Source organism: Pongo pygmaeus, chromosome 9 (genome assembly GCF_028885625.2).
Source record: "Pongo pygmaeus isolate AG05252 chromosome 9, NHGRI_mPonPyg2-v2.0_pri, whole genome shotgun sequence".
Lineage (NCBI taxonomy): Eukaryota > Metazoa > Chordata > Mammalia > Primates > Hominidae > Pongo > Pongo pygmaeus.
Window position 1 is genome coordinate 64,210,372 of NC_072382.2, and position 144,179 is coordinate 64,354,550.

At 35.8% G+C, this 144,179-nt stretch overlaps 1 protein-coding gene across 8 annotated transcripts; it reads right to left on the minus strand.

The window, feature by feature from the left end:
- Positions 1 to 788: 788 nt before the first annotated feature.
- On the minus strand, positions 789 to 117,363 carry USP47 (ubiquitin specific peptidase 47). 8 transcript variants are annotated; one of them, XM_063671147.1, is made up of 29 exons: positions 116,100 to 117,363; positions 84,400 to 84,459; positions 77,967 to 78,170; positions 73,761 to 73,874; positions 65,706 to 65,844; positions 60,108 to 60,204; positions 54,932 to 55,077; positions 54,444 to 54,523; positions 52,247 to 52,396; positions 37,478 to 37,573; positions 37,235 to 37,387; positions 34,835 to 35,002; positions 28,187 to 28,318; positions 27,632 to 27,708; positions 26,996 to 27,051; positions 24,619 to 24,731; positions 23,790 to 23,894; positions 21,247 to 21,454; positions 19,344 to 19,456; positions 17,175 to 17,294; positions 14,595 to 15,372; positions 9,586 to 9,761; positions 9,147 to 9,227; positions 7,699 to 7,814; positions 7,221 to 7,339; positions 4,867 to 4,997; positions 2,799 to 2,846; positions 2,578 to 2,708; positions 789 to 1,738 (listed from the first exon to the last, which is right to left on the minus strand). In XM_063671147.1, exons 1-29 carry the CDS (start codon positions 116,136 to 116,138, stop codon positions 1,564 to 1,566), a joined length of 4,125 nt encoding a protein of 1,374 aa, XP_063527217.1. In that variant the 5' UTR covers positions 116,139 to 117,363; the 3' UTR covers positions 789 to 1,563. The 8 variants fall into 8 exon arrangements, with proteins under 8 accessions (XP_063527217.1, XP_054293445.1, XP_054293449.1 ...); XM_054437470.2 differs by having other exon boundaries at positions 19,344 to 19,459; XM_054437474.2 differs by lacking the exon at positions 84,400 to 84,459 and adding an exon at positions 107,281 to 107,517 and having other exon boundaries at positions 19,344 to 19,459; positions 116,100 to 116,406.
- Between the last annotated feature and the right edge of the window lie 26,816 nt (positions 117,364 to 144,179).

The following is a 144,179-nucleotide window of genomic DNA, read 5'->3' on the forward strand; positions in this document are numbered from 1 at the left end:
AAAAAGGGTAAAAATCGGATCTGAAATACTGACGGGGTTCCCCAAAGTTAGATATTAACACATCTTTTCATTTCTCTTATGAGAACTTTACTGTAAATATGCCTTTATCATAGAAATGAGATATCCAATACACATTACAAAATGTTATATTTAAAGATGACAAATCTATTCTTAACCCAGATTCTTCATCCACAGAAGTTTAATGACTAAAATAACACAACAGAATGAACAAATGTTTTATTGGCATGTTCATTGTTGTAAACAGCATCTGGCATGAAAAAGTTTTACCAAAACCTTTTTTATTGATTTTTATAAATTAGATGGTATTTCAAAATTTATGTAGAATTGTGTTCATTGAGTACTTTTATTTAGCAAAGCAAAAACTTGCTGATACTAATAAACTCTGCAATGAAATCATGTTGACTGCATCAGTCTGTACCATGACCTAACCTCACTAGCAAGTTTATTCAGAACAATGTTAAGACGTTTCCCAAAAGTTAAACTACATGTAACTACAAATTGACTCTAAAAATTAAAACGGGACTTACAAGCATTCTAGAAGATTCAAACTTGAAGTAAAATCTTCAAAACTAGATGTACAAAGAGAAAAAAATTGAAGCCGCTGAACAGAGAAACCTCATTAACAAGGGCAACGACAATCCTATGGGACCTAGCACTGAGGAACCTCACTGAGGATTACATTTACATAGATTGCTATACTTCTCAATGTACACAAATGTACAGAATGAATGATATGTGAAAAGAATAACCATGGCAGATAGTTGAACTGCAATTATGATAACTCAACAGGATCAATTTTATTTACATGCTGAATAAATGAATGAAACATATTCTCTACATCCATAACTTAAGTACAATCAGTTATAATTACAACACTGCAGCAATCTGAGCTGCCACCTGCTGGGATCAGTCTAAGGGAAACGTTTTGATGTTCCAGAATAATGTTCTTAATACTCTGCAAAAAATGAAAACAAAATAAAAACACAACTTCACAATTCCTTACTGGGTTACGGCTGGTTCTAAGAATTTCTTTTCTTCAGCTCCTGTTTTTGCTGCTTTCCAAGAGTCAACACATGTTGGATTTACTTCTGAATTGTCAATGAGGTAATGTGTGTATCAGTGAAATAAACAGAAAATTCATTCATTCATGGCCTTTGCACAGCTTTTATTATTAAGCTATGAGCATCCTGTTTGAGGCTAGTTTTACTAGTGGCTATGTGCACATTTGTCCGCAATAAAAGAAGTTTACTCATTCCCCTGTCCCCTTTTCTAATAGAAGGTTTGCTTTTTTTGTTTTTTTTTTTATTTTTTTGCACATCCCTTTTCACTTTACAGTACATTTGACTATAGTGCACAACATGATTCCGAGTCAAAACAGTGGCCCATTGGGCACTGAGCTTCTGATTGGTGTAGGGCAGTCCAATCAGTGCTGGTGTCACTGGGTTACCCCAACCATGTCCGGCCAAAATGGCACTACCCAGTGGTAGTGAACCATCTAATTAAAACCAAAACTCCCCCAGGGAAAATGCTACACTATCAGAGTCAGTCTTGAGTCAGATCTTTATTTGGTGCTCCATCCAGATATATTTTTAGTGCTTTCTCTTTACGAGGTGAGTATGTTACACGATGTCCAGTCTTCTGGAGTCGACTGCTTTCTTTTTTCATCAGTTCATTTCTTTGTTCATCTGTCAATTCCATTAATTCTTCTGTTTTATCCCTACATATAAAATATTAATCACATATTAGTCCAGCAGACCCCTCCACCTCTATTAATGTATGCTTGAATGCTATAATGCTCCTCAGCAAGATAATGAAATCTGTTACTGGTGAAGTAATATTATTTTATATACTGAGATGTCCCAGATTTCTAAGGTGTTTATCACAGGAACACATTGCTTACTTCTAAAAGTGGCAGAGAATAACTTCCATGTTATTAGCAGTAGTAACAGCTATCATTATTGAACATCTATTATAGGCACTGTGCCAGTTATTTTACATGCAATAGCTCTAATTCTCATAAAATCCTGCAAGGTAGACATCATTGTTGCAATTTTATAGATGAGGAGCTAGGTAAATCAGAAAGCTAGTTTTGAACCCAGATCTGTGAGGCTCCAATGACTATTCTTTTTCCTCTACATCTGTGCTGTCCAATACAACAGCCATTAGCTACATGTGGCTATTGAGCTTGTGAAATATGCCTGGTTCATATTGAGATGTGCTGGAAATATAACAGACATACAATATTTCTAAGACTCAGCACAATAAAAAAATGCAAAATACAAATGATTTTTTATACTGATGACATGTTGTAATGATCATATTTTGGATATATTGGATTTAAAATATTTTTTAAATTAATTTCACCTGTTTCTTTTTATTGTTTTTAATGTGGCTACTAGAAAACTTCAAATTATAATCATGTTTGGCTGTCACTGTATTTCTACTGGTTAGTGCCACTCCATATCATAAAAACAGTAAAGATATTTATGGAAAATAAGATATTTATGCACACCAAAAATGTATTACTAACAGCAACAAAAACATTGTGAATGTTACCTATAAAATATGACCGCACCATCATCACAGATATAAAGAGGCCAGACATTCAGGGTAGAAACTTTGGGATTCCAGTCTAAATCGTGATGAATATCAAGGACAGAAATATCACAGGGAAATGTTCCTCTACCCTAAAAAGAAAAAGAATGAATGAATAAATCATGCCACTAGCAGTGTTTATCATGCACAATACACAGATGCAAACATTCTCAGGGCTTTACCTTAGCAAATTCAATATCATCCAAAGGAATCCCACTGATTTCACTAAGCTGTAAAATAAAACATTTTATTTGAGTTCATTTAAAAAACAAACTTGCTTAGAAAAGTTATTTTCCTTTTACCCCACAAACAGAAATAGCTCGGTTTAAAAAATGTTTGATATAAAAAAATTAGAAGAAAAAGTAGAAAGCGGCCACCCTGCAAATACCATGTCCCAGAAATACCAAGTTAGTATATTCCTTCCAGACCTTTTCCTATGCATACACAAACTACACCCACATGTTTCTAAAACATAAAAAATTAGATTAATATCTCTATATAACAATTCTGTTCCTAGAGGAATAGGATACAAAGTGACCACATTCTCTTCAATAACTGAACAATATACATTTTATCTCCTGTTGATGGACACTGAGACTGTTTTCAGTTTTTCCAAGTTACAAAGCTCTACTGTATACTTCCATGAATATCCTCCCACATGGTGAAACCCCATCTCAACTAAAAATACAAAGAATTAGCTGGGCGTGGTGGCATGTGCTTGTAGTCCCAGCTACTCGGGAGGCTGAACCAGGAGAATCACTTGAACCCGGGAGGCAGAGGCTGCAGTGAGCCAAGATCACGCCATTGCATTCCAGCCAGGGCAACAAGAGTGAAACTCCATCTCAAAAATACATACATAAATAAATACATAAATAAATTCTTTTTTCTTGAGACAGAGTCTCACTCCATCACCCAGACTGGAGTACAGTGGTGCAATCTTGGCTCACTGCAACCTCCACCTCCTGGGTTCAAGCAGTTCTCCAGCTTCAGTCTCCTGAGTAGCTAAAATTACAGGCATGCACCACCACACTTGGCTAATTTTTGTATTTTTAATAGACACAGGGTTTCACCATGTTGGCCAGGCTGGTCTCGAACTCCTGAACTCAAGTGATCTGCCCGCCTCGACCTCCCAAAGTGCTGGGATTACAGGAGTGAGCCATGGCACCCAACCTGCAAATACTTCTATAGATCGAATTCCCAGATGTTTAATTGCAAATCCGAAATACTGACAAACGATGCCAACTGAACTTGAAAAAAATCATATCAATTTATACACTTATCAAAGGTATATATTGTCTGTATCCCCTAAACCTTGAGAACTCTAGGTATTTTTTGATTTTCTAAATCTTCACCAATTTAAGAGTGAAAAATAACATTATTCTTTAATTTGTATTTCTTTTTCTATAAATTGCCTATTCATGCTGTCTTTCTTAAAATTAGATTTGTTCCATCTTTTTCTTATTAAGGTAGTAGCTCCTTATAAATTATTGACAGCATGTTTAACAACTGCTTCAAATAATTTCCTCCTAGTTTATTGTCTTTTAGCTTTGTTTATGAGTTGCTTTTTAAATACCTTTTTCTTTGGCTGTGCAGGTTTTTTTTTGTTTTTTTTTTGGCTTCTGGTATTATGCTTACAAATATCTTTCTCCAGGAATATGAAAATATCTTTAGTATTTAATATTTTACATATTTTCACCTAGTACATTTACTTTTTTTATATATAAACTTAATACATTTAGAATTTATTTTTGTGTTTAGTATGAAGTATGGAAATAAATCTTTTTCAAAATGCTCATTGTGCTAGTACCACGGATTGACTAACTCACCCTTTCCCCAGAGATCCTTAGATATCCCATCTTAAAATGCAAAACAGACCTTCATCTGGATTCTCTACACAATTCGACTTCATTTCATTTTTTTAGACATATAGCAATTCACTCTAGTAACTTATAACTAATTCTAACTACTTAGGACAAAATTGGTCCAAGTAACAGAAAGTGAGGATCCACTTCTGAATGGCCAGGAGCCAAAGTAATTTTTCAAAGAATCAGGAGCCTGAACAACCAGAGTGTGCCACAAGGTGTGACAGAAACCAAAAAGAAAAGTTGCTGCACCAGCGTTTGGTACTACTTCCTAGGTTTTCTCTTACGCAACACAGGAAGAATGTATTGTTTATATATTATATATTTTATAAATATTATGATATACATATACAACACAAGATACATGTTCTGTTTAAAATGAACTTACCTTCTCTCGCAATTCGTCAACACTACTGCTTTCCAATACAACCTCCTGGAAGGGATCCAACTTCATCTCTGACGGCTTCCACCGTCTTGACAAAACTGCAAGCTGTGACATGGACTTCATCTTCTCTACCCCTAAGAATATGCAAGATTAGGTCATCATTCTATTTCCTCTGAAGGTTCATAATTTGACTTTTCCCTTAGTGCCTTACTAAACAAAAAGATTTACTTCAAGTGTTACTCTTAAAAAGTGGGCACAAGAAAAAACCCAATTATCCCAAAGAGTTTTTGAGAATGAAATATTTACTCTCTTCTCTCCAGTCTCAGAAGATAATTCCTCTCTTCTTCAAACCAGTACTCCTAATTCCACTCCCTCCTGACTCCTGTTGAACACCGCATTACCAATTACTCTCTTCTCTGGATCTCCAATCTCTGTTTCTCTATTGGCTACTACCCCTATCTAAAATCATAATCAAATCAACTTCACTTTATCCTCTTTTTTCACTAAAGCTATTATTAATCCTTCTCTTTCCATTTACTCCCCAATTTAGTGATTCTTCAAAATTGTCACTTTTACATTATGTCACTTTTAAAGCATCAACTCAATTGTCACTTTTCTCTGGTGTACACAAGAAGAACTTCTACTGATTCAGTCCCTTAGTACCTATTATTTTAGAATGACAGGTTTGCAGTTCTGTTTCTTCCACAGACTGTGTGCACCAATAAGTGGTTCTTACTCATTTTTGTAGCACAAGGGATTAGCAGTGTCTGGAAAATTACAGGTCAATAAATATCTCTTGGATTTAATCACATGACATTTCTTACTCAACTACCTTGATGTGAAAATATACTGAAATAATACTGATGCAGGCACCCACCATCTAGTACCATTTTCAGATGAATCCATCTCTGCTAATACATACTTAATCCTTACAAGGGTGACTTCTTTGTCATTTATGATCTCTTCCTGACTTACCCAGGCACAGTGACTATTCCCTAAGACCCCAGATACTCAAAGAAATCACAATCTGGAGCACTTGCCTACACACCATAGTAGATGGTATCCTAGTTGTTCCTTACCTCCCAACTTAACTTGTCAATTAATCAGAATTTCAACCATTTAAATTTATGGTTAAATTAGACCTGAAGCAGCCTGAAATACATGAGGTGTTAGTATTATTGAGCTCTCTAAAAACTAGTATAATCTTGTAACAAAATATCCAGAATTGATATTTACTTTCTACAGAAGGAAAATTAAAATTTTCCTAAGCAACAGCAAAAAAAGAATATAGAACTAGTTTTTTACCTTGATGTGATCTAAAAGCCAACTTTCCTCCTATAAGCCTCCCTCCAAACACTAGTACTTTAAATGTGCCAGTGTTGGTAACGAAAACTGGGAGGTGTGACAAATAGGTCTGCTACTTGGACCTCCTCAAGGTCACTGTTATGGGTTGAATTGTGCCCCCCACAAAAAGACATGTTGAAATCCTAATCCCTAGTACCTCAGAATGTGACCTTATTTGGAAATAGGGTCTTTATTTACAGTGATACTCAAAGTAAAATAAGGTCTTCAGGGTGGACCCTAATCCAATAGGACTAGTGGTTTACGAAAAAGGGGAAAACAATACAGACAGACAAGCCCACAGAAAGAACACCACATGAAGATGAAGGCAGAGACTGGGGTGATGCATCTACAGGCCAAGGTTGCCAATGATGGCCAAAAACCACAGAAGCTAGGAGAGAGTATGGAACAGATTCTCCCCCACAGCACTCAGAAGGAACCAACCCTGTTGACAGCCTGATCTCAGATTGTGAGACAATACACTTCTATTCTTTAAGCCACCTGGCTTAGGACACAAAGAGTCATTGTTCTTGAGTCTCTGATAAATTATCAGTACCATGTCTTCAATACAAAATAAGCCATAATAGTAAAAAAGAAACTAAAGAACAAACGTGGCTAAGAAAGTATTAGCAGAGTTTTCTTAAAATGTATTAAAAACCTAACTTTGTAATTTCCTTGTAAGGGGGAATTAATATTCTCAACATTCAAAAAAAGAATACTTAAAAGGCAAATGGGAACCAGAGAAAGATAGCAGAAGGCTGAAAGACACTGATTATTCTTTCAAAAACAACTTAAGCAGTTACACTAGGACACAGGTGAAGAAAATAAAACTCCCAGGGATAAGATGTAGGTAGGAATCACATCAATCCACAATAAGGATATCGTTATGCTTAATATAACACAGAACACTATAATGTGTATTAGATTCCTCGTAACTCATTATTTGATTAAAAACTATAGGCTTCTATTAGTTCTAGAGTATTTCTGATACTTCCCCCCAAAAATATTGAAAATACCATCAAGAACTTCAAGGAAAACCTCCCAGTTGCTGGAAATATTAATATCTTCTTCATAAATATGATAATCCAAAAACACAGTGCCAGGATTCTTCCATGTTTTTTTCCTTAGACGAAACCTACAAATGTGATAAGACATTTAAAACGACTATAATTTGAAACTCTCAATTTAAAGATTGACACTAATCTGACACCAAAGAAAAATGAACTATGTTCAAATGCAAAAGTCAAATAATGAGTTGTTAAAATTTGGGGAAATAAAGAAATGTTCCCAGTAATTCAAATTTAGAATCCTGTATAGGAAATCCAAACAAAATTTTAATACTCTTGCTTAGTCCTATTAAACTAATCTGTCGTACTAAAATTCTGAATAGTACAGGAAATTTTAATTCTCCTAGTTACAGAAAATCATACCAGTCCATTTCAACTGACCACATAGTCTTTCTTCAAATCGCTGATGACATTAATTTTACTTTACCTGTCAATACTGAGCTCTAAACCACATTGCTCCCTGAGCTGAGGAATTAATTCCTCTTTTGATTGCCGTACAGTCATTCCTTTAGCAAACACAGCATCTAGCAGAAACTTGCATGGCTAGAAATATAAACATAAACAATCAGAGCTTGAATTACACCTTAAGTACATTAATATTAACACATTAAAATAAAAATTGCAAAACATTTTATTTGCAATTAAGGGCCTGAGTTTCGGAGTCTATCTTCCTTTTTTGAAACCTTAGCTCCACTATTTATGAGCTCAGCTATCTTGAGCAAGTTTACTTAAAATCTCTGTGTCTCAGTTCTGTAAATTGGGAACAGTATCTTCCTCACTGAGTCACTGTAAAGGTTAAATAGGATAACACATTTGTATTTTCCTTCTTTTAACAGTTATAATTTTGAAAGCAAAAAGAACCACTTTTATGGACTAAAATGAGGGAAATGTATACTAATTCTCCAAATACATTAACCAATTGTCTCAAGAGAGACAGTTTCCACAAACTCAGATTAAATATGTAAGTCAAAATGACTGTAATGGGTCACATTAAGAGAAATAACAGGTGCCAGATAAAATATCTTATATGAATAAAGGCATTTTATGATAAATTTATGGTTTTCACATTTGTCTAGTTCTTCAATAGGATGCTATAACATGTTATAACAGAATGTTATAACAATAGGATGTTATAACATTCTGAAAATACGATCTTTGCCTTATTCTTTTGGGTATTTGTGGTAAGGCTAGTATACCACAGGACTAAAATATTTTATTGATTACTCCTTAAAAAACACAGCCTGTTTAGATCATTCACCCACACCGTTTACAAGCAGTGACCTTGACCAAGATACTTAACTTCTCTGTGCCTCAGTTTCTTCATCTATAGAATGAGAATAAGAAATAGTGCTTGTATCTTAATTGATGATTAAATGAGTTAATATTTGCAAGCACCTAAAGCACACAGTAGACACTATATAAATGCTTGTTACATACTAAAATGACTTTCAACTGCTATTCACCTGTAGCATTGTATGACTGTTTCCAGAAAGCAAGCACACACACAAAAAAATTTCTTTTCCTTTTAAAAGCAGGAAAATTTTGTCCCATTTCAGCATTTGTGGCAACACTTTAGAGCACAGGGATGACAAACAGTGGCCTGAGGGCCAAGTTCACTGCTGCCTGCTTTTGTAAATAAAATGTTGAGACATAGCCATCTCATTGGTTTATTATTGTCTATGGCTCCTTGTGCTAGAATAGCAGAAGTGAGTAACTGCAACAGAGGCAGTACGGCCTGCTAAACTACAAGGCCCAGAAAAAATTTGCTGACCTTTGCTTCAGAGAAATAAAATGACTATGAATAAAATCTCTATATTCTATGTTTTTAGTAACTGTAAAAAGTAACCTTATATTGTTCTTAAATGTATTACTTACCTCTTGTTCATTGACCAAAAGCTGGTATACTTTAACTCTGTATTCTCCTTTTTTAAGTGCTCTCCCCAGTCTAATTGTAATCTATAAGTTAAAAACATTTTTTTAGACATGCTGTCTCAGCAGAATAAACAACACATTCTCATCCCATTTTTAAACTTTCCAAAATTCTCTAGATTATAGGCTCTCTGAGAACAGGCATATCTTTTACCTCTGAATCCCCAGCACCTAGAATAGTAACTGACACGCAGCTAACATTTCACAAATGTTTGTTAGATGAGTGAAGAAAAATAACAACAAAAAACCCCCCAAATTACCATTAATTATTAAAAAAAAAATCCTTCCAGTTTATCTACTTCACCTTACTTGAAAGTAGTAAAAGCTGTTCTCAAATCTATCATTTAAAACAGACTCTAACTACTCGAAGATTATTTTAATCAACCTTATTGTCATCAGAAAATGATGAAAGTGTCTCATTCAGCCGGACGCTCTCAAACTCTTGATTGCTGGCATACACTCGAAAGACCTTGAAGTGAGAGGACAAAACTCCAACAAAGGGCTCTAAATGTTGTTTGAAAGCTGCCAGAGTAATTCTTTTATCAACATGCACCATCAACCCTAAGCACAAAAAAAACCAAAACAGGAACAAAAATGTAAAAGAAACCTCTGAGTATAAATAAAACAGATCATATACTTTTTATTACACTGTATGCAGGAAAGAGTACCCCTTTTCAGTTAGACTTCAGCTAATATACCACACTGAATGGACAAAAAACATGGACACAGAGTTTCTGATAGGTTTTATCTGACAGCTTAAAATATTCTGAGCTATTTAAGTGCTTGTTTCTTTGTTTAGGTTGCCAAACTCAAAAACAAGCTTCTAGGAATTCTTTTAAAATATATACACTTCTAGCTCTACACAGCAATAGTGTAAGCTCTGGTGGTTTCAATCCCACCTCTTCTGCTTACTTACTATATGGGACACGGCGCCAGCCTCCGTACCTCCATTTCCTCACTAGAAAAACGGAGATGATAATAGTGCCCACCTGAGTGTTGCAATGTGACTTCAGTGAGGTAATTCATTTATCATGCTTTCGGCACAGTGCCAAATACAGCGTGATTGCCTCAAAAACTCTTAGTATTATTTAATTTTCAGATTTTCACTAGAAAAAAAAGTTACGACTGGCATACTAAGATGTCTGATTTATCATGTGGTTGGGCTGTAATTAACAGGAACTGTATTTAAATGGATCAGAAACTCTTACCTCTTCCCGGCTTAAATTTAAGCTCTCTTGGTATTGTAATAGGATTATCTTTGATGAGCTTCGTTTTTCCCTAATGTTTATTATTTTAATCTTTTGTCCCTAATTTTATCAGCCACTCATGAGGATACATCTGGAATGCTTCTATTGACTGTGGTCTTCATATTGTAGTAGAAAGCAGAAACCAGACTCTCAGTTAATAAGGCTGCCTCGCTGCCTCAGGCCACTGGACCTCCCTGGCTCTAAGGCTCCCTCCATGTTAGGTCTGGTTTTTCTGCTAAAGCTACATGGAAGGTAAAGGATAAGGCCTTAAAACACTCCTGGTAAACCAACATTCCCATGTCATATTAACACTTGGGTTGAATTTTTCTCAGATGACTTGTCAAATAAATTAATGTTCATTGTTTTCCTGGCTATAAAATATAGGCTCATTAATAGAAAATGTGACAAGTACAAATTAGAAGAAAATATGAAGAGGGTGATGAGCTTTATTTACTATCTACCTTTTGAGTTTTGAGGCAGTATTTCTCTTAATTTGTTTAAAATGTCACTTTTTAAGCTTTAAGGAGTACCCCTCTATGTCAATAATCCAGCTTATGGCAAACAAGCTTCTGTCTATGCTATCCGACAAGGTACTAAATTTCTTAACAGAAGGGTGTAATGCAAAAATTACTGGATTAGAAATGGAAAGCCTATGGCTAGATTTCAGTTTTGTCACTTTACTCCGATAAATGGCTGTAGGCAGGTCATCCAATCTCCCTCAGCCTGTTTTCCCACGTGATCATAACATGTAACATTGTTGTGACAAATGTAGTAAAAGTCTTTTCTAAAGCATTACTCAAATACAAGCTTTTATTGCCATTTTAGTTTCTTTCCTAACCTCTAGTAGTGCTGTGTCATAGGAAGACAAAAATGTTTGTTGGTTACTGATATACTTTAATACGGTGATTACGACCAACTGGTTCTGGAATTTGATGGCCTGGCCTGAATGAATTCCTGGCTCCTCTTCATATATTAGATTTGTGACTCTGACTTCTTAACTTTTCTGTACTTCAATTACCTTTACTATAAAATACAGGTAATAGTATTTAAACCTCAAAGTTATGTTCTGGGGTCAATACATGTAAAATGTTTAGCATAGCTTTGGCAAAGAGTGTTAATTTATTGGCTATAATTACTTTGTAGTTTTAGAGATTACTATTGTACCATTTTTCCTATCTACCTCTTCAGACTGAAGAGTCTATGTCTTCACAGAACAACCTTAAAATATATTTATGATTTTCCTTTTCGGTCCTTTCTCTTATGTATTTCTTCTTTTATTCTTTTTCCTTTTCTTTTCTTTTTTTTTTTTGAGACACGGTCTCGCTCTGTTGCCCAGGCTGGAGCGCAGTGGTACGATCACAGCTCACTGCAGCCTCTCTCCTCTGGGCTCAAGTGATCCTTCCACCTCAGCCTCCTAAGTAGCTAGAACTACAGGCACATGACCACGTTGGCTAATTAAAAAAATTTTTTTTGTAGAGACGGGGCCTTACTATGTTGCTCAGGCTGGTCTCTAACTCCTGGGTTCAAGCAGTCCCCTCACGGCCTCCCAAAGTGCAGGGACTACAGGTGTGAGGCACTGTAACTGACCCTTACGAATTTCTTAAGTGAAGTGGTAACCAAAATTGTACAGAGAAATTTCAGTGCAAATGCACTACCATCTTTATTTATCTTGGCTTTCCTGTTTATACCCAAGTGCCTATGAACTATAACTAGTCCTACCAGGACAGTGTTCTCAGAGAATGATCTGTAATTATTCTCTGAAACAACTCCTGGATTATAACTGCTATCCTAAGGACCATCATTTTAAGTACAGTTTGATTATTGCCTGAGTGAACTGCCTATACTGTGCATAGTGCATCATTCTTTAAATATCAAATTCATTGTCTACCTGTTCTTCCTTGCCATTTTATCACTCTGAAGAATGTGTATTATTACTCATCATCCACATGTTTTCCCAGGGACCTTCTTTCAGATGACTGAGGAGCTGCAATGAATCAGTCTTAGTACAGACTCAAGAAAAACCTGGTTGCTAGCTGCTATCTCTACTCCCCTATCTCCAAACCAGTTTTCTACACATGAGAAGACATTTTCCAAGGTCACATTTTCTTTTCAAACAAGACCTTTTCTATGGCTTCTAAAAGCCCAAATACATAAGTGTAGTGAATGGTTTCTCTTCTTCACCATGTTTACTATTTCAATGAACACTAGTAAATTAGCCTAGTATGAATTTCCAAATATGGCCAACATTCTCCATTTAAAAGATTTTATTAACTGTTCTAGGATGGAAATGAGACTTTTCAAACTATAATTCTAAGTATTCCCATCGAATCGAATTTTTCCTATGGTTGAGACTATCATCCAGTCAAATTTTTAGCACATCATTCTAAAACAAACCAATTAAAAGAAATTTCCAACCTTTTACTAAAGAGGAACTACTTTTAATTTTTCTAATGTCCTTGATGGGTTGAGTATGGTAAAAAAGCAGAGTAGTTACTACTATTTTTCCTTTACTAAGATGCAAGGAAAGAACAGTGGTAGCAGCTATGGGGTGGTGGCTAATGATATCTGAGTCTCATCCTGGCAGTGTGAGCGACTAGCTATGTGACCGCAGGCAAATTACTTAATCTGTTTGACCAGTTTCATCATCAGTGAAAACGGTCTAACAATATCAATTTCACACAGCTGTTAAAAGAACTAATGAAATAATGTAAGCTAATGAGCCTTATGAGGTAAATGCTCCATAGAAATTTAAAGCATTATTACAATACGATTTCCCTCTATTTTGTTCTGCCAATCCACGTTTTCATACTTGAGTTTCTGGAAGATATATATATGAATACTGTATGAGTCCAGTGTTATTTAACCCAACTAGTTAAAAACACAAATTTAAATACTTGTATTATTTCATAATTTCTACTACTTCGTTTTTGCAGATAGAATTTTGAGACTACAAGCATCATAGCACTTAACTTTCAGAGTGGGTGACTGTGCACCTCCTCCCCATGAGATGAAGCGTAAGGCTGCATCTCAGTTATCTTTACTTCTAACAGTTACATAGGGCCTGGCATCTAGTATGGATTTAGAAAATGTTACTTGGATGGGTGGATGACTGGATGGATAAAGAGTGGGGCTCCCATCCAAAGGTAAAAGGAACAATTAGATGCCTTCAATTCTAGTAATGGTCCCATTTACTAGCTATATATGCACTTTTGGACAAGTCATTCATCCTCTATGAGCTTCAGCTTTCTTACCTGTCATATAAGGATACTAATGTTTGCTTTGCAAAGTTTGGAGAAGCTTTAAGTGAGAACAAATAAGCATTTTGAAAACTAAAATATAAAAATATAAGGAGTAATATTAATATTTGCTTTGCTAGAACTAATGCAAAGTACTTAATTTTCCAGCTACTTCTCTTTTACACTTGAAGAAAGATTTTGTATCTTAAACCTGGTTGCCTTGCTAATTATTTGGCTGGCCTTAGTCTAAGGTTTTATAAAGGTTCTTTTATTTTAAGTCTCATACTATGCTGGAATGTTTTTGTTGTTACTGCTTATGCCAAATGCCCAAACTCTCAGATCTTTTCCCTCTTTCTGAGATTATGTATTGGAATTTCTAGTAACTCCTTGCTTTGGGGTTACTTCAAAGTAACAAAAAAAATTTTAAGAGCGTGTTTTCTTTCTCTGACTTTCCCAGTTAATTAAGGACTTTTTAAGGGGGTATAGCAAGGGAATTGTTGTTTGCATTGGAAATGGAGAGAGGGAAGAGCATGTAGAAATAAAACATTTTCCTGGGCATTGAATATCAAATTTTCTAAAGTGTCTCAGCTTTTAAAAAATATTATTTACTTTTTAATATATTCCCTAATTTTTTACTTAGTAATTATATCATAATTCCTTCCTAACATTGAATACTATTTTTTTTTACTTATCTCAGAATTCTGATATAATTACCATCTAATTTACTGCACAGGTCTAAGAACAGTGTTCATTATAACTGCATCGAAAATCAAAGTCAATAATCTTATAATCCAGAAAGTTACAAATGATCTTAGAACTAAGTACCTAACACTTAACTGAAAATTTAAATAAACTGAGAGAAAAACTGATGCTGTTTCAAGGACGGACCGTTTTTCTTTTGAAGTACATACATTTATGTCCTTCCCCAGAACCTTCATCTGCAGCATAGGGTTCAGCTTTGAAATACATGTACTGCATTTCTCCCCTACTCTTGCCACTCTCATCATATTCACTATCAGTTCCAGAATCTTCTTCTGCTGTATCCCATGTTTCTTTTTTCCCTTCATTTGCTTTCGTTCTTCTACTACTTGTGATACTGTGAGAGTCAAGTCCATTAGCCAAAGGGATCTGAGCATTGTCTGCATTGCACAAAGTATCACTGCTATGACTGGAGCTAAGAATATCACTGTCCACTGAACTTGTACTCCTGTCATTATTCACATCTGAGTCTGATCGTTCTTCAGACTGAAAATTTTCTGGATCAGAAGTCTGAATATGCTGTTCAAGTTCTCTATTATCCACTGATGCTGAAGAGTCCCTCTCATTGAGAGGTGATTCGATGTTTTCAAAGTCACTTGTCTCAGTACTTTTGCTGCTGTCCCCATTATCTCCATCCTGCTGTTGCTGCAGTGACAAGCTTTTGAGTTTTTCAGTGCTTTCTTCTAGAATAGCTTCCACAGACTTTAGGCTTCCTACAGGTCCTTTGACTCTTTCACAATCATCATCCACATTACCAGAATCGCCTCCAGCTTTCTGGTATGCTGTCCTTTTGGAATAAGATCCTGGGGATTGTTCAGGTAGCAAAACAAATAATCTGATTGTATTTGCATGCCGATCCAGGAGTTTCCATAAATGAGAGTCTGCAAAGGCCATCTGGTAATCCAAAGTCTCGGAGCTTTCAACAAACACCTACATAGTAAGTCAGAGTTTTATTATATATTAATTTTAGTGACATGCTCATTCATCATCATCATTATATTGCATCAATACAACACAATACACAGTTATGTTATAACGTGTGATGATATAGTTTCTGAAGGACACTGTATTGTTTTGGAGACTGAATAAAATAAATATTAGGCTCATATGTCTTTGTAACTAGCCATAAAACTACACTAAGATAGAGGGCATGGACATACACATACACACAAACATCTTGTTTATTGGGTTGTCCAATTTCAGAAAGTTGTTGTATTATATATACTTCTCTTTAGGAAATTAATACTCTGGCTTTTCTCTAGATTATAGAAATCTTTCACCTTTAGGAAATCCAAGTTTAGCCTAAATTACAGACACAGGAAAATGTGTAAAGACACCTTGTGAATATAACACCAAAATCCAGATCATGGAAAAATTTAATGGGCAAATGACTTGGCTTTGTAACAAATAAACTGCAAGGAAGCCACAAAAAAGACACAGGAAAATTTACAGAAAAAAATTTTCTAAGACAATCAGAGAAATTTGAACACTGACTAGATATTGACTGATATTAAGGTATTTCTTAGGTATATAATGTAATTGTCATTTTTTTAAAAGAGTTCTCTTCATTTAGATATATATGTTCATATTATCTATAGATGAAATGATATGATCCTGAGGAAGTTTATCAAATAATCTGGGGGAAGTAGGTGGTTAAATTATAGATGAAACAAGAGATGATCACTGTGGAAGCTGAGAGATGGGGATGTGTGGGGGTTCACTCTATTTTCCCTATTTTCTCTACTTTTGTTTATGTTTGAAATTTTCCATAATCCATCTTTTTTTAAAATGAAATTCGTATTTGGCATAAATTTGGCAATTATAAATAGCATGTTGGGTTTTGCATAAAAGGATAACACTATCATTATCCTATTCAGTAAATGTTACAAATTGAAACCAGTACGCTAACCATTTAAGGAAAAAGAAAAGTTAGATCCCTACTGCACTTCTTACCCTAAAGTAATGTATTGGAGGAGATTAGAAATTTTAATGTTTTACATATACACACACACATAAACATACATCCCCTCCCCCACCACACAAAAGTTTTAGAAGTGTAGGTGAATAAAAAATTACATATTAGTATTAATAAAATACTAAAAAAGTTAAATGAGATAAAAGACTAGACTGCACTAAGATGAATGAGACTAGAGTAATAAAAACACATATGAAAAATGATAAATGATGAAACATATAATAATAGCAAGACAAAAGAAGAGGATTAACATGAACTTTCTCATTTCCAACAGAGAAAAATGAGTAGGCAAAAGGAATAATGTTGGGTGAACTCAAGATTATAATTTTCTCTATACTAGGTATGCCTCTGACCCTCACCATGAAGCACTGCCTTATGGGACAAGCTCAAGAATAAACAAAATCCAGGGGACATAATCACTGTGGGAAGAAATGGTTATGAAGTCTTCACCAAAGGGGTAGGACTAATCTGGAGACTGAAAAAAAAAAAAAAATGCAGGGAGAGGAGGAAGAACACTCCAGGTGGGAGTACACACGAACAAATGCAAAGAAGAGGAGAACCAGTAGGACTGATTCACAGGACAAAAAGGAGCCTGACCTGACCTGACTACAAAGGAAAGTAATTACTGGGTTGAGAATTTTAAATTAAGTTCCAGACAGATGTTGAACAGCTGTGGAGGCCAGGCTTATAATATTGAACCTAATTTCATTTACTATTACCAGCATAGAAAATAGTAATGAAAAAGTAAATGACATACCTTGTTACTTCTAAAAAATCCTTCAGCTTTCAGGGTTTTACTGGAGACATTGAGAAGACGTAAATCATTATAGCAGCGTTCCAGCACTATTCTCATTGTTTCAGCAGGTAAATGGATGGCCTATAATGAAAGCAACTTAATAAAAAGTACTCTTTCAAAAATAATTCTGCTTGACTTAAAAATATGGGAAAGCAAGACACTGCTGAGTTCTTCTTAAAAGCAGCAGAGAGAAACATAATTTTAGTAGAGGTTTTAAATTTTTTGAATAATTGAAGGGAAAAATTAGTTATAGCCATAGATTATGCTGCAAATCAGGAGAACAAAGTACCACTTATAAATGTATGCTCTGAAACTATTTTAAAGGTAAGGATTTTTTTCCTAGAATCTCTATTCCTCTCAAACTTGCCAAGTAAATGAGTGATCTGATTCCAAAGAAACTGCGTAACTGACTATTTGACCGCTGATATCAAAATGTTGAGCTTCTTGGCTTTTGACAGGCCCTTCTGTAGTCTGTGAATAGTTGTTAATACTTTTATTAAAGCAATAAGCAATTTTCCTTTGTGTAAAATGAGAAGATTAGTAGGTAAAATTTTTAGTTTTTCTGAAAGTCCACATCTTTAATTTTTGGAGTCATTTTATAAATTGTACATGAAAGCAGAAGATAAAAATACTTTACATTTAAAAAAACACAATTTATTTTCAATGCAACTAAGGTCATCAATTATAAATACCTAATTCTTAAGCAGGCTGGTTAAAAATACTATATTTGTTTACATGATGTTTTGTGATTGCCTTTATTCTCTATAGACATATTTTTCTCAATAAGATTATTAACTTCTTGGGGAAGAAACTACTGTGTCTCTTTCTTTTGTATTATGTGTAGGTGCTTATTAAACTAAATTTTTTTACATTTGTCATTCATATTTTAAAAATGTAATATACAGTATATTATACCAACATAGTATGCATTTACAAGCAATTTAATCATAAAATATAATTTCACAAAATGATTTGTTTCCTGGTTATTACTTTAGCAAAACTGCTAGAAGTCATATATAGAAGTCAAAATACAGACTTTTTTTTAGAACATAATAACCACCAACTCTTACATAATACCTTACAATTTTTTTCCTCAGAGCATTTATTTTTTATTAATGTTCACTACAACTCTGTTAAACAGGTATTTACAACCCCAGATAATGAGATGAAAGACAAGACTACCATAAGATGAATGACTGAAAACTGGACTCGACTTGTAATTATGGAACAATTTCCACTACACCAGGGAATATTAACCTATGGTTCAAGAACCCTGCAAAATCTGCCTGTTTGTATGCTCAGGGTTCTGCAGAGTACAGGACCCTTGTAAGGATGATAATCATTTGTCTGGTGTGGACTAATCCTTTTGCCCCCCCAAATTTGAATGTTTTCATTGTTATATTTTTCCAGCTCAAAAAATCTGAATGAGCCTATGTTCTTTATCACTAGCTCACATAATGGCACCAGTATTTAATTCATCATTTCCCTGTGAAGTCTACACCCTCACCTTCCTCCTCTATTTCTATTAATGTATCCCTACTTTTCTGGTTACCCAAGTTTGAAACCCCTGGCTCAGGTCATCGGTGCATCTGCTTTACCCCAACATTTAATAATTACAAGTCCTACAGATTCTCTCTCTCTTGGAATCTATGCCTTCTCTCATTTCCAGTCATACACCTGCACTTGAATTATTTCAACAGCTTCCTCCTCTCCATTCCTGACTCCCCTCAAGGCATGTGGAACGCTAGTCTAGTGTCACCAGACACTAAATGCAGCCTTGCCGCACTTAAAAACGATGAAAACAAAAACTCGACTTATTGCCTACACCAAAAAGGAGCCCAAACTTTCGTGTTTACTGTTTAAAGCTCTTCATGAAATAAACTGTACTTACATTTCCAATCCTGTATTTTATGATAATCCAGCCAACACATATAAGTTGTTATATGTACTTGCCTCACACTTTCTTACCTCCACACTTTACTCAATCTGTTTCTTTTAACTACAGTTGTCTCCTACCTACAAATATTAGCTCCTGGAGGTAAAGCATGTATCTTATTCATAACTATCACATAGTGTCTTGTACATAGCAGGCACTCAAAAATTTATTTACAGACCCCTTTTAAAACTTACCTTTGAAATCAGTTGTTTGAACTCTGTAACTGTCTGATTTAAGTAAGCACGAACAGTTATAGGAGCAGCTACAGATTCTGCCTTTAGATCAACAACATGAACTTTCACCATCACTTCTGTCACATTTGAAGACATAAACACATAATTGGAGGTTATTTTTTAATGTATTTCACATGAGTAATGCATTCTTAATGTGTTTCTAACAGGTGACAAATCCAAACTTCCAAGTACAGATGGAAACAACAACACTGAATAAATATAAATCACCAGTTACTGCAAAACAAATATTAAAGGTGACACAGCATTCCTGCTTGCTTTTGAACAAACCCCTTATTAAGCCACTCAAGACCTTGTTCATCATCAAAGACTTCTTATCCTCAAAACAATATTCTCTGCACTTTAAAAAAAACAAAAAAAACCAATATTTTCTATATCCCAAGGAAAATTCCACACAAAAACTGTTCTGATTATGCCTTTGTTTTCTCACTTAAATCCTTTATATTGAAATTTAATCCCATTCTCTTCTGTTTTCAGAAGGTTATGTTTATAACTAAACTCTTAATCACTTGAAAAATAAATGATCTTCAAACATTGTATTTAATACACAGTTATTCTGTATCTGTTTTAACCTCATGTTTTATGTCAATCCTCAGTTTTTTCCCTATGTTGTTAATCTAAATTTGACAAAATATTCTGCTAAGATCTTGATTATTAATGAATAAAGACTACTTTATAAGTCTTACAATCCACACTTGCATTTAGAGTTCTCCTTCAAATAAGTGGTATTACTGCTGACTCATGTTATATCCTAATCATTCTTTTACCTGTCTAGCAAAAAAAAAAAAAAAAAAGCAAGGAAATGTCCTTAAGGGACTCTTTATAGATACGGTAGAGTCTTAGAAGTCGAAGTAGACATCATAAGGTTTCCAGAAATAAAATTTTCTCACTTAAGAGAGGTAGACTCCTTGAAAGAATACTACATCTAACCTACTCTGTAAACAGAGGCCTTCATTTAAAAAGGAGATATACGGGATCCACAGAGGAACATTATTGTAAAAGGGCAGAATAAAGTTTTGTAAGTTCAACTTCTGGGGAAAAAACACAGAGAACCTAATTCTGACTAACCACTGATGCAAAGGAGTTAGGGCCAAGACACAACAGTATGGATTTTGTAAAATTATATAAACATTTTGCTTTTCTTCTATTTGTTACAATTTACATATGGTAATTATAGAAAACTCTGGACACAAACAGACCATGTAACTGTCTATAGGGAAACTGTCTCTGGGAAAACTAGGGGCACGATATTTTGGTTTTCCTAAGCAGTCTCAAAGAAAAAAAAAATAACAAACTCAATGTGCTGAGTGAATGTGATAGATTTAATGAAGAAAGAAAAGATGAAGTCCCTGGGACCTGTAGAAATAGAGAGGATGATGAAAAATTGTAAATGCTGACAGTGATGGGATAATGAATCCACCCTTCCAAAGAAGACCTGAAAAACTGCCTCTACTCTGAGACTTTATGGGAATACACTTTTTCGGACCAAGGTCTTCTCTATAAAGAGAAAGAAAGAGAAAGAGAGATCTTCCTAAGAGAGCAATTGATAACTTTAGGGACTGACAGCATCCAGAATGATTCAGTACCACACACTGGAAAAGAAAAAACCCACTGAAGACTGTAAGCTAGAAGTTTTGTTGTTTTTAAATTTATGTATACAACTCTTTGCAAGTAATCTAGAACTTAATTCCAAGCTGTTGCTGAGTACTTCTCAACCTGTCAAAATTATTCTACATTTTAAGACCATATACAAAATTTAAATTATGTTCGTTTCTACAATAAAAAAAAAACTTTCTCATGAAAATTTTAAGTACAGAACAACTAAAAATAGTGTAAAATTGCTCACCTCCAGGTTTATAAGATTGGAAAACCTGATCAGGCTTTTTCGTCTCCAACAGCAGATCAAACATATATGTTGACTTGACGCCACCTAGTAGAAGCCCCATTGGTGTATCTTCTTCTCCTTCATATGACCGTTCTAGATAATCATGAAACTCATCATATTTAACAAGGCGACAGCAATCCAGGGGTATTACCTCTTCTAAATCCATCATCTAAAAGAAAGTAATCCCCCAGAAAGAAAAAATACATATACATATATAAATACACAGTGTTTTAGTCTGTTGGGGAATAACACTACAATAGGCCCTAACAAAATCCACACATTTATGATTTGCATCAAAGACATCAAAATTACAGGCACAACTTAAATGTTATTTTTAAATAATTATGTTTCATTATCCCTCAAATCATATAAAGCATGTACTAAATACATTTTTTATTTTTTAAAAAGTTAACATCATAAACTTTAGGTGTAGAAACAAAATCAATGTATTGTAACTATTGTTCGTAATCAACTAAGCTGGAAACACAGAGGAAAACAACCAAACAGCCAACTAGAATATGCATCTTTTGTTTTCTTAATCCAATCTGGAGTAGAATTGATAATTCATGTATCTAGTAACAATCTAAGTACAGGAGGACAGCATGTCTCATAAAGCCATCACAAAGGGTTGGCTTCTATGATATCCCCTTTCAATATTAGCCTCCAGAATACTTAAAGCTCATGGTATAGGAATTTCTATCATAAAATTTCCTTATAGCTTATGTCACTAATAGATGACATACCCTGGCTGCAACAACTCTCTTGATAGGAAATAAGCCTCCTAGAGAAACACAGTAGGATTGCTTAGAAGTATTCAATGTTCATTTAAGATTGTGATTATGATTTTCAAGAAGGACTTGTAAGCCTCAGCGTATCCCCATTGATCTCTACTCCTCCCCAACTCCCATCCCCAACAATGAAGCTCTATTTTTGGCATATAAGATTGTCTTATTTCTCTCTTCTGTTTGTTTCTTTTTATTCGTGAACTTTTACTTCCTATTTTCAAGACTAATGCTTGCAGTCCACCATTAAAGAATTTTTACCAAAATGAGGCAAATCCAGAGCCATCCGTCCATCTTAATGTTTGTTCATTCATTTAACCATTCAACATACCCAACCAATTTTGACTTTTCTATATACCAGGGAAGAGTACTAAAAATAAAATTGTGAGCAAAACCAGAATGGTTTTTGCACTTGTATGTGCTTATAGTCTAGTGAGGGACAGTAATATTAATTAAAATAGCCAAACAATTAAATGTAAAATTTCAATACTGATAAGTGCTATGCAGGACCAGATGTATAATATAAGTGATTCTCAAACTTGACTATGCCTAAGAATCACCTGAGATATGTGTTAAAATGCCTATTTCCAGGCTCCAGCAGAGAAATTCTGATTCATCTGCAGCAATTAGCATTTTTAATAAGAATGTGACTCTGGTGCAGATTGCGCTGGATCACACTTTGAGAAACAATGTCAGCTATCTTGTGTGTTATTTTTAGTTATTTTATTGGTTCCATGTATAATTATACACAAAATGATGTAGTACGCAATTTTTTCTCTAGGTAATGACTTTTAATTTCAGTCATTCTGTTACTGCTTATATGGAAAGGGGAAAACTTTAATTTGTTAAGTATCATAAATGACATTTAGAATGATCTGGTGAAACAGCGGTGACCCCATTTGCCTTTCAAACCTCATTAATAACTTTCCACTACTCTTAGAGAACAAAATGTAAACTTCTATTTCACAAAATCTCTAATTTCATTTTATGGTACTCTGTGCTCACTCAAAACAATCTAAACATATGGCTCCTTTCTTCAGTTTCTTAAACCTGCCAAGCATCTCCTCACCTCAGCACTTCTGCACATGCTGTTTACTCTACTTATAATATTCTTCCTTGAGCATGGGCCAGTGATGGAATGGGTAACGCATCTGACTATGGACCAGTATATTCTTCCTCAACTTTTTGCATCACTGTCTCCCTTTCTCATGGTTAAAGTTTCAAAATAAATTTTCTCAATTTACTACTAATGTATTTATAGCATCTAAATAATAAAATAATTGCAAATTGTGATATTTAAGTATGTTTTGTCTGTTCTTTCCAATAGATTGTAAACTCCATGAGGGCAGTGGCCATGCCTTGTTCACTCTGGTATCTCTAACACCTCATGTTGTCTTATTCACTCTAATATCTCTAATGTTTCATACAGTAAACACTCATGAAATGTATGTTAAATGAATAGAAAGAGCAAATAAACATTCTGTTCCTAATTTTAATTCTGGGATCTAGAAACTTTAAATGGCTTCCAAAGGGCGAAAATTTTCAAAATCAACTGACTATGCTCCAAAGGAGAGGTATAAATATACTCGGTAAGAGATAAATTAACCGGTTACCAAGGTTACTGCCAGTGTTTATATAACTATTATCCATTATAAAAACTTGGGAAATTATGTTAATACTGTTGTATTAGTAAGTAAATGCCAATGATGCCATTAAACATACCTTATAAGCCATTTCTACTGCTTCCTTTAATGTCTTATCCTTATGAACCTCCAATTTATTTTCCATCATTACTTGTTTTGTAGGATGCAAACAGAATAATTTTATCTAGAAAATGTAAAATATCATCATCAACTCTGCAGTTCCAGAGTCAAAGTTCAATTCTTCCGTAGATAGCATTTATTCCTAATTGTCAAAATACTGCAATTTTTTAAAAGAACATAACTGAGATCATTCTTTCTTCTATCTATTCTTTCTCACTTAGTAATTGACACCGATTATGTCTCACACCATACAAAAATTCAAAAACATTAATTTTAACAACTGTATGTTTCCTTATAAGCATGTATCATATTTATGTAATCATTCCCCTACCAATATACATTTGTGTTGTTTCCAATTTTTCCCTAATTTGGAAAATGCTATAATGAATATCCCTGTAATCAAGATTATTACAGTAATTATGATTATTTCATTAGGTAATTCCATAAGAGAAATTATATAAAAAAATATGATTTTGCTTAAGGCTCCTGATAAATACTACTCAATTTCTATCCAGTTTTTATGGATTTATTTTCTTTTAGTAGGATAAGAGAATGTGTCTACCTCAACTGTGGCTTCACCAGCACTGAGCACCGTCACTGCATGTTACTGGGTTTTTACACATCAAATCAAATCAAATTTTACCTTTATAGAATAGTTGGTTACATTGTTCAATGATCATGATAGCATAATTGTCTCAGAATCAACCCAATGAGTTAGTCATTAGAATTGCAGGTAAGCAAGCTTAAAAATAGCACTTTCAATTAAAAATAAAATGATAGAATTCAACCTTGCATGTATTGCGCTCAATTTCTCGTTGTCTCTTTTCTTGTTCTTCCAACTCTCTCTCTTTCTGCACCAAGTTTTTAATATGTTCTGGGTATTCATCCACTTCTAGAAATTCTATTAGTAATAAAAACAGGATAAGACAGTGTCACTGAAACTGGGCTGTCTTTATTCATCCTGCTTCACTATGCTGTCATGGTATATACTTCTACTACAGCACTCACGGAGCTATATCTCCATTACAACCTTCTCTCAACTTGGAATACAAGCTTCATCCAGAAAAGGGTTAAGAGATAGTTAACAGGGACACATGATTAGGTCTCATATCTTAAAGAGCCATGTGTTTATTCAAAATGGCTCTTGGCTCCAGAACAACTCCAGTATGTGGATTAATATTTTAGAATGAAAAAGCTCTCTGCGACTTGAAAATAATTTCTGACTTCAAATCATGCCATCCCCATCAAACTGTGTGATCTTGGGCAAGTTTACTTCTCCAAATGTAAGTCTCTTCAGCTTATTAATATCATTACCCCATAAAGTTACTACCTGAGATACAATAAAACTTAATAAATGCTGCTGCTGTTGCTGCTACTGAGTACTACCTATTTGTTTACTATTATCTTTCCTGTGTTCTCAAAGCAGTCTTTAGCTGCCTCCTAACCAAAGAATGCAGAGTCATAAAACTGACACCTTCATCTATTGGATTTCTCCCTCTCTATATGGTCAAGATTCATTTGAATACAAAAAGGGATGATTATTTGTGATATAGTTTGGACATTTGTCCTCGCCCAAATCTCATGTTGAATTGTAATCCCCAATACTGGAGGTGGGACCTGGTGGGAGATGTCTGGGTCATGAGGGTGGATCCCTCATGGCTTGGTGCTGTCTTTGCGATACTGAGTTCTCATGAGTTCTGGTCATTTAAAAGTGTGTGGCACCCCTCCCCCAACCCCAGAACTTGCTTGCTCCTGCTTTTGCCATGTGAAATGCCTGCTCGCATACTGCCTTCTGACATGACTGAAAGCTCCCCGAGGCTTCATCAGAAGCTGAGCAGATGCTAGCATCATGCTTCCTGCAAAGCCTGCAGAACTGTGAGACAATTAAACTTCTTTTCTTTATAAATTACTCAGTTTTGGGTATTTCTTTATAGCAATGCGAGGACAGCCTGATATAATTTGTGAGGCTACTTTTAAACAATTAGTTAAAAGAAAAAGTATATGCAAAAAACCATTACTATAGACTCACATATAATCATTTTTACGAAAGTTTTTCTTAATAATTACAACTTCATATGTAACTCAAAGCATTCAAAGGGACAATATGAAATTATGACACCATTTAATAAAGCCAATGATTATTTGGCATTAAAAAGGGAAAAAAAATTTATCAAAAATAGCATGTGTCCATAAAAGGTAAAAAGCTGTTGCTTCTAGGAAAGAACTCTAATTTAAAAAATATTCCATGTCATATCATACAGCGCCCTCTGGTGCTTTATAAGAAAACTAGAGTTGGGGGAGTAAAAGAAGGCTGAGTTATTGCACTATTGGAAGGTTGGGTCCACATGAGGGGCATGAATTACAATACTGGCTCTGCTTCCAGATAGCTATGACCTGGGTCAGCTTACTCTTTGGGGTGGTTTCTTTATAATACAGTACAAATGATTACTTCTGCTCTTAAATCTCTGTTCTGAAATGACTTATTATAATTTCCATTTATTTTTTCATTAATTCCATAGTAAATTATTGAACATTACTATATGACAGATCCTAGAATATACTTTATGTGAAAAGATGAGTAAGTCCTAAGCCTTGTACCAATTGAATTCACCATCTAATGAGGGTTTACAAAAATGTGAATAAAAACATAATGCTTGAAACAGATTTACTAATAGCAATGGTAGTGTCTAAACAAAGGAAATATACTGAAATCAAAGATTGTGATTACATTTTTTTAATTATGAAAAGACTATGAACAAACACATCACCTGTATATGTATCTATACACACCCCCCTATATATTTGTAATACAGCCTGAGTCAGAATTAGCAAGAAAAAACAAACACTGCAATATTTTAAAAGCAATAATTCCAAAAATGTTATCATCCCTACATCAGACTGCACATAACATAATCTTACTACTAATAAACATTCAATTTATTTAATGTAGTTTTATCTCTTCATATATTAAAAAATAATTCAACAACATTTTTTCAAGGTCCTTACCATTTGGTATTATTTTGTAACAGTCTTTGTAAATAATTCTTCCAGGCATAAACAACTTAATTATCCTATCATTTAAAAGTAGTTATCTGGGTTTGCAAACTTACAAAAGAAATTAGTTTATAACACAAATTAAAATCAAATAACTGTAGGTAAACATACTTGCATTTCTGGCTGGATCCTTCAGTCTATAGATCAGCATATATGCATTTGTGGAACTAGTAGAAACATAAAAAAGATTAATAGGGACAAAAAGTAGATTAAAAAGATTCCACTTCTAAGCATGAAATATTTACTTTAAATTGTGATTTTTTAAACAAACAATTAGAAAATCATGCCACTGTTCATAGACACACTGAGATTTAAAACATTACAGACAAGAGGAAAATCTGTTTCCTCTTATCACATTTAGAGAAGATTCCGTATCTCCTCTTGGTAATATAGTAAAGTCTTCAACAAAACTGTGTATTGGAATATCTACATGCAACAGTTAAATCAGGGGCCAGCAAGTTGTTTCCAGCAAGGACCAAATAGTAAAAATCATAGGCTTTGCAGGCCATATGGTCTGTGCTGCAACTACTCAACTATGTTATTATAGTGTAAAAGCATTAACACATAATATAGAAACAAATGGCTATGTCAGTGTTCAAACTTTATTTCCAAAATATGGAGGCAGGTTGGATTTGGCTCATGGGTTGTAGTTTCTCAATCCCTTGGTTAAATCTTTGATGATAAAAAACACTGAGAAGTTATAATTAATTCTAACTTTTAAACACTGAAAATTAGGAAATTGCTTACCTTGCGAAAGCACTGGAATAATATCCTCTGCTTCCTGAAGATCCACCATGTGTTTTCTTAATGTCCTCTTGTGTTATCTGAAAATGTGTTACATGATTTTTTTTGCAAATTCTATAACACTATCACATTAATGTCAATATGTAACTCAATCTTTAACCTCAGAGTTAAATGCTATCAAAGACCTTCATGATTGCTCACACAGCTACCAATTCACAAAATTTAATCATAATCAGTGGCTGCTTGCCAGCCAGTCAGTTCTAGCATTCCTAATCACACGTGAAGCACAAGTAGCACCTATGAAGGTTCAGGCCCAGAGGAAAATTGGTAGTCTATCTCTGGAGATATTCAGCAAGCCCCAAACAAAACAAAGCAAAACAAAGAAATAATAAACAAAGGCAAGAACTTTACTAAAAGCAAAAATTAAAGACAGATTTGATATGGGTCTTAAGATGTATCACTAGACAGATTCACTCATTCTTAATAAACCTTAGTGTTGTTTAGAAACATCCTTACTCCCACCTTTCAGAGTAATAATCTCAAAGGACATCTCCTTACCCTGCTGACATGTTGATCATTGAAGCTGTACCACTGCTCATCACTGAATGACTTTATACATGCATAATAATGACCACCAGCAGCGCTCCCAGAATGAACCATAACAGAGAAAAGTTCATAGATCAAGGAATTCTAAGGGGGAAAAATAAAACTAATTCAGAGGAGAAGAAAACCACAACCCTTATTTGTGTATTTCCTATTCTCTGTTAACACACAGAGAAGTAACATGGTTAGTTGTCCTATATATTACAGGTCAACTTTCCCCTAAGGTAAAACAAAAATGGCAAGTTATCAAACAACTGTATATACCACAAGTTACACAAGTTTCATCAGTGCACTCTTTCACGTTTTAATTATGCTATAACCTTTGAAACCACATATATCTGTAAATATAAACTTACATATGTAAAAATTAAATAACAGTCTAAAATTTCAGAAGCAGACGCTAATTACAGTGCTGTTCTAAAATGCACAGTCGATAAAAAAAAATCCGAAGTAACGTACTGTTTCTTATTTAAATTCTATTTCCTTTACAAAAGAGCTGAGGAATATAATTATTTGGAATATCTTCTAATGTATTTATGCATTATCTGTGACATCATGATCTACTGATTTGTTCTCTCATATTAAGAATGAATCCTGAATTATACTATATCTACAATAAATTAAAATTATTTCTTTAGTTTCCTGTTCTGCAAACAATTCTTTAAAGTTTGGAACTAAAGATTATTTTAGGCAAACTTAAGTATTTGTGGAAGAAAATCAAGAAAAGAGACAACTTGTTTAAAAAAAAGAGGTCATTTATAATGACTTATTTTTATATTTAAGACAATCTTTTCTTTCAGAAGCCCATGCACTTCACAACTCCTAAGACAGTTTGAGATACTGGAGACTCTGCAGAACAGTAACTCTATCACAAAAAAAAGAACAGGTAGGAAGACAGAAACAGAGAAGGAGGTTAAAAAGGCAATTTGACATCAGAAGATTCCCAGTTTATGACAGACAAGCTTTATTTTATTTACTTTTCTACAAGTACTAGGGTTTCTCTTCTTTATTCTTTGCCTAAAAAGCGTTGTAGAGCCTTCTATAACTTTCAAGAAATTCTAATTTATCTTAAAATAACTTTAAACTTGACCACAACATATTGTTAATTAGTGAAATTTCTAGAACAAATTTTGAAAATGTCTGAAAACTTGTGTATATGGTTCAAATTTTATTCCTAAAACTAAAATTAATTACAGTGGTGATAGGGAGGAAGTTTCAGAATTTATTTGCAATCCAAAATGTGTTTAAAGCATTGAACAACTTATGAAATGTGGTAACCCCATGTTATTAAATTAAAATGCTTTGAATGTAGTAAATACACTAGACAAAATTTTGATATCACTGAATGATATGAACAATATCTTATCATAAGCAGTCTCCCCATTTAGAAAAAAAATAAACACAGAAAAAGCCTGCCAACCAACAGCTATACATTTTTTAAGTTTCATCATAATGATCAAAGCCAACATAATTATCTTCCTGGAAAATTCTAATAGTAGCAACTTCTAGATGACAATAACGGTGATATATTCAGAAGACTGAATTGCCTTCCAAATTAGAACTGTATATATCTATTTTAAAGCAAAGATAATACGGTCATGACAGAGTAAGGGTTCTCAAATGCAATAATTTTAGTTTCAAATCACAAATACATTGCCAAAAAGTAGGAAGGAAAGTGCCTTCATCCAAATGTAGCATGATAATTTGTAAATAAAATTACATAAAAATGTGTCCTAACATTTTCTTCTCTTTTACTACTATTTAACAAAGCAATACATTACTCTTAATTAAAAGGGGATACATCTTCAAACATGGTACTAGCAAACAGAATTACAAATTTCTAGATCTGGGTAGAACAGAAAGCATCTAGTCCAAATTCCTCCAAAATGTAGCAACTGAAAGGCACACAGATTAAATGATTTGTCCAAAGTGATACAGTTTATTTATGGCAAAGTAAGAACTAAAATCTAGATCATTTGGCCCACTAATGCAAGGGTCAAAGAATGAATATTTTAGGCTTTCTGGGCCATACGGTTTCTGTCGCAACTACTCAACTCTGTCATTATAGTACTAAACCAGACATACATAATATGTAAACAACCAGAGTGAATGTGTTCTGATAAATCTTTATTTACAAAAACTGGTAACACTAAGCAACAGACCTGGAAGCTCAACACCAAACAGAATAAATACCCACCCTGCCCAATAAACCAAAAACCGAAACAACAACAAAAAACAAAAACTCCCATGTTTAGGCATATCATGTTCAAACTGAACAAAACCAAAGACAAAAAAATCTTCAGGGGAGGCAGAGGGGAAAAACACCTTACCTATAGAGGAATAAGGATAAGAATTATAGCACATTTTTCATTATAAACCAAGCAACCAAGAAGAGCGTAATGAAATATTTCGTGTTGAAAGAAAAAGTACCACCAACCTAGAATTCTATATCCAGAGAAATAATCCTTTAAAAGTGAAGGAGAGAAACTAGAAATCAATAGCAAAAGGAAAACTGGAAAATTCACAAATATGTGTAAGTTGTTTTAAACAACACACTCTTGAACAACCAATGGGTCAAAGAAGAAACCACAAAGGAAATTAGAAAATATCTTGAGACAAATGAAAACAAAAACATACCAAAACTTATGCAATGAAACAAAAGAGGAAAGTTTATAGATGTCAATGCCTATACTAAAAAAAAAAAAAAAGAAGACATCTCAAATCAATAACCTAACTTTATACCACAAGGAACCAGAAATAGAAGAACAAACTAAGTTGGGGAGGAGGGATGTAAAAAAAGAAGAAGAAGAAGAAAAAAACTAGACTCAGAGTTAGCAGAAGGAAGGAAATAAAGATTAGAGCAGAAATAAATAGAGAATAGGAAAAAAAAATGAAACTAAGAGCTGGCTTTCTGAAAAGATCAACAAAGTTTACAAACCCTTAGCTAGGCTAAGAAAGAGACAAGACTCAAATAACAAAAATCAGAAATGAAAGAGGAGACATTATACTGAAGCCACAAAAATAAAAAGGATCATAAGAGACTGAAAAATTATATGCCAACAAATTAGATACCCTAGAAGAAATGGATAAATTTCTACAAACATAACAGCTTATGAAGGCTGACTCAAGAAGACATAAAAAATCTGAACACATCTATAACTAGTAAGGAGATTGAATCAGTAATCAAAAACCTCCCAAAAAAGAAAACCCCAGGACCAGGTTGCTTTGCTAGATAATTTTATCAAACATTTAAAGAATTAACACGAATCCTTCTCAAACTTTCTGAAAAAGCAAAAAGAAGAAAAACTTCCAAACTCATTCTATATGGTCAGCATGACTTTGTTACCAAAATTAGACAAAGATACTAAAAACTATAGAACGATATCTCTTTGATGAATATTCATGCATAAATCCTTAACAAAATACAAGCAAACCAAATTCAGTAACACACTGAAGGACTATACATCATGACTAAGTGATCAATGTAATACACTACATTAACAGAATGAAAAACAAAACCACAGGATCGCTTCAATTGATTAAAAAAAAGCATCTGACAAAATTAAACATCCTTTCATGATAAAAACACTCAACAAACTAGGAATAGAAGGAAATTATCTCAACATAATGAAAGCCTTATATGAAAACCCCACAGCTACCATCATATTAAGTGGTGAAAAACTGAAAGCTTTCCCTCTAAGATCGGGAACAAAGCAAAAATGCCCATTCATACACTTCTGTTCAACATAGCACTGGAAGTCCTAGCCACAGCAATCAGGCAAGAAGAAATAAAAGATATCCAAATAGGAAAGAAAGAAGAAAAATTATTTCTGTTCACTGATGACAATCTTGTATGTAGAAAATAAAGATTCCGCATTAAAAAAAACCCTAACAAGTAAATTCAACAAAAAGTGCAGGATACAAAATCAACACACACACAAATCTGTTGCATTTCTAAATACTAACAATTTATTGTTACACTAACACTAACAATCCAAAAAGAAAATTAAGAAAACAATTCCATTTACAATAGTGTCAAAGAGAATAAAATTCTTAGGAATAAACTTAACCAAGGAGGCAGAAGACTCATACACTGAAAAACCATAAAACATTAAGGAGGCCGGGTGCGGTGGCTCACGCCTGTAATCCCAGCACTTTGGGAGGCCGAGACACATGGATCATGAGGTCAGGAGATCAAGACCATCACGGCTAACACAGCGAAACCCCATCTCTACTAAAAATCCAAAAAAATTAGCTGGGCATGGTGGCCGGTGCCTGTAGTTCCAGCTACTCAGGAGGCTGAGGCAGGAGAATGGCGTGAACTTGGGAGGTGGAACTTGCAGTGAGCCGAGATCACACCACTGCACTGCAGCCTGGGCGACAGAGCGAGACTCCGTCTCAAAAAAAAAAAAAACCAAAAACAAAAACAAAAAAACATCAAGGAAAGAAATTAAAGACACGAATAAATGGAAAGACATCCCGTGTTCATGAACTGGAAGACTTAATACTGTTAAAATGTCCACACTATACAAAGTGATCTATAGGTTCAATGCAATCCTTATCAATATTGAAAATAGGAAAACAACAGAAAAAGTGAACAAAACCAAAAGCTGGTCCTTTGGAAGAAAAAAACCCTAATACAACTGGTAAATCTCTAATTAGGCTAACCAAGATTAAAAAGACAACACAAATTGCCAATATCCGAAATGAAAGAAGGTTCATCCCTGCATTAAAAGGACATTAAAGGACAATTAAAAAGACAATAAAAGAATACTTTGTATAACTCTATGCCCCCAAGTTCGATTACACAGATAAAACAGACCAACTTCTTAAAAATCACAAACCACCAGAACTCACAAAGGAGAAACAGGTAACCTGAAAAGCCCTATATCTATTATAGAAATTAAATCAATTGATCACTTTCTAAAAAAGAAAGCACCAGGCCCAGATAATTTCCCTGGTGAATTCTACCAAATATCTAAGAAACAATACCAAGTCTCCACAATCTGTTCCAAAAATAAAGGGAGAGGGAACATTCCCTAACTTATTACATGAGCCCAACATCACCAAAAGCAGATAAAGACACTATGAGAAAGGAAAACTACAGATCAATGCATCTCATGAACACAGATGCAAAAATCCTCTGCAAAATATTAGCAAATCAAATCAACAATGTATAAAAAGAAATACACACCATGACAAAGCAGGATTCATTACAGGTATGCAAAGACAGCTTAACATTTGAAAATCAATCTATGTAATTCAGGCTGAAGAAGAAAAATTACATACATGATCATATCAACTGACAGAGAAAAAAAAATCTGGAAAAATCCAATACCTATTCATGATAAAAGTTTTCAGCAAAGTAGGAAAAGAACATAAAAAACTGAAAGTCAACATCACACTCAATGATAAGAAACTGAAAGCTTTCCTCTGAAGACTGGGAACAAGGTAAGGATGTTCTCCCTCACCACTCTATTCAACACCGCATTGGAAGTCCCACAGACTGCAGTGAGACAAGAAAAAGGCAGGCAGATGGGAAAGGAAGAATACTGTCTTTATTTGCAGATGAAATGACAGTGTATGTAAAAACACAGGCAAGGGCCCAGATTTGGCTCTTGAGTTATAGTTTGCCAACTCTTGCTAGAATGCCATGTTGCTATACTAAGTTACAATGTACTTATTACATTATTCATTACATAGGATCCCTGCTCAACTGTCTTCCCTGAATGAAACAGATAATTTTAAAAGGTAAAGGATGGTGGTGATAATTAGAAGAATGGCCTTGGTCTAAAAACAGATTTATGAAAGTAAAACTCTATTTTTAAATACTGCCTTAAAAATCCCTATATTTAATGACTCTGTAATACTTGAGTTAGTGATCAGTCTTCACATTACTGGTTTATTATTCACACCATGCTCAAGACATTTTATCTATAATCTTTCCCTCAATAAAACAGAATATATATGGGAAAAAAAATGGTCTAAAAAACCCTTAAAGTTATTGACACAGGGGCAAGATCCTATCCCAGAGATTATCCAATCCTGTGGTTTTCAAATGATAATCCATGGAACTATACCATTTTCCAAAGTGTCTTGAGGACTATCGAAGGACAAGGGAGAAAGACTGGGGGCTTTGGCATTTCCCTACTCAGAAAGATCAGATCTATTATTAATTGTCTCATAAAGTGTTCCATGGCCAGACTTTTAAAAATCAATGACTAATCCAACATTTTCCTTTTCTATATAAGAAAACTCAGACAAAATTTATAGACACTTGCTGCAACCTTAAAGGCAGAGGTGGTAATAGAATCTTGGTTTCTTGACTATTAGGCATCGTTTCTATATCATCCTGCTTGCTTAGACAGTTAAAGTATGGTCTCCCAAAAATTAATGTTCTTACCTGTAAGCAGTTTTTCCTGAAGTTTAATTATAGTCATGTATATATATATGCACAAAAAAAACTATATTTGAGAAGTCTTAACTTTCAAAAATTAAGTTTCTTTTAAAGAGAACTTTATCAGTCACAACAGCTATAGAATTATATAGGAAGTCAGAGATTATTCTCACTTTCAACTAAAAAATGCAAACTATAAAAGGTACCTTTTCAAGTCCAGATTTTGAGATCTTTTCAGTTCCACTATTGGTTTCAAGGCAGATTCCTTCATCAACACCATCATCATTGGAGAAATCGTTGCTCATCTGATCACTGTGACAACTACCTTCATTTTCTGCTCCACTGTCAGTGCAACTTTCAGTCTGAGGAGATTTCTTAATAAGACATAATTATCTTAGTTATAAACAAAATACAGAGAAAATATGTTCAACAAAACTTTGTACCTATATACTGCTAATATTTTCACACAATTTAACATATGAGTAAAAATATTTTACTTTAAGTACATTTATTTTCTCTTAAAAATGAGACCTTAAGTAAAATTAAACAAGCAACAGTGTATTTTAAAAGCATTTCTATCATGTCCTTAAAATTCTAATACAACCAATTAGTGATTCAGAATTCTATTAAACCTCATTTATGTTTACTGTTACAACATAATGGTTGAAATTATCATTTCTTTTAGCAAAATCCACAAAATCAGAGAAGCTGAGCACCAAAATGAGCTTCTGGTGTTCTCAAATCATGAAAGAACATAATTTCTTTTCTTGAACAAAAATTTCAACTTGGTTTATCAGTGCATTAGGTATTACAGATAATTAGAAAGAGAAACAAGACATTGTATTCATCCTTAAGAATTTTATAGGCTTCTTACAGGAAGTAGAACTATAATGGTTACAGCACATTATACTTTTCTACTTTATGGTTTTTGAATCACATTCACACAAATTTAATTTGAAGAATTCTCTTTGTTAGAAACCCCCAAACAATCCTTTCCCCTCTTTAACGTTTTATATACATCCCTAAAAATGTTTTTATTTAAATAATTTGAGAATTTTCTAAGATGCAGGTTTTTGAAATGTGTAAGGCATTGCATAGAAGTTCTTGAGTGAAACCAAGCAACACACAATAAGCACAAACTTTTTGCCAGGAACTCTGTTGCAGGTACTACATCTAATATACAGTCTTCATCTCTCAAGAAAGTTAGGTTCAAGGAAAAATGGAGGTGAAATCCAGCTATAGATTTAAGTCCAAAGAGATATAATTCCTGAAACTTCTTCAGCTGAGCCAAAACATTTCTTGTCCCAAGAACTAAACCTAGAACTCTCTAGAAAGTTTCTACTAAGCTTCATATATAGGTTTTCCTTCTTTGGAAAAAATTTTCCTTTATGAGAAATATATTAGGCATATTCAGAAGACCAATCTACTACTGATCTCTATTTGAGTAGAAATCTTACAAAGATTATGTCTCCTCTGAAAGTCTGGCACACTTTGGGTAGATTTCCTAGCTTAAGCGCAACTGTCTGAGACATTATTTTAAATTAAACTTTTCAAAATGTTATTGGTCATAGTTACCATTCAATGAACAGCTACTTCATCTAAGGCATCTGGAAATGAGGCTCAAAAGGTTTTATGAATTATCCAAGGTCAAGAGGCTACAAGTAGCAGGACAAGAATTTGAATCCACATCTAGCTATGCCTAAAACATGTGCTCTTCTATACCAAACTGCCTCATAGTACTTAATAGTACTAAATAAAACTTAGTGAATGTTTAAAATTATTTTTGAACTCCTGGAAAAAGGCATTTTTTATAACTATAGTAATCAGTTCCAGTAAAAAAACAAAACAAAACAAAAAAAAACGCTTCAGGGTAATTCTGAGAATAAAGATTTATCACTTTGAAATAATTAGCCTAAGTGATTATAAGTATTCCACATAATAAAATCAGAAGAGTTTCCAAAATAATAGAGTGGAATATTGTAAGTCTTTCATTGAATAAGGATAGAAGAACCAGAGAACTTTGGGAGGCCAAAGTGTGGGAAGAAATTGATAAGCATTACATCATGTGTCACTTCAAATCCCATGCTTAAATTATTTAAATAAAGTTTCAAATTGAAAAAATTAAAAAAGGAAAACAGACAAAATAGCAAATACAAAATAGCAGGTAAATACAAGAAATTAAGCCCATGCTATTCAGTTGGTTCATTCATTCCATCATAGGCATTGTCTGCATTTATTATAGATCAGAAACATGAGTATGGCTTACCTTCAGGCTGGTTTCAATAACGATGAAATTATAAAACATAAGATTATCACTCAACTTCAAGAAATAATTCCAAAGCTGAGTTCCTTATTGTCTTTTCAAAGAGTATCATAAGTTACTCTGATCAAACAAGAATATTTAAAATATAATTTATGCAGTCAGGAAAAGCTTATACAAAGGTAAGTCGTTTTATTGAATTCCGCATTAGAAAATAAGAAAGAAAAAGTTTCCATCAAGAAGATAGTCTAAATGACATCAGTGTTGTTACCTCAAACAGCTCTTTCAAAAACATGACTGACTAATGTGGATTAATGAAAAATACTTTAAAATAACAAATATTTACCTCATCTTCAACATCAATAAATGTACTCATATCTAGTTCCTCGGGAAATGTCATTCGATCATTCAGTTTAATCCTATGCATGGTTGTATAATCAAAATCGAATCTTTTCAGCTGTAAGGTCAGCAGATAAGGAAAATGCAAAAACCGAAGGCCCTAAAAAACAAACAACAAAAAGGGGGAGACTCTATTGAATATGAAATATTATCTCAGATTCCCAAGTATTAATCTCTACATGGCATTTACCTTCCGTGCATCACACTTCTTCTTACAACGTTCACAAAAATACTGATTTGGGCCATCCAGAATCTCTGGCTGAATAAATGCATGCAATGCTTCTTCCTAGTTAGAAAAAAATTTGTTTTATAATTACTTAAAATATTATATTAATGACAAAATCCTGAATAAAAAAGACTGCAATTACTAAAACAGTTGTAAGTAGAATGGTTAGAAATTTAGGAACTCAAATGTACCAAGGAAAATTATCAACAGTAAAATAATATTATCACTATAAAAATTAAGCAAAAAAAATTATTTCATTCTACACAAGATTTGCCTTTCTTAGTATTGCAGTATCACAGTCATTTCAACCTGATTTTCATTGACTTTACATTGCAGTGTTTGGCTAAATAATCTCTAAAAATATCCTCAGTCCCTAGATAAAAAGTAATTCCACACTTCTAAGAAAAGCAGCTGCATGCATCATTTCAATCTTCTTATAAAAGGAAGCATTTAAAACTGTACAGTAAATATCAACGTTCTCTAAAGAATTCACACTTTTCATACACTTAAAAATCATGTAAGCATCTTTAATTGCCATAGTTAGGATCAGTCAGTAATCTGCCACTGCACTAGTTATAAAGATTGAAAAACACTGTGCAACCTTCTGTGTGTGTGTGAGATACTGCTCCATTTGGAAATATAATGAGGATCCTGGATTGTTAATTTGGTAGAACCGTGTGGTTCTCTTTTCTCCATACGGCATTACAACAGAAGTAAGAAACTTCATATAAATACTGTTAAAGAATCAGTGGCATAAAGTTAATTTTTATTTTAATAATTGGTTTTTCACAATTAAAAAATTAGTTAATATGGCATATAAGATTGGACGCATAATCTCAAATTTCATCTGATGTTCTCTCTTTTCTTCACACATGGGCTAAGCAGAACTACTGATAATATTACACATAAACTAAAAGAAATGGAATCATTAAGACACAGTATCTTCAAATATTTTTCTTTTGATATAGGACAAGCTGTTCCTCAAAAGATAAAGGAGCTTAATGGTCGTAGTTGCAAAATAGCTGGCAAAGCTTAGAAAACTACTGTCCACATATTGTTTGATAGAGCTCACTTTGGAACAAGATAAAAATAAGAAAAGACATAGATATTCAAAGGTGTCTAAACCCATCTGATCCCCTATTTTGTTCTCAGAACACAAGGAAACAAATGGAGAAGAAACCAAACGGCTAGGTTTTTTTCCACATGACCATGCATTTTATTGGTGGTCAAATGACACATTTAGAAAAAAAATTTTTTTTTTTCCTCTCAGGCATATTTTAGGGGGAAAAAAGGCAAGTTCTATAAAAAATAACAGAAAAACAAGCTTTAAAGAAATTACATCTATAGCTTAACACAGACTGATACTAAATGTCAGGCTTTCCAAACAGCGGTAATTTGAACTGGTAAAAACTCAATATTCAAAAAAGGATGGGGAGAGAGGAAGAGTGAGATAATTATGTAACTCAAATTCTACTTTGGTATGTGTGTATTGGTCTCCAGCTTATAGTTAATACCTAGAGATCTTTAAAAAAAATTAAAACTTGGAGAAAAGCTTAAAGAACAGAGAACTCTCAAATACTTTACTCATATTCATCAACTTTTAAACATTTTTGCCAATTTTGCTTTCTCTCGCCCAACCCAACATTATTATGTATCTTTGTTTTAGCCATTTGAGAGTAGGTTCACACCTCATCATGCTTTGCCTCTTAACTTCAATATGACTTTTTAAGAATAAAGATATTCTTACACAAACAGTAATCAAACTCTGGAAAATTTAATATTGATAAAGTACTTTCATCATCCATATTCCAATTCTGTCAATTACCTTAATAATGTATTTCTCTCCATCTAGTACACAGTCTATCCCAAGGCCACAAATTTTGTTTGGTCTCTTGAGATTCCTTTAATCTCGAGGCATTCCAGAGTTTGCCTTTCTTTCGTAACACTGATATTTGTTGAAGAACAGAGGCCACTTATTTTATAAAATGTTCTGCAATTTGGGTTTGTCTGATGTTCTTCATTATTAGATTTATACATTCCTTGCTAGGCTACTATGACATTAGCAAAGACGTGCCCTTCTAAGGGTAGCATAGTCACAGGCCATGATGTACCTAACTTTCTCTTTGGTGATATTAGCTTTAATTATCTGGTCAAGGTATTGTCCAGTCTCTCTACCATATAGTTATTATTTTTACTCTCGCAGCTAATAAGCAATCCGTAAGGAGATACTTGGAGACCATGCAAAAATCCTGAGCCTTACCAAATCTTCCACCCTTGATTTTAACAACCACTTACAGATTCCTGCCTAAATCAAATTTTAATGTTTGCTTTCTGAACCAACTTGAAAATCTTTTTAATAGGCAATTTAAGCCCACTCATATTTGATATGACTGATATGCTTGGTCCTATCTCAGTCACTACTGTGTAATTACTGTATGTGTTAGGTAACATTTATTGTGTTCCTTTGTTATTTTTTACATTTTCTTTTGGTATTTAGCAAGGTTTGTAATTTTATTCTACAGTTACTTTTGCATTTATAGTTTTGTTAGTGTCCTTGGACCTCTTTTTTTCCCACCCACCCCCACCCTGTTTACTCTTTCTTAAGCTTTCAGTGTCTTCAAGTTTTAAATGGTCTCCTTTATTCCCCACCCACACAACAGTCTGTGATCTTATTCTGCTTTCCCTTTCTCTCCCCCTTCTAAAAAGTGGTATTATTTGTACTTTGTCTAACATGTAACATTTCATACTATTCTGCTACCCGTGTTCCCACCCTTGTATTTAGGCCTTAATTTAATATAGTAAGTGCTCACAGTTCTTTTGCCGAAGCTGCCCCAGTGATCTCTTGGTTGGGTTAAGCTCATCCTCTAATGAACTCCTCAATGGCTCATGGATATAATACTCAATGAGTTCTTGAATATTCAAACTTGTCTTTTTATAGCTGTCATAATTAAGAAAAACTTGCCCGGCTATCAAATTCTTGGCTGGTACTTTCTTGAATTTCTGGAAATTGCTACTCTGTTGGCAGGACTTGCATGTTGTTCTTCTGAAATGTGATGCCAACCCAATTCATCTTTTTTTTCAGATGAGGTCTTGCTCTGTCATCCAGGCTGGAATGCAGTGGTGTGCTGGCTCACTGCAGCTTTGAAATCCCTGGCTCAAGCAATTCTCTTACCTCAGCCTCCTGAACAGTTAGGACCACAGGCACATGCCACCACAACTGATAACTGTTTATTTTTTTTGTAGAGACATGGTCTCAATATGTTGCCCAAACTGGTCTCAAACTCCTGGGTTCAAGGGATCCTCCTGCCTCAGCCTCTCAAAATGCTGGAATTACAGGCATGAGCCACTGAGACCGGCCTCAATTCATCTTTAATAGTTTACTAAAATACATCTCAGAGTTTATCATTTCAGGTCCTTCAAAAGGTAGACTTGACATTTCCCTTATTCCCAGAAAGTTTCTCTGAATTCTAGTTTATCTATTAGTTCTGGTCCACTGTTTTATTTTTCTTCTTCACAGACTCCAATTATGCTGGACACCCTTTGCTGGTCTTCTCTTTCAATATTTTTTTTTTTTCTGAGATCCTTTTTACTTTTACAAAACTCTCATTTCCATTCAATGTCCTTCATTAGATCTTCTTTCTATTTTCTCTTGAGCATTTTGTAATTTATTCTTCACTTCTAAGATATTTTTGTCTTTTTCTTCTGTTTCTTTCCTGAATTTGATGAATTCCCACTTCATTTCTTACAGCATTGTTTTTGTTTTTTAAATCTATTTCTTTGCTTAAGTTTTTGGATACCAGGTTTTGTTCTGCTCATTTGAGAATATTTAATTCAGTCAGAGTACCATGTTGATAATTCCAGAGTGACAACAGTTTCATATTCTAGATCTTACTGCTCCCCATATATTATGCAAAATGTAATTCTGCACATCTTTTTATTTATTTATTTGAGACAGGATCTCACCATGTTGCCCAGGCTGGTCTCAAACTCTTGGGCTCAGGCAATCCTCTGCCTTGACCTCCCAAAGTGCTAGGATTACAGGCTTGAGCCACCATGCCCAGCCTGCACATCCTTTTACACTACAATTTTCAGAATTCAGGATAGAACATAAATAATTCTTACATCCTTAGTTCTCCAACCAAAAACAATACGGGTTATTCCAATTTTAGAGCTAATGCAAATAATCCAGGCACAGTGCAATAGAAAGGTATATGCAAGGAATGGTATTGCCTATAAATCCTTTTTTTAACCATTTATATGTATATATGAATTATTCATCAATTAAAATCTATTTAATTTTGAATAGAGAAATGAGTGTTAAAACACCATACTTCAATTTTTACATGAACAAAAAAAGAAAGTAGATCTACCATTGAGAATTATTTCCTGATTTTGATGTACTAAGCAATTTTGGTACTACTGATATACAGGAACATGATGTTTCCTTAAAAATATATTCAACTGTCTTTCCCAGAATATATACTTTAATATTACTACTTTTTAACTAGGAAAAGGGCTATATACTTTTACCTAAGCTGTCTACTTTTTTTTTCATTGAAACTTTTGAGATAATTGTAAATTTATGTGCAATCGTAAGAAATAACATACAGAGACCTCTTGTACACTTCCCCCCATTTACTGGAAACATTTTGCAAAACTATAGCATATCATAACCATGATATTGACACTCATACACCTATCTAATTCAGATTTTCCCAGCTTTAGTGCACTCATTTGCCTGTGTATATGTGTCTATTAAGTTCCATACAATTCTATCACCTGTAGAGGTTCATATATTCAACGCCTGTCAAGAGACTGAACAGTTCCTATGCAAGGATAACTTGTGCCACCCTCTTATAGCCACAACCACCTGCTTCTCCTCTCCCTGCTCCCACCAAATCCGTAAGACCTGGTAATGGTTCATCTGTCCCACAGTTCTAAAATGTTGTCATATCAAAAGTATTACATAAATGGAATCATAAAGTATGTAATAACCTTTTGGGACTGGCTTTTTTTTCACTCGGAATAATTCCCTGGATATTCTTTCAAGTTTTTGTGTTTATTAATAGTTTGTTCCTTTGTATTGCTGAGTACTAGTTCATGGTTTGTAGGAACCACAGTTTGTTAAACCATTCACTTATTGAAGCAGATATGGGCTGATTCCAATTTTGAATATTAAAAACAAAGATGGAATAAATATTTGTGCACAGATTCTCATGTAAACATAAATTTCAATTTTTCTGGGATAAATGACCAAGAGTTCAATTGCTAGAGTTTATGGTAATTGCACGTGTCATTTTATAAGAAACTACCCATAACATTTCACATTCCCACCAGCAGTGTATGCGTGATACAGTTTCTCCACATAGTCACCAGCTTTCCATGCTGTCATTATTTGTAGCCATCTGGCAGGTAAAGAATAATATATTCATTATGGTTTGAATTTGCATTTCCCTAATAGCCAGCAATGTTGAATATCTTTTCTGTATTTGACATTTGTATATCCTCTTTAATGAAATGTTATGTCTTTTGCCAATTGTCTAGATGAATTTTTCTAAACTGATGTTTTGAGAGTACTTTATATATTCTAGATATGAGTCCTTTGTCATATAGATAGCTTGCAAATATGTCTGGAGCTTCTCTTTATCATATGGGCTTTCAGAGAGTAAATATTTTTAATTTTAATGTTTGCTAATTGTCCCTTTTGTAGACTGTACTTTTGATAGCAAATCTAAAAACTCTTTGCTTAGCCCAGATCTGGAAGACTTTCTCCTATGTTTTTTCTAAAAGTTACATAGTCTTACATTTTACATTTAAGTGTATGACTCATTTTGAGTTAATTTTTGTATAAAGTCATTTAAGTCAAGGTTCATTTTTGTGATATGGATGTCCAGTTGTTCTATCATCATTTGTTGGAAACACCATTTTTCCTCCATTGACTTGCTTTTGTGTCTCAGTCAATAATTAGTTAGGCATATTTGTGTGGATCTATTTCTGGGTTTTCTATTCTATTCCACGGATCTATTTGTCTACCCCTCTGCCAATATCACATAGTCTTGATTACTATAGCCATATAATAAGTCTTTTTGGCTAAGTAGTATTCCATTCGAAATCACGTAGACTGGTAACTTCCACTTTATTTTTATTTTTTAAAACTCTTAGTTATTCTAGTTTCTTAGGCTTCCATATACATTTTGGAATAAGCTTGTATATGTCCTCAAAAAATCTTGCTGGACTTTGATAGAAACTGCATTAAGACTATGTAATTATCTTTACTATATTGAATCTTCCAATTAACAAGTACAGTATGTTTCTCCATTTACTTAAATATTCATTTCAGTTTTTTTGACACATAATACTGTAAATATTTATGAAGTACATGTGATACTTGATACATGCATAGAATCAAGTCAAGGTATTTGGGATATCCATCACCTTGAACATTTATCACTTCTTTGTACTGGGAACATTTAAAATCTTCTATTCTAGCTATTTTGAAATACACAATATATTGTTAACTATAGTCACTCTAATCTGCTCTCAAACACTAGAACTTACTGCTTCTATCTAACTGTATGTTTGTACCTATTAACCAACCTGTCTTTATCCCCGCCTCTCTCAAACACACTGTTCCCAGCCTCTGGTAACTATCATTCTACTCTCTACCTTCATGAGATCAGCTTTATTTTTAGTTCCCACACGTAAATGAGAACATGTAATATCTGTCTTTCTGGTACTAGCTTATTTAACATAATCTTTTCAAAGTTTTGTAGTTTTGAACACATAGGTCCAGTACATTTTTTGTTGGATTTCCATCTTTTTTCTTTTTGCAAAATTATAAATGGTGTTGTATTTTAAACTTCACTTTCTACACGTTCATTGTTAGTATCTTGAAATACAATTTATTTTTTATGTTATTTTTATCCTGCTACCTTGCTAAACTCATGTATTAGTTCAGGTTTTTTGTTTTTTGTTTTTTGTACAAGCCTTGGAATTTTCTACATAGATAATTATATCACCTAAAAATACAGACAATTTTACATCTTCCTTTAGTAGTGCTTTTCATTTCCTCTTCTTACCTTACTGTGTTGGCTAGGACTTCTAGGACTATGCTGAAAAGGAGTGGTAGGAGCAGACATCCTTGCCTAGACAAGCTTGCCATTCCCTAGGAAGAAAGCAGTCTCTCACCATGAAGTATGATGTTAGCTATAGATATTTTAGGTATGTTTTTTAATCAAGTTGAGGAAATTTCCCTCTATTCCTAGTAGTCTGAGTTATAAGTGAATTATGAATTTTATTAAGCGCCTTTTCTAAATCGATATGATCGTATGAATTTCCTTTTTTTGCCTGTTAATATGGAAGATTATACTCATTGATTTTTAAAATACTGACCAGTCTTGAATCCCGGAAATCAATCCTACTTAGTCACATTATATAATTCTTTTTATAAATTGCTTAATTCCATTTGCTAATATTTTGGAAAGAATTTTCCCAACTATACATATAAGGGATATTGTTTTTTTTAAGAACTGTCTTGGTTTAATATCAGGTAAGAATAGTGTCACAGGACTATCGGTTTCCTCCTCTTTTTTTCTTTTTTTTGAAAAGAAATTGTATAGACCTGGTGTTCACTGTCCTTCGAATGTTTGATACAAGTATCCAGTGAAACAATCAAAATTTGGAGATTTCCTTTTCAAGAGGTTTTAAATTATAAATGTAATTACCTTAACAGTTACAGGGCTATTCAAATTATCTAATTCCTATTGAGTTATTTTCAAAGAATTGGTTCATTTTATCTAAGTTGTCAAATTTATGTGTGCAGAGTTGTTTGTTGTGATCCCTTTGATATCTGCAAGATCTATAGTTATATCCTTTTCATTCCTGATACTGGAAATTTTTGTCTTCCCTTTTTCTCTGTCAGTCTTGCTATTTGTCAATTTTATTGTCTTTTCAAAGAGCCAGCCCTTTGTTTTGCTGACTTCCTCTACTGTTTTCTCATGTTCAATGTTACCGATTTCTCTGCTTTTCTTTATTATGTCCTTCCTTCCACTTACTTTGGGTTTCTTTTGCTCTTCTTTTTTCAGGTTAGGTGGAAGCTTAGATTACTGATCTGGCCCTTTTCCTGTCTTTTAGTATAAGCATTTAATACTGTGAGTTTCCCTCTCGGTATTGCTTTAGTTGTGCCTCAAAAAAATTCATTATGTTTTACTTTTCATTAAGTTCAAAATATTTTTAAAATTTCCCTTGATACTTCCTCTTTGACCCATGGATCATTTAGAAGCATTATTTCCCAAGTGTTTTGTGATATTCCTGTCTGCTAATCTGATTCCACTGTTGTTGAAAAAAATCACACATTCTATGATTTTAAATTTTTTGAGGTCTTATGGTCCAGAGTATATGGTCTATCCTCGTATATATTTAATGCACACTTGAAAAGGATGTGTATTCTGCTGCTGTTGGGTGAAGCACTTTAGCAATGTTCATTAGATCTGTTGGTTGATGGTGTTGCTGAGTTCTACATCTTTGCTATTTCTGTCTAGTTGTTCTACCTATCAGTAAGAGAGGGAGGCGTGCTGAAGTCTGCAACTGTAATTGTAGATTTGTCTTTTTCCTTTTAGTTCTGACCGTTTTTCCTTCATGTATTTTGGCAGCTGTGTTATTTTCTGCATACACATTTAGGATTGTTGTCTTCTTGGTTGTCTGACACTTTTATTACAAGATAACACCCCTCTCTGTCTCTGGTAATTTTCTTTGCTCTAAAGTCTTCTTTATCTGACACTAACATGGCCATTCCTGATTTCTTTTGGTTTATTGTGTTTGGGGTTTGCTTAGCTACTCAGATCTGTAGGTTTATGCCTTTTGCTAAATTTGGAACATTTTCATCCACTATTTCTTTGTACCTGCCTTCTTTTTCCTTATTCATCTCCTTCCAGGACTTTAATGACACAAGTGTTTTACCTTTTGCTCTCCTTCCAGTATTCCAATGACACAGTGTTAAACCTTTTGTTATAGTCCCATAAGTCCTTGAGGACACATATTTTTTTTCAGTCTATCTTCTCTCTGCTGTTTAGACTGGGTAATATCTATCATTCTATCTTCAAGTTCACAGATTTGACCTACTGTCTCTTTCATTCAGCTGTTCAGCCTATCCACTGGGTTTTTAATTTTGCTTATTGCAGTTTTCAGTTCCAAATTTTCATTTCTTTATATCTCTGATTCCCTAAAATTTTCATTGTTTTCAGTGTGCTTAGGATTGCTCACTGAAGTGTTTCTATGACGGCTGCTTTAAAATATTTATCAAATAATCCTAACATCTTTGTCATTTCAGTGTTTATGTCTACTGGTTTTCTTTTTTAACTCAAACTGAGATTTGTGATTTTTTAATTGAAACCTGGACATTTGGGGTGTTATGAGATTCTGGACCATATTTAAACCTTCTAGTTTAAATGCCTCCTTTGACACTGTACCATCTGGGGAAAGGGCTCTGCCATATTAGTGCCAGATGGCATTAGAAGTCCAGGTTTCCCTCTTGGCCTATGTGGACACCTGAATGGAGGAAGCTCCTTGTTAGTGCTGGGCAGGGAAAGGAATTCTGGGTATTTAGTAGGCCTCTGCTGATATAATCTTGGCTGTAAGGGGCAGGAGTATCTCAGTACTACACCCCAACACTGACACAAGCAGGAGGGGCTCGCCTCCTTACCCCTGGGAGGTGGTGAAGGAACAGAGAATCTAGGCTCCCCACTCAGCACTGGCAGGCACAAGTTGATGTAAGGCCTTTTTTTTCTGTGGTGTTTGGTTAGAGCACAGCAGTTATGGTCTAAAAGTTTTCTGGCTCGCTAGGCTGTCTTTCTCCTGGTCCTTCAGTTAAAGAGAACAGGGTTTTTCAGTCTGTACCCATTGCTGTTTCCAGGCTGCACCCATTGCTGTTTCCAGGCTGCCAGCTTCTTCAGTTCCAAGTCTGGGATATATTAGGCAAAAAGAAAACCCATGGAACTCACCACTGTGTTATTCCTTGGGTGCTGAGGTCCCTAGTGTGTATGCCTTCTCTCCACCTTTCAGTCTTCTTATGTTTATTTTATATATAATGCTCAAGGTTTTCAGTTGTTTTAGTGGGAGGAATAGGGCAATGTACATCTACTCCATCTTCCTGAAAGCAGAAGTCCCCACTTTTTAAACTTGTTCCCACTATGTCCAACCATACACATTCCTGGAAAAATGAGGGTAGAGTCTATGGAAGAGATTTTTCTTTATCTGATGCTTACATATTTGGACAAATTTGGACCACTGCTTCACCCAAATGAGTTCTGTGGCTGAGTCACCCATGTAAGAATGTCCAAACCACCTGTTATGTCAGGGTAGGACTTATAATATAAACTTGTGTAAATAGTTGAAATGCTTTTGATTTCATAAATACTACTTTCACAATTTTCCATTCAAAACTTTAAAACAATCATTAAACTATGTTTACTTAGGAAACAAGTCTTTTATATAATCTTATTTCTCCAAAGACACTATATGAAATTACGCAGCTAAACCCTGATCAAACTTTTGAACACATTTTTGTCATAATAAACAGGTATTTAAATGTACGTAATTAATAATAGAATAAAAATATCCTAAAAGAAAATGGCCTAGAACAGTGTCTGCCATAGAGTAGGCACTAAATAAATGTTGTATGACAAAATATACCAATAAAAAGACAGTGTCTAAAATTTTACTGTTAAACAAAAAAGCACTTCCTTAGATAACGTCAAACATGAGGCTACATTGTTTTTCTTTAATTTATAAATTATGCTTTCATAATTAACAAACAAAAAGTTAATATTTCTAATTTCTATGTATTACTAGAATATACTTAGAACTAGAATATACTTAGAACTATCTCCTTATTTAATACATTCTCACATGTGGTTGGCAATAAGCAGTCAAAGTTACTCTGATCTAGTCAGTGAACATGGAAGGCTCTAACTATCTAATAAGTCATTAAGAGCAAAATTATTTAAAGATTACTACAAGTAATTCTTCAACTGATATTAATTTTTCAGTATTAATAAAAAATACGTAAAACAACAGGAAATTATAACACATATTTTAGTATTCTCACTCCCTCTCAACATCCCAAGGACGCAAATATAAACAAAGTAGTGACATTCTTAAATCACCTTAATCTAATGTAGAGCTTCCCATATTATGTTCCTCAGAATCCTAATGTCTCTTGAGACATTAACAGATGTCCCACAGAGAAAGAAAATGCTAGGTTAAACACATTTAAACAAATTTCTCAACTACAGGAATCACTGAGGCATTTAAAATATAATATGCACTGTGATATTTCCAAAGAGGATTATTGTTATAGTTTCCCAAATCTATTTAATCAAGGACACCTTCCCCAAAATACCTACTAAATCCTTTTACAGACTAGTATTGAACAGAACTCAGTCTGAGATATACAGAATGGCAGAAGAGCCTTTCAATATTGATTCCCTACTTGGATGAGTAAAATGAAGATCAGAAATCTAACAAGTATCAGTTACAATAACTAAAAATCTATTGAAAAAAGAAAATATTATAATAAAAGGATCTTTTTGGCCTCCCTACTTTATGGGAGCTTATTTTTTAAACTGCAGAAGTCTCCCAGCTCTCATTATAAAAATAATCTGTTATCATACTAAACAAAAACCCATAAAAATTGATTGTGGATATTATAATAAGTTAGATGAGTACTACTTTCAGTCCAATTTTAATCCTACCTATTATTTGCAAGTTAATTTATTTGACCATAAAGATAAAACAACTCCAGAAATTGGACATTTTAGATGAAGGTTTAAAAAAGAAAAACTCTGGCTGGGTGTGGTAGCTCATGCCTGAAATCCCAGCACTTTAAGAGGCCAAGACGGGAGGATTGCTAGAGGCCAGGAGTTTGAGACCAGCCTGGTCAACACAGAGAGACCTCATCTCTAAAAAAAGAAACAAATATTTAATAAATTTTTTAAAAGAGAGAGAGAAAAAAAAGAAAAACCCTTCAATTTTTAAAAGACCTCACTCTTAATTATCTGAAATTAAACCCATAATATTGTGGCACACTAAACAAAACATACAATAAACAGAATATATAACCATCAGTGTGTACGTGTGTGCACATGCACGTGCTAGTGTATGTCTACATCTATATCTTTTTTTTTTTTTTTTTTTTTTTTGAGACAGAGTCATGCTCAGTTGCCCAGGATGGAGTGCAGTGGTGCGATCTCAGCCCACTGCAGCCTCTGCCTCCTGGGTTCAAGCAATTCTCCTGCCTCTGCCTCCCGAGTAGCTGGGAATACAGGCATGCACCACAGTGCCCAGCTAATTTTTAGTAGAGACGAGGTTTCACCATGTTTGTCAGACTGGTCTCGAACTCCTGTCCTCAAGTGATCTGCCCACCTTGCCTTTCTAAAGTGCTGGGATTACAGGTGTGAGCCACTGTGCCCAGCCTACATCTATATCTAATACATTAAATAAGACAAAAATACCAGTCCACTAAAAAAGGTAGAATAATAATTTTAAGAGAGTCCAGTTAAAATTCAGGCCAATTTTATATAATCTGAATGAGTGATTTTATGGTACCTCTTTTAACTAGATTTTTGCAATCCATAATGCCAATTCTTTTTAAAACATGTCAAATTCTTTTTAAAACATACACAGTTAACAAAATACAAAATGGCAAGCAGTGACATATAACCAATTTTAGATGCTGTATGATGATATTTGTGGACTAAGAAGAGTTAGGTTATAGATTTAAATTCAGAAAATAATGAGAAATCACTTACCTCTAACTAAAGTTCTCCGAAGGTAGTATCCTCCTTAGAACCCCTATCTTGGGTAGTTTCACCTGCTGTAACTTCCCTCAAGAGATTCCAGCAAAGTCTAGAAAGTTTTAAGTTCTCTTCCGCAAGCCCTATTAGCGCATGTGTGTTATAAACCTGCTCACATACTGCTTCATAGCTGCAACTTCCAATTCCCACTGAACCACCACCACTACTACCACCCACGTATCATCAGTGGAGGATACTACCTTTGGAGAATTCCATTTAGAAATGTGATATTGTTCACATCCCCAGAAGTATCCTCCAAATCACTCCATTACTTTGTCTATTAACGTACTTAAGAGAGTGGTGGCAAATCAGCAGGTGAATAAATAATGACATGAAGATTTAGCTGAGCAATTATATTTGCTGAATACTCAAATATAAGATTTAATATAGCAAAAATTAGCTTCCTCAATATTCAATTAATATGTTAAAAACTAAACTAAATGTATATATGGAAAAATTTTCATAAAAATACTTTAATAAATAAGGTAGAAAAAATAGTCCATATCACTTGGGACTACCAAACATTTCCCTAGTATATTTTGTCAGAGAAATGCGAGTATTTAAAAATTAGTTAGGAAATCCGTCATTGGAAGACAAATGTTAATTTTTCAATGATTTTTTCAGTACGTCATTTCTACTTTGAACTACCAATTAAAGCAAAATAAGGTTTAAAAAATAAAAACCAAAACTAGCCACCCAAACCAAAGCTCATTTAATACACCTAGATGGCCATGTAAAAAGGTAGTACTAAACATCTAAAAAACTTTTCAAATATACTCAGGAAGCCGACTATGAAAAACAGTAGCGGAAAGGAGACTTGATCTTATGCTACCCAGAAAAGGTCTTTTACTTAGATCCTTGCTTTGGATCCCCATTGACTGATTCCATAATTTATTGCTGGTCATTTCCTAATAGCCACATAAAGGTAGGAGAAAAAATCAAAAGGAATCAATCATCCTAGAGGCCAGAGGACTAAACCATACTTGTAGCACTATCTTAGAAGTATAGAAAAGCTTTTAAAAAACTGATTTTTAGCTACAAGCCACCATCAGTTTAATAACAACATAAATAAGACCAAAACATAAAACATAATGAAATTCTACTTTTAAAGGTATCTTATTTAGCTTTGAAAGCTTCCCCTGGCACATGGTAGGTTCAAATAAACGTTTTTGAGCACTTTAATTTTAAATATCAACTTAAGTCTTTCCATTATTTTCCTGTCGTATAAGTAAATACACATACGTATAGATAAAATATAATTAAAAAATTATAAAAAAGCAATTAAGAAATGGATGACAAATGGAATGAGAAAATCTCAGCTAATCCTCCAATCAGATACTCAGTATATGAATAATTAAGGTGATTACAGTTTTGATTCTTCGAATTATCTGTGCCACTACAATGTATGTTTTATTAAACTAAATATTTAGAGTAGGGATGCTTCTTTTAAAAATATGGACTGTTTGTCATAAAAACCAGAGGTGCTTTTTCCAATTTTAAAAGTGTATGGATCAAAACAATCCCCCCAAAACAAAGTACTTTCCACTGCAAAAAGTGGTCACAGTAACAGCATTTATAAAATAGACTGTTTAGAGGTGAAAAAAAAGATAAAAGTGAAATCATCTAATCACCTATCCAAAAGAATAAAACACTGAACCATGAGGCAGTACATTTGCATTCACTCTCTCTCTTATAATACATGCACTATTAGGACTTACTGAAGGGTCAAAAATCTTCTAGATCTTGCTAATTTAAACGCAGGAATGACTAACAACCCAAGAAGGTGTATCTAGGATGATACTTACCTTACAAGAGATTATACCACTGTGCTATTATGTATTCTGTGTAAGGATACACAAGCAGTCAGGTGAAAGGTACACACCACACTAGCAAATGCTTGGCTGGACCCATAAGGTCGGATGACCAACGGAATATCAAGATATGTGTCGATTCGCCAACCCTCATAACCACATTCCAGACATCTCACGTAGTCCTTCAGCTTGCCTTGATATAGCTCATTTATAAGATCAGCCTAAAAATAAAATATTTACATTTTTAAGTGTTCCTTAAAAATAACCCTTAAAACATGTAACATTCTACACTTTCTAGAATGGTTTACAAAAGGATATTGATATTTATAGCTAAAATCTTTGAAAACATTAATATTTACCTATATTTATTATACATTATGTAATATTTAAGATTTATCTAAAATTTATAGAAAAAATCAAAACAACACAAATCACCTAAAATCAATAAAATTAGATTAACACTAATTTGAGTCGGTGTGCAAAAATTAACAATTTCAATATTCATCATGAGAAAACCCAACGATTAATATATTTTGATGAAATCAGTTACCAATTAAGCCTCAAATTATCTTTACATTAAGATGAGAGTAAATCCTAACCTATCACTTTAAGCATGTTAATAATTATACAGCTAAACAATTGGTTGAGTTTTTATAACTTACATATGTATATCACTTCTCACAATAATATATTCTGATGTATAAACCATATCCTCTAGCTCAAGGTGCAAATCAAATTTTTAGCTTTCAGTAATATACATAAAACAATTTTATGGAGAAATATTACACCACAATCTTTTTAAAATGTATGGAAATTCAAAAAAAATCTTAAAATCCACCTCTCTCAAAATATTCTCACCTAAAAGAATGGATCTCTCACCTAGTCCCCAAACTTAGTTAAGTAGGGCTTTTCTGACTCAAAGGTGGCAGGTAACTCCCTAAGTAAGGACCAAACAGTTTTGTACCAAAACTTGGGAACTCAGTAGGAATGCCCCAGCTGATCTTAATGGAAGTGTTGAACCACAGAAAGGGATGTAACAAGGAAAAAGGTTAACTTCAGACCTATGAAGAAGAAACAGCCCCCAATACCATCTACATAGTTACTAAAACACAGCCCCATAAGACTATGAGAGAAACTAGATCACTAAATGAACTTAAAAATTTTTTCATAATCTCTTAAGTAAGAATAGGCATGAGGATAAGTGTACTACATTTTGCCTCTTTCATAAACTTACATTTCTTCAAACAAATAGGATTTATAAGCCTTCAAACTGGATTGACCATCACTGTCTACACTAAAACCACTTATTTAATGAAGCCTTCTTCATTCATCAGCGTCAGTCATATGTGATTGTCTTCTTCACCTAGGACGGCCTTTTGAAGTGGTTCAAACCAGTGTTTTTCAAATACTGAATAGCAAATCACCATAAGAAAATAATTTACACTGCAACCCAGTGCATGTAACTGTAACAAGAGCTTCATAAAATAATACTTACTCTTATGTGATGTTCTCTTATGCTCTATTCTATTCCATTTTTTGAAAATGCTGTTGTAGGCCCAATAAACTGATTTTATAACCCGTGAATAGATTGTAATCTACATTTGGAAAAACTGGTCCAAGCCATCAGAGTAGCTCCAATCAGATATCAGACCCTTCTAGCTACCTTATATACTCTTCCCCTTTTATCCCTGTGACCTTCATTTACTATACCCAGTATAAACCCTCCCATGTATTGAGCCCCATCCCATTCAGCCTTACTCCTCATCCCAACATCTAATGTTCTTTCCACTTCTAACCTGCTCCTCTTTCCATTACATAAGAATCGGGTTAGATTAATGAGGATCCTAAATGTCAAATACATATATTTCACTGGTCAAAATAAAGGTAATGCTTCATGACTATACTTGTGTTACAGATTACAAGACATATAATTTACCTAATTATCTGAAAATGCTGTTCAAAAATCATCCCCAAAACACATATATACAGTTTTTAAATGTATAATTTTCAGAGCTAAAAGAGAACTTCCAGGTTATACAGCCCAATTTCCTTAAAGATGAGAAAACTGATGTCTAGGGTGGTTTAATGATGGTATTTATAACTCAGTTAATGGCTAAATGAGAACTCAGTACTTTCAATTTCCCATTGTGTACTTTAACCATGAGACTAATCCCCAAGTTTTAAAACATTCCAACAGAATAAAAGTCATTTAAGGTAATGAATGATTTATTAGGAAACAGTCCCCTTGATTTGAGAGATATAAATTACCTGTTCTGTTTGCTTCCATTTCTGTTCCAAAGCATCAAACATGACTCTGCATAGTTCTTGTACATCATGCTGCTGCCAAGCTATTTTAAGATAAAATTCAATTAGAAATAGCTATAAACTTAATGTAATGAAACAATCTGTTGTTTAAAAGCAAATAGACAGAAATATTGAAGTCTACCTTAAATAATGCCAAATTTAAAAAAGAACACAAGAATATACATGACAGTCATGAAAAGGAAATCACACGCCAGAAAATAAAGAGATTGCAGCATTCTATAAATAATATATGCTTTATGGTGCTACAATATTTGTCATGTTTATTTTTCATTGTAGAATTATGAAATGTGTTAGAAAATATACGACAACAAACTTGCAATGAAAGGTTTAAGATAAAGGTAATTAAGTTATGTGTAATGTGTTTGTAATATTATTGTCTCCTAGAATTTGTTTGAATATTAGAACACTTATTATTACAAGAGAATTAGTACCCTCACTACTATCCCATCCAAAGCTCCTTGTAACATCTGTGGTTTCAATTGCTCTCTTTTTGCTGGTTTGTAACAAAACAAAAAGCCTTTGAAGTTGGTATGGAATACTTGTCACTGGATCTTCTTCAGATTCTTCAAATTCCCACCTATTAAAATAAAATGTTAATAAATTATTTATAAAATGATTTTATTATTTAAAAGCATAATTAATATCAAAATCATAATAATGTAAGATTTTAATCCTGGAAGCTATACAGAGTTTGAATGCTAATTGAAACTAATAATATCTAATGAAACATTAGTGTTTCCCTAATTCATAAATTCAGAAGAACTTTAGACTTTAACAAGAAAAGGCGTAACAAGGCAAAAGTTCTCAAGAAAAGAAGGCAAAGCTCATTTAACTGTGGAACCTGAATCTGACCATAACCTCTGTCCTAATTATTAATTCACAAAAATACAGGAAAAAGAAGAATACTATTACATGAGATACTACGGCATACAACCATCAAAACCCAAACTGTGGAAAACTACAGGATAGATGACATCAGTTTTCTTTCTATTTTTTGCAGAGAATAAATTGCAAGGGTGAAAAAAGATGAAAGAGGATTATAAACAAATTAAATAGATTAAGAATTTTATTAATCAACTGCAATATACAGCTCATATAGATCCTGATTTAAACAAATTGTTAAATGATGCAATCAGGGAAATCGTAGCCCTGACCTGAGATATAATTTACAGATGATATGATGGAGGTATGCTTCCAAACAATCAAGTTGGAGGGTATAGACAAAAAAGATTGATATGAGTTGATATTAATAATATTCAAAGCTGAATGACTGGTGAAGAGGGATTCATTACACTATTTTCCTTTTTTTTTTTTTTTTTTTTTTTGAGACAGAGTCTCCTTCTGTTGCCCAGGCTGGAATGCAGTGGGACGATCTTGGCTCACTGCAATCTCTGCCCCCTTGGTTTAAGCGATTCTCCTGTCTCAGCCTCCCAAGTAGCTGGGATTATACACATGCACCATGACGCCTGGCTAATTTTTGTATTTTTAGTAGAGATTGGGTTTCACCATGTTGGCCAGGCTGGTCTCAAACTCCTGACCTCAAGTGATCCACCCACCTCTGCCTCCCAAAGTGCTGGGATTACAAGCGTGAGCCACCGCACTCAGCCTACTTCCCTTTTTTTGAATGTTTAAAATTTTCCATAATAAAAAGCTTTTAAAAGGGAATATAAGAAAGTAAACAAAATAATAATCCAGGTAAGATTTTCACCCTCACAAACTTATGATAAACAGCAGTCTAGCCCTAGCTACAGCTACTGTCTCAATAACAAGTGAATTCCCAACTGAAGAACTTAAGATCTCATGGAAAGAAATAAGATTGAGGTACTAAAGTTGGTAATGTACCCACCAAAGTCTTTAAAATAATTCTATATTCATAATATACACCTAAGACAAAATATTAAGTAACAACAATATTAATGTTATTTTACATCTTAAGTTAGGAGTAAGATTACTATTTCCCCACTTTTTAGTTTCAAAAGGAGGTCTGAGCTTTAATTTTTCTCGATGCACTTTACAGACATACTAAAAGACTTTTTTTTTTCTTTTGGGAATGGCTTTCTATTAGAGTGTTCAATATTTTTCTTACTTTAGGACTGAGAAGTCACAGCTCTGTTCTCATCTTCCTTTTGTTACACACTGGCACTCCCTTTCGCCTCACAGAAGTCAATGAAGTACATTTCACTTTTTTCTTCTCAAGGCTTCCCTGCAAACACCTCTATTCCAATACCTGACTTCTGCTTTAATCCTCCCCTCTTCTATTCTCAATCCCCAGCTCCCTTTTATCTGGTTATCTTCAATAGCGGGTACTTATAACTGACATTATGAGATCAAAAATTCTCTTGGTAACTGTGAGAAAATATTGGTTAAAACAGAAAATGCTCAAATTTCTCGTGTGGGAAATTCACTAATAGGGAGGAATTACTGTAAAATAAGACTGAATTCTCACCTGTCCTTTAGTCTTGGTACAAATACCTGAAAAGGTTTTAAATCTTGCTGGTACTTGCCGTTACTTTAGTCACCTAAGTTAGAAAGTTTGGTGCATATGTGATTCTTTCCTTTCCTTTACTCCTAAGTAAAATTTGTCACTAAGCCATGTTAGTTGTCAATCTGAAATGTAACCACTGCCACCATCATCATTCTGACTCTAATATATCCATGCTTGGTTTAATAACAGATTCCTCTGGGGTTCTCTATCTTTCAAATCAATCCTGTACACTGCACTATATAAACTTTCCTAAAACAATGTATTTAACCCATCACGTACATGACTCCAAATCAAGTGGCAGGTTCTCTGTTGGCTACTACACAAAAAGTGAAGAAAACAGCCCGGGCGCAGTGGCTCACGCCTGTAATCCCAGCACTTTGGAAGGCCGAGGCGGATGGATCAAGAGGTCAGGAGATCGAGACCATCCTGGCTAACACGGTGAAACCCCGTCTCTACTAAAAATACAAAAAGTTAGCCGGGCGAGGTGGCGGGCGCCTGTAGTCCCAGCTACTTGGGAGGCTAAGGCAGGAGAATGGCGTGAACCCCGGGGGGGCAGAGCCTGCAGTGAGCCGAGATCGCGCCACTGCACTCCAGCCTGGGTGACAGCGAGACTCCATCTCAAAAAATAAATAAATAAATAAATAAATAAATAAATAAATAAAACCCTATCCTTTTATGCTAGCACTACTCTCTGGATAGTTTACCCTTTTATGCTAGGGCTACTCTCTGGATAGTCAATCCTTTTACGCTAGCGCTACTCTCTAGTCTATCCTTTTACACTAGTGCTACTCTCTAGATAGTCTATCCTTTTACGCTAGTGCTACTCTGTGGCTAGTCTATCCTTTTATGGTAGCGCTACTCTGTGGATAGTTTATCCTTTTCCACTAGCACTACTCTGTGGATAGTTCAATGAGGTTCTTAATTCTACATTAAGAAACATCATGAGTGCTCTCAGGCTTTGTTTCCCCACCTGCTATAAACTTCACTCTCACAATCTCAAGGCCTTCCTTTCTGTTTGACCTCATGTCTGTCTCCTACTTCCTTACTCACCAGGATTGTCACAACGGATTTCTAGTTTCTTTTGTTTTTCGAAGACCTTTACACTTCTGGCTTCTTATGCCTTGTATGCTCTTACTGTAAATCTTTAGAGGGCTTGTTCCTGTGAAGTTCCTGGAATGTCCTCAGGGAGGCCCTTACTGTCTACTACCTGAAGCTGTGACCCTCCTCTCCTCTTCTCCTGACAATTACTCCCTCCACGTTACTCAGCTTTATTTTCTACCTGGCATACATGATTCTGTGAAATAAGCTTATATATAGTTTTACCTAAGGAAGCTCTAAATGAGGTACTTTGTCTTACTCATCACTCTAATCCTTACATCTAAAAGAATGCCTAGCACACAGTAAGTGTCCAATACATGTTTGCTGATGAATAGCCCTGGCTATCCTCTTAATTTCCTCTACAGTGCTGTAAATTTACAGTCCACTTTCAGAGTATTAAAACAGATGGTTAAATAAGTGCCCACGATCCCCGTTCCTATGCATACTCCCTAAAACAGGCACATCGTCCAACTATCTGGTCTGTGCTAGTTTTGAGAGCAGGCTCTGAACTCTATTAACCTCATCCTCCAGTACTCTGACAAAACTCTGGTTATGCTGATCCATAACCAGATTGCGGGGGAGCCCCCCGCAACACACTGTGCTTATTGGCATCCGCTAGTGTACAGGCAGAATAGGGTAGTGAATCCTGGCATCTACTAGGTGCAACTTCTAGCAGTGTGCTTTCAGGCAAAGCTATTTCTTCTCTGTGCCTTCAGTTACCTTCTTTGTAAAATGCGGACAATAATAGCATAAAATTCATATAGTTACTATGAGAATTAAGTGAATCTATATATAAAGTGCTCAGAACACTACCTGATACAAACAATAACTAACACTCAGGTAGCTCTTCCTATTATTCACTTTCACTTTTGACAGGCCTCCTATCTGCACAGTGTATTCTCTTTCTTCTCAACCTGGCCAAACCATACCTAGCTTCATGACCTACCTGAAGCTTACTTTCTTCTCCAAGTTTCACCAACCTTTCTTCTCTTTAAACTCTAATGGTATTTGGCTGTCTTTAAATGTTATTTAAACTATTTCAAACATATACATATTGCTATTGTAGAAAGACTTATAAATTACTCAAGAACAAAGATCTTATTTCTAATTCCCTCTCTATCCACCAAGTGCCTAGCATTTAAACACTACAGGGCAATACATGCATACAGAATGACAAATACATCAACTTCTACAAGTAAGTTCAGATAACAAGCTGACAGATTAATCTAATGGTGATATAATGTTGTTTGAGTAATACAATAAGCAATATTAAAAGTTCCAAAAATAACCTAAATACATATTTACAGTAATGTAAAGATGTTACTGGAAAGTAACACAAAGGAAAAAAAATCAGTTTACTCATACTTAAAAGTATCTTAAAAACTAAAAAGTTATGTGTTTATCTTAAAGAAAATATACAAAGCAAAGGTGTGTTAAATGTGTCATAATAGGATATTCACAAAAATAAATGTCTGACTTCACGGTTTACTTAAACACAGACTTCCTCCATAGAGCATTTTAAACTATCTGATGTATATGGAGTCTTTTAGAAACACACACACACACACACACACACACACAGGCACACACACGCATATGAAACAAGCTGTAAGTATCATATTTTAATTAGAAACAAAACTTGCAAGTTAAAAAAAAAACTTTGGATACTTAAATTGAGAGGTGGAAGGAGAGTATGGATTTATATATTTGAATTCTCTCAAAAGCAGTTATTTATTTCTTCATAAAGGGTGTTAAGGCTACAAGAGAGGGAAGCTTTTTACCCTACATGTAAATCTTATCAATTTTATCCTTTTGCTCTCTATATACTTCTGATTCTCTCTCTGCACACATTTTTCATATACCTGTTTTCCACAAGATCTTTGTTATTACATAGGAAAGAAGTTATATCTTATGGTGTGAGAAATGCCCCAAACTTTAAAATAACTTCAAGAAGATACATTTTGTTAAAAGAGATATTTTCATTCTTGAATCAATTTTATTTATACAATTTTTTGAATACTCACTTATATAATGCATTCCTAAATTCAGGAGTCATAAAAAGTGTTTGCAAAAGGCTATTCAAATAGCACGTCATTGCTTGGTTTACTAGTCCCACATATCCTTTAAAGAGAAAATACAAATATACATTAATCAGCATTTACATTAAAAATAACAAAAACATAATAAGAATTTAATTTATAGTAAATATTCAGAGGTTAAAGTTACTACTCATTTGGAAATTATTTCAATTTGTTCAATAGCACCTAAGAAAAGATCCCTTTTCTAATATGTGCTCTAAGTAAGCTTTGTTTTGCAGAAAATGTCAGGATACCTTGTTATAGATACGTCCAGAGATACACATGGAGATTATAAGACATTAACATTTTAAGAGTAATATGTTCAGTAAAGTATGTGTTACTGGCATAGACATAATCTTTTTCCCCCAAAATCTAAAAGTTTAAACATATTAAACTTTTAAACATATTAAACTAGATAATAATGGAAAAGTATAAACATATTCACTTTAAATAGCATCACACACATCCAATGTAAAAAGACTATACAGAACCAGTTATCCCTGTCATCAAGCCCTATAAACCAATTTCTGTAAGAATGATAACATATGAGATAAATTCACTACATGCAAACTCACAAAAGCTGAGACTCTAAGTAATGCAGAGTGACTTCATCTGTTTCGACAAGCCTGTCAATGAAATTCTATAGATCAGCATGCTGTGCAAAGGGTGATATGGATCCACACCATCTGTACTTGTATGATTCCAAGAAAAGACCAAGTATGGTAGCTATCTGCTTTTCACTTTGTACTAAGGTTCAAGCTTTTATTTTTTTCACCTTTATTTTAAGAACCGTGTATGCATGGGTTGTTTATATCTTAATCTACATCACTGCATTATTTTAAACTGCTTCTATTCCAGACTATTCCCCACTTGAGTTGTTCTCATAGGATCCTATATTTAATCCATATTAGAGCCTTCATCTCACTGTTTTGTAATGACCCATTTGCTTATATGTCTTCCCCATCAGACTGTGAAAGCAGGGGTTAAATCTGATTTCTAGCTCTCCTATTACTTAGCACAGCAGCAGATGCACATGAGAGGGCAATGTGTATGACTTACAAGTAACACAAGTCTGTACAGTATCTAACCTGATTATTAATAATAAAAAACATTATTTCATTAGTTCATACAAACAGACCCTTTCCCACAAACAACAGCACTTTGTCCAGGAGACCAGGTTGTTCTGTATCTTCTTCCGAGCTGAGGCTGCCCTGGGATTTCCTTTCTTCTCCGTCCTCCTTCTCCCAATTCCTCAACAGTCTGGGGGAGAACCAATCTACTTGGAGCCTTACAAGGTAAATGAATACTACTATCACCCTTTGTGTACATACACATCAATCATGTATCACTTGTTTGTGACCTTGTTTCCCTTTACTGGGCTTAAAAAAATGTTTTCGGGGTAGGCTTGAGAAGAGAAGAAGAGAGTAATGGCAATTAATTTTTGCCATAGCTCTTTATTTTGCCATCAGGTATAAAAATCACATATGACTGATCTTTTGTACTTGATTTGGCACCATATTTAAACAGAATGAACACTGTGTCACATAAATGTACTATTTTCCAAAAGTATGACGATTTTGGTGACACTATTAAAAGTGCTAATGAATTAACAGAAACCTTTCTCATTATGCATTGTCTAAATCAACAAACTTCAAATGGCAGCTATTATCAAGTGGATTCTACATCTGAAATAGTTATGAATCAATATTTTTAGTATAAGTCAGTAAGCAAGAAGAATATGAGAACACATACCACCCAGTAGAGGGCACATGCAAAAAGAAATCCTAAACAGAACCAACCGCTAAGGAAGGAGAAATCAAACAGGCCCAGTGAAGTGGAATCAAATAGGCCAACTCCTGAAGTAGATAAAAAGGTTGTTAAAGAAACTGGCCAAAGACAGGTATCATGGATTTAGTTTCTAATCACTTGTAAGTTCACATTAGCCTTCAATCTACTCCTTATTTCTCCCCAACCCACCATCTCCTATCAACAGTAGCTGCCTACCAGTGGGAAGTGGTAGGAAAGAGACAAGAAAGAGTATGTTGAGTACCCAAACCCATTGCTTTACTGAGAAATGTGTTTCTAGAGCCCTAAGTTAAAATCATGAGAGTATTTTCTAATAAGAACATTTCACACATGGTGCCAATATTTATAATAATTTCTTAAGGAAATGCAAACTCAATGGTTTGATAAAATAATTTTATCTGATAAAATAATTTCTGAACACAACCCCTGATAAAATAATTTCTGAACACAACCACCTTGGATGCTTATAGAGTAACTCAGAAAGGCAGGACCCCTAGAACACTGGAGGAAAATGTACAGGTAGGGAAAGGGAGTGGAGTAGAGGTGTGTGAGGAACAGTAAATGCGAACAGACTGATTACATGGCAATGTATAGCAAAGACTTCTAAAAATATTTTTTAAAGTAAACTTCAACTTACTAATATAATTTCTGGGAATTTTTATCTTTAGGAAATAATCAGAGATGAAAACAAAAATGTATGTATAAGAATTTTCATAATAATATCAGCAATATTAATAATTACAGACAGTTTAAATATCTGAACCTATACAATGAAACTATTTTTTAGCCATTTAAAGCCCCATATTAAAATACTATTTAATAACATTAAAAAATACTCTTCATATGGTATTAAGTGAAAAACATTAATTAAAAATCTACTCATGATTCCCCATTTTCTGAAAAGTACACATATAGAGGAAAGATAAGATAAAAATATGCAAAATTGCTAGAAGTGGTGCTAGTAGTACTGTAAATTATTTTCACTTTTTTATTTTATAGTAAGACAATGACATGTATTTTAATACATTTGTATAATCAAAGAAAGAGCATTTTTAAAAAGCATGTCTTAGTCTCAAGGAATTCACAGGCCTCAAAGAACCACAGGAAGTTGAAGTTAGTACACAGCAAAGTAGGAGTTCTGTAAATACTTGGTGCAAAAATGACTGAATCAATTGTCAGAAGACAAAGCAAATATCTCAAGAATCTTGATTTGTTAAATCTGGAACTCTCTCACAGAGTTTCAGCTATCTCAGAATAATGTAGCTATCTCAGAATAATAAGAAACAAAATGCAATTTCTTCCAGCCTACTACAGAGCAGCTATATCAGCATTTTGGGAAGTAATGCCTTGGAACCTACATTTTTCTTTTTTATTTTTTTGAGACAGAGTCTCGTTCTGTTGCCCAGGCTGGAGTGCAGTGGCACAATTTCGGCTCACTGCAACCACCTCCTGGGTTCAAGCGATTCTTCTGCCTTAGCCTCCCGAGTAGCTGGGATTACAGGCACCTGCTACCACGGTCAGCTAATTTTTGTATTTTTAGTAGAGATGGGGTTTCACCATGTTAGCTAGGCTGGTCTCAAACCCTGACCTCAGGTGACCTGCCCACCTTGGCCTCCCAAAGTGATGGGATTATAACAGTGAGCCACTGTGCCTGGCTGGAACCTGCATTTTTAAACAAGTACCCCCAAAATTAATTTTAAAGAAATTAAAATCTGAGAATCACTACTCTAGATAGTGTAATGGGAAAGTTTTATTACCTCCTATTATCTGAAATCAAAGATAATTTTCTATTTTTTTTATTGTGGTTGTTTGCTACAAAAAGTTCTACTGATAGAAATGAATCCTAAATACCAAACATAATCAGGTTTTACTATTATTTCTAGAACAAATAAACCATTAAAACTGCACAATAACTAGCTATGAGGAAATTATTCTAAATTCTAATTACAAAATATAGTAAATATAGTAAATGAAAGATTACAGATGACATTAAAACAAAATCTGGAGTTGGGCACCATGGCTTCTACCTATAATCCCAGCTACTTGGGAGGCTGAGTCAGGAAGATCACTTTGAGACTAGCCTGGGCAACATAGTGAGACCTCATCTCTACAAAAATTTAAAAGCCAGGCATTGTGATGTACACCTGCATTCCCCACTACTTGGGAGGCTGAGGCAGAAAGATTACTTCAAGACTAGCCTGGGCAACACAGTGAGACCTCATCTCTACAAAAATTTAAAAGACAGGCATTGTGGTGCACACCTGTAGTCCTAGCTAGTTGGGAGGCTGCGGTGGGAGGATCGCTTGAGCCTAGGCGTTCAAGGCTGCAGTGAGCTATGATCTTACCACTGCACTCCAGCCTGGGTGACAAAGCAAGACTCTAATCTCTATAACATAATAATAAAATTAAAAATAAGAAATCTGCAATGTAACACTAGTGTTCTTTTTACACTGATATTTGTAATGTAATATTTAAAATCATCTGTTTTGAAGTTCTAAGAGTAAAGCTTCTGAAGCCATACTTAGCATGAAACACCATTAATGAGATATGCAATCAAAGGCTTCTCTGAACCCCAGTTTTCATTTCCTTCAACATAAAACATACTATCTATTGCAAAGATTTGTTTTAAGATGAAATAATATGTAAATTTATCAAGATTTATTCATTAGGCAATTAAACAATCTTATATGTAAATAAACCTTTGCATAAAAAAGCCATTTTACTTGCTCAATAAAGTGAAAAAATTAAAAAATGTAGGCCTAATCGTATTGAGAAAAAAGCAGAAACTTCAAAATGACATGATTCATTTCAAGCACTAAAATGAATAAACTAAAAGATAACACAACAGACCCATAAAATAAGCATGGCCCATGTGCTTCAAAATGGAAGTACTGTAGAAGTAGACAACACAGACTTTCCTTTCTGGAGGAAGTCCACTTTAAAAATTTCAGAGTATACTCAAAATAGAAAATTATTAAAAAGAAGTCTTGAATTTTTTTTCTTTTCTTTTCTTTTTTTTTTTTTTTACTTGTGACAGGGTCTCAATCAATCACCCAAGCTGAGTACAGTGGCGCCATCATGGCTCACTGCAACCTAGACCTCCTGGGCTCAAGCAATCCTCCCACCTAAGCCTCCTGAGGAGCTGGGACTACATGCAACAGCGACCACGCCCAGCTTATTTTTTTATTTTGATTTTTGTAGAGATGGTGTCTGGCTAGGTTGCCCAGGCTGGTCTCCAATTCCTAGGCTCAAGAAATCTTCCTGCCTTGGCCTCTCCAAAGTGCTGGGATTACAGGTGTTAGCCACTGTGCCCAGTACACCTATAATCCCAGCTACTTAGGGGACTGAGGTGGGAGGATTGATTGAGTCCAGGAGTTCAAGACTGCAGTGAGCCATTATCATGCTTCTGTGCTCCAGCCTGGGCAACAGAGCAAGATTCTGTCTCAAAAAAAAAAAAAAAAAAAAAAGAAAAAAGAAAAGTAAAGTCTTCCTTAAAAACATAATATTCAATAATGTTTACGTTATTATTAAATAGCGGCAGCAGCAATACAGTAGAAACAACAGTAGGTTGAAGGAAAAGTAAACCACATACTTTTTCTAACTTTGCGGCTGCTAGCTAGTACTCCTGCTCTAGGTCTCAGTTTTCTTATCCATAAAATAAGAGGATTAGGCTTGAAATCGCTAAGATTACTTTGGATCTAATACCCTATGATTTTATGAAAATACAACAAATCTTACCAGTTTCTGATTTATTCAAAATAGATGAGTAGGAGTAGCTTTGGCTGACATAATCACTGGTAGAACCCACAGAACCTTCTCTTGGAAGTGGACCTATAAACCTGTCATGAACACTGTCTTCCCCAGCACTGGAATCCTCCTAAAATGCAACATATTCAAATAGTTAGTAAATAGCAAATGTTGCTGAAACAACAGCATTCACCATTTCCTGTAGGAAGGTTTGAATGATGCCTGATACAAAACACTTTGGAAAGGTGCTCATGTCCCCTTCCAAAGTGTTACTTTCTAAATTTTCTTTCAAATTTTCTGTTTACATGAGAGAAGATTTTTGGTACTAATAAATCAAAAGTACCATTGTACTCCATGATGACAGTCTATCACTCATTTTTATATCATCCTTGCCACGTAGGCCTAGCACATAGGGGACACACAGTTATTGTTGGTGAGATGGATAGTTTCCTACTGTCTCTGACAAGAAACTTCATTTTAATAAGGAAGATGCTGAAAAGGATTAAGGGACATAAAAACAGCACAAGCAATTAGAACAGAACTGAAGAATTCTTAAGCATTTAAAAACATGAATCCCTGAATTGTGAATCCAGAGTTCCCTAAATTAATAGCTGTTTTAGATTTCAATGTCACTCAGACTAATCGAAATCTTCTCATGATGTCATAAAAATAAATGATGCAATTAATGAAGATCAGAGAGCATATTCTGTTACTGCTTCAGTACGGATGGACTGTGTTTAATTACTGTCTAGTATCCAGACAGGCATTGTTATTCACAATAAACTTCTAAATGAAAAGCATCAAATAGAACAATCTTTCCTGAGAAAAGTGTCATTAAACAGAAGGATTCTGAAAAAGTCCATAAAGCCTTAGATTTCTCAGCCTGTAAAAGAGTGAGGTAAATCAGACCAGGTTTTCTTAATCTTTTTTTTGGCATTTTAATTTTTTAAGTTATTATTTTTTCAACTTTTAAGTTCAGGTGTACCTGCACAGGATGTGGTTTGTTACCCAGGTAATGTGTGCCATGGTGGTTTGCTGCACAGATCATCCCATCACCTAGGTATTAAGTCCAGTATCCCTTAGCTATTCTTCCTAATGCTCTCCCTCACAACATGCCCCAGTGTGTGTTGTTCCCTCCCTGTGTCCATGTGTTCTCATCATTCAGCTCCCACTTGTAAGTGAGAATATGCAGTGTTTGGTTTTCTGTTCCTGTGTTAGTTTCCTGTGAATAATGACTTCCAGCTCCATCCATCTCCCTGCAAAGAACATGATCTCGTTAGTTGTTATGGCTGCATAGTATTCTGTGGTATATATGAACCATATTTTCTTTATCCAGTCTATCATTGGTGGGCATTTAGGTTGATTCCATGTCTTTATTATTGTGAATAGTGCTGCAGTGAACATATGTGTGCATGTATCTTTATAACAGAATGAGTTCTACTCCTTTGCCTATATATCCAGTAACGGGATTGCTGGGTCAAATGGTATTTCTGCCTCTAGGTCTTTGAGGAATGACCACATTATTTTCCACAATGATTGAACTAATTTACTCTCCACAACCTTGCCAGCATCTTTTGTTTTTTGACTTTTTAATAACTGCCATTCTGACAGGTGTGGGATGGTATCTCATTGTGGTTTTGATTTGCATTTCTCTAATGATCAGTAATGTTAAGCTTTTTTTCATATTTGTTGGCTGCATGTATATCTTCTTTTGAGAAATGTCTGTTCATGCCCTTTGCCTACTTTTTAATGGGTCTGGTTTTTTCTTGTAAATTTATTTAAGTTCCTTGTAGATTCTGGATATTAGACCTTTGTCAGATGGATAGATTGTAAAAATTTTCTCCCATTCTGTAGCCTGTCTGGTCATTCTGATGATAGTTGCTTTTGCTGTGTGGAAGCCCTTTAGTTTAATTAGATCCATTTGTCAATTTTTGCTTTTGTTGCAACTGCTTTTGGCATTTTCATCATGAAATCTGTGCCTGTATCTATGTCCTAAATAATATTGCCTAGATTTTTTTCTAAGGTTTTGTATAGTTTCGGGTTTTACATTGAAGTCTTTAATCTGTCTTAATTTTTGTTTACGGTGTAAGGAAGGAGTCCAGTTTCAATTTTCTGCCTATGGCTAACCAGTTCTCCCAGCACCATTTATTAAATAGAGAATCCATTCCTTGTTGCTTTTGTCTGGTTTGTTGAAGATCAGACAGTTGTAGATGTGTGGTCTTATTTCTGAGTTCTCTATTCTGTTCCATTGGTCTATGTGTCTGTTCTTTTACCAGCAGTATGATGTTTTGGTTACTGTAGCCTTGCAGTATAGTTTGAAATTGGGTAGCATGATGCCTTCAGCTTTGTTCTTTTTGTTTAGGATTGTCTTGGCTATTCAGGCTCTTTTTTGGTTCCATATGAATTTTAAAATAGATTTTTCTAATTATGTGAAGAATGTCAATGGTAGTTTAATGGGAATAGCATTGAATCTATAAATTACTTTGGACAGTATGGCCGTTAACAAGATATTGATTCTTCCTATCCATAAGCATGGAATATTTTTCCATTTGTTTGTATCTTCTCTGATTTATTTCAGCAGTTTATAGTTCTCCTTGAAGGTGTCCTTCACTTTCCTTGTTAGCTGTATTCCTGGGTATTTTCTTTCTGTAGCAATTGTGAATGGGAGTTCATTCGTGATTTGGCTCTCTGCTTGCCTGCTGTTGGTATACAGGAATGCTAGCAATTTCTGCACACTGAATTTGTATCCTGACACTTTGCTGAAGTTGCTTATCAGCAGCTTAAGCTGATTTTATGAAAATACATCATAAGACGATGGGGTTTTCTAGATACAGGATCATGTCATCTGCAAACAAAGATAATCTGACTTCTTCTCTTCCTATGTGAATACCTTTTATTTCTTTTTCTTGCCTGATTGCCCAGGTCAGAACTTCCAATACTATGTTAAATAGGAGTAGTAAAAGAGGGCATCCTCATTTTGTGCCAGTTTTCAAGGGGAATGCTTCCAGCTTTTGCCCATTCAGGATGATATTGGCCGTGGGCCTGTCATATATGATTCTTGTTATTTTGAGTATGTTCCTTCAATTCCTAGTTTATTGAGTTTTTAACATGAAGGGATAATGAATTTTACTGAAGGCCTTTTCTGCATCTTTTGAGATAATCATGTGTTTTTTGTCTTTAGCTCTGTTTATGGGATGAATCACATTTATTGATTTGCATATGTTGAACAAATCTTGCATCCTGGGAATGAAGCCAACTTGATCATGTGGATAAGCTTTTTGATGTGCTGCTGAATTCAGTTTGCCAGTATTTTATTAAGGATTTCTGCATCGATGTTCATCAGGGATACTGGCCTTAAGTTTTCTTTTCCTGTTGTATCTCTGCCAGGTTTGGGTATCAGGATGAGGCTGGCCTCATACAAAGAGTTAGGGAGGAGTTCTTCCTTTTCAACTTTTTGAAATAGTTTCAGTAGAAATGTTACCAGCTCTTCTTTGCACCTCTGGTAGAATTCAGCTGTAAATCTGTTTGGTCCTGGGCTTTTTTTGATTGGTAGCCTATTTATTACTGCCTCAATTTCAGAATTTTTAATTGGTCTATTTAGAGACTCAATTTCTTCCTAGTTCAGTCTTGGGACGGTGTATGTGTCCAGGAATTTATCCATATTTTCTATTTTATGTGCATAGAGATGTTTACAGTCTTCTCTGATGGTTTTTCATATTTCTGTGGGGTCAGTGGTGATATCCCCCTTATCATTTCTGATTGTGTTTATTTGATTCTTCTCTCTTTTCTTGTTAGTCTAGCTAGCAGTTTATCTATTTTATTAATTTTTTCAAAAAACCAACTCCTGGATTTGTTGATTTTTGAAAGGTTTTTCATGCCTCTATCTACCTCCTTCATTTCTGTGCTGATTTTGGTTATTCTTGTCTTCTGCTAGCTTTGGGGTTTGTTTGCTCTTGGTTCGCTAGTTCTTTTAGTTGTAATGTTAGGTTGTTAACTTGACATCTTCCTAGCTTTTTGATATGGGCATTTGGTGCTATAAATTTCTTCCTTAACCCTGCTTTAGCTGCATCCCAGAAATTCGGGTATGTTATCTCTTTGTTCTTATTAGTTTCAAAGAACTTCTCGATTTCTGCCTTAATGTCATTATTTACTCAAGAGTCATTCGGGAGCAGGTTGTTCAATTTTTGTAGTCATGTGGTTTTGAGTGAATTTCTTGAGTTCTAGTTTGACTGTGCTGTGGTCTGAGAGACAGTCTGTTGTAATTTCAGTTCTTTTGCATTTGCTGAGGAGTGTTTTACTTCTGATTATGTGATCAGTTTTAGAGTAAGTGCCGTGTGGTGATGAGAAGAATGTATATTCTGTTGTTTTGGGGTGGAGAGTTCTGTAGGTATCTATCAGGTCCACTTGATCCAGAGCTGAGTTCAGGTACTGAATTATCTTTGTTAATTTTCTGTTTTGATGATCTGTCTAATACTGTCAGTGGGGTGTTAAAGTCTCCCATTGTTATTGTGTGGGAGTGTAAGTCTCTTTTGTTGGTCTCTAGAACTTGCTTTATGAATCTGGGTGCTCCTGTATTGGGTGCATATATATTTAGGATAGTTAGCTCTTCTTGTTGGATTGAACCCTTTACTATTATGTAATGCCCTTGTCTTTTTTTTATCTTTGTTGGTGTAAACTCTGTTTTGTCAGAAACTAGGATTGCAACTCCTGCTTTTTTCTGTTTTCCATTCACTTGGTAAATTTTCCTCCATCCCTTTATTTTGAGCCTATGTGTGTCTTTGCACATGAGATGGGTCTCTTGAAGACAGCATACCGATGAGTCTTGGCTCTTTATTCAGCTTGCCATTCTGTGCCTTTTAATTAAGGCATTTAGCCCATTTACATTTAAGGTTAGTAATGTTAGGTGCAAATTTGATCCTGTCATCATGATGCTAGCTGGTTATTTTCCTGGCTTATGTGGTTGCTTGATAGTGTCACTGGTCTGTGTACTTCAGTGTATTTTTGTAGTGGCTGGTAACAGTTTTTCCTTCCCATATTTAGTGCTTTCTTCAGGAGCTCTTGCAAGGCAGGCCTAATGGTGATGAATTCTCTCAGCATTTGCTCATCTGAAAAGGATCTTATTTTTCCTTTGCTCATGAAACTTAGTTTGGCCAGATATGAAATTCTGGGTTGGAAATTCCTTTCTTTAAGAATGTTGAATATTGGTCCCTAATCTCTTCTGGCTTATAGGGTTTCCACTGAGAGGTCTACTGTTTGTCTGTTTGTAGGTGACCTGGCCTTTCTCTCTGGTTACCCTTAACATTTTTTATTTCATTTTGACCTTGGAGAGTCTGACGATTATTGTCTTGGGGTTAATCTTCTCAGGCGTCTTACTGGGGTTCTCTGCATTTCCTGAATTTGAATGTTGGCCTGTCTTGCTAGATTGGGAAAGTTCTCCTGGATGATATCCTTAAGTATATTTTCCAACTTGGTTCCATTCTTCCTGTCTCCTTCAGGTACCCCAGTCAGTTGTACGTTTGGTCTCTTTACATAATCCCATATTTCTTGGAAGTTTTGTTCATTCCTTTTCATTATTTTTTTCTCTATTCTTGTCTGCCTGTCTTATTTCAGAAAGACAGTCTTCAAGCTCTGAGATTCTTTTCTCTACTTGGTCTATTCTGCTATTGATACTTGTCATTGCACTGTGAAGTTTTTGTAGTGTGTTTTTCAGCTCCATCAGGTTGGTGATGTTCCTCTCTGAACTGGCTATTCTGGCTGTCAGCTCCTGTATTATCACGATTCTTAGCTTCTTTGCATTAGGTTACAACATGCTCCTTTAGCTCAGCAAAGTTCATTATTACCCACCTTCTAAAACCTACTTCTGTCAATTCAGGCATCTCAGCCTCAGCCCAGTTCTGTGCCCTTGCTGGAGAGGCACTGCGGTCATCTGGAGACGAGGCATTCTGGCTTTTTGAGTTTTTGACATTTTTGTGTTGATTCTTTCTCATCTTTGTGGGCTTATCTACCTTTGATCTTAGAGGTTGCTGACCTTTGAATAGGGATTGTGTGGGGTCTTTTCTGTTGATATTATTGTTATTGTTTTCTGCTTATTTGTTTTACTTTTAACAGTCAGGCCACTCTTCAGTAGGGCTGCTGCAGTTTGCTGGGGGTCCACTCCAGACCCTAGTTGCCTCAGTTTTTCCCGTACCTGGAGGTATCACCAGTGAAGGCTGTGAAACAGCAAAGATGGCAGTCTGCTCCTTCCTCTGGAAACTCTGTACCAGGGGGTCCTGACCTGTTGCTGGCCTGAATGCACCTGCAGGAAGTTGCTGAAAACCCGTTGGGAGGTCTCACCCAGTCAGGAGAAACAGGATCAGGGACGTGCTTAAAGAAGCAGTCTGGCTGCCTTCTGGTAAAGAAGGTGTGCTGCACTGTGTGGTGACCCTTCCCCATTTGAACCGTTTGGACTCTCCAAAGCTTGCAGGCTGGATGGCTGAGTCAATCAAACTGCAGAGACAGTGGCCTCCCCTCTCCCCTACCCGGAGCTCCATCCCAGAGAGAGATCAAAGCTCTGTCCGTATAACTCTGGCTAGAGTAACTGAAGCCCCTGCAAGGAGCTCCTACCCAGTGAGGGGGAATGGATCAGGGTCCAGTTTAAAAAGGCAGTCTGGCCATGATCTGGCAAAGCAGCTGTGCTGCACTGGGGGGAATCCTTCCTTGTCCAGACCATTTGAACCCTCCAAAGCCAGCAGCTGGAATGATTGAGTGAACGGAACCACAGAGATTGTGGCCAACCCTCCCACCGGGAACTCCATCCCATCTCAGGCAGACCTCAGCCTGTTGCCGTTGGCTGGCTTGAATTCCAAGCCAGTGGGTCTTAGCTTGTGAGGTGCTGTGGAAGTGGGGCCTGCAGAACAATGGTGCTTGGATCCCTGGATTCAGCCCCCTTCCTAGGGGTATGTATGGATGGACCTCCCACCTTGTTGGGGATCCTGGGGTCAGAGTATGTAAAACTCCTGGGGTCTATATGTGTGCCCAAGTGGCTGCTCTACCAAGATTCCACATAGCTCTGTGTATTGGACCCAAGACCCTGGTGGCGTGGGCTCCTGAGGGGATCTCTTGATCTTAGGGTTGCAAAGATCCATGAAAGTAGCGTAGTTTCCTGGGCAGAGTCATACAATCATTCACAGCTTCCCCTGGCTGGGGGTGGGGATTCCTTTGGCTTTGTGTCTCTCCTGGGTGGGCCATTGCCCCACCCTGCTTTTCTTCATTCTCTTTGAGTTGAGTTGTTTGCCTAATCAGTCTCAATGCGAGAACTTGGATATTTCAGTTGAATGTGCTGTATTCACTCACCCCTTTCACTCCTCTCCATGAGCACCGTGGACCGCAGCTGTTTCTAATCAGCCATCTTGGCCCCTCCCTCTTACTCTTTTTTAACTCATGTCCTCTACAGTGTACTGAAAAATCTCTGGTGGAATAGCCCTCAAATTGGGAGTTACTGCATTAGATATCTCTAAGGCAACTGGGCTGAACAGGAAAGTCTACTGAAATGTGAATTGGGATAAACATTAAAAGAATAGAAGTAAAACATTTAATGTATACACCAGTCATTCCAAAAAAGGTGGCAGGTTAGGGGAGGAAGTGAGAATGGAAATGACCTTCTCGCAGATACTGAAAAACCTGATGAAAACCACCAAAGATTTACAGCAACCAAGCAAATGCTTAAACAAAGGAAGGGTCACTACGGAAACACAGGAGATCTTTGTGGCACTTTCCTTTGACTTATCCTAGACCCACCCCCATCCCGGGTGTGGCAGTGGTCTCAAAGACAGCAGTATATGTTAAATCCAAGGCAGCAACAGACTGTATACACAAATAATGGTGCTATGGATGTCCAGTGTAATTATGTTATTCTACACACTTATAACAAACCAACATAAAATGAAAAAATATTAATTTATTACACAAATTACAAAACACATCTTATTTCCTTTGGGAAACTGCATCCTCAAGTAGTAGGTGACAGTGCACAAAAATTATAAATACAGGGCTTTCTAAGTAGCTTACCAGCAGTATTTGAGGTTGTTCACCATCTTTATCTGTCAAATGCAGAAAGTTCTTCTTTCCTGGCTCAAAATTAGCATCAAGAAGTGACTTGTCACTGGTATGATCCAGTGGTGCCTATGGACATAAAACATAATATTTCAGATTATGAGAAACATAAAATAAGTAATCTGTAAATAGATACATATCTACATTTAAATAGTATTTTTTTAGTAATGATCTGGTAAAATTCTCTTCATCTAGGCTTGGAATTAACTCACTTATTCATTAACTGGGATAACTAAGCCCAGTAACAGTGCATACACTGATAGGTATCCCAGAGACTCACATTCCCCAACATCTAAAAAACTAAAAAGAGAAAAGGTGAAAGTTAAGAGGTAATGTTAAGTACTACATACACATAAAAAGAAATGTATAAACATTTCTCTTTCCATGTTCTATACAATATATGCAATATGATATTTAATGGGGTTTCAAGAAAATTGACCAAAGATAATTTTACATAACTAAAAACCAAAATGTTTTGATATATAAATATGATGAAAAATACCAGATAAGCAACATACTAAGCAACCCAACCAAAATAATTATGTAACGTAATTATGTAATGTAACAAAAATAAAACTAATGTAGTATACAATATAGCCTTTAGAAAGACTCCTCAAGGAAAAGCCTCTCCTAGTAAATGATACCTATTTCAAATGTACCACTAGGATTCAGAGGACCCAGGGGGTATGGAAGTGACTGTGATCAGACCTTTGAAAATTAAACATCTAAGAGTCAAGTCTTCACCTAACTTATATGGTAGGGCAATTTCAACTCTAGCTGTCATTCTAATATACTCTAGTTGGTGGATGAGAGAGGAAACTCTGTATGCCCCAAGCCCTACTCACTCACTCCAGACTGCTGTTGAGAAAAATGAGGGAGTAGAGATAAACATCTTTAAAACCGTTTTGTTACATTAAGAAATGTTTTTAATGTTTCAAAGACATGGGCAGAGTCTCCTTACACTCATTTTATGAAAATGCCTTTATTTCTTAGGAAATTAACACCGATTAACATTGTATAAAAGTGCAGGTACTGAGGACAAAAAAAATTAACTGTAAGAGATTCTGCTACTTACTATCTGTGTGACTTTGGAAAGTTATTTCACTTCCCCATGACTCAGTTTCTTCACCTATGAGGGTGTAGTAGCATCTACCTCATAGAGTAGTTATTAATATAAGCATTAAAAAAGATTACATTTGTACAGAGCTTAGAATACTATAAACACAGTAAGTGCAAAAGACGTGTTAAGTAAATAAAATAGCCAATATATGATCTACCTCTTAACTTTGGCTCACATCTATCAATCCACAAGAAAAACAGGACATAGAAAACCTGAAGCTAAAAGCAGCCACATGGAAAGAAGAAAGGGATTGCTGGGTTCCTTAAAGTCACTGGTGGGACATGATCAGATCACATAGCTGAAATACAGAGGTGTTTTACCTCAGTAAGTGTCTGTATACAAGGTGGTGGGTAGCTAAATGGGCTTAGTTTTCTGAGGAGTATCCATTCAGCACTACGCAGTAAGCAGGAGAAAGTAGTCATATTTGTAGAAATGTACAGAAGGCAAATAAAAATACAGAAATAGAGCTCGAGTACAGTAACAGCTAAAAAGAAAGAAACAGGTAATCCTGACATACAGCTATTTAAAGCTATTGTGGAAGATAATTTAACAAATGCTTTTTGAATGCCTAGAAGGAATGTTTATGGAGGATATGAAATTTATACGAGGTTCCTGTAATGAAAATGCTTACATTGGAAATGGAAAGACACAGATGAGTAACACCTATAACAAAAAGGAACTATAAGTGGCACAGCCAAAGGGCATAGGAGGTCAAAGAGAAAAAAATTACTTTTAAAGTGGCATGAGGAAACACTGAGTAAGGCTTTTTAAGGGTAAAAGATGAATAGGACCTGGGAAGACACCTAGGACAGTACAGAACTATCCTTTAAATTGAAAAAGGACAACACTAGAAATTATGTGGCGATGTACCAGAAAGTGTTCAAAGTCTCAGATTAAATATTGTTTATCTTTCTATGTCTTGTCTGGCTACCAATTTTACTGGTTAATTTCAGTTTAAAACATTAGTTCTATATTTTAAAAAAAACAAATATATTATGGAATAAAAAGCATAATATGATTTTAAGGGCAAATCAGGCAACATCAAACATCTTTGATTCTCCTGTGGAACCAACTTAAAATATGTACTCCAAATACCATAGGGATACACATTCAACTTCATTGACTGTTAGAGGTATTTTCCTGGAAAACTTAGACAGAAAAATATGGAAATCTATGTTAAGAAAATAAATCAATCCAATATCTGGGATTTAAGAGTATAAAGCCTTAAAGAACCAATAGTAGCTTGTCTTAGATTTTTAATCAGTGGGCAATGAGCAGTGATTGATGGTTACTGAACTAGAAGGTGACATAAGTGCTACAATTTTAGATGATTGAAAATAATTCTAACTATTATGTAGGGTGAATTTGAACAGAGAGAAAGGAAACAAAAAAGGCTATCTAGAATACTACCCTAATAACGCAGATGAGATCCAACTCAATGGTCTCCTTCCTTAACCACACTCCCATGCAAAAGTGATCAGTGCCTCTGCTATGTTCTGAGTGTTTATGTCTCCCCAAAATTCATATACTGAAACCTAATCCCCAATGCAATGATATTAAGTGGTGGGGCCTTAGGAGCTGATTAGGTCTCAAGGGTGGGGCCCTCATGAATGGAATCAGTGTCCTTATAAAAATGGTCCAAGGAGAGATGTCTATCAAGGATTCCTAGAAATTTTTTTAATAATTGCAATTGTTTATTTTGGTAGTAAACATTAATACAAGATTAGGTCAAATGATGACCTAAGAACATGTCTACCAATAATCCTCCCCAAAAGTCCATAAAATGTCAAAAAAGAGCATGCTTAGCAAACCAAAAATTTTGAGAAATTAAAAAATAGAAAACAGACAGATCAGATCTATGGAAAAATAAAACTAAGGGGAACCATAGCCCAAAGATCCTATAAGAGAAGACTACTGTGGAGATAAAGGTAGTAAGGAACTTCAGACTAAGGTCAAGACATAGAGGCCAGGAAACAGCTAAAAGTGAGCAAGTAGGAAAAGGCATTCTAATCAGTTTGGTATCTCTTCTCTTTTTCTCCTTGGACTACGTAGCAGACAGCAGTGCCTATTTCCTGTCAGGGTAAAGAGTGGGCACTGTGACCGGAGAGGTAGCACAGTGCTATCTAACTAGGTACTGATCAACTCCTAACCCTAAAGAGTCAGAAGTCAGCCAATCCCAGAACAAAGTATAAACACATCACACCTAGCAGCATGTCTCACCCTTTTTCCACAACAACCAAGAACTGAATATGGTAAGTTTAATCAGCATCCACAGAGAAGTGAACAGAGATTCTCAAATATAAAGATGAGCAGAAAATAAGAATCATTAAATATTTAAAGAAATGCTACACCATGAAAGACAGAAACTAAATATAATGAATAAAGGATAAATAATTAAGGAAACAGTTAATAGAACAGAAGACCAAAATTAGAAAGTATACCCTCAAAGAGATCTGACAAGACTGCAGTCGTTGAAAACGTTTTTAAGCTTGAGAGTTAAAAGTCAAAAGCTACACACGTTCATACAAAGAAAAATAAACATACAAAAAAGTTGCCCAGAAATGCACATAGACGCACAAATAAAAAGAAATAGTCAGCTAGAGATAATCTTGGTTAACACTGTAATGTATGAAGCATATATGCTTCCATTTTTCTTACTATGAATATTTTTCTTCTTTTCCAAAAATCAGATCATAAAATAGGATTTTACAATCTTTTTTCATGGAAAAATATAAGATGGTCATCATTCTGTTCAGTAAATATAGAAATTTTTCTTTAGTTGAGACAATATTATGAGTCACCTTTCATGAATGAAAAAACTGATGAAATGACATTATGTAAACTTTGAGCAAATGTTAAATCCAGAATGGAGGCAAAGGAAGAAGAAGGATCCAATTACTGAGCTGCACATAGGCTCTTACTATAGTTGTTATACATTTGTTTATGATTTTAAAAGAGTTCCAGGATTTAACATTATCATTAGTAACAACAACAACAATGGCTATAATAACATTTTTAGAAGCTTAAGTCTAGGATTTTACCATATCAGCAGTATTGACTCCATTTCCCCACACCAAATCAAAGGTTCCATTTATGTAGCCTACTTTGTTGGCCACATCTTCAAAGAGCTTTCTGACTGGAGTAGATGCTGGTAAATTTAAAGTGATCCGTTCATTCACTGTCTTTGAATTAGTAGTATCTTGTATAATACATAAGACTCTAGGTTCTTCAGCAGCATTTTCTATCTGAAATTTTAAGAAAAATATGACTTTATATATTATCTTTAAAGCAAAACAAAAGTATAATTAGCCATAAAATTTTATGATTAAATGTAAAAGACCTCACAAAATATTAAGTATTTTCTCTGTGCTATTTTCTCTGTTTTATTGTAGTCTGAAACACATTCTAATGGATATGTCAAACATATAAGCACCATATATGCTTGTTTTGGAAAAATCAGGGCACATTTCAGAATCAACAATCATTCTTGGAGATATTTGCTTTTACCTTTAAGACTGTAAATCCATGGTCAATAAGCCATGAAGATAGTAATATTTAAGCAATTTCAAGTTAGAAATTATAAAATCTCATCCTTAAAAAATGTGTCATTACCATGCTGGCCACAGTCAAATCAAGTATTTCTGGGTCTCCTAAAAAAAAAAATGGGAATTGCGCAAAAATGCAGTAAGGATTGTCTAAAGATTAAAAAATCTATAACTAAGGGATACAGGCGACCACATCTCCTGATCTTTACGCTGCTGTACCCATAAGTCCAGATGTCCAAAAAGCTCCATTTATTAACGTGTCGGGAGCTGACAAGCTTATCCAAACAGATGAGCCAGGAGGAGGGGGAAGGAAAAACAAGGAAACAGTTTCAATTACCAATACAGAAAGGAATTAGGGTCACAAATTATCCTTCCTGCTTAAACTTTCTCAAATAAGCTATGCCCTCCCTCAAGCTGTTAAAGGACACCACTTTTCCACTTTCCACAGGGGTAAAAGACTACATCAAAGATACTTTATTGGAATAAACTCCTTTCCCTCCTTCTATAATGGCCATCTCAATGAATGGCACCATCATCTGCCTAGCTGCTGAAACCAAAGAGCTGAAATGAGCATCTTCCTTGTCCTTCCCTCTTTACCTCACATAGTCTCCAAATCCTATCAATTCTACCTTTTGAATATCTCTTGAACTACCTCCTTCACTTTATTCCTGCCTGCAGCAATAAGAATATCCTACAACAAAATTATGGAACAGCTTCCTAAGAAGTTTAACTTCTTCCAATCTTATATTCCTTCAACCCCGAATAGTATTTCTGATATACAAATCTGATGATGTAAATTTCTTGCTTTCCCTGAAAGTCAGGTGTGGCATTAAACTGGGAGATGTCTCACCATCTCCATAATGGGCTATTCAGAAATATGATCTCTACAAACTGGTGGTGTACACAAAAATTTATTTCTTCCTTAGTTTTTATAACACTATCAACCCCAACCTTTTGTTGCTTCTATATTATCCATTTTTAAATAAGAATAATTATAATTGGCTAGTACTGAAGATGGGATAGCCACAAAGTTTTTTGTTTGTTGAAGTAATACAATTATCATTTGTTTCTGTGACACACAATTTTGGGTTTGCAAGAGATCATTTAAACTAAAGTTACTCCAATTAGTTTAGAACAAAAGTAAGTTGCTATAAAAGTATAATATTTAAAATAAATTGGGTAGCACTACAATTCAGACACATCCAAATATTTAATTACTAATAACTTACTTAAAAAGAAAATACATTTCTGTGAAGTAAAAGAAACAAAAGAACATCATTAGCATACATTTCAAAAAAGATAAAAAAGCCTTCACCTATATATTTTAGATGTTATATTAACACATTTAACAGATTATTTTACACATTTTAACCCTAAACTAAAAAAAATAAAATAGATCTTTTTAAAAATGCTGGTTTATGATGAAAGAGTAAATGACTCAAAATAAATTTCAATTACAAAACGTACACTTTTATAGATTCAATAGTATACTTCAGGGATAGATCAAGTCTGAATGATTCAGTGTTCCTGGTATAAAATACTGTAGTAGCCAGATTTTAAAGCTTCAAATAAGCTGGAGTTGATGGTCAAAGGAAGACAACTCTAAGAATTTAGAAATCAAAAGTGCTGTAATAGTAATCATACATAAGAACGGTGATGTGGCAACATTATATGGCCAGACATTAGCAGTTCCTGGTTCTTTCCCTAAATATGTGAATGCAGGGTCCAAGCACTCCAGATGCCTCTCCTTCCATGTGGGAAAATTATCCCTCAATGAAATCCTATCTAAAGACTAAATGTATTATACAGAAAAAAACAAAATTCAATCTCATGTGTGGCTTGTATTCTTTTTAGTAATAGTCCTTCTTTTCTGTACATATAAATAATTTTGCTTTTTTAAAAAATAGTAAGAGTATAAAGGAAAAAATAGAAATAATCTGTAACTCTATAATCCACAGATAACTATTAGCATGCTGGCATATATCCTTCCAAATATCTTATCTGCAAACACACATACACACACACATACACACACACACACACACACACACACACAGAGAGAGAGAGAGAGAGAGAGAGAGAAAGGCTACGCATGCATGCTACATAATCACAAACACTGGATTAGAATACACATGCTGTTTTCTAACATCTTTCTTATATCATGCAATCTTTCCCTGTAAAGCTTTTCCTAACTCATCATTTTAACAGCTAAGTAGTATTTGTTAGTATATGAATAATAATTTACTTAATAAATTCTATTTTATTGACTCTTAGACTTTATTATACTTTTACAAATAATTCTGTGATGAACACCTACATAAAACTTCATATACTTTATTTCCTTAAAATCCTTATACATAGAATTTCTCAGCAAATTACATTTTACTCTTGAATTCTGTTGTAGGATGATTTAAACAGATAAAAAGCTCTGCTCTTCTTTAAAGCTGTAAGCTAGCCACTGCTAAATTCTACTTTACACTCAACTTTCTGGGCCCATTCTTATTTCACCTATACTTTAATCTAACATGTGGACTTCATCTGAATTTTAGAATCACCATTGCTAATAGTAATCACACTAAAGTAAAATTTCTCTCCTCCCTTCCCCTCTCCAATTTGGGAACTGAGAAAAAAACAATTTTTTTGTTGTTGCAATTTTAAGATACCACTAATAAGATGTGGCAATAGTTTTTTTTTTTTTTTTTTAAATAGCTTTTCAAGAGAAAAAAACCTATACAATATAAATTAAACATGCAGGAAACATTTCCAAAACATTTAAATGTAAAAAGATTTTTTCTGGAAATGGGAAATTAGGGCAGCTATCTTTCTTCTTTGTAGCCCTAACCAAAACCGATCCTACTTATGCCCAAAGGTAAAAACAATTACGTCTTGAGGTGGACTAAAGATAGTAAAAAATTCTTTGCCATTCTTTTTTCTTTTTCCTTTTCTCATGAATCTGACGTGACCATCTAAGACCAAGAGAATGTGACAGAAGTCACATTGTGTAACTTAAGGCAGAGCCTTAAGAAACCAGCAGTTTCTGCTTTTGTATTTCTTGGAACATTCCCTCTTATAACCCAGCCACCATGTAAGAAATCCAGTTACCCTGGGATCAGCATGCTGTGAGGAGGCCCTAGCAATCCACATTGAGAGGAAGCAGCCACTTGGTGGAGACACTGAGGTGCCTGATATGAGAAAAGCCTTTTGGACGTTCCATTCAACGACTGCCACCAACTTAATGGAGCCAAGTAATTCTAGATGATGCCACCTGGAGCAGAACTGAATAGTTGGTGAGCCCTGACCCCAATCCCATCCCACAGAAATCTGAACAAATAAACTAATTGCCCTATTAAGTCACTAAACTTTAGGGTCCACTGTTACATAGTAATAGATAAAAAATAAATATACCTAAACACCTTCGAGCACATCCAAGTTCAAGTGGGGAAAGTATGATGATGGTGCTGCTGGTAGGGAGGGAAGGGTACTACTTTTCATTTAAGTACTACATCCAACATTAAGAAAAGGCATCTGAGGATACATCATGATTTAGGGAAGGGAGCAAAAATTTTTAGTCAAAAGAGTTCTCTGATGAACCTGAGGTAAGAGAAAACAAGTGCAAAATTTTAGAAAAGCCTAAAGCATATTCCATTTAGAAAAACATTTAATGTAGTTTAGATGCGCTATTTGAAGAGGACAAAGTTTTCTACAAAGAAAATCTAGCCAAGTACAAAAAAAGGTATAAATCCTAAAGTTGAAACTATTTATTTTACAGACAACTCATAGCAATATTACACTTACGAGACTAAGGGGAAAGTCAACAGCAGTTATATTTACTGTATATGCTAATAGAGTGCTCTGTGTCTACGTTCATTGCAGAAACAAAGCTAGATTTCCTAGCAAAGTTTGAAGAAAAAAATCCTTTTTAAAAAAGTAAAAATGGCCAGGTGAGGTGTCTCCCATCTGTAATCACTGCACTTTGGCAGGCCGAGGTGGAGGAACACTTCAGGTCAGGAGTTAGAGACCAACCTGGCCAACAGGGCAAAACTCTGTCTCTACAAATAATACAAAATTTGCTGGGTGTGGTGGCAAACGCCTGTAACCTCAGCTACTTGGAAGGCAGAAGCAGGAGAATCGCTTGAACCTGGGAGGTGGAGTTTGCAGTGAGCTGAGATCGTGCCACTGCACTCCAGCCTGCGAGACAGCAAGACTCTGTCTCAAAGAAAAAAAAAAGTAAAAAGAATAAAACCATAGTCTTGTTTATAAAAGGTGAAACATATTGGGATAAAAAGCACTTCCAAAGATACACTTAACTGCTAGAAACATCTAGAAGTCATTGGCATAGTTCTAAGACATTTTAGAGCCCGCTGAAGGGATGTTTGCCTCTTAAGTCATCTTGTCTCCTTTTCTTGACATTCCCAATAGTTTTAAGTTCAAATCTGAGTTCTCTGATAACATCATAATTTTTGTTTCAAAAAAATACTCCTATGTGTTTCTTATTAAAGAATACACACTGAGGTTTAAAATTGATGGTATAGGTTCAGAATGGCATCAGCATACAGAATGTAAGCTAATATCAAATAAAATTCAAAATTATCAAATTTAAATATTTCTAAGAGAAAAAATTAAAATTATGAAGGTACCACTTTACCTCTAAATTCAACCCATGCTAAGACTTTCTTCCTTTCAATGTTATTGCAAATAATATTATTATGGTTACAAGCTTTTACACACACACACGCACACACACATGCATACAATAAGTCCATTTTCTCTCCCTTTTGGTACAGGAGCTGCCATAAGCTAAGTAATTAGGCCTTAGAGCATTACCCATCTGGATATCCACAGTTCAAGATTAATGCATTGCCACAGATTTTAAAACAGAACTGATAGTATGAATATTTTTGCTGGTTGAAATTTATAAAACATATCAGCTGCCGGGCATGGTGGCTCACACCTGTAATCCCAGCACTTTGGGAGGCCAAGGAGGGTGGATCACCTGAGGTCAGGAGTTCAAGACTAGCCTGGCCAACATGGCAAAACCTTGTCTCTATGAAAAATAAAAAAATTAGCCAGCATGGTGGTGTACGCCTGTAATCCCAGCTACTTGGGAGGCTGAGGCAGGAGAATTGCTTGAACCCAGGAGGCAGAGGTTGCAGTGAGCCGAGATCGCACCATTGCACTCCAGCCTGGGCAGTAAGAGCAAAACTCTGTCTCAAAAAAAAAAAAAAGTATCAGCTTCATTTAGACTCTTCATTTTTATTTTAACAAGTAACATTTCTAAGGCTATTAATGAAGGTCCTAACTTACATTAAAAAAAGAGATTTTATTTTTAAGATACTCCCTCCATCCCACCTCAAAACCGCAGCCAACTCTGATGTTATCTACGTGATCTTTTTCTAAGTGGTCTCTTGCCACACTTGGGAAGGATAAGAGAGATTAAAGGAGCAACTCTGGGGAAAAAAACAGAGCAAAGGGACTGAAGGAAAATCAAGTATTAAGTAAAGGTTAGACCAGAATGCTACATCACATGGAAGTTTAAGTCTGTAGTGCACACAGGCTCTCAAGAAGTCAGTAGTAATAGGATTTCTGGATTTTGACTTTGTAAATTTTTAAATGATTTAATTTCCTAAATTATTAATATTTCAGAAAATAAATATATCTGGAAAAATAGGCAACTATCATACCCAACATCATAACAAAGGGTTCTTTAGTTTTTCTATCAGTTTTTCCTCCCTCATTCACTAGTTAAAAACAAGGTACTATCAGACACAAATTCATTTAAGGTGACTTTTTTATTATTAAAATTGGGTAGAAATAAAATAGCCAAACAAGCATAAAACATAAGACATGCCTTGATATTAAATAAAAATACTAACATGCTGTTACTTGCTCTGCTGATTATCACATTAAAGCAATTACATCAGCAGTCTACCTGTAAAAATTTCTTCTTCATTTCATCAAAGATATTTTGTCTGCATCTCCAAAACACATCCTATGGTATATAAGAACAAAATGAATTACAAATTATTTATATAAAATAAAGGGAAAAGACAGTGAAATGAGAACAATTAACCTAAAAACATTTTTGCAATAAAATATGTATTAATTAAAGTATTAGTACATCATCCAGAATTTTATTCATGAATGTGCAAGGTTACTAAAAATCTATGATAAAGAGGTGATAAAGAATAAGATAAATATGGAAAATAGCCACATTTTAATAAAGAATGATAGCTTAAGAATTGTGTGTAAATTGAATGTTGTTAAGTCACATAATATTTTGTGTCCAGTAAAGAAACTCTGCAGTTCTCTGCACTAAAGGAAACCAAGAGATCTCTTGATTTTGCTAGTCTCTAAATTTGAATTTTTCACATGATAGCTACTCTTAAAACAAGGCTGCTTAACAATATCCCTCACAACTATTTTATTTTAATATATATCTTCTTCTTATGAGTTTAACAATTAAATTACAATTAATACAAAAACATATAAAAGGAAATAAAAGTAACCTATAATCAAGAGATAATCTCTTGAAAAATCTTGATTTTACATCACTCTACACTTTTTCTGTATATATTTTGTCTTATTCTCCCTTCTTTAGTTAATAAAAAGAAATCAACATATTCTTTTAAAAGGTGCTTTTACTTTTACAATAGAAATATATTTCTGTTATAAGAGCAACATAGTTTTCTGAAAAGCAACTCTAAAATAGCCACCATTGCTCTCATCTCATCTTCTCCAGTCTATGCACATATAATATTTATTATATAGAGTACTTTTAACCAAATAGGACAATTTCATATACCAGTAATTGAAATCTACTTCTTGTCCCTCAATACTCACTGTTTTTCTGTGCCAAAACATTTAAAAACTGCAGTGTTCCATTATATAGACAAACCATAATTTAACTAATCTGCTATTAATGGGCATTTAAGCCCCTCCAAACATTCACCACAGCATTGCTTGTTTGTATAATTTTTCCTTAAGATAATTTCTCAAAGAAAGAATTACTAGATCAAAGTATATGTACTCATTTTTAGAATTTTTAATACATGGTGCCTTCCACAAAAAAATTGTTGAACTGCAACTATCTTTTAACACTCTTCTCCCAACACTGTTCACCCTGCCCTCAAGGAGGTGATGTTGTGCAGTGGTAACTAAACTATAAACAAATCTAAACTATCAGGCATCCATCATCCTTCAGGGTCTTTATGTATCTGTACCATGTACCTGGAATACTTTTCCCTGGATGTCCTCACCTCCTTTGCTCAAGTATCACTGCTGTGGGGCTTTAAAACATGTCCACAAATTCTTTGACTTGCCTCCCTATGTAAAGTAGGAGTCTAACTTGCCTCCAGCAAAAGTAGGAGGCTAATTCCAGTCCCCTTTAATATAGACCAGCCTTAGTGACTCCCTGTAATACACAGCATGATTTTCAAGGCTGGGTTAGAAAAGGTGTAATAACTTCCTCCTGGCCCTCAGCTCCTTGCTGTTAGAACCCAGCCTCCATGCTGTGAGGAAGGAAGCCAAGTAGCCACTGGAAAGACTATGTGTAGATATTCCAGCCACATCCCAAATGAGATCTCAGCAGACAACCAGCATCAACCACCTACATGTTGAATGAGGAAGCTTTCAGATGATTCCAGCCCCTAGCCTTTCTGCTGCCCCCAGCTGATGCCTGTCAGAGCAGAAACAAGCTGTTTCAGCCTAACCTTACCCAAACTGCACATCTATGAGAAAAGTCACTAGATCTGGGGGCAGATTGTTATATAGCAAAAGATAATCAGAATCGTTTATTTCTCAATCAAGTCCTTCTCTCATCTTATCTAACATTCCAATCCTGTTGGTGCTCCTTATCTCCCAATGTATGAAACAATGATTTTCAAACACTGAACAAGAGGCAACATAGGTAATGATCCCTGTGAAAGCAGAAACAAAAAAGGTAAGCCACCTTCTAGGCTGCAGTGCAGGGAGGGAGAGGGCAGGTGGAGTCCAGCAATCTCCCTGAGTTAAAAGAGTTGGGAGTTCAAGGGGTGGAAAGAGCTACAACTCGCAGGGCAGGATAAAGGGCAGAAGAAAGCTGGACACTGTGCAGAGAGCAAGCTCCAAGGGACCTACAGAGCATCCCCTTAGAGGGTTTGGCTGATTTCTCATCAGCATATGTATGTAAAGAGAGTGCCTGAGGCAAGGGAAAGAACCACAGGAAAGAATCCCTGGAGCTCACTTAGGTTCCCACCAACCAGAATTCTTTTTTTTTTTTTTTTTTTTTTTTTTGAGAGGGAGTTTCGCTCTGTTGCCAGGCTGGAGTGCAGTGGCGCCATCTCAGCTCACTGCAAACTCTGCCTCCTGGGTTCAAGCAATTCTCCTGCCTCAGCCTCCCGTGTAGCTGGGATTACAGGCATGCGCCACCATGCCCAAATAATTTTTGCATTTTTTAGTAGAGACGGGGTTTCACCATGTTGGCCAGGATGGTCTCAATCTCTTGACCTCATGACCTATCCGCCTCCGCCTCCCAAAGCGCTGAGATTACATGCGTGTGCCACTGCATCCAGCTGCCCACCAAGCAGAATTTTTAAAATCTCATAATGCACAGGGCATCAGATAAGAGTACTCAAAAGGGTACTGTCTTAGTACTGGGACCAAATTAGACCTAATCGAAAGACTACTCTGGTCCAACCTTAGAAAGCTTAAAAGCAAAACTCAAAAGGATCAAACTGTTTACAAATAAACCATCTGCATCTAAGAACAAAACTCAAGAATATCTACAGGAATAAAAAACATCCAGGACCCATCAAGGTAAAACTCTCAATGTTTGGCATCCCACTGGAAATAAACAAACATGCAAAGAAGCAGGAAACTATGACCCATATGAAGAGAAAAAAATAAGTATCTAAGATAACAAATAACATGGATGGGATTAACAAATGTAAGCACTGATGAAGATGAATGAATGAATGCTTAAGACACAGCACAAGAAACTATTAAAATTAAAACACAGAGAGGAAAAAGAATTAAAAGAGAAAGAACAGAAAAGCAGGATAATTTTCTTACCAGAAACCACGGAGGCCAGAAGGAAGTGGCACAGTATTTCTCAGGTGCTTACAAAAAATAACCGTCAAACCAGAATCCAATAACCAGCAGAAATGCCCTTCAAGAACGACCCAGGAATTGCTTTAATAATCAAGTGGAATTCAAGACATTCTCAGATGAAGGAAAACTCAAAGAATTTGCATTCAGTGGAACTACCCTACAGGAAGGAATAGCTAAAGACAGTTCTTTAAACAAAAGAGAAATCATCAAAGAAACCTTAGAACATCAGGAAAAAAGAACACAGAAAGCAAAAATATAGCTAAATGTAATACATTTTCCTTCTCTTGAATTTTTATTAAAGACTTGACAGTTGAGGAAAAAACTAAAATATTGTCTGATGTGGTTATAAGTCAAGAAAATATTTAACACAATTATAAACAGGGTAGGGTCATAAAGGGAGATAAGGTTTCTACATTTCACTTGAACTAGTAAAATAACACCTGTAGACTGTGATAAGTTGAAGCCACCGAGAAAGCTATATAAAGGGAAACAACAAAAATACTATAAATTAATCAAAATAGAATTAGACAAATGTTCAAATAACCCACAGGAAAACAAGAAAAGGATAACAGAGGAAAAAAAAAAAAGAAACAGAAAACAAAAAAATAAAACGTCACACTTAAGCTCTAATATATTAAACATTACATCAAATATAAATGATCTAAATACACCAATTACCAGCACAGAAATTGTTTTGGCTCACAGTTCTGGAGACTAGGAAATCCAATATCAAGATGCCAGCATCTGGCAAGGGCTTTCCTGCTACATCATAACATGACAAATGGCATCACATGGTGCAAGAGCAAAAAGAAGGTGAAAGGGAGGGTGAACCCACTCCCACGATAATGAACCCACTCCTGTCCATTCATGAGGGCAGAGCTCTCATGATCTAAATACCTCTTAAAGGTATTTGACATCTCTCAATACTATCATAATAGAAACTAAATTTCCACATGAATTTTGAAAACGACAAGCATTCAAACCATAGCAAAGTTTGATGCAAATCCTATCAAAATCCCAGCAAGATTTTTTGAAAATTTTGATGATTATCCTGAAATTTATAGGGAAAGGCAAAGGAATCAGAATAACTAAAAGGATATTGAAAAAGAATAAAGTGAAAGGTCTCAGTTTACCTGATTTTAAGATTTAATATACAGCAACAGTAATCAAGACTGTGTGGTATTTGTAGACAGATAAATAGATCAATGTCACAATAGAGACCTACACAAATATGCACAACTGATTTCTGACTAGGTACAAAAGCAACTCAATGGAAGAAAAATAGTCTTTCCAAAAATGATGCTGGAATATTTCATTTAGACATCCAGAAGCAAAAAAAAAAATTCTCAACCAACTCTCCATCTTATATTAAAATTAACATAAATGTGGATCATAAACATAAATGGAAAACATAAAACTATAAAACCTTTAGGAAAACACATAGGAGAAAATGTTCTCAGAACTCAGGCTAGGCAGAGTCCTTAGCCTTGACACCAAAATCATAATCCATAAAAGGAAAAATTGATAAACTGGACTTCATCAAAATTTAAAATGTCTACTCTGCAAAGATTCTCTTAAGTATTAAAAGTTACAGACTGGGAGAAAATATTTCAAACCACATAATCAACAAAGGATTAGTATCTAGAATATATAAAGAACTCTGAAAACCTACAAAAAAAAGCAAACAATCCAATTAGCACATAGACAAAAATCATGAAAAGACATTTCAATGAAGAGTATAAACAGATGCAGATAAGCACATAAAAAGATGTACAACATACTAACCATTAGATAAATGCAAATTAATACCACAATGAAATATTACCACATCGTTTTCAGAATGGTTAAAATAAAAAAAAAATAGCAACATCAAACACTGGCAAAGCAGAGAAACTGAATCTCTCATGCCTTCCTGTAAAATGGTACAGCTATTCTGGAAAACAGTCCGGTAATTAAAAAAAAAAAAAAACTACATATACAATTACCATACAACTTAGAAATTGCACTTTTCAACATTTATCACAGATGAAATAATTATGTTCACACAAAAACCAATACAGGAATGCTTATAGCAGCTTTACTCACAACAGCCCAAAACTGCAAACCCAGATGTCTTTCATCAACTAAATGGTTAAACAAATTACAGTACATCCATATCATGGAAAACTACTAAGCAATAAATAGGAACCAACTATTGATACATGTAACAACCTGAATAAACTTCCAGAAAATTACACTAAATTTTAAAAAACCAACCCCAAAAGACTCTACAATCTGTGATTCCATTTTTACAACACTCTTAAAATGACCAAGTATAGAAATGGAGAAGAGATTAGTGATTGCCAGGGATTAAACAGGGAATAGGGAGTGAAAGGGAAGTGAGTGTGGTTACAAAGGGCAACATGAGGGATCCCTGTGGTGAAGAAAATGTTCTATATCTTGACTATATCACGTCAATATCTTGGTTCTGATAGTGTATTATAGTTCCATAAGGTGTTACCATTAGTGTAGACTGGGTGAAGAGTACATGAGATATCTCTGTTTTATTTCTCCAAACTACAAGTAAATGTACAATTATCTCAAATGGAAAGTTAGTTAATAAAACCTTGTCTATTCTACTATTTGTCAACCTCTCCTTCCTAGAGACTGAAAGAGGACTGCCTGTTTAAAACCTTGGAGCTGATGGGAGGAGGGTACTCCTGAGAATGTGCAACCACATGCTGGTCTTCATGCTGATCTGCAGCCCCAATTCACACCATCTGGTGGTTAAAAAAAAAAAAAAAAAAAAAAAAAACTCCAAGCCAAGAATTGCTTTGAAAATGGTTCTAGAATAGTGATATTCCCAGGCACCTGGCAGAAACAATCACAAATTCTTCCTGGAAGGAATCACATATATTCCAAAGTGCAACTAATTTCCACAAAAATTATTTTCATAAGTATAAGAAAAATGAACAGCTCACATTTTTTAAAAATCACTGTGTGCATATGTAAACATGGTACCATTAAAGAGTCAGCTAAGAATAAAATACAGTAGATGACATCCACAAAAACTTCAATATTGAAACTATCAGTTACATTATAAAATAAATGTTTAACATGCTTCAAGAAATAAAAAAGTGGTTCGAAATTGAGTCTGAGCAGAATTCCTAGAAAATAATAGAAATTAAAAACACAAAATTTAACAGCATATTTGAAATATTTGAAAAAAGAATTAATGAACTCTATATAAGAGAACTAAAGACATTTTCTAAACTTCTAGTGACATAGAGATGTAAAACATTAGAGCATTAAGAGACATGAAGGATAGAGTAAGAAGACCTAATATCTATCCTGAAGAGAGAGAATGAAAGCAGAGGGAATATTTAAATAAATAATGGCTTAGAACCCTTCAGGAACCAATGAAAGACACCAATCCATAGAGTCGAGGATCTCAACAAATCTCAAGCAGAGTAAATAAAAGGAGAAGAATTTACATGTAGTCAGAGAGGGCCAGGCACAGTGGTTCACGCCTATAATCCCAACACTTTGAAAGGCCTGGGGTGGGTGCATCACCTGAGGTCAGGAGTTCAAGACCAGCATGACCAACATGGTGAAACCCCATCTCTACCAAAAATACAAAATTAGCTGGGTGTGGTGGCACACACCTGTAATCTCAACTACTTGGGAGGCTGAGGCAGGAGAATCGCTTGAATCCGGGAGGCAGAGGTTACAGTGAGCCAAGATCGCACCATTGAACTCCAGCCTGGGCAACAGAATGAAACTTCGTCTCAAAAAATAAAAGTAAAAATTAAAAATCAAAAAAAAAATGCAGTCAGAGAGAAACAACAGATTACCTTAAAAGAAACAACTAGACTAATGCCTAATTTGTCAATAGGAAAAAATGTGGGCCATAAGACAGGAGCATGATACTTTCATTGTTGTGAGAGAAAATAACTGTTATCCCAGAATGCTATAAACAGCAAAAATATCTATCAGGAATGCAAAAACAGAGATTTCTGTCACCTACAGATTATCATTAAAGAAACTCCTTAAAACATGTATTATAGGAAAAAAGTGACCCCAGAAGGAAGGTGATGAATCCTGACCTAGCCACCTAGCCTGATGACAGTGAAACATGCCTGATTTCTACTAAACTACCACAGTGCCACCTTCACCTAGTACCATAATCATGTTCATCACCATGACAACTTTCCAGAAGAACCACCACCAACTCAGGGCAACACAATGCCTAAACAATTAGCTCACGTATGCCATCTAATCAGGCACAGACAGACTTTGCTTATCTGATATGAAACAGATTGTTCATGGGTTTCAGCTCTTAAAAAACCTATCACTTTCCCTCTCCTGAGCCTTGAGTCTTATCCTGACCACCACCCCTTTGTTACTGGATCTAGTTCCCAGCTTAATAGTAAAATTGTTACTCAGTGTTCAATCTTTGGTCACGAAGCTTTTATTTTCTCTTTAACAAAGGAGATAGGAGAGAAATGAATAGCTAAAAAAGATTAACTCAAAATAGATAAAGACCTATATGTAAGAGCTAAAACTATAAAAACTCTTAGAAGAAAACAAAGGGAAAAAGTTTCATGATATTGGATTTGGCAATGATTTCTTGGAAATGATACCAAGACACAGGCAGCAAAAGAAAAAGAAATAACTTGGACTTCATCAAAATTAAAACTTTTGTACATCAAAGGGTACTATCAGAGTAAAAAGACAACTCAGAATGGGAGAAAATATTTGCAAACCATGTATCTTATAAGAGATTAATACCCCAAATATATAAAGAATTCTTATAACTTAACAACAGAAAAACCCTAATACCCTGATTAAAAAATGGACAAAGAACTTAAACGTTTCTCCAAAGAATATTTAAAAATAGCCAACAAGCACATAAAAAGATGGTCAACGTCAGTAATCATCAGGGAAATGCAAATCAGAAACCACAAAAAGTAACGACTTCACACCCATTATAAGATGGCCATTGAAATGGAAAAAGAGAGAGAGAGATAAGGAAAATAAATAAAAAGTGTTGGTAAGGATGTGGGGAAACTGGAACTCTTGTGCATTGCCAGCAGGAATGTAAAATGGCGCAGCCACTGTGGAAAACAGTCTGGTGGTTACTCACAAAATTAAACATAGTATTACCACAAGATCCAGCAATGTTTCAACAAGCAATTACTAACATACATGAAACGCCTGAAAAAAACAGAAAGTCTCAGCAAATAAATAACAGATAAAACCGAAATGAAAACTAATTAGGTGGGCCCAACAGCAGAATGCAGATGGGACAAAAGAATCAGTGAACTGAAGACAAAAACAATGGAAATTACCCAGTTTGAACAATAAAGAAAAAAAACAGACCCTAAAACAATGATCAGTGGCAAGCACCTGCAGGACTATAACGAAAGATCCAACATTCATGTCATTCAAATCCGGGAAGAAAAGGAGAAAGAGGGCAGGTTTAAAAAGTACTCAAAGAAATAACTACTGAAAACTTCCCAAATTTGGCAAAAGACATTAACCTACATACTCAAGAAGCTGAGCAAACCCCAAATAAGGTAAACCTAAAGAAATCCATCTCAAGACGCATCATAATCAAATCCCTTAAGAACTAAAGACAAAGATTTTTTCAAGTATTTGGGGGAAAACCCATCTTAACTATAAGGGTAAAACAATTCAAATGACAGCAGATTTCTCTGATCACATCACAACAGAGGCAGAAGGAAGTGGCACAACACTTCAAGGGCTGAAAGAAGAGCTGTCAACCCAGAATTACATATCCAGTGAAAATATCCTTCAGGAATCATAGAGAAATCAAGACATTCTCAGATGAAGAAAAACGAAGAGATTTGATGCCAGCAGACCTAACCTAAAAGAAAATGGCTAAAGACAGTTATCTAAATAGAAATAAAAATGCTAAAAATCTACTTTACATTAAAAATGATTATTCTATGATAATGTATAAATATGATATACACACATACACAGTTTCAAAAAGGAATGAAATCCTGATAAAATTCCACAACATGAAAAAACCTTGAGGACATTATGCTAAGTGAAATAAGCCAGTCACAAAGACAAATACTATATGAGATATCTACACTAGTCAAATTCATAGAGATGGAAAGTAGAATGGTGGTTGCCAGAGGTTAGGGGCAGGGAAGAATGGCGAGTTATTTAATAGGTACATGGTTTCAGTTTTGTAAGATGAAAAGAGTTCTGTGGATAGATGATGGTGATGGTAGTACAACAATAAGAATGTACTTAGTACCACCGAACTGTACATACTTAAAGACAGTTAAGACGGTAAATGTTATGTTATGTGTATTTTACAATTTAAAAAAATCAATTTTTAAAAAATAAATAGCTTAACTCCATAAATTTGTGGAAGAAGCAAAACTGCCAACAAACTAGGTTTCCAACATGTCTACATTACAAACACATACTACATACAGGCATATTATAAATATGTATAAATATATATAAGCATAAAATAAATTCCTACATTTTTCTTGCAATACAAAAAATTTTTTTAACTGTTTATTAAAGGAATTAATATAATTTGAGTGGATATATACATACATATTAGAGAGAAATAGATACAAAATAAATATAGCTCCCACTCACATATGTGTTTGTATGCATATTTTCTAACTCCTTCCACTGAAAGGACTAGAAGTAATGATATCACTATAACAGTAGTACAATTAGAACCCAGATCTCAATTTCTAAGTATCATTCTCCAGAAAAAGAACCTAGAGGTCTTTGCAGAAATGGCTAATCTTAGAATTAGGGCTGAGAAATTACAATAATTTGGGATATCTTGTACTGCCAGAAAACAAGTGCTCGAAGAATGGTGTATGTACGTTAAGAGGACATAAAAAATCAGGTGAAAGGGCTCTCACTGGCCAAATGTGGAAAAATTTAAACATTAAAATAAATAAATGATTTATTCAACATAAAAGTTAACATTAAAAAGATAGTTACATAGCATGAGAAATAATCAAATAACTAAGAATGCATTTGTAGGTATTCTGAAAATTTAAATAAACATGTCCAATTTCCTAAATAATACTAAAATACTGACAGTGGACAATAAAGATTAAAGAACAGTTATAATTGGCTTAATACTCAAGGATCCCTTCAAAAAAATTACTTTCAGTATTAAAATTCACTTTGTTTACTTAAAATCTAAAGTGTTAGCTATAGAAGTTAAGTGGCAGAAAGCTGTGTTCTTAAATATGACAAGTCTGATCATATTTTTTAAAAATCTGAACTTTTACTCAGTGTATTTCGATTTAGGAATAAATGTAAATAAAAGAGAACTAAGAGTAAAAACTTAATCAAGTTATAATTTTTTAGCCTTTTTTCAGTTTCTAAGTTTTTGAGCATCAAATTGCTTTTCTATTTTTGTGATTTCATGTTTTGAATGCTTCCATTTTAAAGTGGATGAAAACTGAAGTACATCATTAAAATATACCACATTTCCCAAGACTCAACAATTTAAAAATCAAATCACAACATTTCTAAATAATCAAGCCTTTCTAATAAACATCTCTATAAATCATTATAATCAGAAAACAATGCAAACTATACTAACATAAAAATTCAAGACTTTCTTAGTATCCACTTTATCTTCAACTCCATTCCCACTAGTATCCCTCTACAATTTCCCCTAAATGGCTCAGTCTTCTTAGCCCTAAGTCGGTGGAAGGGAGGTAGATGATGAAAGATTACTTAAAGGGTACAATGTATGTTATTCAGGCAATGGATACCCTAAAATACCTGCCTTCACTACTACACAATCTATGCATGTAACAAAATTACACTTGTAGGCTGGGTGTGGTGGCTCATGCCTGTAATCCCAATAATGTGGGAGGCCAAGGTGGGAGGATCACTTGATCCCAGGAGTTCAAGACCAGCCTGGGCAACATGGCAAGACCCTATCTCTAATAAAGGAAAAAAAAATTATACTTGTACCCCATACGTTTATACAAATTAAAAAAAGAGAAAAGTCTTCTTAGCCTTAGCTTTTCTACCACTGTCAAACTATATCCAGAATATCTAGCTGTAGACTCAAATTTCTCAAAAAATTTTATTTTCTTTATCTAGGATTTATATCAGTTTTTCTAAAAATGCGAAATTTATTTCCTCTTGCTTATATGCTCAAGGAAAACAAACATGTCAAAGGATGTGAGGAGACTTGTCAGGAATACACAAATACTTCAGAAAATCATAAAGACACAACAAGAACATGAAAAAAACCCACAATGTATATAATAAGATAAGCAGATTCTTATGCACGATTCTGCTTAGCTAAGAAATGAAAACAGCTATTTTACAATCTTTAGTACTAAAAACAAACCACAGAAGTAGAAAATCTAAGTCCTACACACAATTCTGTAAGCAAAATATATTCATTCAGAAAAATAATTTCATAATGTATTATATATAGCTGATGCTTTTGGAAGCATAAAGTGTGCTTTAAAAACTTTTAATTTCTAGAAACTGATTTTGAAACAGAAAATTTTGTAATCTCATTTTAAATTGTGAATTTGTTAGTGCAATAAGGGCTTTTACTATTTAAATGAAGTTTGATGATAATCACGCTCTGCTTTAATTGGCTTTCTTAATTCAAATCCTCCTATGTGTGTTTTCCTTAAAAAAAAAAAAAAAGACTTTGTACCTGTTCTAAAAGCCTAAAGCAATAAAGAAATTATAAGTAGATTTGTTTTATTATTCTAGTTAAATACAAATTCTATGATAAAGTAATTTGTTTTAGCACATGTTGTTCAATGTATCATGGTATGAATTTTCTGAATTTAAATTAATAAACATGTTATAAATTACATGTCACTATATCACATTTGTTTCTAAATATATACCATAAAAACACTCAAGTAATAAAACATAACTAGGCTGACTTGGATAAAGTATGCTTTTAAAATTTTGTAAAAATACTTATTTTCATACCTGCCCTCTGTGCTCTAGTATTAGGGTGTCCCTCAGGTAAATGCATTCCATTTTATTCTAAAACAGTCATGAAATAAGCTCCCAAAACCCCACAGTATTAAAATTAGAAAATAAATAAAACTCCTTTGATCCTATGTAACTTATTTTTAGTTGTTGCAACAAATTACATCAAGTACTCATTCAATTAATAGGAAACTAAAAATGCAAAGTTTCAGAACTTTAAAAGAATAGTTTACAATCCATTTAACTATGATTGACCTATTTTGACAATTAAAAACCAACCAACCAGATGGCTCATCACACTCAACATACAACTATATTCAAAGTTGGATGGGGCCGGGTGTGGTAGCTCACGCCTGTAATCCCAGCACTTTCGGAGGCCAAGGCAGCCGAATCACCCGAGGTCAGGAGTTCGAGACCACCGTAGCCAACATGGTGAAACCCTGTCTCTACTAAAAAATACAAAAATTAGCTGGGCGTGGTGGCGCATGCTTGTTAATTCCAGCTACTTAGGAGGCTGGGGCAAGAGAATCTCTTGAATCTGGGAGGCAGCCTCCGCCAAGATGGTGTCACTACACTCCAGCTTGGGCAACAGAGCGGGACTCCGTCTCAAAAAATAAAATAAAATAAAATAAAGTTGGATGGACCTTTGAACATCAGATGAGGCTCCTTATATTACAGATGAAGAAAAAGAAATTGAGAAACCTTAAGTGAACTGCCCAACGTCACATTTGAACACAGGTCTTCTAAATAACAGAGGCCTTCTGATGACTGTATAATGCTGACATGTTTGTAGCATTAAAATTGTAATGTATTACTTTTCTTCTCAGTTTTATCCTAATACTCTTCCCACTCTGCCTTGCTCCTTTTAATAGCTGTTCTAGTATTGGCAATGGGTAACCCACTAATAATATACTGTGGGTATCTAAACTTAGAAACCAAAACTATTCTCAGGAGGCGAAATAATACGTCCTTTACTATTTCTGTTACCTTTATTTTTGATTACAGCTAAGATTTCCTCTGTGAGTAGGCTGTTGTTGACAAGCAGTGACTCAGCTTGTGAAATAACTGACTTGTTTATAGGTTATGAACATTCTACTCATTATTACTAAATCAAGGGAGCTTGTTTATATTATCTGTTACCATGCATTTTATTTAAAAGCATGGATAATAATTCTTAAGTAAGAATATTACATTCTTTCAATACTTTAAACATGAAATTATACATCTGAAAAAAATGTTAACGTTACTTAACACTTTTTAAAGATTGTTTATTTCCTATTAGAGTGATCTATGGTACAAGAACAATGGACTGCAGAGTCAAAAGATCTAGACTAGACTCCTTAAGTCAAAGTGGCTACTTTTCGTCTAGCTGTGTAATCCTACACAAATCATTTAACTTATCTCTCACTCTCAGGGTCCTAAAAGTAAATATATCCTCCGCTCAGTGGTAGGCTGGGCAGGAGAATCGCTTGAACCCGGGAAGCAGAGGTTGTGGTGAGCCGAGATCGCGCCATTGCACTCCAGCCTGGGCAACAAGAGTGAGACTCCATCTCAAAAAAATAAATAAATAAATAAAATAAGAAAAGAAAAGAAAAGAAATAAAATATATCCTCCACTCAGTTTTTCTTTTTTTTTTTTTTTCCTTCTGTTGCCCAGGCTGGAGTGCAGTGGCTCGATCTTGGCTCGCTGCAGCCTACACCTCCTGGGTTCAAGCAATTCTCCTGTCTCAGCCTCCCAAGTATCTGGAACTACAGGCGTGTGCTACCACTCCCAGCTAATTTTTGTATTTTTAGTAGAGATGGGATTTTTCCATGTTGGCTAGGCTGGTCTCGAACTCCTGACCTCAAATGATTCGCCTGCCTCGGCCTCCCAAAGTGCTGGGATTACAGGCGTGAGCCACGGTGCCCGGCCATCCACATAGATTTTCTATGGAAGGGGAGAACTTCTTGAAAATGCTCTATGAATTATAGTAATACCATACAAGAATAAGTTATTATTACAGAACTATCAGTTACTACCCTTAAGATATATTTAAGAAATATGCAATTCTTGTACATAATGAAATTTATATACTAAAATTTCAATATTTAAATTTTCAAAAGATTATCTTTTGGGGATGCAGGTAAGAGGAATTTCATCAGATGAGGAACATCTGCAAAGATCTTTTGTTTTCTGACTGGCATTCTCACAAGGTTTCAAAACCTGCCTGGAAAGAAAAACTATGTAGATACATAATTTAGAGACAAACTTTATACCTTATGTAGTCTTACTCCTTCATTTAACAAATGAAAGAGGAAAAAGAAAGACCAGAAAGGTTAAGCAACTAAGGTAAAGTCAAACCACTGAGTTTTCTGATTCCCAAACTACTGTCCTTTCCACTAGGCCAGTTAATATGTAAATCCCTTTCTCAAAGAGCCTACCAAAATTGTAACTAGCATCATGTTAACATTATTACCAGTTTTCCCTATATAAATCACAAACTCTTTGAGGATACCCTTTTTATTCCTCTCCCTCCTATCAGTACCTAGCAAAACCTTAAATACATAATACATAAAGGATGCTGGATTAAGCTTAATAAAAACCAGTATTAAGCACATGAAAAGATGCTCTGTTATCAGTCATTAGGAAAATGCAAACTAAAAGCACAAACAGATACCACCACTACACACTTACTAAAATGGTTAAAAAACAAAACTAAACTTAAAAAAAAACTGACATTGCCAAGTAAACAAAGATACAGAACAACCAGAATTCTCATACATTGCTGTCTAGAATGCACAAATGGTACAGCCATTTCAGAAAATAGTTTGGCAGTTTTTTACAAAGTTAAACATACACTTACCATATGAAGACATATGTCCACCCAAAAACTTGTATACAAATATTTATAGTAGCTTTATTCAGAATCACCAAAAACTGGAAACAACCCAAATGTTTATCAGCTGGTACATGTATAAACTGTAGCACTCAGCAATAAAAAGGAATAGACTACTGATAGAAGCAACAACATAAATGAATCTCAAATGCTTTATGCTAGGTGAAAAAATTCCTACCCAAAATGCTACCATACTATATGACTCCATGTAAATGACATTCTGGAAAAGGAAAAATATGAGGACAGAAAACAGATCAGTGGTTGCCAGAGCCTGGAGGAAGGGGAAGGGAACTGATTACAAGAGACAACAGAGAACTTTTTTGAGGTGATGAAGAGACAATAGAGAACTTTTCTGAGATGATGGATATATTCTATATTTTGACTATGGTAGTGGTTGTACAACTGTATGTTTGTCAAAACTTATAAAACTGTATGACTTAAAAAGATGAATTTTTCTATATATAAATAATACCTCAGTAACACTGATTTAAAAAAAAAAAAAAAAGTCTCACTTATGCCCTTTCATTACCTGATACCCTAAGTAACTTATTGAGTTTCTGTGGCCTTTATAGTTTTTCTTACCGAGAAAATGGAGGGGCTATAACATTAGTATTTAACCGTTACCGGTGGAGCATGTCCAGGTTCTTGGCGTTTTGAACAAAGAATTGGACAAAATGCACAGACGAAGCAAGGAAAAGAATTAAACAACAAGAGCAGAGATGTACTGAAAACGAAAGTACACTCCACAGAGTGGGAACTGCACCAGCAGCGGCTCAAGGACCTGGATACAGAATCTTCTTGGGTCCAAATACCCGCTAAAGGTCTCCCATTGGTCACTTGGTATTCACCTCATGTAAATGAAGTGGTGCCAAATCAGAGGCTGAAGTGAAGCTACAAAGGTCACTCTCCTAAGCAAACATCTGACTGGTTGTGGAAAGCAACCAATCAGAGGCTGAAGTGATGTTACAAAGCTGCACTTCTATGCAAATGAAGATTTGGCCCGTAATCAGTCTGTTTGCCAACAACCAACCAGAGGCTGAAGCGAAGTTACAAAGTTACACTCCTTTGCAAACGTATGATTGGTTGCTTTCTGCAACCAGCCAGAGGTACTTTCAATTTTCCATCTGCCAGGCAGAAAAGGTAGGGGTCTGCAAAGGGAATAGCCTCCAGCTCTTTTGTTACTTAGGCACGGAAAGTGAGGGTTTTCCTTTCAATTTAGTTCTAAGAAGTCAGCGTGAAATGGCCTTAAGCTCCCTGAGTCCAGACTCTACTCTCCTGCCTTATAACTACTGCCTCCCTTCCAGTGTTAAAATCATATTACTCAACTGTAGAAACATTTTTGTGTCACGTCTACTTTTCTTAGAACTTTTAAAATTATATTTGTTTTGTGTTAATGGTAAATAACTAAAGGTAAATAAACATTTCAAGACATATGAATTTAAAATGTCAAAGCAATATTTCTCAGATATATTTTAATAAGTTGTGGTTGTTAAATATATAATTTTTCACCAATTATCTTGTTATCACGAAGTACTATAAATAGACACAAAATAATAGATTATATAAACTGGTGTAAACTTAAAGGCAATACAAGTAAAATACCTAAACACATAAAAGGACAGACACTATAAAATGAAGGAAATGTATATAAATTCATTGATAGCTTATTTATATTTACTAATGCAACATGCTGCATCTTTTTGGAGATGAGTTATACAAAAATTCTACTTATTAATGCAACCTGGAACTAGGTTTATAATCCAGAGCTTCTCTTGATTAAATATTTTATTTTTATTAAATAAATATTATTTGGAGCACTGTGGATAACCTTAGGAAGATTCCATTAATTCTCAAATTAAAGACATTCCTTATGGTGTTCTCAGTTACCGCACTGTGACTGCCACCAACAGTCATCACTGCCTAGCACGGTGTCACCTTTAGCTTGCAGAGCTTCAGCCAAGAAGAGAAGTAAATAGGGAGTTCTCTACACTACAGTTCCTACCAAACCAAATGCCCACAAAAAAGCCAGTGGTAAAGCACACAGGATGTAACTAGCTACAAAAGCCACTCACAAGAATATGCTGTATACTAGAAAGGTTAAGAAACCACATCATTATAAGCCTTGTACTGTGGCTCTCAGTGAAAATCAGATCAGAAGTTATCAAATGTACACTGAACTTCTCACCTGCAAATTTCCCTTCCAGCATCAGTTGTGAGAACTTCAAAACAGATCTACACTTCCAGAGTGCAGCCACTGACACTTTTCTAAAGGCAAGTGAGGCCTACCTGGTTAGCCTATTTGAAGACACCCACCTTTGTGTTATCCATATCAAATATGTAACAATTACGCCTAAGGATATCCCGCCAAAAAGACTCATATGTAGAAAATGTGCTAAAATGTATTATGAAAGGAAATATTTTATTCTTAAAAAACAAAAAGGTACCTAATTATATGACTGCAAATGGAAATAAATGGATGAGAGAATAAGGTAATAGCAAGTTTTCCCCCATTTTGATTTGTATGCAAATTTTTGGTATTAATGTTGGGGACAAAAAATTTTCAAGCAAGTAAAAAATGTTTCCATGAACAAGTTTCAGCAACTAAATTTTATAACAATTGTAAACAAATCTGTTGACTTTTTCTGGGGAAAAAAATATTTTTTGCCCCCTAATGTCTACACAATAAAAATCTAAACGCTTTCTGGGCACACAAAGCCTTTGGAATTTTTAGACACAATCTGCCAGAACCAGGCGCCCCATGCATCTACACTAAATTTTTTACCACTTCCTAAAATGCACTACAAACTTTCTTGTTTTGAACACTATTCCTCCTTCTCTACATAATAATCAAGTCAGCCTTTGTGATTACATTCTCACAGAATCCCCTAGAGAAAGCCAGCTGCTCCCTGCTCTATGGTCCCACTTTCTTTCCACATTATATATTTGTCTGGTCACCTGTTTGTCTCTTCCATTAGTCTAGACTAGGATCTAGAACTAGGCCAGATTCCTTATTCATCTTTGAATCTCTCTGTAGTAGTTCTTGGCAGCTACTAACTCAATGTTTAACTGAATGAATTCTATAAAATCAGGAGCCACAGAAATCTACACTAAAAACAATGAAAGTGCATTCGTTATTAAATACAAATAAGTATTTAAAACAAGAAAGGTATTTGTAGTAAACTAGAATGCTTTGGTTGTACTAAAAAAATTCATTGAGTTTGTAAATGAGGTTCATGATTTTCCTGAAGTTAAACCTATAACCTTACCACAGGTATTGGATTCACATCTTTATACAGAAAGATTTAAGTCCTAGACCTTTTTCTGAATTATGTCACTTAGGCTTTCTTTAATTTTTCTCTACTAGAAAGTCACTTTATTTAATATAAGCATATTATACTAACACTTGAAAATTATTAGTATAGAAGCAGTCCACTACACAGCATCAAATCTAAAGCATCATCATAGTACCACTGACAGGGACAGTCTCTTCTATCCATGTCAACTAGTTCTACACCAGAGCTACAGAAAATCAGAATTATCAAACACATCAAGTTCTCTCAGAAACTATGTCTTAATATGGATCCTGCTTTAAAATAACATTTCGCACTGAATCCTAATAAACAAGAAATGTGTTAATCTAGTGAATTATTTTGACAACCACCTATATAAACCAAACTAATTTTTCTCAGAACCTCATTAGCTTAACTCAAAATTTCTTTTACTTTTAATACTTTCACTCTGTTATGTGTTCCAATTTTCTTTTTTTTTTTTTTTTTTTTTTTCCTGAGACGGAGGTCTCGCTCTGTCGCCCAGGCTGGAGTGCAGTGGCGCAATCTCCACTCACTGCAAACTCCGCCTCCCGGGTTCACACCATTCTCCTGCCTCAGCCTCCAGAGTAGCTGGGATTAAAGGCACCCGCCACCGCACCCGGCTAATTTTTTTTGTATTTTTGGTAGAGACGGGGTTTCACCGTGTTAGCCAGGATGGTCTCGATCTCTTGACCTCGTGATCCGCCTGCCTCAGCCTCCCAAAGTGCTGGGATTACAGGCGTGACCCACCACACCCGGCCTATGTGTTCCAATTTTCAAAGCTGTAACAAGAGGTCTTACTTGATCATATAAGAGAACCTGTCAAATCTAACAATAATTTAGGATTAGTGCTATAGACATTAAGATAAGTAGCTGACAGGCTGTAATCAGAACTACAACTTCAAATGACTTGCATAACTAAAATATAATTTCATTTCCATTTAATCCACAAATATTAGTTGAATAACAACAACGTACAGCACATTGTGATGGCCTCTGGGGGAGGATATAGAAATGAAGGTAATAATAGAAATGATGGTAGTAACAGAAGGTGGTAATAGCTAATATCTATTGATAGCTTATTGTGTGCATGACACATTACATGTATTAACTCATTTAATCTTCCCACCAATGCTAGGAGGTACTTAGAACTATCCTTAATTAACTAAGGTACTGACAGATTAAGGAATTTGTCCAATGTCAGACAGCTGGTATTTGAACCTAGGGACTCTAGCTGTAGTGTCCTGACTCTGAGGAACCTCCAATCTAATAGAAGTTATTAACTGAAATAACAAATAACTTATAACAAAGAAGCAGAATTTTTCAAATGCCAAAGGTGCTGTAGGATTTTAGGGTTAAAAATATGCAATCAGGTTGAAAGAGGAGAATTTTCAGGCTGGACTTTGCTGGTTGGATAGGATTTTTTTTTTTTTTTTTTTTTTTTTTTTTGAGACGGAGTCTCGCCCTGTCCCCCTAGCTGGAGTGCAGTGGTGCGATCTCGGCTCACTACAAGCTCCACCTTCTGGGTTCACGCCATTCTCCTGCCTCAGCCTCCTGAGTAGCTGGGACTACAGGCGCCCACCATCACGCCCGGCTAATTTTTTTTTTTTTTTTTGTATATTTTAGTAGAGACGGGGTTTCACTGTGTTAGCCAGGATGGTCTCGATCTCCTGACCTCGTGATCTGCCCACCTCGGCCTCCCAAAGTGCTGGGATTACAGGCGTGAGCCACCGCGCCCGGCCGGTTGGATAGGATTTTAAGAGCATGTTTTAAAGAACATCAAAACTTGAGACACATATCTCAGTAATTTTTGTAAAAACTGTAATCTCTCAACAGCAGATTATATCAATAACCGTTTTGCATAAATTAAAACATTCATATACATGGATACTTTACGTATGCATGTTTCAGTTTAGTTTCACTAAATGAAAGAAGAGGACAATTATTACTTCCCCACCTAAGGACAAAGGAAATGGAAGTATGCAGTAAGGTAGAGAGGACACATCTATTTACTCACACTACATCTACATCCATCCCTTCTTACACTATACCAGTAAAAACCAGGCTCAGGAAAAAACATATTCTTTAAGAATGTCTATGTGAAACATCACATCATTTTTTGTCAGTCATCTGCCATCACTGCCAAGCACAATCATTCTGCCAAATACTTTTCCACAATGGAGAATGTCTGTATGTTAGATTTGAAAATCTGTGTCATAAACCTCATAACAGAATATGGCTCTGCATATCATGCCACCTAAACATGCTGCCTGAACTGAAGAAGGTCCTTAACACCAAGGAATTTGTTCTAAAAGTAGATGTCTTTTGGAACTTTAATTTACAAATAGGTATTTAAATATATATATTTAATACTCTGTTTTTTACAACCTCTGTTTTTGATACAATCTTTTCTTTCTAACTTGGGCTATCACCATACCCTACTATTCTGGAGATGCAGGAACTCCTTTCCATTTGGCAAAAAAAAAAAAAAAATTACAGTATCTGGGCACTAAAAGACAAAATATCTATATGACTAATCCAAAAAAGGGAAAATAGAAGATAGGCAAGAATCCTAATTACTCAAATAGTCGTTTTCATGTAAAATCAAAGTCCACCCATTTAAAACTCCTTAAAAACCGCAGGACAAAAAGAAATACTTCATAGTACTCACTCAGGGCAAGGGCACAGAAGTGACACATGAACATATAACAGCACATCTGGGGAACAGCAACTAATGTAGTGGAATGTGGTTTGTACAAAACTGGCTTGGGGCATGAGACAAAAACATTAAGAATCTCTGGTTAAAGAGGATAGACTGAATATAAGGATTTAGCTCTGATGCCTCCCAGTAAAGACATTTTTGAAAGACTATTAAAGACTATTAACCCCAAAGAAACAGAAACACAATTTTAAAAGCTAGAAAACAGAATAAGTGGCAATGACAATTACACCTGCGAAGGTTGAATTCCATGTTAGCCCAGAAGAAAGCCAAAGACACCTAGTTTATATCACATTGACATTTAGTACACCAAAAGACCTCTGAACTCCTTGGAGAACTGGCTGATTCCAGGGTTGGGGCAAGGAAAACATAAGATGGGCTGAAGCATTATGTGGTGTCGGAAAGTAAGGAAGTGAGTGCTCAAAAAGCAAGGATGAGCACAGAAGCCCACCAGAAAGAGCCCCCTGGCAAAAATTGGAACAGCTTGATAAAATAAATGATATAGAATTGGATTATAATCCAAAGAATAAATATCCATAAGTCCATACTGATATAAATAAGTAAATAAATGGGGGGGAGGGACAAATTCTCCTCACAGAAGAATTTAAATTAATAAATGTAGAAATAATGAGAGAAATAGAAAATCACTATTATTAAGCCACAGTAATAATTGCTGCAGGCAAAATTACAGATAGATGATAAAATTAGTGGGCAGAAACTTAGGGGGAAACAGGTTATCTGCATGGTCTCAAAGAATTTGATTTTTAAAAGCTATTTTATTTTTAAAGTTTGACCCGCCTGGCTGAGTAACTTTAAATCAAAGTACTTAATAATTACTAAAGGGAAAAATAGTACATTCACAGTGAAGAAACCTAGCAGACACCCTCTTACCCAAGTGATCAAGGTTAACATCACCAGTAGTACGTATCAGCATCATGCCCCCCCACCAACATAATGCACTAAGAGGAACACATCCCATCTGTGATAATCCTTCTTTTTATTCATAACCTCAATCTATTCATGAGAGAGCATCCATAAACCCAAACTGAGAGCCATTCCACGAAATAACTGACCAGTACTCTTCAAAAGTGTCAAGATCTTGAAAATGAAGACTGAAAAATTATCACAGATAAAAGAAAACTAGGAGATATGATAAGTAAATGCAATGTGGTATCCTAAATTTGGATCTTGAAACAAACGAAAACTATGAGACGGAAAACTGGTAAAATCTGAATAAATTCTGTAGTGTAGTTAATAATATTATACTAAGGTTAATTTCTTCTGATCATCGTTCTATGGTTATATAAGATGTTAAGATAAAAAGAAGCTGGGTGAAGGGTATACGGAAACTTTGTACTCTTTCTGCAATTCTTGTGTAAATACATTAAAGCAAACAAACAAAAAAATAAACTAAGGGGCTCAGGAACTGGAAGTTTCAGACACTCTGGGAGTGAGAGTGGAGTCCAAACTAGAACTAACCGAAATCTAAGAAGTAGTGAAAATCCCCAGACCTCCTCTTCTACTCTTCAACCTCTTCTGATAAAAGACTAAACGATCTCTGGAAAGCATATAACAGGATATATCTAGACTAGAGGACAACATGCTCAATTGAATTTGAAGGGTGCCATAATGAAAATTGGGGAATTAGGTTAATCTGCATGCTTAAAGATGAGACCCATATCCCCTTTTCCTACTCAGCTCTCAAGCTTGTTCTCTCCTGGCAAAAGATGAGAAACTTTGTCTGGGAAAACAATCCAGCACAAGAGAAAAGATATGTCACTGGCTGCCCTGGTCTAAATGCCTATGTCTCCTCACCCCAAAATTCACATTTTGAACCCTACTTACCAATATGATGATATTAGGAAGTGGGATCTTTGGATGGTGACTGGATCAAGAGGGCAGGGCCCTCATAAATGAGATTAGTGCCCTTGTAAAAGAGGCCCCAGAGAGCTGCCTTGTCTCCTTCCACCATGTGAGGACACAGCGAGATGGTGCTGCTCTGTGAACCAGAAAGCAGGCCTTCACCAGACACCAAATCTGCCAGCACCTTTATCTTGGACTTCCCAGCCTCACTCACAGGAACTGCGAAAAATAAATTTCTGTGGATTATAAGCCACCCAGTTTATGGTATTTTGTTTTTGCAGCCCAAATGGACTAAGACTGGGAGTCTGCAAGGAAATCATCCAGATTTACCATCCTACACAAAAAACCATAATCACACAAAAGCAGAGCTTCCATTCAGCTTAGGGCCTCTCTCTTAAATAAGCACAGACTGCCAAGGATCACGAGACATCTAAGGGAAGCAACAAATATGAAAGATAAAGACCAAAGCAAACAAACAGAGAAAGGAAATTTGGAAGAAAAAGAATATGCAGACAAAAAAAAAAAAAAAAAAAAAAAAACTACCAATATTTCCTAAGAGAGATAAGACACTGCATCCATAAAACAAATACAGGATTTTTTTTTCAAAAAAAGGAATGGAAACTATACATATTATAGCAGAAATAAGAACTTAGTAGAAGAACCGGAAGACAAAGTTGAGAAAAATCTCCCAGAAAGCAAAGAAAAAAATGTAAAGAAATGGAAAATAGATGAAAATAGACAAGAAAATTAGAGAAACCCATCAGTAGGCCCAACATCTAACAACAGAAATTCAAAAGAGAGAGGAGAGATAAAATGAAGGAGAGGAAATCAAAGAAATTATTTAAGGAAAATTTCCAGAATTTATGACATAAATTCCAGATTGAACAGGAGTAGCAGAATGAATTAAAAAAACAGACATCTAACTACATAATACAAGAATTTCAGAACTCTGGGGACAAAGATTCTCTCTCTAGCTTGCAAAGAGAAAAAAAGAAAGTTTCAAAATAGTTGAAAAGGATGTTCTAAGCATCTGATCTCAACGTCGACACAGAAAAATAGAAGACAGTAGAGCAATGCCTTCAAAATTCTGAGAAAAAATTACTTCTGACACAGAGTTTTCTGCCCAGCCAAACTATCCATAAAACAAGAGAGGAGAAAAAACATTTACAGACATGTATAGTCTTGAAAAAATTCTATCCCATCCAGAAAACTATTGAAAGTGGCCCTTCAAAATGAGAAAGTAAACAAAGACAGTCAAAGATACCAGATACAGAAACAGGGGCTCCAAAACAAGACAGAACTGAGAGAATCATTAAGATGATAGTAAAGCAAGTCCAAGACAACAGCTGCACAAAGGTTCTCGCTTTAACAAGTTCAAACTGGAGCAGGTCAGAAGGCCCTGGGAAAGAGCTTCTCACGAAGTCAAACTTGGTAGGTTTGAATATAAGCCATTTATACACTTGAGAGATAGTTTGGGCTAAATCAGGGTTTCTCAACAACAGCTCTATTGACATTGTGGGCCTTCTAATTCTTTGTTACAGGAGGCTGTCCTGTGCGGTGCAGAAGAATATTTGGCAGCATACCTGGCTTTTACCCACTAGATGTCAGTAGCACACACCCGCACTCTCCTCCCCTCCCCCAACATTGTCAAATGTCCTCTGGCGAGAAAATGGGCCCCAATTGATAACCACTTGGCTAATTTAATAAGTATACAGAAAACTAAGCAAAGCAAAATTGTTAAAAATTACTAACTCTGGCCTAGCTAACATGGTGAAAATGGAGTCATTATAAACTTTGAAATACTGATGTACCCAGGCTGGGCATGGTGGCTCACGCCTATAGCCCTAGCACTTTGGGAGGCTGAGGCAGGAGGATTGCTTAAGTCCAGGAGTTCAAGACCAGCTTGTGCAATAATAGTGACACTCCATCTCTATGAAATACTGATGTATCCAAACGACTTGCAGTATGACAATATTGGGAGTACTGGGCAGGGTTCAACTGTGTGTTTGTGTGTGGTTGGGGATAGTGGTTTTAAACCCTTATTTTTACTTAAACTGAAAAATATCTTAAACTGAAAAATCAAGAAGTAACACCATAAAAACGCTAGTTTCGGCTGGGCATGGTGGCTCACGCCTGTAATCCCAGCACTTTGGGAGGCCGAGGCAGGCGGATCACGAGGTCAAGAGATCAAGACCATCCTGGCTAACACTGTGAAACCCCATCTCTACTAAAAATACAAAAAATTAGCCAGGTGTGGTGGCGCGCGTCTGTAGTCTCAGCTACTCGGGAGGCTGAGGCAGGAGAATCACTTGAAACTTGGAGGTAGAGGTTGCAATGAGGTGATACCGCACCACTGCACTCCAGCCTGGGTGACAGAGCGAGACTCCGTCTCAAAAGAAAAAAAAAAAAATGCTAGTTTCAAATATGGAAGTAAGTATCAAAAGAATGAGTTGAAAGCAGTTGCCCCTAGGCAGCCTGAAATGAGGGGAAATTTGCAGAGACCTACTGTTTTTGTAAATACAGTCATGTGCCATATAAAGACATTTTGGTCAACAATCACAAATATGACAGTGGTCCCATAAGATTACAAATACCATATTTTTACTGTACCTTCTGTATGTTTGAACACACAAAGACTTATGATGTATTACAACTGCCTACAGTATTCAGTACAGTAACATGCTGTACAGGTCTCTAGCCTAGGAGCAACAGGCAATGCCATATAGCCTAGGTGTGTAGTAGGCTAAACCATCTAGGTTTGTGCAAGCACACTGTATCATGTTCAAATGATGTCTAATGATACATTTCTCAGAATAGATCCTCATCATTAAGTGACAAGTGACTGTAGTTCTGCAGAGATATTTAACTCTTATAAATATGTGCATGTATTAAACATAACTTTGATAAAAATTAAATTTAAAAAATCAACTGAGTCCGTATTATCAAGGACTTTCTTACTGGTTAAAGCTACCTTGATTTAGAATCAAATAGCTATGTAACTTTGAGCAAGTTACTTAGCATGTTTAAGCCCAGTTTCTTCATGTGTAAAATGGATAAGGAAGAATAATAGCTAATACTGTCATACTGTCAAATGAGATAATGTATGTAAACTGGTTAGCATAGTGTCTAGCATATACTGTTTACAAATAGTACCTATCATTCAAACTGCAATCAGAGGGTAATAATTATACCCTCTAAAACAGGTAAATCTTAATCTCATCTGTTTTAGAAAGTAACCCCGGCAGTTGTGGGGAGGATGGTTAAGAAAGGAAAGGTCTTGGAAGCAGAGTGACCAATTAGAAAGGTACACATTGGAGAAAATACAATAATTAGACAAAGGCAGAGCCATGGAGAGAAAGATAAGGATACAGAGACATTTTCTAAGTGGTGAACTATATGTGAGAAAAAGGAAAATAGAGGAGTCAAAAACTGTTCTAACTTAAGCATATAAATAGATGGCGATAACACTAACTGAAACAGGAGAACACCAAGAATTGGGCTGTGAGAAGGGAAGGAGAAATAAGTTTGATATTACCTATATTTAATTTGTGGGTCCTAGAGTACAACCAAGTACAGATATCCAGTATGCAAGTGGAAATCTGAATCTAGAAGGGGTCAGGGCTGGAGATATAAATGTGTAAATCACAATCAAAGGTTGAAGCTATACAAGTGGATCCGATTACTCAAGGCAAATATACACAGTAAGAGGAGAGGCGAAATAGGAAAACTGTGAGCACAAAAAAAAACAACACTATGTAAATACCCCCAAAACTACAATCAGATCATCTCAATTTCTGTTTTTGAAAATAATGTACATGCTCATTTTTAAATATGAAAGTCTATATATCCCAATAATCCAGAAATCCAGAAATAGCAACTCTTAATATTTTAGTGTATTCCTTCTAATCTTTCAATGCATTTAACCCTAAATTGTTCATTTTTTCCTGGACAAAATTAGAATCATATACAACTCTGCATTCAGCTTTGCTTTCATTCATTAAATGAGCATTTCCAATGATATCTAAAATACTGACTTTTATTAAACACTCCAATTTGTTTAAAACACTGGCAGGTATAATTTGACAAACTTGTCTCTTACTGGTAAGAGAGAGTCAACATCTGAAATTTAAGAAAAAGGCTCAGTTTAAAAGAATCACTAAAATCAAGAATGACAATTGCAGCACATTTCCTCAGGTAATTTAATTAGGAGAAATAAAATTAAAAGAATATGCATTTGACATGTTCCATAATAGATACTGATGAATGGATTTTATAAGAAGTCAGACAATAGAAATAAAAATAAGTTGTTTTTGCTATCAATGTGTCTTACGTACTCTGAGGTTGCTGTGAAGCTCAAATGAGTTAATACAAAGCACAACCAACAGTATCTGGTATATAAATAAATGCTCAATAAATACTGGTTATTACTATCATCATCATCATTAGATGCCAATACCAGTTCCAGACAGAAGTAGTGATTGCATGAAAGACAGGAGAAAAAAACCCAGAGATAAAGAATTTACATTTCTACTCTTTTTCCTTCAGTTTTTCCATTTTCTCTGGATTTACAGAGTCCATGAGCACTACTTTAAGTACTGCAGTTTAAGTATTATTTTTAAAGCATCAGGAAATATGCACCTTATCCTTGATCATTCTATAAGACACTTGAGAGAAGAACAAATTTTTCTATTCTAAGTTTTTCCTATTTGGCAGAATACAGTAATATGCACAGTGAGTACTCAATGAATATTAATGACACACATCCTTATAAGAAAACAGAATAACAAAATAGTGACCAAACAATAATTGAAATTGGGATGATATTAAAAGAGACCTCAAAGCAGAAATCAATATGCTACAATTCAAAGACATACAGCAGAATGAAATGGGTGAAAAGCTCTGTTCTTCACCACAATGAACAGATACCACTCTCTTTGCTCTTTCTGGGTGCAACAATTTAGGAGGAATACTAAAAACCCTAGATTATGTCCAAAAGAGAGGAACTAAGAAACAGTTAAAGAACTGAGGATGCTCAGACTCAGAGCAGAAAAGGTTAGTTCTCAGGCTACCCTCTCCCATCTTCAATGATGAGAAAAACTGTCCTATGGGAAATGCTTTAACATTTCTGTAAGGCAACTATCAAAAGATGGCAGCTATAGAGATCTAGACTTCTCTCAACTCAAAAACTTAAAAATAACAGATCTCTTCTAAGACAAAGATTTTATCAAAGATTAGTCATGAACGTATGTATTAAAGCAAAAGCTGGAAAATAGCTTGCCAATGATGCTGTGGAAAACCTCCAAGGACAGGATAATTGGTTAGAATGCTAAATTTACTTACAACTCTGTCACCACATCAACGAGTATTTACTGAATATCTGCTCCAGGAAAGACGCTGTCTTAAACCTATAATACAAAACCTAAAAAAACAAAAAGCAAAGAAAGAGAAACACACAAAATCTTTGCTGTCAAGGAATTCACAACAAATATATAAAATGTAGATTACAGTTTCAGATCATAATAGATGTCGCCAAGCACCATCTAGTAATTGCCAAATGAATTCTATTCCTACATAAAGGTCTTCTAAGAGGGAGAAATCTCTAAGGTTAAAATGGTCAGAAAAGGCTATTTAGAATAAATGAGATATGAGGTACTTATGGAAAAATGTGTATGAAGGTTTTGAACAGGAAGGAGGGGGCAGCACAAATAGAAGTGAAATGCAAGTTAGAGAGAAACCTGTTTGACTACATTAAAAACCTGTTTCATGGGAGAAGAGATAAGGTGGAAGGACAGGTTGTGGCCAGAATCAATTGTACTGGGCCTTGAATACCAAGCTAAGTAATTTCAAATTTATCCTGCATAGAGTCTCTGTAGCAACTACTCATCTCTGCTGTGGTAGTCATACAAAATACTAAATAAATGGCATAGCTGCTCCAAGACTAAAATTTGAATTACATATTATTTTCATGTGTCACAGACTATTATAATTCTTTTGACTTTTTTTCTTCAACAATTCGAAAATGTAAAACTCATTCTTAACTCACGGGCCATACAAAAACAGGCTGTGAACTGATCTGGACCACAGGCCGTGGTTTGCCAATGCCTGTACTACACTAAGCTGTCTTCTTCAAGAGTCCTCTAAAGGTACATTTGTCCTTGAGTTTCGGGGACCAAAATATATTATTCACTGAACAACTATACACACCAACACACGCACACACACATGCCCACATCTAACCAAGATCTAAATCTAGCAGGGGTCAGAGGTTCCCTATACAAAGGTCCTCAAAAAAAAAAAAAAATCTTTAGATTATTGATAATAAGCCATTAAAATAAATGCAAGAAATTTTTTAATTTGCCATTTATTGTCACATATATATGTACTTAGAGAGTTACAAACTATTCTTACAGAGCCTCTAAATAACATGCAGGGCTCTGTAAAATAGAGTATAATCAAGGGAATAGTAGCAAAGGAAGTGAGTTCTAGCACTAGGTCTGCCATTTACTCATTATTTGACCCTGAACAAATCACTTTCAATCTTCTGGGCCTAACTCCCTCAACTGTAAAGTGGAGGGGTAACTTAGATGATGATTATGCTTTCTCTTAGCTGTAGCACTGTGTGATTCTACTACTGTTTAAAAGGACCTGTCTGTGAGCTTCAAGGATCACACAAAAGTGCTAATTAAGAATACAAAAAAGAAGAGAAAGGCCTTGACTAAATGAGTGGGCAGGTAGGACAAACAGGTGGGAAAATGACCAGAAAAGTGGAGTATCACTAAAATCAAGAAATTGTTTTTTTTAAAAAAAACTATCAGATCCTGCAGAAAATTCAAAGAGCAGAAGAGGCAAGAAAAAAAAGTCAAAGAATTTGGTCATTTAAGAGATAACTGGTGACTTTCAGAAAGTTTCCAGTAATCCAGAAGCAAATATGGAACTGGAGGCAATCACTTTAATAAAGAATGAGTGTGGCCATCAAAGAAGAAAAAGCTAGTTGGCTAGCTATAAAAGGTAAGAACCACAGATCATGCTTCCAGAAATCATGAAAGGAACCAGAGAAAAAGAAGACTGAAGATGAGAATAAGGAATAGACAATAAAGGCATATGGTCCATAAAAAGAAGAAAGGGAAAAAAAATAAGTTGTGATGAATTTAAAGCCTCAGGGAAGGGATTTAATCTTAAAAGGACAGGCATTTAATCTTTAAACTTCCATTGCTGTTATCACTTTTTACACAACAGATGTTTCTGCAAAGCTCGGTATCTATTATTATATCATGTTTTCTACAAATCGAGTTATTAGGGAAATAAATCTAATGTTGGGTTTTCTTAAAGCAGAGTTCCACCTATATGATATTTTTCTAATGGTCAAAAAATTGAGAAAGAATTTTGTTTTTTATAAAAATGAAAACCAGCAATATGAAGCTCTAAAAGGAAATACACATTTATACCTTTCTTACAGCACCTATCACTTCCTTCCTTGCATAAGAATTACTTACGTGGTAAAGTACCTCGTCCCTAATTGGAGTTCAACAAACACTAGTGTTCCCTTTCTTAGTAGCTCAGAAAGTTCCCAAGGCAAGAATTCTGATTAACTGATCTGTTTATCTGCTTTGCAGAGTTGGCGACGCTTGATGAACAAATACTGACACATAACTCTCTGCCTTTTACAAAAATCGTCCTCGTAAAACAACTATCACTGCCCATCTGACAAAGCTGGGAAAATACTTGTATCATACAGGTACATAACTCCAATAGTATCACCTTTGCATACTGTCAGAGCTTGCTTAAGTAGCAAAGAATTGCTACAAAACAAGTAAAACAGGCACAAAAAAATTTAAGAATCTGTAATGATCACTCATTAATTTCAAGATCCCACACAGCTAATTTCAATCCAACACTCGTCTCTATTTAAGGTATATGAGAAATAAAAATCCAAAGCATTAGCCTGATGATCAGCCATTTAAAAATACACATTCGAATACGCCGAAGATATTTATAAAGCCAACAGAGATACTATTAATATGTTGAAATTCGCTGGCCAGTGCTGGATTCTACCCTTAATCTTCTACTACTATTCAAGAGAAGCCAAGTAGTCAAGGCTTCTCCTATCACTTGCTTTTAAGAATTTAAGAAGTCACTCAAATTGGCATACACAACCCAACCTCAAAAAAAAAAAAAAAAAAAAAAAGAGTTCAGCTCTCCATGTGGTAATGTTCTCCTATCTCCTTCCTTTACATTAATGTCCCACGTACTACTTTTCCACGATCTTCGGTAGGCCCCATTTAGGCAGGCCAATAGTACTACCAAGTAACAGGAGTTGAAAAAAAGTCGTAACAGTTAAGTCTGCCCTCCCACAGATCTCACTTGGGTGTAGATTTCACAAGCGCTGAAAGCTATACGCTGCCACTGTCAAACCCAGAAGCAGCACAGTCACCCTGCCGTGCCCATAGGCAACTGTTGCAGAATGTTTTCTTTGAAATGATCTCTCTCGGCTCGACACGTTAAACAAGAACTTAAAAGGCCACCTTCTCCCCTAAAGCAGAACCTGATTCCTTCCCGTCCGCTCCTTTATTCGTCCAGCCCCATAAAACCCCAGGCAGGAGGTCCGCTCCCCGGCCCCTAGAGCCAGCGGGTCTCCCAACTGCTCGCCTCACCCACCGTCCACCCCCGACTGCCTCACGCCTCCTCATTCCCCCACAGCCGAGCCTGCACCCCGGCCGGGCCCGCAGCCGAACCCCGGCCCGGGCCTGTGTTGCCTCGAGCGGCCGCAGGCCTAAGGCCTAACCTCCTCTAGGGCCCCTCACCTCTTTCGGGACCAGTTGGTTCTCCTCGCCGGGCACCATCGCTGACTCCGGCCGCTCCTCTCCGCCCTGCCTGGGGAGGGTGGAGGGTGGCGGCGGCTCGCTAGCTCAAGAGAGAATGGCAGCGGCAGTCATCCTCTCCGCCGCCTGCGCTCCAGCAATCGCGGAGGCCTCAGCCCGGGCCTCAGACACCAGCGCGCAGACACCGACCCAGGGCTCCGCCGCCGCCGCCGCCGCTACCACCGCCGCCTTCGTCGTCGGCCCCTCCCCCAGCCCGCTGCAATCAATGGAAAAATGGCGGCTGCCGCTCTCGCGAGAATTCGGCCCGTTGGGCTCCAAGCCTGGCGCCCGAGGTGGCCGGCACTTGTCGCTAGCTTTTAGTCACCTCGGCTCTTCCTCAGCCCCGGGAGGTACAGAATTGGCGAGACAGCCATGCAAACGCTTTTCGTTAGAGAAGAACTGGACGTTCCTTCTTGGGACTCCCTCTGCCGGCCGGGGAAGGACCAGGCCCACTGTCCTCTCTGCCCTGCAGGGAAAGACTCGAGCCGAAAGCCCCATCTCTGACCCTAGCAACTCATACCCTTCTGGCTTCCCTTTAGCAAAGCGCCTGGACGTCATCCCCTCTTCAGATACCCCAGGCCTCGTCCTGGTAGAGACACCACCGCGGGCCACCTCCCGGCCCCCGCCCTTAGACACGGCTCTGGCCCTTCCAGTCAGAATGGACAGCGTTTTATTTGTTCCCGTTCACTCTCCTGACGTTCTTTTCTCTCCCCACCCTCCCTCTCAAGGGCCCCCAGCTGGAGGGACCTCAGGGGCCACCCCCTGCTGGGGGAGGCAGCCACCCCTTCCCTTATGAAGCGGTGTCCTCACCGCCCGCCCCCCGCAACTGCATTGGAGAGGTGCTCCCCTGCCCTCTTCCAGGGAACTTCCTTCTCCATCAGGGCCAAGTCTGAGACTGAGCTAGCCTCCAAGAGTAGAGTGCAGTATGCTTCAACCTGTGATCTCCGTTAACAATGTTTTTAGAGAACTTTAATCTTCTCTAGCAGTAAGCATGGTGCTTTGTGTTACACTAAACAAAGTTTGCAGTAGTCATTTTTCCAAATCCTACTTCCATTATGGAGACTCGGCGGGGCTCCTTCATGAAGAGTTTTATGGATACAGTGATCTTACAGCATGCTGAGATAATATAATCTTGTCATGTTCCTAACACCCACGGCATTAACTGCCTGCACTTGTGTTCTCCAAACTTTTTTTTATTGTAAATCCCGTTACCAAAAAAAAAAATCCATATACTTATATAAGTTTTATACGTGTCCTGCTGTGTGCAGAATTATAAAACATTTGTAAAATGTAAAAAGGCTAAGACAAAGATGAAATAAACATTTAAAATAACTGAGTTATTTTCCATATTAATGGTATAAAAATCTTTGTTATTCCCACTAAAAATATTTAAGGAAATCAATATGATTGACTAGGTTTCGTTAGTTTTAAAAATCTTTAATACTTTGTGAAGTAGTTATTAAAATGTCTGATTGAACGTCAGGTTATTTTTGTACTTGGTTTTAATGGCTGTCATAAGCTGAAAAAAAGGTAACTCACAAAGATGTAGATCCTAAAGGAAGAAGTACATCTTTGGCCACTCTTCCTAATGCATGTTTAGAACGATTTAAAAAAAAAAAACTGATATGAAAAAAGTTTCATTTTTATCCATTCCATCCAACAACCATGCAAAGGTTTTTATTGAAATTCAGCTAGTAGTGTTCCATCTTTCCCGATGTCAACCAGAAGATGTTGCATTTTTATATTTTTACAAATGGGTTCAAAGCTCTTTGGAATAAATTGCTTAGAAGATTTTTAAGAGGTTGAAAATTTCTGTCTTCAAGTTTTAAGTATTCATGTATAAGTTTTGGGGGTTATAGATCTTGTCTTTAAGGTTTTGATATTTTGATTATCATGGATTGATTAAGATAAATTTTGACTTTTTAAAATACTGTATTAAGATTAGTTGTCTTGATTATTGAATTTTTGGCACCCCCCCTTAAATTTTGTGCCCAAGGTGAATAGTTTTCACCTTGAAAACCATTTGCTTCACCATAGTCCCAGCCTTGGGTGGCTCACATATATCATTTTTGCATCAAAATCACATGATGGAAATATTTCCAAACTTCTGTTTTCAAAATGTCATCCCATGACTTAGTAAGGTGTCTTCTGTAGTGCTGGCCAGTGCTGTAGTGCTCACCCTAGAAGTAAAAATGTCATCTCTGTCATCTTTTTTGCTTATGCTTGCAATATTATTTCAAACTCATGTTGTCTTTCCAGAAATCCTTTTTAGTCACTTTCATTTTAGTAAAGGTTGATATAATGAAATAAGAATGTAATTGATAAATCTACTTAACCCAGCCCACATAAACTGGAATAAGTCACAACATACTAAAAAGAAAATGAAGGAATCTCTGAATTCTCTACATTGCAGAACTCACACTTCTCACTCAGGAGTAGTGAGATGCCAGTGTTTATATATTCAATATAAGTAAGATTTAATTTTGTGTTTTTAGATTAAAATAAATATAAAAAGAAAGTCTAACATTTTCTTCCCACAATCCCCCTTTTCTGATTGCACACTCTTTTCTTTATAGGCCAGTGGCTTGACTATTGCAGGAGAGCCTGATAGGTTGGTAAGTATACAATGAATATTTGTGGAATAAGTATGTGGATTCATGAATTGATTAATGAATAAATGGACAAATACAAATATATGGCTACTCTTCCTAATATATTATTACTGAGATTACATGGATATGTGTTTGTTTATTTACTTTATATGTGAATTTTATGTCTCCAGTCCTCACCTCTCCCATAGGCTGTAAACTCATATATCTACCTTTTTAATGGCTCAATACATCCCAAATTTAAACTTGACCTGAACAGAACATTTGATTTCCAAGCCTCCCCTACCTCCTGCAACATATCCTCTATCAGTTCTTCCCCACCTTGATAAATTACACTGTCATCAATTCAGTTTGTCAAACCAAAAACCTGACACTCTTCCTCTTACATTCAATCCCTTCATATGTTGCTTCCACCTCTGAAACACATCTCAAATCTATCCACTTTTCCTTCTATCCACTACTGCACATCCCACTCCAATTACTTTATTCTTTTGCCTAGACTACTGCAGTTACCTCCTAACTGGGTTCCTGTTTCTAATCTTATCCCTCAACAATCCATATTCCACAGAGCAACCAGAGTGATCTTTCAAAAATATGTCATATCCCTTCCAAATCTTCCAAAGACATCTCGTCCCTCTTAGAATAAAATTCACATTCTTTGCTATAGCCTGTGAGACCCAATGTAATCAAACCCCTGTCTGTCTTGCTCCAGTCATCTGCCACTCTTCCTCTTACACCCAATGACTGAGCCACTTTGCCTTTATTGAGCTTTTTAAATACATAAAGTTTGTCTCTGCCCCAAAGCCTTTGTAGTAGTTATCTCCTTTCCCTGAAATATTCTTCCCCCAAATCTTTTCTCTTATCTAGTTCAATCTTGTCATTTGGGCTTCTCAAATGTTAAATCTTCGAAGAGGCCTTTTATGATAATCCAATCTAAACTGGTTGTCCATAATGCATCCTCAATGTCTAGAACAATGCCTGGCACATGGTAGGTCATTAATAAATTGTTGTTGAATTAAAAACAAAAACCAAATGCCAAGACTGGTGTAGGTCAGAGGCTGATGATTTTTCTTATAATTTCTTTGGGAATATTTTCCTTTTCCTTTTCAAATGAAAATGTTCATAGTATAACCCCAGTCAAAGTATGAAAAAAAAAAAAATCACACAAACCCAGTTTGGAGGACATTCTACAGGATGCCTGGTCAGTATTCCTCAAGACTGTTAAGGTCATGAAAAACAATGAAAAACTGAGACACTGTCATAGACCAGAGGAAACTGAGGAAATCTGGCAAGTAAATGCAATGTGGCACTCTGAATTGGATCCTGAAACAGGAAGAAGCCATTAACAAAAAAAAAAAATGGTAAAATTCAAATAAAATCTGTATTTGGTTAATATTTATGTGCTAATGTTCATTTCTTAGTTTTTAAAATGTTTTTAAAAAAATTTAATACACTCTATTATTATTATTATTATTATTATTATTATTATTATTGAGACAGAGTTTTGCTCTTGTTGCCCAGGCTGGAGTGCAGTGGTGTGATCCTGGCTCACTGCAACCTCTGCCTCCTGGATTCAAGCGATTCTCCTGCCTCAGCCTCCTGAGTAGCTGGGATTACAGGTGCACACCACCACGCCCAGCAGATTTTTATTTTTAGTAAAGACAGGGTTTCAGCATGTTGGCCAGGCTGGTCTCGAACCCCTGACCTCAGGTGATCCACCCGCTCAACTTCCCTAAGTGCTGGGATTACAGGCATGAGCCACCATGCCCGGCCTTTGTTTTTATTATTAACAGCAAAGACTATATTTAAATAGTAAATGAGAAGAAATTGTAATTAAACTTTATTTTTTAGAGCAATTTTAGGTTTACAGCAAAATTGAGCTGAAAGCACAGAAAGTTCTCATACACCCACTGTCCCTACACACACACCCTCTCCGCTATTGACAACTCCCACCACAGTGGTACATTTGTTATAACTGATGAACCTACATTGATACATCATTATCATCCAAAGTCCATAGTTTACATTAGGGTTCATTCTTGGTGTTGTACATTCCACGTGTTTTGATAAATATATAATGATATATATCCACCATTGCAGTATCATACAGAATAGTTTCACTGCCCTCAAAATCTGCTGCGTTCTGCCTATTAATTCCTCTGTCTCTCCTAACTCCTGGCATTCACTGATCTTTTTTACTGTCTTCATAGGTTTACCTTTTCCAGAGTGTTGGAATCATATGGTATGTGGGCTTTTCAAATTGGCTCTTTCACCTAGTAATATGCATTTAAGTTTCCTCCGTGTTTTTTCATGGCTCGATAGTTCATTTCTTTTTAGCACTGAATAATATTCGATCATCTGGATGTACCACAGTTCATTTATCCATTCACCTACTGAAAGACATCTTAGTTGCTTCCAAGTTTTGGCAATTACCAATAAAGTAAGTACAGCCATCCACGTGCACATTTTTGTGTATGTGTAAATTTTCAATTCATTTTGGTAAGTACCAAAGAGCATGATTGATAGATCGCACAGTAAGGGTATGTTTAGTTTTGTAAAAAAAAAAAAAACAAAAAACTGCATGTTTTACATCGGTTTTTTTACATAGTTTTTTACACAGTTTTGTAAAAAAACAAAAAAAAAAACTGCATAGTTTTACAAAACTAAACATTCCAAAGTGGTTGTGCCATTTTTCATTCCCACCATCCATGAATGAGAGTTCCCATTACTCCACCACATCTTTGCCAGTATTTGACATCATCAGAGTTTTGATTTTGACCATTCTGATACATGTATAGTGGTATCTCTCGTTGTTTTAATTTGCAATTCCTAATGACATATGATGTTGAACATCTTTTCATATACTTATCTTCTTTGGTAAGGTGTCTGTTCGGGTCTTTTGCCCATTTTTTTAATTGGGTTGTTCATTTTCTTATTATTGACTTTTAATAGTTCTTGGTATATTTTGGATAACAGTTCTTTATCAGATGTGTCATTTGCAAACATTTTCTCCCTATCTGTGCCTCATCTTCTCATTCTCTTGACACTGTCTGTCACACAGCAGAAATTTTTAATTTTAACGAAGCCCAGCTTATCAATTACTTATTTCATGGATCATGTCTGTGGCGGTATATCTGAAAAGTTATCACCAAACCCAAAGTCATCTAGGTTTTCTCCTTTGTTATTATCTAGGAGTTTTATAGTTTTAAAGTTTACATTTAGGTCTATGATCCATTTTGAGTTCATTTTTGTGAACAGTATAAGGTCTGTGGCTAGACGTGTTTCTTTGCATGTGAACATAAAATTGTTCCAGCGCCATTTGTTGAAAAGACTTTTTTCTCCATTATATTGCCTTTACTCCTTTGTCAAAGATTAGTTGACTATATCTACGTGGGTCTATTTCTGGGCTCTCTATTATGTTCCATTAATCTGTTTGTCTGTTCTTTCACCAATGCCACACTGTCTTGACTACTGTAGCTTTAAAGTAAGTCTGGAAGTCAGCCCTTTGACTTTGTTCTTCTTCAATATTGAGTTGGCTATTCTGGGTCTTTTGCCTCTCTGTATAAACTTCAGAATCAGTTTGTCAATATCCGCAAAATAACTTGCCAGAATTGTGATTGAGATTGCACTGAATCTATAGATCAAGTTGAGAAAAACTGACATCTTGACAATTTTGAGTCTTCCTATCCAGGAACATGGACTATCTCTTCCTTTGTTTAGTTCTTTGATACCTTTCATTAGAGTTTTGTCACTTCCCATACACATATATATATATACATATATATATATATATCATGCATATTTGGTTAGATTTATATGTAAGCATGATTTTGGGGGGTTCTAATGTAAATGGTAATGTGTTTTACATTTCAAATTCCACTTGTTCATTGCTGATAGTTTCTTAGTTTTTATAAGTGTAATATGGTAATGTAAGATATAAGTAATGGGGGAAAGTGGAGGAGGTATATACAGACTCTCTGTCCTATCTTCGTAACTTTCTTGAAAACATAAAATTATTCCAAAATAAAAGTTATATTTTTAAATGTTCATGGCAATACTTAAGATTTTATTTTCTTTCGTTTATATTTCAAGACTCTTCACTGCACAAGTCTAAGCATGTAGTCAAAGTCACATTATACAATTTAAGAACCAGTGAAAATAGAAGGTTAAATGTGTATTATAAAAATGAAAGGAAAATTTCACCATGACTATGTTTTAATAAGGTTAAGGAGAAAATCCTTAGTCAGTGTAATGTGGCTCTGGGGCCAGATTTACCTGTTTTGAAATCCAAACTCTGCCACTTCCTCCATATAAGACCTGTCTGAACCTCCATTTTCTCAACTATAAAATGGGGGCAATAAAGTAGACCCTTGGCATTTATCAGTTTAACATTTGCCATGTTGACTGGAAAAGTCCATGACATATAGCATAATTGTGATAGAAAGGAAATTTGAACTTTATACGTTAGCCAGAGTACAGAAGACCAAAGAGCTAAGTGGTTGAAAGAATAAGCTAAAAATACATTATTTGAATTTGAATCCTACCTCTGTTATTATTAACTGTGTGACATGCCTTGGGTAGATCTCTTAAATCCACCAAGCTTCGGTTTTCTTATCTGTAAAATGGGGATGATAACAGCCTCTCTTCACAAGGTTTTTATAGTAACTAGTAAAGAAAGTAATAATAATCACAAAACTATAGCAGTTAGGATTGGTTGAGGCCAGGCGCGGTGGCTCACGCCTGTAATCCTAGCACTTTAGGGGGCCAAGGCAGGTGGATCACATGAGGTCAGGAGTTCGAGACCAGCCTGGCCAACATGGTGAAACCCCATCTCTACTAAAAAAAAAAAAAAAAATTAGCCAGTCATGGTTGCGGGTGCCTATAATACCAGCTACTCAGGAGGATGAAATAGGCAAATCGTTTGAACCCAGGGCGGGGCTGAGTGAGCTGCAGTGTGCTGAGACCGCGCGATTGCACTCCAGCCTAGGCAAAAGAGCAAAACTCTGTCTCAAAAAAAAAAAAAAAAAAAAAGAGAGAGAGAGAGATTGGAGAGATTGGTTGAATAGACAGGCATAGTGGCTCACGCCTGTAATCCCAGCACTTTGGGAAGCTGCCGCAAGAGGATCACTTGAGCCCAGGAGTTCAAGACAAGCCTAGGCCACATCGGGAGACCCCATCTCTACAAAAAATAAAAAATTAGCCGGGTGTGGTGCACCCCTGCTACACTTCCAGCTACACAGGAAGCTGAGGTGGGAGGATCCCTTGAGCCTGGGAGGTCGAGGCTGAAGTGAGCCGAGATCACGCAACTGGACTCCAGCCTGGGTGACGAGAGAGACCCTGTCTCAAAAAAAAAAAAATTTGGTTGACTATATAGATTGAGCCCTGCTCTAGATCCTTTGCTTTTTTTTTTCTTTTCATTATTACTATTATTATTATTATTATTATTATTATACTTTAGGCTCTATGGTACATGTGCGCAACGTGCAGGTAAGTTACATATGTATACATGTGCCATGCTGGTGCGCTGCACCCACCAACTCGTCATCTAGCATTAGGCATATCTCCCAATGCTATCCCTCCCCCCTCCCCCCCACCCCACAGCAGTCCCCGAAGTGTGATGTTCCCCTTCTTGTGTCCATGTGTTCTCATTGTTCAATTCCCACCTATGAGTGAGAATATGCGGTGTTTGGTTTTTTGTTCTTGCGATAGTTTACTGAGAATGATGATTTCCAATTTCATCCATGTCCCTACAAAGGACATGAACTCATCATTTTTTATGGCTGCATAGTATTCCATGGTGTATATGTGCCACATTTTCTTAATCCAGTCTATCATTGTTGGACATTTGGGTTGGTTCCAAGTCTTTGCTATTGTGAATAATGCTGCAATAAACATACGTGTGCATGTGTCTTTATAGCAGCATGATTTATAGTCCTTTGGGTATATACCCAGTAATGGGATGGCTGGGTCAAATGGAATTTCTAGTTCTAGATCCCTGAGGAATCGCCACACTGACTTCCACAAGGGTTGAACTAGTTTACAGTCCCACCAACAGTGTAAAAGTGTTCCTATTTCTCCACATCCTCTCCAGCACCTGTTGTTTCCTGACTTTTTAATGATTGCCATTCTAACTGGTGTGAGATGGTATCTCATTGTGGTTTTGATTTGCATTTCTCTGATGGCCAGTGATGGTGAGCATTTTTTCATGTGTTTTTTGGCTGCATAAATGTCTTCTTTTGAGAAGCGTCTGTTCATGTCCTTCGCCCACTTTTTGATGGGGTTATTTGTTTTCTTCTTGTAAATTTGTTGGAGTTCATTGTAGATTCTGGATATTAGCCCTTTGTCAGATGAGTAGGTTGCGAAAATTTTCTCCCATTTTGTAGGTTGCCTGTTCACTCTGATGGTAGTTTCCTTTGCTGTGCAGAAGCTCTTTAGTTTAATTAGATCCCATTTGTCAATTTTGGCTTTTGTTGCCATTGCTTTTGGTGTTTGAGACATGAAGTCCTTGCCCATGCCTCTGTCCTGAATGGTAATGCCTAGGTTTTCTTCTAGGGTTTTTATAGTTTTAGGTCTAACATTTAAGTCTGTAATCCATCTTGAATTGATTTTTGTATAAGGTGTAAGGAAGGGATCCAGTTTCAGCTTTCTACATATGGCTAGCCAGTTTTCCCAGCACCATTTATTAAATAGGGAATCCTTTCCCCATTTCTTGTTTTTCTCAGGTTTGTCAAAGATCAGATAGTTGTAGATATGTGGCATTATTTCTGATGGCTCTGTTCTGTTCCATTGATCTATATCTCTGTTTTGGTACCAGTACCATGCTGTTTTGGTTACTGTAGCCTTGTAGTATAGTTTGAAGTCAGGTAGTGTGATGCCTCCAGCTTTGTTCTTTTGGCTTAGGATTGACTTGGCGATGCTGGCTCTTTTTTGGTTCCATATGAACTTTAAAGTAGTTTTTTCCAATTCTGTGAAGAAAGTCATTGGTAACTTGATGGGGATGGCATTGAATCTGTAAATTACCTTGGGAAGGATGGCCATTTTCATGATATTGATTCTTCCTACCCATGAGCGTGGAATGTTCTTCCATTTGTTTGTATCCTCTTTTATTTCGTTGAGCAGTGGTTTGTAGTTCTCCTTGAAGAGGTCCTTCACATCCCTTGTAAGTTGGATTCCTAGGTATTTTATTCTCTTTGAAGCAATTGTGAATGGGAGTTCACTCATGATTTGGCTCTCTGTTTGTCTGTTATTGATGTATAAGAATGCTTGTGATTTTTGTACATTGATTTTGTATTCTGAGACTTTGCTGAAGTTGCTTATCAGCTTAAGGAGATTTTGGGCTGAGACAATGGGGTTTTCTAGATATACTATCATGTCATCTGCAAACAGGGACAATTTGACTTCCTCTTTTCCTAATTGAATACCCTTGATTTCCTTCTCTTGCCTAATTGCCCTGGCCAGAACTTCCAACACTATGTTGAATAGAAGTGGTGAGAGAGGGCATCCCTGTCTTGTGCCAGTTTTCAAAGGGAATGCTTCCAGTTTTTGCCCATTTAGTATGATATTGGCTGTGGGTTTGTCATAAATAGCTCTTATTATTTTGAGATACATCCCCTCAATACCTAATTTATTGAGAGTTTTTAGCATGAAGGGTTGTTGAATTTTGTCAAAGGCCTTTTCTGCATCTATTGAGATAATCATGTGGTTTTTGTCTTTGGTTCTGTTTATATGCTGGATTACATTTATTGATTTGCGTATATTGAACCAGCCTTGCATCCCAGGGATGAAGCCCACTTGATCATGGTGGATAAGCTTTTTGATGTGCTGCTGGATTCTGTTTGCCAGTATTTTATTGAGGATTTTTGCATCAATGTTCATCAAGGATATTGGTCTAAAATTCTCTTTTTTTGTTGTGTCTCTGCCAGACTTTGGTATCAGGATGATGCTGGCCTCATAAAATGAGTTAGGGAGGATTCCCTCTTTTTCTATTGATTGGAATAGTTTCAGAAGGAATGGTACCAGCTCCTCCTTGTACCTCTGGTAGAATTCGGCTGTGAACCCATCTGGTCCTGGACTTTTTTTGGTTGGTAAGCTATTGATTATTGCCACAATTTCAGCTCCTGTTATTGGTCTATTCAGAGATTCAACTTCTTCCTGGTTTAGTCTTGGGAGGGTGTATGTGTTGAGGAATTTATCCATTTCTTCTAGATTTTCTAGTTTATTTGCGTAGAGGTGTTTGTAATATTCTCTGATGGTAGTTTGTATTTCTGTGGGATCGGTGGTGATATCCCCTTTATCATTTTTTATTGCATCTATTTGATTCTTCTCTCTTTTTTTCTTTATTAATCTTGCTAGCAGTCTATCAATTTTGTTGATCCTTTCAAAAAACCAGCTCCTGGATTCATTGATTTTTTGAAGGGTTTTTTGTGTCTCTATTTCCTTCAGTTCTGCTCTGATCTTAGTTATTTCTTGCCTTCTGCTAGCTTATGAATGTGTTTGCTCTTGCTTTTCTAGTTCTTTTAATTGTGATGTTAGGGTGTCAATTTTGGATCTTTCCTGCTTTCTCTTGTGGGCATTTAGTGCTATAAATTTCCCTCTACACACTGCTTTGAATGCATCCCAGAGATTCTGGTATGTTGTGTCTTGGTTCTCGTTGGTTTCAAAGAACATCTTTATTTCTGCCTTCATTTCGTTATGTACCCAGTAGTCATTCAGGAGCAGGTTGTTCAGTTTCCACGTAGTTGAGCGGTTTTGAGTGAGATTCTTAATCCTGAGTTCTAGCTTGATTGCACTGTGATCTGAGAGATAGTTTGTTATAATTTCTGTTCTTTTACATTTATTGAGGAGAACTTTACTTCCAAGTATATGGTCAATTTTGGAATAGGTGTGGTGTGGTGCTGAAAAAAATGTATATTCTGTTGATTTGGGGTGGAGAGTTCTGTAGATGTCTATTAGGTCCGCTTGGTGCAGAGCTGAGTTCAATTCCTGGGTATCCTTGTTGACTTTCTGTCTCATTGATCTGTCTAATGTTGACAGTGGGGTGTTAAAGTCTCCCATTATTAATGTGTGGGAGTCTAAGTCTCTTTGTAGGTCACTCAGGACTTGCTTTATGAATCTGGGTGCTCCTGTATTGGGTGCATATATATTTAGGATAGTTAGCTCTTCTTGTTGAATTAATCCCTTTACCATTATGTAATGGCCTTCTTTGTCTCTTTTGTTCTTTGTTGGTTTAAAGGCTGTTTTATCAGAGACTAGGATTGCAACCCCTGCCTTTTTTTGTTTTCCATTTGCTTGGTAGATCTTCCTCCATCCTTTTATTCTGAGCCTATGTGTGTCTCTGCACGTGAGATGGGTTTCCTGAATACAGCAAAAAGAGACTGTCTGAGACAGTCTCCTTTTGGCCAGGCTGTAGTGCAGTGGCACGATCTTGGCTCACTGCAACCTCCGCCTCCCGGGTTCAAGTGATTCTCCTGCCTCAGCCTCCTAAGTAGCTGGGATTACAGGCACGTGCCACCATGTCCAGCTAATTTTTGTATTTTTAGTAGAGACAGGGTTTCATCATGTTGGTCAGGCTGGTCTCGAGCTCCTGATCTCATGATCTGCCTGCCTCAGCCTCCCAAAGTGCTGGGATTACAGGTGTGAACCACTGTGCCCAGCCCCTTTGCACATATTTTTTATTCAGTTCTCTCAACAACTTTATGCATAAGTACTTCTAATATCCCCATCTTACAAGTGAGGAAATTCATATAAACTGTTTAAAGCACTCAACACACACTACCTGACAAATACTAAGCAATCAATATATGCTGGCTATAATTATCCTAGCAATAGACTGAGTTTCATGAGGGAATGCACAGCCCTCACAATACCTGGCATGTAGTAGGTGCTTTTAAATTCATGTTGAATAAATGAATAAATAAACTAGTCACTTAGCTAGTGAGTAAGTCTTGTTAATCATACAGCAACTACACTTTGACGTAGTCTCATTTCTGCCTACTCTTCTCCACTTACGTAGTTCTTCCATGAATTTTCTTTGTGGAAAATGACGCTGAAAAGAAATTCAATTCTTAGTAATGAGATTGAAGAAATTATTAAAGTGAGGGATCTTAGCCACAAAATAGGCCTTCTGTCTAAGTTAAAGAGTGGGATGTAAAATTAGTCAATGGCTTATATTTATGATGGAAAAGACACCATCAATAAGGAAACAAGAAAAAGTAATTTGGGAAACTATTTAAATGAGTGCGTCCACTAAGGAAAAAAAGCTCATCAATTAAGTTAAAAACCACTGAATATTGAAAAGATGACTGACTTTTGGTGTGAAGATGAGAATAGAAAAAATGATGCTTAAGAAAATGTAATCTGGGAGAAACCTAGGAACATTTGTATAAATATTTTCATGAGGTAAGCGAGTGAGGACATTTGTGGGGCTCTTAACCCACTGTAACCTAAAAAAAAAATTGGTTCTGTGACCTAAAGTAGCATTTTTCTATTGACATTTTATAAAGATTAAAGTCATTGCCACAGAAGTGCTTGCTTGCCTCTTTCTAAGCTGAAGAAATTCATAAAGAAAAGGTTAATAGGTCAGTGTGTTCAACAGTGTTAAAAAGAGGCTCACGTCAACAGAAAATACCTTGGTAAACATATTGAAGGAGGAGAGGCAAATATCAGCGCCTAAGGCAACCAAAGATAAATTGACCACAATTCACTCAGCTTTCTTTGGGGTCTGCAAGTGCCTAACTTTTAAGGTGCAAGAATAGGAAGGAATCTAGCAAAATAAAGTTGGAGTCACAGTGTTAAACTTTCTGAAATGATTTCATAATGTCTTTGAAATAGAGTAATATTTATAAATTTGTCATTTGAAGAGATCTCAATATTCCTTGAGAATGTGAAGACTGAGTTGTAATAATTACTTGATAGCATTGTGAGAATTAGAAATAATGTATACAAAGGTGAATATTTTATAATAATATTGATTTGAAACAAAACAAAAACCAGAAGTGTAAAGTGAAAGATGGTAATTAAAAAATTTTAACTCATGTATAGCAAAGATTAACATAAATAAAGTCAAAAGACAAAATGTCATCCGGAAAAATATTTGCAACAAATATGCCAAATGGCTAATTTTTTCAGTTTAAAAGACTGCTTATAAATCAATAAGGAAAAGATGAACAACCCAAGAGAAGAATGCTTAGAAGGTAAGTTAGCACCTCACTAAAAATGAAATATAAACTGCCAATAAATATCTGAAAAGATACTCAAATGTACTCATAATTAAATAACTGCAAATGAAAACAATGAAATGATATTTCACTCTTAGATTAGCAAAATTTATGGGGAAATAAAAACTCTTGTTTGAATTTGGTGGAATATGAGTTATTAAAAACATTTTAAAGGCAATATGTCAATGTATATAAAAAATTTCAAATGTGCCTATTCTTTGACCCCAAAATTCTAAGATTATCCTACAGTACAAGTGTACAAAGACATATGTATTGATGTTCATTATAGCATTGTTTGTAATAATGCAAAACTAGAAATAATATAAATATTTGTCAGTAGGATCATGTAAATTGTGGTACACTTATACTATATAATACTATGCAGTTATTCAAATAGAATGAGGTAGAAAAATAAAAACTTATGGACTAAATGCAACATGATGTGTTAGACTGGATCCTGGAACAAAAAAGAACATTAGTGAAAACACTAGTGAAATTCAAAGTCAGAGTTTGGTTAATATTAATGTACCAATGTTAATTTCTTATTTTTGACAAAAGTACCTTTGAGAAGTGAAGCCAGCTGGACTTCCTGGGTCCATTGGGGACTTGGAGAACTTTTCTGTCTAGCTAGAGTATTGTAAACGCACCAATCAGTGCTCTGTGTCTAGCTAAAGGATTGTAAATGCACCAATCAGCACTCTGTAAAATGGACCAATCAGCACTCTGTAAAATGGACCAATCAGCAGGACGTGGGCGAGGACAAGGGAATAAAAGCTGGCCACCCCAGCCAGAAGTGGCAAGCCGCTCGAGTAACCTTCCATACTGTGGAAGCTTTGTTGTTTCGCTCTTCACAATACATCTTGCTGCTGCTCACTCTTTGGGACTGTGCCACCTTTAAAAGCTGTAACGCTCACTGCAAAGGTCCATGGCTTCATTTGTGAAGTCAGCGAGACCAAGAATCCACCAGAAGGAACCAACTCCGGACGCACCTTGATTATGTAAAATGTTAATATGCAACTCTACTGTAAATCCAAAATTATGCAAAAATGAAAAGTTTATTTTAAAAAAGGTGAGATAGAAGATCAAGATATAATAAATAAGAAAAAGAAACTTGCAGGATAGTATGTATGGCATTTGTGTACTGAAAGATGATGTTATAAATATGTATACCAGTATAAGCATAGAAATCTCTAGAAGAATATGCTCCTCCCCCTTCCTCCTCTCCTCAGAAAAGTTTGTAGTAATTATCTCTAAGTCACTGGAATGGAAGTTCTCAATGTCGGTGGAAGTAAGGAGTTAGTTGGAATCTTCTCTTTTTCTTTCTTTTGGTTTTTTTTTTTTTTTTTTTTTTTTTTGTGACAGCGTCTCTGTCACCCAGGCCGGAGTGCAGTGGTGTGATCTCGGCTCACTGCAACCTCTGCCTCCCAGGTTTAAGTGATTCTCCTGCCTCAGCCTCCCGAGTAGCTGGGATTACAGGCACATGCCACCACGCCTGGCTAAGTTTTGTATTTTTAGTAGAGACAAGGTTTCACCATAATGGCCAGGCTGGTCTTGAACTCCTGACCTCAAGTGATTCTCCCGCCTCGCCTCCCAAAATGCTGGGATTACAGGCGTGAGTCACCGTGCCCAGCTGGAATCTTCTCTTTTTCATTTTCACATTAAATCATACTGTGTTCTTTTAATTCTTTTAAAATAATTCAAAGACAACAAATTAAAAGAAATAATGTATGAAAACTGGTTAACATAATGACTGACACATTATAGATGCTCAGTATATAAAAACTTTCATGTTTTTTTACTGGCCACTTTGGTTCATAACTTTTTATTATATCTCTAATGACAAACACAAGTTTTTGTAGAATACTTACTCTTACTATGGTCCAGGCTCTGTATGGAGTATTTTACACACACTATCTCATTACTCCCCATAACAACTTTATGATTTGGGAACAATTATTATCCTAATTTTACAGACAAGGAAACAGGAATAGAGAAGTTAAGTAACTTCCAAAGTCATAAGGCAAATAGATAAATAATGGAACTGGGATTTAAACCTGAGCAGTCTGACTCCAGAGTCTTTCATCATAGGTGAAGCCTCAGTTGCTTCTACAGATACAATCTGTAAGCCTTCTGGTTGGTTATGTGGTAACTGCAATCCACCTATAGTGGAAGAAAGTAATGGCTAATCATTTTCACTCTTTAGCAGAGTTGGATGATTTGAAATCTCTATATCTTTCTTTAAAAATTTTAGCCAATGGGCTCTGTAGCTTGATTCTTTAAATTTTAAATGTTCCTACTCGTCTAATTGTTTGGTGATTTTTCACTAGACTAAATGATCCCACTTCCTCATCATTTTTAAAGAGATTTAATTGTTTAATTCTTGTAGTTTCTTTTCTGGAAGACTAACAATCTCCTTCCCTAAAAGTGAACATTTTCTTTCTTTCTTTCTTTCTTTTTTTTTTTTTTTGAGACAGAGTTTTGCTCTTGTTGTCCAGGCTGGAGGGCAATGGCGTTATCTCAGCTCACCACAACCTCCACCTCCCAGGTTCATGCAATTCTCCTGCCTCAGCCTCCCTAGTAGCTGGGATTACAGGCATGCGCCACCACACCCAGATAATTTTGTATTTTTGGTAGAGACGGAGTTGCTCCATGTTGGTCAGACTAGTCTTGAACTCCCAACCTCAGGTGATCCACCTGCCTTGGCCTCCCAAAGTGCTGGGATTACAGGCATGAGCCACCGCACCCGGCTGAACATTTTCTTTAAGAAGGTAATTAGCAGTTGCTATCCCTTTCTTCTTCCTCTGTCTTCGTCTGATAGAGCAGGTAGTGTTTTTGCATAATACCACCTAAACTTGTCAAAGTCTTTCATGGACCAATACATGCAAGTAAAGGAGTATCATCTTATCTTTTTACGTGAGTCCTCTGGTAGAAAAAATTGAAAATGATACTTAGATGCTAACTGTTGATAAAATTTTCTACTGGTACAGATAATTAGGTCATATTTTATTTAAAAATATTTCAGAAATGTTATCTAATTTTCTAATGTGTTGGCAAAGCATAGGCTTTTAAACTCAATTATCATCACCATTGTTGCCTATAATCAACACTTAGATTGGATTCTTGTCTCGTATACATGGCACTGTTGCTTATGAGGAATCATAAATTCCTAGCCAGACTCAAAGTCTCATTTGATTTAACCACAAAAACTTTAAAATTTATTATGTGTGTGAGCACTACAATCATACAAGATTCTTTGGAAGATAAAATATAATAAATAAAATTTAGAAGGTGGACCATAAAAATAGATCAGAAAATGTGATGGAAAGAACAGAAAATGAGCAATAGTCATTTATCATAATAAATTAATGTCCACTAAATATCTCTAAGGTGTTTGAAGTTGTAATAGATGCTTAAGAGAGCATAAAGTCAGTTTGGTGACTTATTGCCTGCATAATTGAATAAAGGAGATTAAAAATGATGGAGCATGTCAGAATTTATGTCGGAAAATGTACTCTGAAATTCAATTCAACAGATATTTATTAAGAGTTTTCTGACAAGGCATGTTGCCAGGAACGATGTCAAACAGATGACTAAGAATGTTCTCTACTCTCAGGAAGCTCACAATTTAGTTAGAACAGCGCTAGCCAACATGAAAATTGGGGAAGGCACTCCAGAACTCACAGTTGGATGAGCACAGCTTGGGCTAGACTTGAACCTTCACTCACCCTTAGCCAGGCATCTGCGTGCATTGCACAGCTTGAACAATTGCACACAGAAGCCCTAGCTATAACTAAAACAAACAAGCATGATGGAAAGATAGAATAATAGATGTGCACATATAAACCTGAGTGTAGAGAAATGAATTCTGTGTGAACATGACAATTGAACCTCAGGATGATTGGTCAAATGTTTTACAGAGAGAAAAAAAGGTCCACTTTACCTATGATTGGCCCAGTATGGGTCGTGTGCCTCATGCAATGGCCAAGACTAAACTGAATGCTGATCGTCCCAATAGACACACAAGTGTGAAGACATTCCTGGCAGGCAAAAGCAATGTGGGAATCCTGGAGAAGAGAATTACAAATGTCATGCTGAGAAGTTATGCATTTTTTGGTTATTAGTAGAGAAATCTATTAGAAATAAATTTTGTCTTTATAAAATGTGTTATAGTAGTTTGGGAAAATTCAGTATTATTTAAGTCTACATGTATTAAGTGGAATTTGAATCTTAAAACTGTTTTCAACACACAATCTCATTTTCCAGAAAGTAACTGCAATAAGCATTTTGGAGTGTAAGTTTCTGGACTATCACAGAAAGTTGTTTGGCTGTTAATTTTGGGGGCAGTGGTCTCCAATTTTTTTTGACCAGATGTTTATTTCATAAATCACTAATATATATTGATTAATTTATTTATAAACTCAATACATGTCATACTATTATTGGCTAATGTCCTGAGACTTAACAACTTAGAGCAAAGTTCATCATTAAAGACAGGGGTGGCCAGGTGCAGCGGCTCACACCTGTAATCCCAGCACTTTGGGAGGCTGAGGTGGGAGGATTGCTCTAGCTCAGGTGTTGGAGATCAGCCTGGGCAACATAGGAAGACTTCTGTCTCTACAAAAACATAAAATAAAAATAAATAGCTGGGCATGTGCCTATAGTCCGAACTACTTGAGACGCTGAGGTTGGAGGGTGGCTTGAACTCGGGGTGTCAAGGCTACAGTGAGCACCACTGCCCTCCAGCCTGAGTGACAGAGCAAGAACCTGTCTCAATAAATAAATAAATAAAGATAGTGATTGCAAATCTATATTTCAATATCTTCTTGATCGTTGCACAACACTTTGTTTTACTGACACACTTGTCAGACTTGACAACACTGTCATGGCTTTGGCTTCCTAAGATGGCCGCTGAGGTGTTGTACCAAGAGGAAGAGGAATGTTTGCTCTGCCATTTTCTCGTCTCCTTGTGTTTATAAGCAGTATCATGTTGTGGTTAAGGCCACTGACCCCAGAGAGAAATTGCCTGGGTTGCATTGCAGCCCTGCCATTGACTAGCAACATCATTAAGCTGTCTATGCTCCAGTTTCCCAGTTTCCTTATGTTTAAAATGGGAATTAAAACAGTACTTTCCTCACAGGGTTTTTGCATGGATTAACTAAGTTAATAGAGATGAAACACTTAGGCCAGTGTCTGGCTTGTACTAAATGCCACATAAATATAATTGATCCTGGAACAAGGTAGAGTTTAGCTCCCCATTCCCTTCCCCAGTCAAAAATTTGGGTATAACTTTTGAGTCCCCCAAAACTTGACTGCTAATAGCCTACTGTTGACTGAAGCCTTCCAGATAAACAGTTGATTAACACATATTATATATGTTAAATGTATTATATACTGCATGCATACTATATTACTTTATTACTAGAGCTATAGAAAAGAAAATGTTATTAAGAAAATGATAACAAAGAGAAAATATATTCACAGTTCACTAAGTGGAAATGGATCATTATTAAGGTGTTCATCCTCTTCGTTACCTTGAGTAGGCCAAGGAAGAGAAGAGGTTGGGTTGATCTTGCTGTTTCCACAGTGGCAAAAGCGGAAGAAAATCCACCTGTACATGGTTCCATGTGGTTCAAATCCATATTGATCAAGTGTTGACTACATTTGATATTGTTGGCATTATATTTAATATATTTAATATATATTTAATGCTGCAGTGGTTTTTTTTTTGTAAAAATCTTTTAAAGTTACTTTTCTATTTTTTGAGGGCAAATTAGTTAAAACCAGATTATGTAATCTGTAACTCTGCCTCACTGAACCCTCAGTGACCCCACCTCTTTGCTGTGAGAGCTCCTCTCCACCACTTCCTCTCAAGTGACCTGGGTACAGTGTACACCAAGAGATCATGAGACATGCATGCCAAGTGGGGGAGCTGATGTCAATCCACACATAAAAGGTTGGTACATTTTTCTTTTTCTTTTATTGATAACAAGTAAATATATATGTGTATGTATATATACATATGGACATATATATGTATACATGTATATTTGTGTGTATATATACAGTCATGCCTTTTTTAATGATGGCTATACATTTTGAGAAATGATTAGGTAATTTTGTCATTATATGAACATCGTGGAGTGTACTTACACTAGCTTAGATGGTACACCTAGTAAACCTACTATACACCTAGGCTATTTGGTATAGCCCTGATATGATTTGACTCTGTGTCCCCACCCAAATCTCATCTTGAATTGTACTCTCATAATTCCCACGTGTTGTGGGAGGGACCTGGTGGGAGAAAATTTGAATCATGGGGGCAGTTTTGCCCATACTGTTCTCATGGTAGTGAATAAGTCTCATGAGATCCGACGGTTTTGTCAGGGGTTTCTGCTTTTGCATCTTCCTCATTTTCTCTTGCTGCCACCAGGTACGAAGTGCCTTTTGCCACCCGCCATGATTCTGAGGCCTCCCCAGCCATATGGAACTGTAAGTCCAATTAAACCTCTTTTTCTTCCAAGTCTCGGGTATGTTTTTATCAGCAATGTGAAAACGGACTAATACAGTCAATTGGTACCAGGAAGAGGGCGTTGCTGAAAAGATACCTGAAAATGTGGAAGCGACTTTAAAACTGTATTACGGGCAGAGGGTGGAAGAGTTTGGAGGGCTCAGAAGAAGACAGGAAAATATGGGAAAGTTTGGAACTTCCTAGAGACTTGTTGAATGGCTTTGATAAAAATATTGATAATGATATGGACAATGAAATCTAGGCTGAGGTGATCTGAGATAAAGAAGAAGAATTTGTTGGGAATGGGAGCAAAGGTGACTCTTGTTATGTTTTAGCAAAGAGGCTGGCGGCATTTTGCCCCTGTCCTAGAGATTTGTGGAACCTTGAATTTGAGAGAGATGATTTAGGGTATCTGGTGGGAGAAATTTCTAAGCAGCAAAGCATTCAAGAGGTGACATTGGTACTGTTAAAGGCTTCAGTTTTAAAAGGGAAGCAGAGCATAAAAGTTGGGAAAATTTGCAGGCTGACAATGCGAAAGAAAAGAACATCTTATTTTCTAAGGAGAAATTCAAGCTGCTGCAGATATTTGCGTAAGTAATGAGGAGCTGAATGTTATTCCTGAATACAATGGGGAAAATGCCTCCAGGGCATGTTAGAGACCTTTGTGACAGCCTCTCCCATCACAGACCCAGAGGTCTAGGACGAAAAATGGTTTCATGGGCAGCGCCCAGGGTCCCCGTGCTGTGTGCAGCATAGGGACTTGGTGCCCTGTGTCTCAGCCACTCCGGCTGTGGCTAAAAGGGGCCAACACAGAGCTTGGGCCATGGCTTCAGAGGGTTCAAACCCCGAGCCTTGGGGGCTTCCATGTGGTGTTGAGCCTATGGGTGCACATAAATCAAGAATTGGGGTTTGGGAACCTCTGCATAGATTTCAGAAGATGTATGGAAACACTTGGATGTCCAGGCAGAGGTTTGCTGCAGCGGTGGGAATCTCATAGATTCTCATAGAGAATCTCTGCTAGGGCAGTGCAGAAGGGAGATGCAGGGTTGGAGCCCCCACACAGAGTCCGTACTGGGGCACTGCCTAGTGGAGCTGTGAGAAGAGGGCTACCGTCCTCCAGACCCCAGAATTGTAGATCCACCTACAGCTTGCACTATGAGCCTGGAAAAGCCACAGACGTTCAATGCCAGCCTGTGAAAGCAGCTGGGAGAGAGACTGTAGTCTGCAAAACCACAGGGGTGGAGCTGCCCAAGATCATGGGAACCCACTTCTTGCATCAGTGTCACCTGGATGTGAGATGTGGAGTCAAAGGAGATCACATTGGAGCTTTAAAATTTGACAGCCCTGCTGGATTTCAGACTTGCATGGGCCCTGTAACCTCTTTGTTTTGGCCAATTTCTTCCATTTGGAATGGCTGTATTTACCCAATACCTGTACCCCCAGTGTATTTAGGAAGTAACTAGCTTGCTTCTGATTTTACAGGCTCGTAGGTGGAAGGGACTTGCCTTGTCTCAGATGAGACTTTGGACTGTGAACTTTTGGATTAATACTGAAATGAGTTAAGACTTTGAAGGACTGTTAGGAAGACATGACTGGTTTTGAAATGTGAGGACATGAGATTTGGAGGGGCCAGGGATGGGATGATATGGTTTGGCTCTGTGTCCCCACCCAAATCTCGTCTTGAATTGTATTCCCATAATTCCTATGTGTTGTGAGAGTGACCCAGTAGGAGATAATTTGAATCATGGGGGTGGTTTTCCCTATACTGTTCTTGTGGTAGTAAATAAGTTTCACGAGATCTGATGGTTTTATCAGGGGTTTCCACTCTTGCATCTTCCTCATTTTCTCTTGCTGCTGCCATGTAAGCAGTGCCTTTCACCTCCCACCGTGATTCTGAGGCTTCCCCAGCCATGTGGAACTGTAAGTCCAATTAAACCTCTTTTTTTTCCCCCAGTCTCAGGTATGTTTTTATCAGCAGTGTGAAAATGGACTAATACAAGCCCATTGCTCCTAGGCTACAAACCTGTACAGCATATTACTGTACTGGATATCGTAGGTAGTTGTAACCCATGGTAAACATTTGTGTATCTAAACATGTCTAAACATAGAAAGGTATGTTAAAAATATGGTATTGTAATTTTATGGGACCACCATCATATATGTAGTTCATTGTTGACTGAAATGGTGTTATGTGGTGCATGACTGTACATGTATATGTATGCATGTGTGTATATATTATACATGTATGTGTATGCATGTAAGTGTATATGTGTGTATGTATGTTTTTATATGTATATATGTGTGTGCATATACATGCATGTATATATGTATGCATATGTGTATTTATGTATGTGTATACATACATATATGCATGCATGTATATCTATGTATGTGTGTATATGTATTTGTGTGCATATATGCAAATATGTGTATATATATCTGTGCAGAAATATATATTAGCAGATGTATATATTCTAATATTTTCTTCTTGAACCTCAGTAGACTTTCTAGGGTATTCCCTGTGATGTGTACACACCACTTTGGAAGCCCACGTGCTGGAGGATCCACTGCTGAGAACGGATCTGCAACCTGTCACGGACAGCTGATGGCTATAGAAGCAGGACTTGAGCAAGACTGAGCCTTGGATACAAGAAAAATGTAGGGGCAGTAAAGGGCAGGTAGAGCAAAGGAAACCTGGCAAAAGCCCAGGAATCAGATTAGTTATAGACATAATCTTGCTCTGAAGGCTCTTCCTATGCAAGTCAGTGAGGCCTTGGATTTTCAGATACAACATATTCCAACAGTTCAGATATATTCATTGGGGAAATATGAATTGAGCATCTACTGTGGCTCAGCACTGTGATAAGGGTGCTGAAGGTATGTAGTCACTTAATCCATGATTTTATAGTCTGTGAGAGATGACTCACACCAACATACAGCTTCAAAAGGAATAATTTGTTCATATCTGTTAATATATAAATATACATATAATTTATGAATAAATAGTATAGCCCAAAATCCTATAACACACAGAAATTTTCAGAGGAAAGATTTCCTGGAAGTAGGAGGTGGTGCCTGGGATAAGTATTGAAAGAACAAACTTTCCTTTATTAAATTGTGTGTGTGTGTGTGTGTGTGTGTGTGTGTGTGTGTGTGTGTGTGTGTGTAGAGACAGAGTCTTGCTCTGTTGCCAAGGCTGGAGTCCAGTGGCGCGATCTCAGCTCATGGCAACCTCCACCTCCCAGGTTTAAGCAATTCTCCTGCCTCAGCCTCCCGAGTAGCTGGGACTACAGGTGCATGCTGCCACGCCTGGCTAATTTATTTTGTATTTTAGTGCAGACGGGGTTTCACCGTGTTACCCAGGTTGGTCTCGAATTCCTGAGCTCAGGTCATCCGCCTGCTTTGGCCTCCCAAACTGCTAGGATTACAGTCGTGAGCCACCGTTCCCAGCCTATTAAATGTTAAATAAACAAAGATCTTCTTTTAACTGTTTATTAAAGATACCATTATTAATGACCCAGGATTTGTATACAGCCTCTATAGACACTGGAATATAAATTCTATGAGGTTTTTTTGTCTGTTTTTGTTCACCACTATGTGCCTCATGCCTGCAATAATGCTAGACACATAGTAAGTTCTCATTTGTTAACATCATTAGTGAATGATTAAAGAACTGTGTATGTGAAATGTTGGGGAGGAGGCTTCAAACTTTCTCTTTGAATCATAGAATGAGTATTACAGGGACCCAAGACTTAATCTAGTCCAAATTCCACAGTGAAAAACTGAAGCATAGAGAGGCCAAGTAATCACCTGCTATGGTTTCAATGTTTGTCCTCTTCTCAATTCATGTTGAAATTAATTGCCATTGTAACAATACTAACAGGTGGGAACTTTAAGAGACAATTAGGCCATGAAGGCTCTGTCTTCATGAATGAATGAATGCTGTTATTGCAGGAGTGGGTTTCTTACAAAAGGATGAGTTTGATCCCATTTTGTCTCTCTCTCCCCCTTTCTTTGACCTTCTGCCATCGGATGGTGCAGGAAGAAGGCCCTCACAAAGCACCACCTCCTTGACCTTGGACTTCCCAGGCCTTACAACCATGAGCCAATGCATTTCTATTCTTTATAAGTTACCTAGTCTCAGATGTACTGTTATAGTAGCAAAAATGGTCTAAGACATCAACTCAAGGCAATCCAAGAGGCCAGGTATAGAACTGGAGTTAGAATTCATATTTCTTAACTCCTAGCCCTTGATTTTTCTTCATAATCCAATGGCACCTCCCCAAAAGTACCAGATGGCCACAACTCATCTTTTGTTATTTAGACCTTCTTGAGAGCCAGAAATGAATCTGATTCCAGAAGGTTGAAGAAAATTAAGACAACTAAAGATTTTTATGTCCAGCTGCTGTGTTCTGTGTTTGGCTTCACCTAAAACCAACAGTTTCCATTGTGATGAGTCCCTCCTCTCTCAAGAATGAAGACAAACAAAAAAAGTAGCATTATATCTGTAGGTAAAATTTAAATTACATAATACAAACACATTCTCTAACTATTTCAATTTATTTTCCAAGCAAATAAACCAGGCTAATAATTAACCAATCTGTGTAAAAAAAGTTAAACAGAAATATGACCTGAACATTTCACAGTTCTTCATTGTTCTTAAGGACATAATTTGAATACCCATATATTCATAAATATTATATGAACATGTATTCAAATTTTATATAAATATATGTGAAATGAATGTGTGATCTATAAACTTATGTTTCATATAAAATATATAACGTGTGTGTGTGTGTGTGTGTGTGTGTGTGTGTGTGTGTGTCTGTGTGTCTCCAATAACTTAGAATTTTTGGTTTAGGTTTTAGGCATGAATTTGACCTGCCATGACACACCTTAGTCCCACATAAATGTCATTATCTCAAAGAATATTTCTCTGTCACCCTTTCTAAAATAGGGCAATAAATAGGGAATTCCATGATTCTTACTGAGTTGTTTTTCCTTTTATAAAAAACTTAAATTCATATCTAATTGTTTGACTTTTTAGGACTTAGTTGTTTGGCAATTCTAGCTCCTAAATATATATCAAAACTTCCCAGGTTTTTCCATCTCCACTGCCACAAGCTAGGCCAACCCACTATCATCTCTCATTAAATGAATGAAATAGCCAAATTGGGAGATGGGTGCCTATAGTCCCAGCTACTTGGGAGGCTGAAGTGGGAGGATTGCTTGAGCCTGGGAGCTCAAGGCTGCGGTGAGCTATGACTGTGTCTATGAATAGTCACTGCACTCCAGCTTGGAGAATGTAGTGAGACCCTGTCTCTGAATAAAAATTTTTGTAAAAGGCTAATGAAATAACTTCTTACCTCTACTCTCTTTAATATCTTTCCCTCACAGCAGTTAGAATAATCTTTTAAAAAACATTTCATTAACTTTTTTGCTTAAACATCTCTGAATACTTCCTCATAGCTCATAAGGTAAAGACCAAAGTCTTTAACATGGCCGAGAAAACTCCTCATGAAATGGCTCCTGCCTGCTCACTAGCTTTCTCTTGGGCACTGTCCTTTTTGTTTTAAGACAGGTCTTGCTCTGTCACCCAAGCTGGAGTGCAATGGATTCATCAAGGCTCACTGCAGCCTTGACCTTCCAGGCTTAAGTGATTCTCCTGCCTCAGCCTCCTGAGTAGCTGGGACCACAGGTGTGTGCCACCACACCTGAATACTTAATTTTTTTTTTTTTTTTTTTTTTTTTTTAGAAATGAGGTCTCCCTGTATTGCCCAGGCTTGTCTCAAACTCCTGGGTTCAAGTGATTCTCCCACCTTGACCTCCTGAAGTGTTGGGATTACAGGTATGAACCAGTAGGCTTTTCCCTTCTCCAGGGCTTTTGCACATGTTTTTTCAGCTTCCTGGAATTCTCTCTACTATGGCACTTTCTCCCATTCCACACACCTTCTTTGCCTATTTTCCTTTTAAAAATAGTTTTTTTGAGACAGGTTCTCATTCTGTTATCTATGCTGGAGAGCAGTGGTGCAATTATAGCTCTTTGCAGCCTTTAACTTCTGGGATCAAGTGATCCTCCCCACTCAGCCTCTCGAGTAGCTAGGACTACAGGTGCATGTCATCATATCTTGCTATTTTTTTTTTTAAAGATAGGATCTTGTTATGTTGCCCAGGCTGGTATTGAACTCCTGGCCTCGAGTTATCCTCCCAAAGTGCTGCGATTACAGTTGTGAGCCACCGCACCTGACCTGCCCAGTTATTTTCTACTTACCCTCAGAATTCTGCTCAATCACGCTTTTTCAAAGAAGTCTTTCTCTCGGGATGTAGTCAGGCCTTGTCATATTCTCTCTTAACAGTCTATTTTCCACCTTTTTGGTGCTGAACAAAACTGTAATTCAGTACTTATGTTATTGGTTGTTCAATATTTGTCTACCCCAATAGAATGTAAGTTCTTTAAGAAGTGCCTTATTTATCACTATCACAGCATTGGCAGGAACAAATATCTGTTTGAATGAATAAATAATACAAGAATAATTTTGTAAATGAAAGATTGTGTCTCACAATGAGGAAAATTTAATTATAAAATGAATAATTGAACATATAGATGAACATAGTATAAATACATATTGAGAAACAGGACTAGACATTGCTCTAAAATAACACACACACACACACACACACACACACACACTCCGTACTTCTCAGAAAAGAAGTCAAGGGAAAAAATATGCAGCTCTAACTAGACATGTCTTGCTAGAACAGAAAGGAAGCAGAGAATGCCCTAGATCAGGTAACTTGGGTGGTCGAAGGAGCTGGTCCCCAGCTGAAGAAGACACAGCCTCACCCTAGCAGGGTCCACTGAGGCTCACCTCCTCTGGGGAGTCCTCCATGCTGCCTGTCAGGGAGAGAGGAAGGAGAAAGACTGTGGACTTGACTGAGACAGGAGAGGCAGAGAAACAGACAATCCAGGCTTCTAGGGGCAGGAGCAGGGAGAAAGCCTAAGGCAAGGTACATGGGTAGGGAAGGGGTGCCTTAAGCAGCTGAGCTTCAACCAAAGGCTGACGACTCTTCCCTCTAGCAGCATTGTACTGTGGAAGAGGTGTCTCTGGGTTTCAGAACAAAGCCACATATGGGTCTCTGGTAGTCTCAGTGCCCAGAGATAGTGCAAGAGGAGGGCATAAATACCCCTCCCTGAGCTCCTACTAGTTATGAGAAGTTAAATGGACTAGAGAGGGAGAACGTTTTGGCTCAAGCTCCTCTTGTGTTCTTGGCTTCCTAAGTGTCATACCCAGAATAGTGGCTTATGAAGCTTTATTCTATTTCTCTTGAAAATATTTCAATGAAGTTAATTATTGTTAATTTACAGCTATGTTGAAAATGATTGCTATATGTTTACTGATTGGCCATAGGATATTTGGGATTACATCACGCATCAGCACATGGGTAACTATTTATTAGAAATTCACATTAAAGGAAAATACCAGCTGTTTATCTTTTTTTGGTGTTAGAAGTTTGGTTTTTTTTTTTTTTTCAAACCTGTAATACAAGTGGGGTCATCTGATTGAGTATTTGCAAGTTAGCTTTTGGCTAAAGTGAATACTCATTCTGACTGTGCTAACATCTGCACAATTATGCAAAATAAAAGATTGATAAATTAAAAGTTAATTAAAAGATGTCCATGTCAGCACAT

Coding starts and splice junctions, on each gene's coding strand:
- USP47 (XM_054437470.2), bottom strand. CDS start 116,138: ATGGTGCCCGGCGAGGAGAACCAACTGGTCCCGAAAGAG. Junction 73,875..77,966: donor GAGTCAATACTGCTGATATG/GTAAAATCCTAG, acceptor TTATGTCCATAG/GCACCACTGGATCATACCAG. Junction 54,524..54,931: donor TGGATGGGATAGTAGTGAGG/GTACTAATTCTC, acceptor ATCTTAAAATAG/CTTGGCAGCAGCATGATGTA.